We start from the raw sequence: 144,179 nt of genomic DNA, 5'->3' as shown, positions 1-144,179 counted from the left end.
TGGTTATAAAATAAATGGTTCACAGGGTAACGGTACCCATACCCGCCACCCAAACTGAAAAAAAACTGTACACATATCTATAATTTATCAGTTATGTTTCAGGTGTGATTCATTGCGAGCATCAGACCGATAATACTACCACGTCCTCATAGCAGTGATGGCACTCGCTAACGCAGATAGTCTTACAGACAAGATGGATCCACAAATTGTATGTGAAGTCGAAAGCAAACTGCCGTGTACGGATATAGATAAAGGCCTGCTTGATTTTAACCTTTCAGGTATTTTGAGTATTTGAATTTGATTAGAATCATTCCCAGTTGCCATTATTTTCTGTTTTTTAATGAATACAAACTTTGGCATCCCAAAACTGCATACGAATTACAGTTTCAGATAAACGTGATAATGGACTGTTAATAATTTAAACGAGACGAAATGAAATGGTGGTTCTTGGATTGGGTGATAGTATGTGTGGGAATGAGTAAGGTATGTAAGTAGGGAAAACGTGATTATTAAGTGATTACTTACCACTGTATCTCTGCCAATGAGCACACAACACAATCACAATATAGTGAGTTCCATCGCGATACCTTCTGGTAATAATCGCCACAACAGAATGAATAATTACTTAAAACGATAGTTTGCACTTTCATAATAGTCAACTTGCTCACAAGGCATTCCCAATCCTTTTTTTCTGTTTTCAAAACAAATGCACTCGCATCTGCATTATTTTTCTATAAATTGTTTTTCAAATTTTCAAATACAGCAATGTGATGATTAGGGATATGTAAGAACTGAATAAATGACATCCCTGTAGGAACTGGAGACATTGAGGAACTGGACGCAATTACTAGTTGTGATGAATTGCAGTTTTGATCAAAACGCGTTGAAAGTTTCACTTGTAACTACTGTACAAAATATCGTGTGTAGCTTCATCTGTGTAAAACCCACAGAAGTTATATTTACCAAGCAAATAAAGAAAGGGTTGCAGATACAAAAAGGCTATATCACCATAACAACTAAACAAAGCGCGTTTTATTGTTTTTACTGCATCCAACTCATTAATTTTGAACATAGATTATGTTTTTAACGTGGCTTGCCGATGGTTTTTGTCGTGATAACTGTAAACTTATTTTTTAAGAATTCAGTTATAAGTATTTTTTTATCTCTTAAGCATTTTTTCGTACATAAGGTGAGACATTATTTGTCAAATATTTATTAAATTCATCATTTTTACTAATTTTCAAATGCTTATTATTAAAAATATCGTCCGCTTGTGTTTTTATTACTCCTATTACCCAATGGAGGCATAGTTCTGTCATAAATATTTGTATGTCAATTTACTAGCACCGTATTATAACAGTGTATTGCACCAACTGTAGCAAACGTTATATATATATAATAATAAAATTATTTTTATTTCTTTTACAGATGACAGCAATTCAAGCAAGAAATCTAAGCAAAGAGAGCTAATTGTTTCGTCCTCAAAACCACTTTCGTGTTCCGAATGCAACTATTCGTGTTCATTCAAATCCCGTTTACTGCGTCATATGCTATCTCACGGCGGAGATAAACCATTCTCGTGTCCTGACTGTGCCTATTCATGTACACTCAAGACGCAATTAAAGAGTCACTCGTATACTCATAGTGGAAATAAACCATTGTCGTGCCCCGAATGTGACTATTCGTGCGCACTAAAGTCACAATTAAAGAGTCACGCGTTTACTCACAGCAAAGAAAAACCATTCTCGTGTTCCGAATGTGATTATATATGTGCACGAAAATTGCAATTAAATAGCCATATGTTTACTCACGGTGGAGAAAAACCATTCTCGTGTTCCGACTGCAACTATTCATGTACAATGAAATCCAGTTTACGGAGGCATAAACTGACTCACGGCAGAGCAAAACCATTCTCTTGTCTAGAGTGCAACTATTGCTGTTCTCAGAATTGTGAATTACAGAAGCACATGTCTACTCATAGTGGGAAAAGGCCTTACTCATGTTCAGATTGTAACTATTCATGTTCAAGAAAATTACAATTAAAGACTCACATGTATTCTCACAGCGGCGAAAAACCATTCTTATGTTCAAAGTGTGACTATGCATGTTCAGCAAGTTCATATTTAAAAATACACGAATTGACTCATCTCGCAGAAAAAAAATTCTCGTGTCCCAATTGCGACTATTCGTGTTCACTTAAGTCTCAATTAAAGAAGCACTCGTTTACTCATAGTGGAGAAATTCCGTTATCGTGTTCCGACTGCAACTATTCATGTTTAAAAAGGTCCGATTTTAAGAGACACCTTCTAATTCACAGCGGAGAAAAACCATTCTCGTGTTCCTACTGCAGCTATATATGTTCACAAAAACACCATTTACAGCGACATTTAATGACCCACAGTGGAGAAAAACCTTTCGGGTGTTCCAACTGCAACTATTCCTCTGCAGACATATCTATTTTAAGGCGGCATACTATATTGACTCACGGCGGAGAAAAACCGTTTTCGTGTTCTGAATGTGGCTATGTGTCCTTCCAAAAGGCGGTTTTAATAAGACATATGCTAACTCACAGTTAGTAAAAATCATCCAGTTTCTTACTTCATATATTTTTATATTGTAAAAATAAATATCAAGGTGTAGAAATGTAATATGAACTCAAAATGTTTGTTACTTCACTGATTTTAACAATTTAAATTGGATTATAGTGCGAGGTTATGTTTGACTTTCGCTACTCGCAAAAATGTAAATGTTGCTTATTTTTGCTAAATATATGCATTATTACTAGTTTTGATTTTGATTTTACGTATAGTTAATGACTTACTTTTGTATGTGTACTAATTTTTGCGGACGATTTAAATATATAAAAAATAATAACACCCGATGAAAACTGTTTCAGTATATAGATTAAAAAGAATATTTAATGGGTGTAGTCTTAACAAACATTGTCTTATCATAAATTAGTGTCTAAGTGTATTTAAATCGGGGCAGCTTTTCTTTTTTCTTGTTTACTTATATAATCTTATGTTTTTATCTTTTATTTCTTTTTTCTATATTGTAGTAAAACTCGATAACTATCATGTATGCAAATGGTATTGTATCGTTAATTCTAAATAAATGACAACAAGTTAGTAATGGATCTATTTAACTATACAAGAAAGCTATATCTTTTCAATCATTATAATATTGCTGCATTACCCTTTTTTAAAAAACACCACACAGGAGGCCCTGAAGAAAATAATTTCCCTCTAGGCCTATTTCATCTTTGGGATGCTGTGTGGAAGGTTTTTTTAAAGAAAAGAAGAAGAGAAATTTATGGGATGTGCGGTGCAAGGCGATTTCCAAGAAATTAAAAATCAAAATATCTATAGACAAACCTTACCCCATGAACCCGGACGGCGGACATTCTTGCTAAATCACCAAACGTAGCGAACCACTTGGGGTGACCAATGGCTGTTGACGCAACTATATGCATCTCCCTTTAACATATATAGTGTACATGATGATGTTGCTGATCTAAGAATTGACTGCCTCAGACCAGTGTTTTCCGTAAATAATTTAAAAGTAATTTCTTCGTTAAACATCCATTCTACCAGACACAATAGTATTTTCTTATCTTCCTCATGTCTCATCCGATCGGTATATAATCAATACTTACCTAGCATCGAGATGTCGCCTGATGGTAGATACAATATTTTTTTTTTTTTTTTTTTTTTTTTTAACTTAAAACATTGTTACATTGTACATAAAATTAGGTAATAATAGGTAATGTGTAAAACATAAGTTATTGAATTTCTACTCCAATGAAGAGTGCTAGCTCTTGAGCTTGGCGTAGGAGTTATTTGACAATTATTTCATGTTTATATCAGTAATTAACATAATTACAGTACAATAAATATAAACTTAAAAGAGGATTGTGACGTTAATTTTGGTTGTAACATGAATTGAAGTTATAACATTTGATAGGTGATATTAATTTTTTTTAAAGATAAATTTGACCTTCTTTTTGAATAAAATAAAATCTGGTATTTTTTTCACTTCTTCGGGAAGACTATTAAAATATCTTATGCCTTTGTAAATGTAGTTATTGTGCATTTGTTGTGTTGAAAATAGAGGAATTTGGATGTTAAAATTATGCCTTAAGGATGAGTTAAATTTAAGTTTTTTTACTACAGTTTCTTTATATATTTGTAATATTGCATCTTTTTTATAGAGGTCTTCAATTTTTGGTACTTCAAAAATTTTGAACAATGATGCTGAAGAGAAAGTTGGTTTTTTTTTCAAAATTACTTTGATAATTAGTTTTTGTACCACTTTAACAGAGCTTAAAAATTTTTCATATGCACCTCCCCACCCAATGATATGAAAATATTTTTGCAAATATTTTTGCAATGTTTGATAGTAAAGAAATAGGGCGGTAATTGGTTGGTTCTTCCGGATTGCCGGTTTTAAATATTGGTATAATTACAGATTGTTTGTACATGGATGGAAAAACTCCGCTTTGAAAACTTGTATTGATTATATGAGTTAATGGTTTTGATACTTGTGATTTTATACATTTCAGTGTTTGTATTGTGACCCCATCAAAACCAGGGGCAGAACCTCCTTTCATACCTACCTGTAATAATTTGTTCAATTTCTTCTGGTGTTGTTGGTTGAAATAATTCAAATTTATGCTCATTATTTACTGTAGTATTTGGGTCATTTGGGGTAAGGCCTTGTTGGATTTTTTTATCGAGGTTTTTTCCTACATTAGCAAAATAATTGTTAAATACATTTGCGGCTTCTAGAGGTTTATCTTTGCAGCAGATTTTTGAATCATTATGATTTACATTGTTGATTGTTTTATTTTTTAAATGTTTTTTATCGACAATTTCATTTATGATGGACCAAATCCTTTTACTGTCATTTCCAGATAATTCAAGTTATTGTTTGTAGTAGTCATCCTTTGTGTTTTTTATTAGATATGTAAGTTTTTTTTTAAGTTTTGAAATGTTTTTGTAATGTTATATTTTCCGGTTGTTTTGTATATTGTTTGTAGAGTGTTTCTTTGTGTCTAATTGAGATGATTAATCCGTGAGTTATCCATGGTTTGATTGGCTTTAGTTTTGAAGATGTTTTGTTAGATTTAATATTTCTACAAGCATTTATGTGAAAACTCAGTTTTTTATCAAAAATTTTGCAGCATTCTTCTACATCGTTACATTGATATATTTCTTGCCATTCTTTTTCGTTACTTAATATTTTAGTGAGAGAATTTATATTAATACTATAGTTGTATTTATCAGTATTATTAACGGCCGTTGTGGTTGGTAATGAGAGGTTTTGATGTTTGTAGTCATATTTAAATATACATGCAAAATGATCCGTTACAGCTGTTTTAATTACCGCAGATGATATATTTTGTATATCTTTGGTGTTTGTGAATATGTGATCGATACAAGATGGTCGTTGTCCGATAATGTTTCTGGTGTATGAATTTATACATGAAATGTAATTTAATTCTGCTAACATATTTAAATAGTTATCGTTATCGTTAGAGGAGTAGTCACTAGCGATATTTAAGTTAATATCTCCGATGAGTATTGTTTTTTTGTTTCTATGATGTTGTAATATTTTTTTTAATTCTTCTATGTATGTGGTTATAGCAGAAAAGTGTGTCCAATAAATAGCAATGATATTAAATGAATAATTCATAAAATTTATCTCCAAGTTTAACATATTGACATTATTCACCATTATTTCATTTACACTTGTGACAGCGTAAATATTTGATACAAATATGGCGACGCCGCTATTTCTGTTAATTTTATATTTTGTTGCATAGTACGAGTAACCCGGTATATTATAATTAATTTCACTCGATGAATGCGTTTCTGATAATATTATACAGTCAAGTCTATTTAATTGTGTAATAGTTATTAGAAATTCTTCGAAATTTTTTTCCAAAGATCTAACGTTCATGTGTATTATTATTAGGCTGGCTGTAGGTTTTATATCTATAAAATCGTTTGTATTATTTACCGTGTCAAAAATCCTTTCGTCTATTTTATATGAATTATCTATTGCGTTTATTATAAAGTCGTTCATTTTGAGGTAGTAATAAAATTCACAATAATGTTGGCGCTGGGAATACACTTCACATTTGCAATTATAATATTATATGTGTTGGCTTGTATATTATTACTGCGTGTTAACACTTTGCGGGCGGGCTTTTCGTAATATTTTTTTGAATTATTGTGCATATTATTTAGGTTTTCGTTACACTTGTGATTAATAATATGCATCATTGGTCGTAATCGATGCGATCCCTCGCAATTTTCAGCATTTTGTTTCTATAGTTGCACTTAATACTGTTGGCTGCGTGGTCCGTGGTGTTTTTTTCTCCATATTTAGAATTTTGTCTGGTGCAGTTTACACATGCTGGTACTGTTTTTTCTCTTCCCGGACATTTTGAAAGGATGTGATCGCCCATGCAGTGTGGGCAAATTGGAGGGGTTTACCGAGTGCAAGGAGACTTTTTCGCATTTTGCCACTAGTTTCCATGATGTAGCTAGTGAACTGGCGCTGCTTTTCGTTTATGTTTGTGTTTTTTATCTCCGTTATAAGTGTGATTTTGTTGTCTTCACTTTCCTTGTAAACATCTTCAATTCCTTCGTTCTGGGTAATTATTCCGCAAACTATTTCGTCTTCAGTAAGATTGGATTTTAATCCTTTTATTATTATTTTTGGTCTTTTCTTTTGAATTTCATTTACCACCAAATCGGTATTCAGTTTTTTTATTTCGGCGGTTAAGGTATTTGCATATTCCTTTTTTGGGCAGGATATTATTATTTTTTCTTCTTTTGTTTTTCTCAAACCATTTATTCCTATCTTTATGTTGCTTAAATTTATTTATTTTTTTATTATCTTTTCAATTTCTTCTGCTTTAGCATTATTTTTAGTCGACGAAATGATGATTGAGAATCTCTCTTCTTCTCGAGGAGTGACTTTGGTTGTTGATAATACCTGTGCATAGGATGGTGTTGATGCGCTTTTCATTATTTTTTCAAAGTTTCCCACCAGTTGGTCGTTTTTTTCTATAAGTTTGTCTTGTAACTGAATTATTTGTTGTTGCATTTTTAATATTTCAGATTTCACTTCATTGTCAAGATCAATAATAATTTTTTCGATATTAGTTTTGGTTTTCGAGTCTTTAACGGTTTGTATTTTTTGAACTTCATTTTTTAGCGTACTCAACAACTCTTCTTATAATTAATATAATCTAATTAATATTACCACGGACCGAGATAAATCACAGCCAGTCTTCTAGGGCGACAAGAAAATAAAGATTTCGGTTTTTCCTTATAGAACTTGACATTTGGATGGGTATTATTATTAATATTTAGATATCTTGGTAATCTACTAGTAGTATTAGTAATGGTAATTAGTAATCTTAAAGTATGCTGCCTGTTGTATACTGATGATGCGGTGCTGATTGCTAATAGTATGGAAGATCTACTGTCTCTCGTGTCTAGAATGAATAAAGTATGCGTTAATGATGAATGTAAGTAAGTCTAAAGTCATGGCGTTTGAAAGAAAGAGTAAGAAAACAGTGTGCAATATAGTTGTTGCTGAGGAATACTTGGAGCAGGTGGATGAGTTTGTGTATTTCGGAAGTATGTTCTAGAGAGACGGGAAGGCTGACAGAGATATTGAAACAAGGGGAAATGCAGGTAACTCCATTCATGGAGGACTGAACGCAGTTGGCGCTAATTATACATTGTCCAAATAAGCGAAGTTAGCAGTCCACAATGTAGTGCTAGCACCTACCCTGATGTACGGAAGTGAGGCATTCAACTGTCAGAGAAATGATGAAAGAAGACTGAATGCTGATAAATGAGATTCCTGAGACGCATGTGAGTAAAACCATCAGAAATGTGGAGAACCGCAAAGAGTCCAACGCTGATGTAAGCGTAATGACGCTTATATGGTTTGGGCATGTAGAGCGAATGAGCGAAGAAAGGAGTGTAAGGAGAAGGAGATAGCAGCAGTCGGGGACGCCCAAGGAAGGAGTCGCGCCAAGTCAAGTTTATGTATGAGACGATGTATGAATGTGAATGAGGCAAGGAGTGTGTGCCAAGACCGAGTTGTTTGGCGGTCCGTCCTCTCTGCCTACCCCTGCGCGGAAACAGCGTGATGGTTAGTTAGTTAGATATCTTGTTGAGAAAGCCGTCTTATTGCGTGCAATATTCTGTTTTAGTTTATCCTGTTGCAATATTTTCAACCATTTTACCTTGTTTTGTAAAGGATATCTCTATGATGGGTTGCAGGTCAATGATATTTTTATATAATAAATAAAAATAAATTGATATCAATTTTCTCATTCAGAAATCCCCAGAAATCGGAAGGGGAGATTGGGGTAACACCGGATATTTTATTTTAGTGAATCGAAATTCAATCAACTTCTTTATGAGAGTGAAAAATACTCTCGCATCGCCGTTGTGTAAGACCCCTAGTTGCTTGAAATGGTTTTGGCCATGTTTGGTGATTCTCAATAGCCAGGTTCTTCCCAAACTTCGTCTTCTTCATATCCTTCTCCTCTTCTTAATACACATTCTGTTAACAAACTCATTTTAAATTATATTTCACCAACTAACCTGTCAACGTTTTTTGGCATCGTTGTTTGTAATTGTTTAATTCCTAAACTACATAGGCATAATCTACTTTGGGATATTTCTTATCAATATTAATCAAAATACAAATTATAAAGCGCAAAACTAAACAAGTTCAATTTACTGCCATTGATCCGAATTGGAGAAGCATTAGATTTAAAACTTAATTTAAAATTATTTTTAATATATAAACATAAATTAATTAATTAATTTTTAAGATATAGAATGGACAAAAAGAGACATCTCTTGTCAATTTCGGATAGTATTTTCTCTGCAGGTGAATGATAACCAAATTGCGGTCACCTTTTACATCTGTTCAGTAGATTAATCTTCGCTAGCAATATATCCGAGCTACGTGGGACCAAAGTTATGGTTGATGATCTGGCGTGTAGGTAGCACAGATCATCTAAGGGAGTATTATAATAAAGTTATTCATGAGTACATTGAAAACGGTTATTTAGCAAAAGTTTCAAGGTCGGATATTACCGATGACGGATATAACATTCCGCATCACGCTGTCACTCGCCCGGATAAACCTATGCCTCGGATTGTACTTGACGCGAGCGCTAAGACACATACAGGATTGTCATTAAATGACGTTATTTATACTGGTCCGAATTTGCAAGCCGATCTGTTTTTGCTTTTGTTAGACTTTCGTCTTTTTCCCATTGCTATTACTGCAGACATAAAGCAGATGTATTTGCAGATTGAGGTTCCAAGTCAGCATCGCAAATATTTGAAAATTCTATTTCGATTCGCGGACAACGATCCCATACAAACCTTTCAATTCAATCGGGTCCCTTTCGGACTAACAGCTAGTCCATACTTGGCAATGCGCACTGTTCGACAGTTGGCCCAGGATATGAGACAACATTTTCCGGACGCTGCCAATGTGGCAGAGTCTAAGTTGTATATGGACGACCTGGTATATTCTATTGTAGATGAACCCAGTGCCGTACGTCTGTCGCGAGAATTGATCTCGTTGTTTAAGTCCGGTGCCTTTGATTTGGTAAAATGGACTAGTAATTCTTCAGTGGTACTTGAGAATCTTCCAGATTCTCACCGAAGCCCTGTGGACTTTACTGTTGGTTCTAACAATGCCGCTAAGGTGTTAGGCCTTTCGTGGGAACCAGCTGATGACAGCTTCTTCTTTACGTCTTCTTATGTTCAGGAGAAGTGCACGAAGCGGAACATACTCTCCATAGTAGCCCGCTTGTTCGATGTTCTCGGCTTGGTCGCCCCTGTCATTCTGTATGCGAAATTACTTATTAAGGAGCTATGGCTGTGTAACATTGGTTGGGATGATATACCCCCTGAGAGCGTTATTCAAAGGTTTTCGGCTCTCACACAGGAATTTCCTTTAATTTCGACAGTAAAAATCCCCCGCCATGTTGGCGTTCTAAAGGACAGTACAGTGCTCGTTGTCGCCTTCTGCGATGCGAGCATGAATGGTTATGGCTGCGTGATTTATTTGCACACCACCGATCTCTCTGGAAATATTTCAGTGAGGTTATTGTGTGCAAAATCAAAGGTTTCTCCCACGAGAGTGACAACTCTCGCTCGTTTGGAGCTTTGTGCCGCAGTTTTGATGTCAAAATTAATACGGACGGTTCAAGATAGTTATCGTGCGCGTCTTTCTATTGCAGGAACATACGCGTTTTCAGATTCTACCATTGCGCTCTCCTGGATACATTCCTCACCGCATCGTTGGTCGGTGTTTGTTAGCAATCGTGTAGCTCAGTGCCAGGAAAATTTGTCTCCGGAAAATTTTTACCATGTCGCCGGTAGTGAAAACCCGAGCGATTGCCTTTCTCGTGGCATGCTACCCTCTCAACTCGTTTCACATGATTTATGGTGGAACGGCCCATCATGGATTCGCTACCCACCTTTGGAATGGCCAGTAAAACCGTTTCGCCCCACCAATACCGGTGAAATGCCTGAACACAAAGTTAATGTGCTCACTGCTATGGTTCTGAGTGAACAATCGGTTCTGGGTGAACTGGCCCAGCGTATATCCACTTGGGATAAACTACTAAGGAGTGTCGTTTACATCCTCCGATTCATAAAAAAGATATCACCTTCCTCTGGAATTGTCAATAATCTTGTGACTGCTGAAAAGGCTGTACTTCGTTCCGTGCAAAATGCTCATTTTTCAAATGATATTGCTGCACTTCAGAAAGGCAAATTCCACTCCAAAAGGCTTCAGGGTTTGTCTTTATTTCTTGATGAGGACAATTTGTTACGTATCGGGGGACGCCTTTCTAAATCGGACTTACCTTTTGAGGTTAAACATCCGATATTACTACCTAAACATGACTGTGTTGTAAATCTTATCATAGATCACTTTCATGTCGTGAACTGTCATACCGGTCCAGGACTTCTTATGTCTATATTACGTCAGCGCTATTGGATATTAGATGCTAGGACGGTTATTAGGGCAAGGGTGCGGAAATGCAACTGCTGCTTCCGCTCAAATCCATCACATCCTACCCCAAAGATGGCAGATTTACCTTCATATCGTATTACGGAAGCAAAAGCCTTCGTTCATACCGGTGTTGATTACGCGGGTCCTCTACGTATTACGCTTGCTCGTCGGAGAGGACAACATTCGCAGAAGGCATATATTTGTCTGTTTGTATGTCTTGTGACTAAGGCTATTCATATTGAGTTGGTCTCTGACTTAACTTCAAATGCTTTCCTGGCTGCTTTCAGCCGTTTTATTTCACGGCGTGGCCCTGTGTCGTGCTTGTATTCGGATAATGGTACCAATTTTGTGGGTGCAAAGGCACAATTGGATGACCTTTACAAGTTTTTAGTTGAATCGGAATATGAGCCCGCGTTAAAACGAGAACTCGCCAAGCGTCGTATCGAGTGGAAAATGATTCCACCACGCGCACCCCATTTCGGAGGTATGTGGGAGTCTAACGTGAAAAGCATGAAAACTCACTTATACCGAGTGATCGGAACTCAGCTTCTCACTTATGAGGAGCTTCAGACTGTGTTGGTGCAAATAGAGTGCATAATGAACTCTCGCCCGCTCACAGCCGTATCTTCCGACCCTGATCCGGAAATCATAACACCTGCGCATTTTTTAATGACTACACCATTACAATACTTACCTGCATCTATCCCGACGGGCAGTAAAATTAATTTCGCTCAGCTCAAACGATTATTAGATAGTATGGTTCAGTCTTTCTGGAAAAAATGGCGTGTGGAGTATCTGCACACTTTGCAAGTCAGGCAGAAGTGGGCTACCCCTGATCATCCGATTGAGATCGGAACTGTCGTTCTAGTGGGACAGGAAGATTCCCCTCCGTTGAACTGGCCTTTGGGTGTAATCACTGAGGTCCATCCCGGATTGGACAAAATTGTTCGCGTTGCGACGGTGAAGACACGATTTGGGTTCTTCAAACGACCGGTTATCAAGTTATATCCCCTTCCGACTCAATAATTTGATTACTTCTATTTTTTGTTTTAATTTTTTGTTATTTTTTTTTTTGGTAGTTCAAATTATCTCCGACTATGCCATGATATTCCGTTACAGTTAATTGTACTCTTGTCAGTTGAACTTTATTAAGTTTATACTTTTCGTTCTGTTGAAAGCTTTTTTTTTGGTGACTTTCCGACGTAATTCTTGGATATTATATGTGAATAGAGTCACTTGAAATGATTTGACGTTTATTTATTTGTACGTTGTTCTCTTACTTCTTTGCAAGTTCTGAGAACTTCCAAGGCGGGGAGTATGGAGAAGCATTAGATTTAAAACTTAATTTAAAATTATTTTTAATATATAAACATAAATTAATTAATTAATTTTTAAGATAAAGAATGGACAAAAAGAGACATCTCTTGTCAATTTCGGATAGTATTTTCTCTGCAGGTGAATGATAACCAAATTGCGGTCACCTTTTACATCTGTTCAGTAGATTCATCTGAGATTGTGATATTTCGTCAAAAGAGGTCTATTTAAGACAAAAATTACAAAAACATATTTTTTTGTCACAATAAGATGTCACAAATCTCGGCTGTATGTTATTAAATCAATGTGCTGATTCATCTTGGACATTAATAATTCTTCTCTCTTGTGAGCTGGTTATAACCTTATCTAGTGCAAATGCAAAGTGATTGCTGATTGCTGACTGAAACCGAATCTGATGACAAATAGAAGACCTTAATAATTGTGAATGCCATTGTTTTGGGTGAGTTTTTGCTGTTCATTTGTATTTTGGTGACTGGGTTTGAATTGTTTTTCTCCCTGCAGAGATAAAGTTATTAATCAACAATTATTTTTCATAGGGAAATATAATATTCCCTAGATGATCTGTGCTACCTACACGCCAGATCATCATCCACGAATTTCAATGTCAATATGCTACACCAGCGCCTCTTGCGGCCAGCGTTGTTAATACTGCAAATATTTTACTGGAGTTGAAATATCTCTAACTAACCATCACGCCGTTTCTGCGCAGGAGTAGGCAGAGAGAACGGACCGCCAAACAACTCGGTCTTGGCACACACTCCTTGCCTCATTCACATTCATACATCGTCTCATACATACTCTTCTATTGTTCTGACTCTTGACATGGCCCGACTCGAGTATCTGATTCACTTGGTCGTGCCATGTCTTCCTCGGGCGTCCCCGACTTCTGCTACCATTCAAATTTGCATCTAATATTCTCCTTACACTCCTTTCTTCGCTCATTCGCTCTACATGCCCAAACCATCTAAGCGTCCCTTTCTTGATCTTACTCACTACGCTTACATCAGCCTTGCACTCTTGGCGGATCTCCACATTCCTCACATGATAATACATGGTTTTACCACACAAAGGCATCAGGGATCTCATTTCAACAGCATTCAATCTACTATAATCCTTTCTTTGCCAGGTCCATGCCTCACTTTCATACATCAGGGTAGGTACCAGCACTCCATTGTGGACTGCTAACTTCTCTTCTTTGTATAATTTTTTGTTAGCACCAACTGCGTTCAGTCCTCCATGAATGGAGTTACCTGCATTTACTCTTCTTTCAATATCTCTGTCAGCCTTCCCATCTCTCTAGAACATACTTCCTAAATACACAAACTCATTCACCTGCTCCAAGTATTCCTCATTCACAACTATATTGCACACTATTTTCGTACTCTCTCTTTCAAACACCATGACTTTAGACTTACTTACATTCATCATTAACTCATTCTTAATGCATACTTCGTTCATCCTAGACACGAGAGACTGTAGATCATCTATACTATTAGCAATCAGCACCGCATCATCAGCATACAACAGGCAACATACTTTCAGATTACTCAAATTCGCGCCCAATCCCACTTCTTTCAATTCTTGCATACAATTATCCATGTTTAGATTGAATAACTAATATCTCTAAATAATATATAAAATAAAGTAGCTATCCCCGTCTGTCTGTTTGTGCGCTTAGTTCTTCTAAACTACGCAACGGATTTCGATGTGTTTTCACTATCATTTAGATAAATTCTTCCGGAAGGTTTATGTATATAACACATGCATATTATATTTGTAGAAAGTAGAGAAAAGTCGATGTTTTATAATCAAGTCGTAAAATATATATTTTCGGGAGCTTACATTGCTATCGCTGGCTAAACCTTATGAGATACATCAAAATAATGTACTACGGAATTGTATATCTTAAAAAGGCCTACAGAAAAGTCTAGGATGGTATATGTCTATCTCTTAAGGTTAACCCCCAGTAACGCCGGGTACACGTCAGCCAGTTATTGATATTAAAGAATGTTTGCAAATTCATGGAGCGAAATAACTTGTCCGGTGGTACCCGCTGACCGATCCTAAGCGTCTCTCCCCTAAAAATTAATAAACATGTTGAATTTAATTACAAAGACAGACATCGTGAATTCATTCCATGCCAAGTCAGTCGGCATACCAAGTTTACCCGGTTAATAATATAATCATTACTGTGTTATTTAAAACTCGGCCGATAAAGGTAATTACTAATAATGTATTAATTATCGATCAGATTGCTGTGTTGATTTTCCCCTTGTTAAATACTGTGAAAGTTAAAAACAAATTAAATTCAAATTTTCGTTTGTTCAAAATCTTAAATGTCTGAAAGTTTTTCCACCGATTCCTTTGAAATTTTGACACAAAGTTTTTTCTAATACTAGTGTGTTTTTATATAATAATAATAATAATTGGATGACTTGTATAGCGCCGTTTTTGTGCAAAATCACCTCAAGGGCGCTGTACAAATTTATAATACATTTCTACAGTGATCTATGTTATTACACTTATTACTAACTATTTATGGAGATAATATACAGTACAATACTTACCTGGTAGATCACTTGAGATTAACACTTAATTAACATTATCTTATTGTTTATTGGCGAAATTTAGATACAGGATTTACGACATAATTGGAAAATTGAATATAACTGGACTTTCTCTCAGGAATGGTATATTTAATTTAAGTTTAGACCTGAATTCTGTTAGACTTGTTATGGATTAGTTCCGGATGGAGTTTATTCTAAGCCTTCGGACCAGATACTCCGAAAGCGCGATCACCAAACTTAGTATTTGGCTTGCGCTTAGTTTCTATCAGTCTGCCTACAGCTGATGATGTTGCTGATCTAAGCGTTGACTGCCTCAGACTAGTGTTTTCCGGGACGCATAGTTCAGAGATGTAGGGTGGGGCCATTTCATTGATGGATTTAAACACCATCCAGCACAGTTTGTACTGGATTCTTTCAGGGCACTTGAGCCAGTGAATATATAGTCCGCGACCGACTGGCTGGCGGCTGGCACACACACACCATGCGGTCGTAGGTATCGATGGTCTAAGTCTAAATCAAAATAAAACTGCGGACGTGTGGATTTCTAATGTTCCTGCATAGCGAACTAAAGCGGGACATCAATAGCGTGTCATTTCCTTGCACATTCTTCACGTAGCAGTATCACACAGTTGAATGTTTTTGTGTATTTGTTCCCGTTTTTTAACAAAAACCTTTGATTTTTAATTGAATTTGAAAACAATGTAAAATATTATTTTTTAATTCAGTGCATAAATGTATAACGGAGGAACACCTAAAATCTGAACCCAGAATTAATTACATTTATAGAGTTATTAGAAGCAATGTGTAGTAAATACACACCACAGATAAGGAAAGGTTGAATTAATTTTTTTTTTTTTTTCAGAGCTGTATTATTTGCGTGATCTTCGATATGGCTAGATGTGGTGCAGCAGTGCTGATAGTGGTGCTGGCGGCTGGATTTGTGGCAGCCCTGCCCCACTGGCACGGACAAAACCATCACGGTAAGTTTTGACATGTACCCGGTGTTGCTCGGGGACTTCAAGGCTGTGAATTCTAGACGACCTGACTACTGATTTATTTACTGCATTCATTTCACAAACAAACTGGAATAAGTTTACGAGAGATGGGAAGGATGACAGAGATATTGAAAGAAGGGTAAATGCAGGTAACTCTATTCATGGAGGACTGAACGCAGTTGGCGCTAACTAAACATTGTCCAAATTAGTAGCAGTCCACATTAGAGTGCTGGTACCTACCCTGAGAGATTCGCAAAGAATGCAAGGTTGATGTACTGTAATACTCTCAGTATTGAACTGGTGTAAGACCACCATCCATAATGGTAACATTGCTTAAAATGGCTTTGGCCGTGATTGGTGACCAGATCTGAATTGCTAGGTACTTCCCCATATTCCTCTTCCTTTTGCCTCATAGCATACCACATTTGGTGATGCCATAGTCTCACTGGCTCCGGACACTTCTGCATCTTGTGCGGATTCACAATAAAAAAAATAATAAAAAGTTAAATGAGTTAGATTAAGAAAGGGACGCTTAGATGGTTGGGGATGTAAAACGGTTGAAAATAGAAAAGAGTGTCTTACAGTGAATTCTTACAGTGAATACCTCACAAGAGTCCCAACTGCTCCCGTCTGGAGCCAGTGAGACTATGGCATCCCCAATTGGGGGATGTTGTGAGGCTGAAGGTAAGTGGGGAAGGGAAAGAGGAAGGTGGGGAAGTACCTGGCTATTCAGATCTAGTCACTAAACACGGCTAAAGCCATTTGGAGCAACGTTTCAATTCTGAATGGTGGTCTTACACCAGGGCGATACTGGTAGTATCTTCCACTCTGGAACGTGCCGCAAATATACTATATATTATTTTTTTAATTAATTAATTGTGAAATAACACAAATTAATCAAATAAAATTTATTTGCGCACGCCGGGTTCGAACCCGCGACCTTCGGAATGGCAGTCCAATGCGTTACCACTGGACTATGCCGGCCGTCAAGTGACGTAAGGACGAGAAGAACAGTGGACAGGACAGGACAGTCAGGGACTCTCGGGGAAGACATGGCACGATCAAGTGACACAGATATTTGAATGTGAATGATGCAAGGAGTTTGTTCATCCCCTCTGCCTACCCTGTGATGCAGGTATTTCATTAGAGAACCTTACTAGATATTCTCAAACAAAGTTCTAAATTGTTTGAACATTTTCCAGGTTGGAGATCGCATCACGGACTCGAGCACAATCCTCAGGCGCTAGTTCCGGAAGACCTCTTCCCGCAACACCACCCTCGAGGTGTCCATAGCAGAGGACATCGGCACCACCATTGGCCTCACCGCTGGGGTCAGGACCAAACTATAGACGACCAGACAACTTCACAAAGTCCACACTTGGGGTCGCCGCACCATGCCTGGAGACACACTATCCACCATCACTCTCGTCCATGGGGTCTTGACCAAGTGTCACACGGTCTCTTAGGATGGCCTAATCACCCTTCCCGCTGGGGTTATGGCCAAACGACAGACGGTCAAAAAACTTCACAAAGTCCACATTTGGGGTGGCCGCACCGTCCTTGGGTTCATCACATTCCGCCATCGGGTCTTGGCCAAACGACAGACGAACAGAAAACATATCAAAGTCCGCCACCTTTTGAAGGATGGCAACCTCACCCTTGGCATCATCAGTCCCATCCGTGGAGTCTTGATCGAACAAAAGACCAACAACAGGAAACACTCCCAAGCACTCCGCCTTTTTTGGGATGGCCACACCCTCCACACGATCACAGATTCCATGGCAGAAGACATCACTGGCCACATTGGTCCCATTGGAACCAACACCGAAATACTTCCGAAGATAATAAGCACGAAGAAAGCCAGCAAATCTATCGAAACATTAATAATGAAGATGCTGCTAAGATTGGGAAAAATTTTCTAACCGATAACAAAAATAACGCCGAAGAACAGAAAGCTTTGGTAGACGTTGAAAAACTTAAGGAAAGTCCACAGAATATTGAAGAACAGGATACAAATGAAAGTCAGCGGATAAAATATGAAAGCGAAAATAAAGATGGCACAATAAAAGACGATCGACAAACAAATGAAGATCGGGAAACAAACAAAAGCCACCAATCCGTCAAAACAACGGAAGATGCCACATCACAAAATACTGATATTATAAAAAGTCATGAACCTGAAAAAAAATTGGCTGCACATCTTTTAACAAAATGCCAAACTCTTAACTCCGATGGTGAAAAGGTGAAATTGCACAACGCGTTTTGCTATTGGCCAGATGATACTGTTAAAGCGGACAGACGTGTGGAGGAAACCACAACTGTTTGTGAGGAAAAGGCCGTCATCCCAGACGTGTTAATGCCTGATGATAAATATTTCACAAATGGCCAGTTTGAAAAACGCATCGAGTGCAGAGAACTTGTACCGGTTCAGGACAATGAAGGTTTGTCAAATATCTATCTACATTCAAACTTGGTTATATCGAACATGAGGGGACTGATTAACTTTGCTCCGTTTGTTAATCGTTGAATTCAAAATAGGTTAACATATTTTCAAAATACGAGTAGGTTTTACTTATTAACAAAAATATTAGAAAAACACTTTTTTACTACTCAAATTTATCATCAATAAATCAATCGAGATTTTGCTTTCATGATTCTCAATTTCCTCTTTAAAACAATCAACACATTTTGACTATCTTCGATTGTTTTGGTTTTATGCTGTAAAATTTTACTAGTACAAACCAGTGACGCACAACCCACGGCCCCATTCTTGCGGCTCACATGTCAATTTCATACTTTTTTTTTCATTCTTGATTATATTTGGTTAGTTTACGTTGCATTTCCTAAATAGAAACGAATTTAAAGACCAGGTTTGACACGAAATTTTAAAAAAATCAACAAAAAACTTAACTCTTGAATATCGAATCAATGAAAACAAAAAATATCCGCTTGTATGTCGGCGGCCTGAAAAAGTTGTGCATTATCACAAACTAGCTGACATTTACCCGGCGTTGCTAGGGATTATCCTTAGGACATAGACATATACCATCGCGAAATTTTCTGTGCCTTTTAAAGCTATACAATTCCGTAGTACATTATTTTGATATATCTCAAGAGGTTTAGCCAGCGTTAGCAATGTAGTGCCCTAAAATATATTTTTATATCTTGATTATTAAACATCGACTTTTCTCTAGTTTCTATAAATATAATATGCATGTTTTATATATGTAAACCTTCCGGAAGAAATTCTCTAAAATCTATTTCCCCGTAGACCACTTGCCAAATATTTTTTTTTCCGTAGACCCCCTGCTTGCTGAATATTGAATTTTCCTAAAACTATTAACGTCCCGTTTGTAAATCATTTATCTTTTTCGTAAAAAGATTCCCTTCCCTTGCCTGCCCAACAACCGGGTGGTGGTATAGTTGCTCTGTCTTTAAATTGTGCAGACAGGGGCACCCTTGTGAGGTATAACACCAAATGAAAATGGAGCAGGATAAGCAACGGAAATTTCTTTCTGTAGCCGGCCATACAGAACTGCTCCATAAGTTCTTTGTTAGCGCTTATTCCGATCAGTTCTTCTTGTCACGTGATATCTGATTCTTCAACATTCCATTTCCACAGTCAAAATGTCTTCATACTTAGTTTTGAAGTCTGTGTGAAGTACATCTAAATGTTGAACGTCATTATTACCCTGGACGTTTTTCAAAAACATGTTGGGGAACTAGGAACAAGGAAAAATCACGGTTTCCAATGTCCAATGTTTTGGTTGAATATATTAATTCTGACGAGAAAAGGAACGTAGACTCTATTTATATACCTCGATAAACAACTTTACGATATATAAACATACAAATATCAAATAAGTAATTTATCAGTCTATTATTAGTATTGTGCCAACTGTGTTATTTGTGTTAGGTGTATTGTGTCATTTACGGAACTCCTAAATATTGAGTTGAGGTAAATGGGGGTCCGCTCATATGTACCCCCATTTGAATCTCGTGGACCCCCAAATTCTTTTCTCGCTGACATAGACCCCCAGCAAGCCGATATCGACCCCTGGGGGTCCATAAAGAACACTTTGGGAACCTCAGCTCTAAATGATACTGAAAACCCTATCAAAATCAGTTGCATAGTTTAGAAGAACTGTGCGCACAAACAGACAGACGCGGATAGTGAATTTATTTTATACTATTTAGAAATTTACTTTATTTATTTAGGATTGTAGGTAGGTACTCGTAACTAGGTACCTTTATAAACATATTTATTGTATTTTTTTAACCAAATTGACGATGACTTAATACAAAAGAAGATGTAAAAATGGAACGAATTTGCGAAGCTCAAATTTAGCATTACTGTCGCAGATTTAAGTCAATTTAACATTGTGCCCGAAGGGTAGCAATGATTCGCATAGCTGATAATCTTACATAGTTAGAACAATATAGTATCGATCCCTAAAGAGATAAGAAATTCTTGAATAATTCCCAAATAATTTTTCAGACCCAACGACCCATTGATGTGTTCAGAAATTGTGTTGAAAAAATTATAAGCTAAATTAAAATATCGTCTTGTAATTTTTCATTATAGCCGTGAACTCGCTATAGACATAATCGTTATAACCAAGTTTGACTGTATTTTATTATTAAACTAAGTTAGCAGTCCACAATGGAGTGTTGGTACCTACCCTGATGTATGGAAGTGAGACGTGGAACTGGCAGAGAAATGATGAAAGTAGATTGAATGCTGTCGAAATGAGATCCCTGAGGAGTATGTGTGGTAAAACCATGAATGATCGTGTGAGGATTGTGGAGATCCGCAAAGAGTAGCAGAAGTCGGGGACGCGCGATGAAGACATGGCACGATCAAGTGGATCAGATACTCGAGTCGGGCCATGTCAAGAGTCAGAATAATAGAATAGTATGTATGAATGTGAATGAGGCAAGGATTGTGTGGTGTGACCGAGTTGTTTGGCGGTCCGTCCTCTCTGCCTACCCCTGCGGAGAAACTTGGCTAGTTAGTAAACTAGATGAAGTCCGGTCCACGGTAAACGTCGGTAACTTACCATCGCCCCCAAGCGTGACTGCAGATCGCTAACGAATAAATAAAAATTCTCAACAATTAAAAGATCTTAATTTATTCGATGTGAACTGTTGTTTATGTTTATACGTTAGCGATCTGCGGTCGTGCTCAGGAACGACAATATTGATCAATCCTTTTTCGATCGACTATGCCAGAAACATAGGTCGAGGCGTAAGGCTCTCGCCTAGCAATCCAAAGGACACGGGTTCAAATCCCGGCGTGCGCAAGTAAATTTTATGTGACGTTTTTGTGTTATTTCACAATTCATTAATTTCAAATAATAAATAATATTCTTGCGGCCCGTTTCAGAGCAGAAAATACTCTCAGTATTGCCCTGGTGTAAGATCACCATTCAGAATTGAAACCATGCTTGAAATGGCTTTAGCCGTGTTTGGTGATCTCAATTAGCTAGGTACTCACAACATGCCTCAATTGGGGATGCCATAGTCTCACTGGCTTCAGGCGGTTGGGAGCAGTTGGGACTCTTGTGCGGTATTCATATAAAAATAACAATAAAAATTCCTGGTATTTTTAGCCAGTTTTTCGAAATAAGTTTTAGACAGTAATTTTCCTCTTATTGGTGTGTGCAAAATTTCATCAAATTTCAAAATGCTGCCTTTGTGGGAAAATAGGATGATGTTAGATTTTCAAAATTACATATAGACACTGACCTTCATCTTGTTTAGAAGGTCAAGTGTGCCAAATTTCATCAATCTTGGAATAAAACTGTTGATTTGTATAAAGAACAAGTCTTACGGCCGCAAAACACTCTTATTTATATAAATAGATAAACTCTTATATAATTTTAATTATTGTACACAATATTATATTTATATATATATAGTACATTCTGAAAAAGGAAATAAGTAGGTACGAGTATATTTATTAAAAATAAAAGTATATTAAATTTTGCATGGTTAATGAACCATTTTTTTTTAACATTAACTCCACACATTATGACCATTTGTCATCTTTGGGGATGCTCTGTAGAGAGGGGTCTTTTTGAAGAGAGGAGGTCCCATGTTTCATGGGTATTGAAGACATTCAAGCTGTAGGAGGGAAGAACCATAGCGATAAGAAGAATACCAATGCGATACTGAGAGCATCTTCCACTCTGGAACTTGCCACAAGCTCACTACATATTGGTTTTAGTGAATAAATTGTGAAATAACACAATACGCGACCTTCGGATTACTAGTCGATAGCCTTACCCCTCAAACAAATTAATAAATAAAGTGTACAGATTTCCTAATGATGGTGTTCATTAGAGAGAGAGAAAGAGAGAGTTAGGCAGTACAGCTTAACATTATTTTGTCGGCATATTATAAATGATTGTTTTCTTTTCAGATCATGGTGAATCAAAGCAAACTGATGCCATTCAGAATAAATACAAGCAACAAGATAATGGATTCGCCAACGCAAATGATAAAAGCAGCGAAAATGTCAAAGTTCAAGACGATAAGATAAACGATGAAATAAGTGAGGCAACTAAAGAAACTACAGCGACAAATGTAAACAATTACGAGGCAGGAGAAAAACAACGTGATAAAGACGATAAAAACCATGTCGTGTTACTACTACGTACAGGAGAAACTGGACTTTATGTACCTCAAAGTACTTATGAAATCCCCACAGACAAAGGTATTCAGGAAGGTAGAAATTCCGATAACGTCGTTGAATCGTATTTAGATATATCTGAACACAATGGTTCACAAGATCAAAAAACAAAAGATGATGTTTTGATGAAAAAAATACTTGATGCGTTTAAAGAATCTTTTGCAAATAGTCCCGAACGTGAAGACGTACAAGAAGAAAATAGTGAAATATCTACAAATAATACCAAACTTGAAGATGAACAAGAACACGAAATAACTTCAAACAATTATAAAACTATGGAACATGATATAGATGAACTCAATAAATCTATTTCCAACAGTCCAGCACTTACAGATGATGAAGAGAAAGAAAAAACTACAAACAATGATGATACCAAGATGGATATTGATCAACTCATTGAATCTCACTCCGGCAGTCCAGCACGTACAGATGAAGAGAAAGAAACAACTACAAACAATGAAGACACAAAGAAAAATGAATTCGTTGAATCTATTTCCGACAGTCCCAAACATGAAGACGTACAAGAAGTACTTGAAATAACCTCAAACATTTATAAAACTATAGGACAGGGAATAGAAGAATTCATTGAATCTATTCCCGACAGTCCAGCACATATAGATGAAGAGAAAGAAACAACTACAAACAATGATGATACAAAGAAAGATATTGATCAACTCATTGAATCTTACTCCAACAGTCCCAAACATGAAGACGTGCAAGAAAAAACGAACAAAACACCTACAAAGGAAGACAACATTAATAAAAGTACTACGGAACCTATTGTAAGTGTTACTGGAGGTGACGACTTCTATATTCGTGATCTTTTCGATGTCATAGAAGCTTCGTAAAAGGAACAAGAAAGAGCATTTTTCCAAAACTCTTTAAAATTATATTTTCATAATGCATAATCTCACATAAATATAAGTTTTATTACATATAACTAGCAAATACCCGTGAAAAATCAAGAAAAATAATTTCCTCTGCCGAGAATAGAACACTGATCAAATACTTGAGAGACGTCTATGCTGACAATTAAACTACCATTTTTAGTAAGAACGATGGCATAAAATCATTATATTTTATGTCCCTACTGATAATAAATAATAACCGATGGTCGGTGGCCGAGTTGACATAGCGCTTGTGTCCTACTCGGGCGTAGCGTGTTCAATTCTTCGGCTGGCTAAGTCCTCCATCACAACACAAGCAACATTTTTCAGCTTACTGTGGTGGTAGTAGGAGATTTTTAAATATTGTCAGGTTATTCGTAACCCGGGAATGTTTGTCTTTTTTAAAAAAAATAAAATATAAGAGTTGGAAAAAAATTAATAATCTATCCATTGCGGTGCAAGGCGATAGGTCAAGAGACCAGTTGGGGAGGTCAATGGGTCTCCTTAAACCAGCCTTTTAAATTATTTAAGTAATTTTTTTAAATATTATATCATGGGTAGGTACTTTATCGTTTGTCTGAATTCGTTAAATAATCAGATTTAATTTTTCAAATGATCATTAAATTCAAAGAATATTTTAGTTCATTGATTCAGATTTCACGCAGGAATAACTAACGCACATCACAGACAAACAAAATCAGTATTTTTGATTGTTTAATTCAGAATTATTGTTGTTAATTAAAATGTTTTTAACTGTAATTCCTCAGTGCAATATTTGAATGTTTTCAGTATAATCCAGAAAACTCCAATTGCATTCAATCAGACAAATAACTGCTTGTAAACATGTTTTCTCCTCTATCTACTTTATAGAATAAATATATAACTTTTTCTACTATGTTTTGTTAGTTATTTTTTTGAAACATATAATACATCCATGTTCTACACTAGTTCTTTTCAGCAGCCGCGTCAGTTTTAAAAGTGAGATTATTGCAGAAAAATGCAATACTCTCAAGATGGGCAATACTGATAGTTGAATCAATGTAATGAGATACTTTTTATTTATTTCTTCGACCATTTGTACAGCGTCCCTTCTGTGAAACATCACCTCAGGGCCGCTTTACAGTTCATGCAGGTATTAAAGGTACCAAAAATATAAATATTACAGTAATATAAGTAAAATGAAGTAAAGGAACAGGTGACACGAAGATAGAAGATGAAGACTCTGCAGCAAGAATCCTAGGTGGTGAAGAAACTGGACCAGCTGCTGCAGCGAAAGAGTGCACCGTGCCCACCAACAGTGCCAGCACTAGGTTCGTCATCCGTCCAGGTATGTGTCTGCCATCACGCCGTTTCTCCGCAGGGGTAGGCAGAGAGGACGGACCGCCAAACAACTCGGTCACACCACACACTCCTTGCCTCATTCACATTCATACATCGTCTCATACATACTCTTCTATTATTCTGACTCTTGACATGGCCCGACTCAAGTATCTAATTCACTTGGTCGTGCCATGTCTTCCTCGGGCGTCCCCGACTTCTGCTACCATTCAAATTTGCATCATATATTCTTCTTACACTCCTTTCTTCGCTCATTCGCTCTACATGCCCAAACCATATAAGCGTCCCTTTCTTGATCTTACTCATTACGTTTACATCAGCCTTGCACTCTTTGCGGATCTCCACATTCCTCGCACGATCATACATGGTTTTACCACACATACGCCTCAGGGATCTCATTTCAACACTATTCGGTCAACTTTCATCCTTTCTCTGCCAGTTTCATACATCAGGGTAGGTACCAGCCCTCCATTGTGGACTGCTAGCTTGGCTTCTTTGGACAATGTTTAGTTAGCGCCAACTGCGTTCAGTCCTCCATGAATGGAGTTCCCTGCATTTCCCCTTGTTTCAATATCTCTGTCAGCCTTCCCATCTCTCTAGAACATACTTCCTACATCAGGGTAGGTACCAGCACTCCATTGTGGACTGCTAGCTTGGCTTCTTTGGACAATGTTTAGTTAGCGCCAACTGCGTTCAGTCCTCCATGAATGGAGTTCCCTGCATTTCCCCTTGTTTCAATATCTCTGTCAGCCTTCCCATCTCTCTAGAACATACTTCCTACATCAGGGTAGGTACCAGCACTCCATTGTGGACTGCTAGCTTGGCTTCTTTGGACAATGTTTAGTTAGCGCCAACTGCATTCAGTCCTCCATGAATGGAGTTCCCTGCATTTCCCCTTGTTTCAATATCTCTGTCAGCCTTCCCATCTCTCTAGAACATACTTCCTACATCAGGGTAGGTACCAGCACTCCATTGTGGACTGCTAGCTTGGCTTCTTTGGACAGTGTTTAGTTAGCGCCAACTGCGTTCAGTCCTCCATGAATGGAGTTCCCTGCATTTCCCCTTGTTTCAATATCTCTGTCAGCCTTCCCATCTCTCTAGAACATACTTCCTAAATACACAAACTCATCCACCTGCTCCAAGTATTCTTCATCACAAGTATTACTGATCACATTACTATAAAGTTCTAATAACTGGTTGTTAAATTTATTTCAAATGTTGATTAATTGATTTTAAAAATAATTTCAAAAGGATGTTGCCACATTTCTCTTGAAAATACTAAAAAAAACACAACAGTTGAAGTACGCGTTGAAGGACGCGTCCAGCTGCCGCAAAGGCTACAACCATCCATAACGAGATATAATCAATATCCAAAGATACATTTCTATTCCCATATCACATTAATAAAAATATATTAACCCGCAAAAACAAGATTCGTGACCTTGGGGTGATCTTCGAAGCAAATCTCTCTTTCAAATCCCACATATCTGACATTGTCTCCCGCGCCAACAAAATGCTTGGATTTGTTCTTCGTAATGCGAGATAATTTACTAATGGAATTGCAATACGGAGAACATATGAAGCACTTGTCCGCAGCATCCTGGAATACAGCTCCATTATTTGGGCCCCTTCTGAACAAAACCATATCTTAGAAATAGAAAGAGTACAAACAAGGTTTATGCGTTACCTGTATATGAGGGAATATACATACTATCCATTCCTGTATCCATCCTTGTTCTTAACAGGAATGCTCGATTTCAATACATTAGAAGCCCGCAGAAAAATATTTTTAGGCAAACACTTTTTCAAGATAATCTCTGGTACAATACATAATCCGCCTATGTTGAAAGAGGTTAACTTTTATGTCCCTAACAATTATACTCGAGGGAGATCCCATGTACTCTTATATGCTCCGAAAGCGAGGACTTCTGCCTATCAGAACGCGCCAATACACAGAGCGACTCAACTACTTAACGATTCTGCATTAGCCATCGACATTTTCAATGTCACCTACAGACAATTCAGTAACTATCTTTTAACACATGTCACAAAATAGTATAACTGCCTCTGTAAACTTTTTAATTTGTAATCTTCTCCATGATATATTGGTGTATAACTGTTTTATGGAGAACATGAAAAAATAAATAAATTAATAAATAATACGAATTACAAATGTTAGAATGTTATTTTGGTAGTTTTATGTACTCTAAAAGAGAAAAAATGTGTGAATATGCTCCGCGGGCTACAAATAGACACCCAGCGGGCCGAACTTAGCCCGCGGGCCGCGAGTGGGCCACCCTTGCTCTAATTGAAGCGGGTCATATTTTCATCAAATAATAGAGATGGTAGTTTACTGAAACCTTAAATAGGCTATACTAGTCGTTCCAGGTTTATTTACATAGAACATACAACCGTTTCTTCTTCCAGATACTTTGGGAACCGGTTCCAGATGACAGAGCATCTGGAACCGGTGCACAAGAGTATGCACTACTTCTCAATCCCCAAAAAACTGTTGCTTTGTTAACGGGAACTAAACAAAAAATATCATGTGTAAGGAATAGAGGACATGATGTAAAAATAGTTGAAACCACTATTCCCTTTGTTGAATCTGCGCGCAACCTTGGAATATTGGTGGATGGTAAATTGAGGTATGAGGAACATATTAAAAAGAAGTCACAGTGGTGATATTCAAGACTTTGTCTGCTGTAAATAAGATCATGTATCAATGAAATTACTAAAGATTATTACTGACAGTCTTGTTCTCTCAATATTGGACTATGGAGACACAGTATATGGTCCCTCTTTACTGAAAAAAACCCAAAAACAAGTACAACGAGTCCAAAATGCATGTATATTGTTATAATGGGATCATATCTCGCCTTACCTCTATCGGCATCAGATTCTAAATATGTCGAACAGAAGGAAATTACACCAATTGTGTCAAAAGTTCAATTTGATGAATTCAAAGGTTCCTGCCTATCTGCTTGACAGATTGCAGTGGTCCCGTGACTCTCATACACATAGTACGCGTCAAAGAAACCACTTACTCGTACTCCCCAAACATAAAACTACTGTGTTTGAGGGGAGTTATAGCTATTCTTGGTCAAAGCTTTGGAACGAAGTACCACTGTCAATTCGAATATCAACATCGTTGCATTGCTTCAAAAAGCTTTGCTGCGAAAGGTTGCTATCGTTACAATGAAGGGGATACTTAGGTAGATGTGGTTGCGATTATTGTTTTGCTGTTATTTATTTTTATTAATTTGCACTGATTTGTACACCTACTATTTCTATTTTTATTTTTATTTGTTTGTGTTGATTTGATTTTTTATTGTTAATATATATTTTTTTTAAACTTCCAATTTTATGTCCGGGTTAAATCTTCCCCATAGGAAAAACTAAACCCTTCCACACACTTTTCAACAAATGATCATCTAGTCAATCAACATTATGCAAGTGCATTATATAAGCAAAATAAATACAAAACAATACAAGAACAACACGTCAACTCACCAGAGATCAAATGGGAAAATAATTCACCGACTCCAGATATTTTCATATCAGAGGGTTCGGCTCGGTAGTACTTCTAACAGGGCCTATAAATCCTACTGATCCCTCAACATAAATATTTAAAAAATCTTTCGTTATCCTACATGTATTTAAAATGACTGACTTTTGCATCTTTATTTATAAATTTTGTGATAGATCTAATACGCCTAAATTTTTAATGAGAGCTAGGTATAATGCCAGTAGCCGAAATAACGAATGGTAATATTTTTATAGTCTGAGAATCCCAAATTCTTTTTATCTCATTTCCTAAATCTGTGTATTTTCTTATTTTTTCATTAACAGATTTTTGAATATTACAGGAGTTTGGAATAGCGACATCAATGATATAAGTTATTTTTTTAATTTTGTCATGTAAAACTATATCGGGTCTATTATGACTAATCGTTCGGTCTGTTAGTATAGTTTTATCATAATATATTTTATAAAATTATTATTATTATCTCCCATTTTACCTCAATCCTTTAACAGTAAACCGGTCCCTTTTATAAAGTTCACCAGGATTGTCATTGGATATGTGGCTATGTCTTCTAGTTCTACTGTATGTTTCCCCAGGTATCTGAGCCTTGTTCCCACCAGGGAAGTACGTTGGCACCAAAGGTGAATTGGAGTCTCTTCATCCTCTTCACATTTCCTGCATCTGTTGGTGTTTTCCACTCCCAACATTTGTCTCCTGAGATGGCAGTGTCCGTTAGTAGTCCTAGCAGTTCCCTCAGCGAGTGCAATGTCCATATTGAGTACATAGTGGCCTGGTTTGCCTTGGGTCTGTTCAGTTTATGAGTATTTTGGATTGCCTCATTCCTGGTGCCCTTCCCCATTCCTCCCAGTGCCGGGATTTGACCCAACTTTCAATACGTATTTTGGTGTGGCAAGCTGCCACTCCTACGGCCGACTTGGATCCCGCAAGTAGTGCTTTCGCCCCTTTCCTTGCTAGTCCATCAGCCTGCTCATTGCCCTCAATACCTTTATGTCCTGGTACCCAGATCAGGGTTTTACCCAGATTTTATTGATAATAGCAAGTTCTTCAAGAATGGTTTTGCATTCTATCACCAGTCTGAAGTCCCATCGGTTACTTCCCAGTGCCATTAGGGCTGCCTGGCTATCAGAGCATATTTATTTATTTGACGCCCGAGAGGGCTTTTACATGGTTGGTAGTATAATTTTAATTTGACAGATACTTTGAAACATAAAAAATAAGAATAAAATAACATTTGATAAAAGCTATGCAACAAGTCATACAAACACAAGAAACAAAAACAGAAAATTACAGCTATTTGTAGGTTTACATGATGTGTTTAGGAGTATTGTTGAAATAAATGTATTAAATGATCCACAAAAGGTTGGTATTGAATATGTCAACATCACCCAAGTAATGATTTCCCATGGTGTGAAGTCGTTGTATCGGAGAGTGGGCAATGTAGTTACGCTTATGTGTGCTGCTGTAGAATATTGTATTTTGTCGTGTTGTTACTGTGGGTGTATGTATGTTTATAAGTTGCAGGAGTTCACAACAGTCGAATTTAGAGTTAAGTATTTTTAATAAGAACGTTAAATCGTTTATTTTACGTCTATCTTCTAATGTATGTATTTTTAGAGTATTTAATAAGAAATTGTATTTTTAGTCTTCGACGGGGATATTTAATTTAAAATTTATAAAACGAAGATTTTTTTTTTGTATTCGCTCAATGTTGTTAATGTGAATTTTGTAAGATGGAGACTATGCCTATGTTCTTATTCCTGTGCCCGATGTGTATATTCTACTGTGCACAAGCTAAGATGGCCTCCAAACTCCAACGGCTCGGAGGGCTTTGAAGCAGAGAATGGACGGTTATCTCGAGAGTATTTCCTCCTGGGGTAAAAATAATCTCGTCGAATTTAATGTTTCAAAGACCCAATCCTGTCTGATTACGTCTAAAAGGGATCCAAATGATAATCTAGTCTCCTTCAACGGAAGCAATCTTCCGAACAGGCCTTCCATTGATATGCTTGGTGTAACTATAAGTGACCAGCTCAGGTACGGGGGCTCCATCGAAGCCAGAGTAAAGTTGGCCTCTCAGAAGCTGGGCGTACTGTACAGGGCCCGCAGATACTTTAATAGTACACAACTGCTGACCCTGTACAAATCGCAAGTGCGCCCTACTGTCGAATTTGGCAGCCATCTCTGGTCCGGAGCCCCTAAATACCTGAAAAAAACCCTCGACTCTGTACAAAAACGGGCCGTCCGTTTGATAGATTCCCCAATCTTAACAAACGGACTGCAATCTTTAGAGCACAGGCGTCAGGTAAGTATGCTGTCCTTGTTCTATCGGTATTACAATGGAAGATGCTCTGAGGAACTAGCGTCATTGATCCCTTTGGCACCGGTGCGTAGTCGGGATACACGCCAAACGCGCGCCCAACGGTTGACACTTGTCACATGAGAACGGGTCGCTTCTACGATTCCTTCTTAAGTTCAACAGCTCGGCTGTGGAACGAACTGCCGGCCTCTGTGTTTCCTCCCTCCTACAACATGGGACTCTTCAAGACCCATGTTCACTCCTTCCTCTCCACAAAAAGACCCTCCACACAGCATCCCCAAAGATGATATAGGCCCTGAGGGAAATTATTTTCTTCAGGGCCTCCTGTGTGGAGTTAATATTAAAAAAAAAAATCCCAGCTTGAAATACAGTGCAATGAGATATACTAAGTTCCCTCTTGTAACCCTGTAAACAGACTCCAGCGCCTGTTCCCTTCTCTATCTTGGACCCATCTGTTGTCTGAAGAAGTATTCAGCTTGTTTGCCGTCCTGCCTCATTCCATCTGTACTGCCCTCATTCTTGTTCCGATCTCCGTGTGAAACGTTGATAAATAAATTAAATTAAATTTATAATATGAATATGTTCCTTACCTATGTCAAACGAATGAAGAATGAGTTAATATGATGTAAGTAAGTCTAAAGTAATGGCGTTTGAAAGAGAGAGTACGAAAACAGTGTGCAATATAGTTGTGAATGAGGAATACTTGGAGCAGGTGGATGAGTTTGTGTATTTAGGAAGTATGTTCTAGAGAGATGGGAAGGCTGACAGAGATATTGAAACAAGGGGAAATGCAGGGAACTCCATTCATGGAGGACTGAATGCAGTTGGCGCTAACTAAACATTGTCCAAAGAAGCCAAGCTAGCAGTCCACAATGGAGTGCTGGTACCTACCCTGATCTATGGAACTGGCAAAGAAAGGATTAAAGTAGATTGAATGCTGTTGAAATGAGATCCATGAGGTGTATGTGTGGTAAAACCATGTTTGATCGTGTGAGGAATGTGGAGATCCGCAAAGAGTGCAAGGCTGATGTAAGCGTAATGATTAAGATCAAGAAAGGGACGCTTAGATGGTTTGGGCATGTAGAGCAAATGAGCGAAGAAAGGAGTGTAAGGAGAATATACGATGCAAATGTGAATGGTAGCAGAAGTCGGGGACGCCCGAGGAAGACATGGCACGACCAAGTGAAGCAGATACTCGAGTCGGGCCATGTCAAGAGTCAGACTAATAGAAGAGTATATATGAGACGATGTATGAATGTGAATGAGGCAAGAAGTGTGTGGTGTGACCGAGTTGTTTGGTGGTCTGTCCTCTCTGCCTACCCCTGCGGGGAAACGGCGTGATGGTTAGCTAGTTAGTTAGTTAGTTACCTATGTCAAACGAAAGTGAAAGTAGCCGAATGACGCGTAATCGAGTACGGTTTTGGGTGAAGTAACCTGTCAGATGTACTGCGGACAGCTTAACTCGCTCAACGAGCGGGTTTTCGTGACCTGCTCACGACGCCAGTGGGTCTTGTAGAGTAATCGATTGACCCAGTTCTATTCAAATCATATAAAACTAAGAAAAAAAAATGATGGCATTTTTTAAACAAAGCAATTTTAGCGTATTGACTCGTTTTAAACTCTATATAGGACGGAAATGGTTGTAGCTAGAATCGACGTTTCAAAGTTTGAAAAAAAATGGCTCAGAAACACCTCAAACTTACATCATTACCAAAAATGTATACAAGGGAACAATGATGTTTTAACAGATATGTTTTTCAAAATGAACTTTGAATGCAAAACATTTACATATAGGTAGAATATTTTTTAGAACCATTTGGCTTGTATTTCGTTGATACTTGTATGACAAGTATATCAGGCTTTTAAAGCTGGCATTATGTTTACAAGGTTCTAACATAACTTAACTGATCATTTCGAAATTGCCATTTCGTTTGTATCTGAGAGTTGACATTGGTTGAGTTGTCAAAGTTTGCAAATACGAATTTTTATAATCGTATATATTATGTTGTATATTTTATAATGACGTGGTCCTAGCTGGTTATGCTTCATCATATTATATCCTAGCTTGTTGCATATGGTTCTATCTGCATTTTTAGGTAACTTCAAATATGTTGTCCAAAGAAGCGAAGTTAGCAGTCCACAATGGAGTGCTGGTACCTACCCTGATTTATGGAAGTGAGGCATGGAACTGGCAAAGAAAGGATGAAAGTAGATTGAATGCTGTTGAAATGAGATCCCTGAGGCGTATGTGTGGTAAAACCATGTATGATCGTGTGAGGAATGAGGAGATCCGCAAAGAGTGTAAGGCTGATGTAAGCGTAATGAGTAAGATCAAGAAAGGGACGCTTAGATGGTTTGGGCATGTAGAGCGAATGAGCGAAGAAAGGAGTGTAAGGAGAATATACGATGCAAATATGAATGGTAGCAGAAGTCGGGGACGCCCGAGGAAGACATGGCACGACCAAGTGAAGCAGATACTCGAGTCGGGCCATGTCAAGAGTCAGAACAATAGAAGAGTACGTATGAGACGATGTATGAATGTGAATGAGGCAAGAAGTGTGTGGTGTGACCGAGTTATTTGGCGGTCCGTCCTCTCTGCCTACCCCTGCGGGGAAACGGCGTGATGGTTAGTTAGTTATTTAGTTCAAATATGTCATACTTCATATTTAAATATTTTCGTTTTAAATATGATAAACTAAACTACTTTACACAAGATTTAACCTAAAAATAAAAGATTGGTAAATAAATAAAAGAAATTATTAGAACTCTGTCCAACCAAGCTAACGAACTGTATGGCCTAGTGCTTGAAGCTCATAGAGTTTATAGAATTATCCAACAGATGTCTCTAGTGTATAAGTTTGCCCCTCCAGCTTCAGAACCGAGGTGGGCTAGCAATTAGCTTTCTAGCAACAGAGTGGAAGTGGGCCTCTAGTCCTACACACCTGTTTCTTATTATCAGAGTTTCTAGTCCAAATAAGTGTTTTGTTGTAACTTTATAACGGTTTTTATTAAAATTAATGGAATATGAAATAAAACATTTAGTTACATATAATATTTAAGTAAAATAAGTTGAGTTGTGGCCCATTGAGCGTAGCGCTGAGTGATGATGGTCAACCACCGATAAGGGGTTTAAGGGCAAGCTTTGGGTTTCTTAGTAGACAAGCGGCAGATAACGCCCTTCAAATCTGTCATAGCAGCATCTTGGTCAGCCTGATTGAACTTCTGAAACAACAAAACAAAAAGAATGTTCAATTTTTGTCTGATTACGTCTAAAAGACATTACGACCAGAGATGTGCAAAATGGGTACCCAAAACCATTTGAAATGCAAAATAGAAATGGGTCAAAACTTTTCCATTTGAATGCATGAAAGCATTTCAAATGCAAAATGCAAAATATATATTTTCAAAATGCATTGAAAATGCAAAATGGTTTCTCAGGTCAAACAATCAAAATAATTATAGAATTTTTAAACAATTTTGTCATTTTATAATGGACATCAATGTAGAACAAACATATTACATGATGGTAAATCTAAAAACACCACGACTACAGATTATGAAACCACAAAAAATTTGCGCGGAACTAATGTTGCCAACGTAAAAACATAGAAACTGCTATCTAACATTTAGTATTACAGCGTCATGGCCCCATGTTCAGTATTTTTTGTAATGGTATCACTCAATTGCCAGGGCTCCTACCAGGGAACAACTTGACAAATGTAAATTATCTCTCATAGCGAGGTTGAGGACCGACTGATATTTGGGGCTTATGAAAAAAAGATGATAGGAGAAGTAGGAAGAATGTTGTAAAAAAGCATTTAAAATGGAAAAGCATTAAAAATGCATTATAAAGCATGAAAAGCATTATTAGCATTTAAAATAGAAAAGCATTAAAAATGCAAAATGGTTTTCAGAAAAGCATTTAAAATGCAAAATGGAAAATACCCATTTTGCATTTTGCATTTTGCATTTCCATTTGAAATGGATTTATTTGAAATAAAGCACATCTCTGATTACGACATTGTTGATGTATTTACTGATATAATCGTTCTACTGTTTGCCGATGACATGAAACTTTATAAAGAGATTAGTTGCGCGTGAGGTTTAAAATTGAATAGCCTTAAATGTGTACCCTTCACCCCCCTTTGCCCCTTGTCCCCTTTCCTTGATCCGGGCCCAGAGACAAGGAGTATTGTTATCAGTTGTTATCGTTGCATCTTACCCGCGAACATTTCGTGTCATATTGAAACCCGCATATGTTGAACTCGGCCGTGACTATTTTGGAGCACAATCGTCCAGTGAAACGGTTTTACCCGCCGCAGTGAATTTCACTGTCTTGTTTTGTTTTGTGTTAAGTGTTAATGTTAATTGTATGCAAACTGATAAGAGAACAGAACCAGCGGCTTAAGGAGAACGAGACCAGGGTAAGTCTTTTGGCCTTTCCTACTCATTTTCCTCTTGCAAAACACTAAGGCAATTCAATTCGTTTTATTTGTCTTAGTCTATATCGCATCCGCAATACCGCAACCCCCCGCACAATTGCGTACGAAAGAGTTCCGCACAACCATCAAATTGGTCCAATTTCGAACCGGGTTATATTGTATTACTTTCGTTCGCAATTGCAATCTATAATCATTATTTATACCAAAATCATGGCATTTGCATTATAAATGGGTTAAAATTTAGTCCGTCAAATAGTAATATTAAAAACGAATTACATTTAATTCCTCGTGGCAAATTATAGGTTGACAATAATTTAATCGTGTATGTAGGTACCTGGTTTAACGCAAGGAATCGTATTGTGTAAGTAGGTACTTGTATTCAATACTGAATTCTAATAATACGAGTACATACTTCGCTAGCGTTAAGTACGTAGGTATGTATTAACGACCGCTAACAATAGATAGTAAACAGAATAATAATATTCAGTTGTTATTGAGTTTAATTTGGAAACACATATCAGAAGAATTGTTTACTTTGATCAATTACGCTAGCGTTAATTAAATTATAGCGTTATTTAAATTATAATTAATTATTTGGGTTAATTATTTATTGCTAAATACATAATGGCCACTAAAGAAAAAAAGTTGAGATTACTGACGGCTCAGCGAGATGCGTTAGATGCACGTCTTACTAAGTTATTTGAACTATCAAATAAAATTTCCGACTTGAGTATTCTAGAGGAGTTTCTTTCGTTAGTTGAAACTCTAGACTTGACTAGAAGTAAGTATGAGGACATATCTCAACAAATAAATATATTAAATTTGGAAATCGATTCAAACTTTGAACCTGATTTTGAAAGATGGTTCAAGTTCGACGATATGTACGGACATATCAAAAGAAAAATATCATTAAATCGGGAAAACACTTCGCGGGTGGTTAGTAAACAGAAAAAATGTAGTGTAAAACTCCCACCGATTGAATTGGCATATTTCGATGGGGAAATAAAAAATTGGCCCATATTTTATTCAAGTTTTATTAACACCGTACACAATAACGATACACTTTCGAATTCAGAAAAGTTATATTATTTGTTGGGAAAAATTAGTAACCGTGTTAAATCAACGTTCGCCGGGATCATTTTGTCGCCGGAAAATTACGAAATTATTTTTAACTCGTTGATCGATAAATATAACGACAAAAGAGTAATATCTTCTGCATACATCGATCAAATTTTGGATTTTAAATCCTTTGCTGTTGCAAATATTAATAATCTGGAATCCTTCATTGATCATTTTGCGTCAGCTGTGGCAGCCGTTAAAAATGTAAATTTAGATAATTTGTGTGACTTTATTTTCTTACACATTGCATTGAAAAAACTTGATATGGACTCGGTGAAAGGATTCGAAACATACAATAGGGAAAATGAATTCCCCTCGTTTGAAGATTTGGTGAAATTTGTGCGTGAACAAATTAAGATCTTGCAAAGAACCGGTTCTTCAAGAAAATCGGTGGAAAATAAAAGTGAAACGTTAAAACGGTCACAAAGATCGACGCAAGCCTATATGAGCGCTGGTAGTGAGGAAAATCGTCAGCCTATTAAATGTTTACTTTGCAATAATCTATCGCATGGAAATTTGTTTAAATGTTCAGAATTTAAAAAATTGACTGTAAGGGAACGGTTCAATTTTATCAAAAGCAAGGGATTCTGTTTTAGGTGCCTTAGTGATAGACATAAGGCTAGGACTTGCAAATCAAATCAAAATTGTCATAAGTGTAATGACAAGTTTCATCATACAATGTTACATTTTGAAGAACAGGGTGCATCACACAAGGGGCAGTCAGACTCTCAAAATGCCCAAAGAATTGAAAACCAGAAAGCTGATCAATTGAATGATCCAAAACCGGGCTGCTCCAATTCTGATGTAGCTTTGTGTACTTTTTCAACTGTGCGATCTCATAATCTAAAGACTCATTGTACTGTATTGCTAGCTACCGCACGAGTGGGAATAATAGACGCACACGGAAATGAACATCTCGTTAGGTGTTTATTGGACAGCGCATCTCAGAGCAATTTTATTACTCGGGATTGTTGTAGAAAATTAGGATTTTTTGAATATCAACGCCCGTCTTGTTCCACCGTTAAGGGTATTGGAGGATCGTCTAAGCCCATTACAGGCTCCATACAGACCGAAATTTACTCTCGTTTCAATCGAGCAATAAATTATAACATTACTTCATTGATTGTGAATAAAGTTACAGAGCGCTTACCTACCGCCAAAGTTGATGTACCTTCATTGTCATATTTGAATGACTTACCGTTGGCGGATGAGTCATATGGAGAACCAGGAGAAATTGACATGTTGCTAGGAGCCCAGCTCTTCCCGCATCTCCTGTTGTCAAAAAGGGTTCAAGACCCTTTTCAGAGGCATAATCTGCATGCTTTAGAAACAGTTCTAGGATACGTTATTTTGGGATCAGCACCAACTCGGGTTGAGGATAATGTTAGCGTATCTTGTTGTGCCATGCTAGAAGAACCAGATGATATTTGTCTCAAAAGATTTTGGGAATTAGAAGAGGTAAACGTACCGTCTATTAAAAGTCCTGAAGATCGTGAATGTGAGGAAATATATCAAAGAACAACCACAAGAGATCCTGAAAATGGAAGATATATAGTAACTTTGCCATTTAAAGGGGATGTTTCAACCCTTGGGGATTCATTTGCAATGGCAAAGAAACGTTTTTTATGTCTTGAACGTAAATTGGAAGCCTCTCCAAAATTAAGAGAAGCTTATAATAATATTATCAATGAATATTTAGAGAAGGATTATTTGACTCTCAGCACTTCAAATGAAGGAAATGAGATGCCTTCATACATAATTCCGCACCATAGAGTTGTACGAGAGGATAAAATCACGACCAGTTTGAGAATAGTCCTGGACGCTAGCGCAAAAACAAGCACTTCCGTGTCATTGAATAATATTTTATATAGTGGGGAAAATTTACAGGGAAATTTATTTAATATAATTATGAATTTTCGTGTATTCCCAATAGCTCTTTCAGCTGATATACGCAAAATGTTTTTGTGTATAGGAGTGAAAGATAGTGATCGGAGATATCAACGAATCTTGTATCGCTTCTCGCCCAGCGAAGATATTAAAACTTATGAGTTTAACCGCGTTTGTTTTGGTCTTACATCCAGCCCATTTCAAGCTTTACGCACTATCAGGCAATTGGCCTCCGATGAAGGAGAAGCTTTTCCTGAGGCTAAGAAAATTATTGAAGAATTTTTATATATGGATGATTTTGTATATAGTATGGAAACTGAAGAGGGTGCAAAGGAAACGTCCTCTCAGTTAATCGCATTATTGAAGACTGGCCAATTTGACCTTGTCAAGTGGACCAGCAATTCGCAAAATGTTCTGGAATCTATTCCAGATTCGCATCGCTTATCAGCGATAAAGGAATTTGATGAAGTAAGCATGCATAAAATATTGGGCTTATACTGGTCACCAAATTCCGATTTATTCTCGTTCGTCACTTCTACACCTAAAACAGGTTGTACAAAACGAAATATATTGTCTTGGGTCGCAAAAATATGGGATATTATGGGCTTCATCGCGCCTGTCGTTTTATATGCCAAGCTTTTAATTATACAATTGTGGCTACACAAATGCGATTGGGATGATGAGCCTCCCGACGATATTGTAAGGATATGGACGCAATTCTGTGAGGAACTTTCCTCACTAAATAGAATACAAATTCCGCGCCATACTGGCATCACGTCCAGTAGCATCGTAACCATTGTTGGTTTCGCAGATGCCAGCGAAAAGGCATATGGAGGTATAGTGTATTTCCATGTCCAAAATCATGAAGCAATTTCAGTACATGTTGCTTGTGCAAAATCGAAGGTTTCTCCTGTGAAAATTGTTTCTCTCGCACGATTAGAACTTTGCGCTGCATTAATACTTGCAAAATTAATGCATAACGTAGTAGAAACCTTAGAAAAACGCTTGAAAATTGAAAATATATACGCATTTACTGATTCCACTGTAGCATTTTGTTGGATTCAGTCTTCTCCGCACCGTTGGGGGACATTCGTGGCTAATAGAGTTGCTAAAATTCAATCTGAATTATCAGCTACCTGTTTTAATCATATCGCAGGCACAGATAATCCCGCTGATTGTCTGTCACGAGGGCTTACCCCCAATCAAATTTTAGATCACCCGCTATGGTTTCATGGCCCACCGTGGATGAAATTTAGGCCTGAACGGTGGCCCATTACCACATTTGATGTCAACATGGTCACAGAACCACCCGAACAGAAGTCTATTTCGTTAGTAATGACTTCTGGTTTAGAAGAATATGATATTCTAACCCTGTCAAAGCGCTTTTCCTCGTGGAATAAATTATTACGATGTTTGGTTTACGTATTTCGTTTTCTTAAGGTGTTGCCATATCGAAAATATATACGTGGGTCAGATTTAGAGTTCGTTGAGCTTAAAATATTGCGCGAAATACAACGAGCGTACTTTCCCGGGGAATTGATAAATCTACAACAAGGAAAGACGTGTAAACCCGTATTTCAACGTTTGAGACCGTTCTTGAATGACGGAATCATAAGGTTGGGAGGTCGTTTAGTTAATTCGGATTTAAATTATGATCAAAAGCACCCCATAGTTCTCCCGCGAAAGGATCACGTTTTAAATTTGTTGGTTGATCATTATCATAAAATTCATTGTCACTCGGGTCCCGCATTATTAATGTCTATTTTGAGGCAAAAATATTGGATACTGTCAGCCCGTAGTTTAATTCGAAATCGAGTACATAAATGCAATTCGTGTTTTCGGCTACGCCCTAAAACAATTGCACCTTTAATGGCGGATCATAGAGATTGTCGTGTCATTCAGTCTATAAAACCATTTACGCATGTGGGTATAGACTTTGCCGGGCCTTTAAGGGTAACTGTATCACGCGGACGTGGAATTCGTTCTCAAAAGGCGTATATTTGTTTATTTGTGTGTTTGACAACAAGAGCTATACACCTTGAATTGGCATCAAGTTTGAGCACCGAATGTTTTCTGAACGCATTCAAACGATTTCTTTCTAGGCGTGGTCCTGTGTCAAATTTATACTCAGACAACGGAACTAACTTTGTAGGAGCCAAGAGAAAATTGAATGAATTGCACGCATTTTCGTCATCTTCACATTTTGGTGAAGAATTCGCAAGTATTTTGGCCAATAATAGAATAAGCTGGCATTTGAATGCGCCAATAGCACCCCACTTTGGAGGAAATTGGGAATCCAATATTAAAAGTATGAAGACTCATCTTTTTCGGGTAATAGGAGATCAGATTCTATCGTTTGAAGAGGCAACTACAGTACTTGCACAAGTAGAAACCATTCTGAATACGAGGCCATTGTGTAGAACGCTCTCTTCAGACCCCTCCGAGCCCCTTGCGTTAACGCCAGCTCACTTCTTGACGACAACTCCCTTAAAAAACCTGCCCGCCATGGAAATCCAGAAGGATAATTTAAACCTTCTATCGCGTCATGATTTACTCGATAAATTAATTCAATCATTCTGGAAGCGATGGAGATTAGATTACTTGCATACTTTGCAAGTACGTCCAAAATGGAATACTCCTACTAATCCAGTAAAGGTCGGCTTAGTAGTAATAGTGGGAACTGAAAACGCCCCACCATTACATTGGCCGTTAGCTATTATTGATGAAGTTTTCCCCGCAAAAGATGGAGTAATTCGTGTTGCTCGTGTCAGAACAGTGCTGGGATCTTACATTCGCCCAGTAATACGGCTATACCCTTTGCCAACTCAATAGTAGTCTAGTAGCATTAGGTTTAGTCAATGTAGGTTAGGAAATTTAGGATAACTGTAGGTTATGTTAATTTGTTTATATGATAAATGCCATGACAATGCGGTTTTAAAAGGGGTGATTTCGCACCCTTTCAAGGCGGGGGGGATAGTTGCGCGTGAGGTTTAAAATTGAATAGCCTTAAATGTGTACCCTTCACCCCCCTTTGCCCCTTGTCCCCTTTCCTTGATCCGGGCCCAGAGACAAGGAGTATTGTTATCAGTTGTTATCGTTGCATCTTACCCGCGAACATTTCGTGTCATATTGAAACCCGCATATGTTGAACTCGGCCGTGACTATTTTGGGGCACACATCGTCCAGTGAAACGTTTTTACCCGCCGCAGTGAATTTCACTGTCTTGTTTTGTTTTGTGTTAAGTGTTAATGTTAATTGTATGCAAACTGATAAGAGAACAGAACCAGCGGCTTAAGGAGAACGAGACCAGGGTAAGTCTTTTGGCCTTTCCTACTCATTTTCCTCTTGCAAAACACTAAGGCAATTCAATTCGTTTTTATTTGTCTTAGTCTATATCGCATCCGCATTACCGCAACCCCCCGCACAATTGCGTACGAAAGATTTCCGCACAACCAGAGATTAACCACATTAATGATTGTATTACACTTCAAACTAACTTGAGATATCTTTTGGAATGGTGCTCAATCAACAAATTAGCATTAAACATAAATAAATGCCAGTTCATTCATTTTTCCAAAATAGGTTATCCTATTTTTTTTCAATATTCATTAAATGATGATAATTTAATTTGTGTTAATAAAATTATTGATCTAGGCATTATGTTCGACAGTAAACTCACCTTTGTATGTCATTTTAATAATATTATCAACAAGGCCCTAAGGACTCTTGGCTTTGTTTTGAGAGCTGCAAAAGATTTCAATAATTTAGGAACATTTATTATGTTATATAAAAGCCTTGTCAGATGCCAACTTGAGTATAACTCTACGTTATGGTCTCCATTTTTCAATATCATTCAGATAACATTGAAAAGATTCAACGGAAGTTTCTAAGGTTTATAAATTATAAATTGCATATTCCTATACAAAACATAAATTACAATTACCTCTTGGATAAAATGTCTCTATTGAAACTTTCAGAAAGAAGAATAAGCACAGATTTAATACTGTTACAAAGAATACTACATTTTAAAATTGACTGTCCCGAATTACTTCAATGTATCAATATCCATGTTCCCAAAAAATCATGCTGACATTTCTTACCTTTTTACTTCAATAACACCAGGACACTAGCTTACCAAAATTCTCCGATTCCGAGATTTCACAATCTTTCTGATCTGGGTGATATATTTCATTTGAAAACTAATCAGTATAAACGTTGTATATTCTATCACTTTTATTCTTCTAGACACAAATAGACCTATGTACCCATATAACTTCTCCGCTTCTACTATTTTGTTTTGTTGAATCTTTTAAATTCAATTATATGCGTGAGGATTCATTTTTGCCATTATGTTTACATTCTTCTTTATTGTATTAATTTTTAAGTGTTTACTCTGATACAAAATGCTTGTATTTTTTTTTTAAAGAAAGGCCCACTAGGGCGTGTAATAAATAAATTAATAAAAGGAATCAAAATGATAAGCAATAAATTCAACGGAAGTAATCTTCCCAACATTCCTTCCATTGATATGCTTGCTGTAACTCTAAGTGACCAGCAACTCTTAGGGGACGGAGACTCCCTCAAAGCCAGAGTCAAGTTAGCACAACAGAAGCTGGGCGTACTGTATATAGTACACAACTGCTGACCCTGTTCAAATCCTAAGTGCACCCCACTGTTGAAATTGCAGCCACCTCTGGTCTGAAGCTCCAAAATACCTGAAACATCCTAGTCTCTGTGCGGAAACGGGCTGCTCGTTTAATAGAATAACCTATCTTAACAATGTTTAGTGCACAGGCGTCAGTTAGGTATGCTGTTTTACTTTCACTATATCGGTATCAACACACCAAACGCACACCAACACATGTATACGGTTGACAATAACCTGTCACATGAGAATGTGTCACTTCTACGACTCGTTCTTAAGTTTAACAACTCTTTGAGTTTCTTCCCTCCTACAATATGTTCACTCCTTCCTCTTTTCAAAGACCCTTCACACAGCATCCCCAATGAAAATCAGGAAAATATTCGGTTGCATCGAGGAATTGAACCCCGGAGGACTTCAGCCTTGCCAGGGCGCCTCTCTGACCACTGAGCTAATTCAACCATTTCAATTTCTGTTATATTTGTGTAAAGTAGTGTAAGGAGAATATATAGAATGATAAAAAAGGTCGGGGACGCCCGAGAAAGACATGGCTTGATCGAGTGAATCAGATATTTGAGTCGGGCCATGTCAAGAGTCAAGAGAATAATAGAAGAGTATGTATGAGTGCGAATGAGGCAAGGGGTATGTGCAAAGACCGGGTTGTTTGTCTCTGCCTACCCCTGCGGAAAAGGAATTATCATTAGCTAGCCACTCTAGCAATATGAGACTGCTTTCTATGGTTTAATGCCAAGGGATCCATTGAGATTTCGATGTTAATCCTATGTTTTTAGGTTCTATAAATCTGGCACATTTTGGCGAGTAATCGCTCAAAGCGCTTTGGAAACTTGGCATAATATGACAAAAATCGCTCGAGTGTTTAGTGAGTAAGATTAGGTTAGATTATCACGGTGGAGTAGTGATTACCTCGTTGAAGATGACTGTGGGTACGAAGGCCAAGTTGGGGTTCAGTTGATGCGTCTTGTCTCCGTAGCTGGCGAGGATCTCATCTCCCTTAGTGCCGTTAGCGCAGCTCTCGATAGCGGAAGCATCCACGTTCACAACGCCAGCGCACTGAAATTATTTTTATAAACATTGTTAACAATAATATTATTAGTGATATTTATTATTTTTTATGTGAATACCGCACAAGAGAGTAAGCTGCTCCCAATCGGCAGGAAGCCAGTGAAACTATAGCATCCCTAACTGGGGTGTATTGCGAGGCTGAAGATAGTGAAGGAGATTGGGAAGAGGAAGGTGGGGAGTACCAGATATGGTCACCAGCCATTTCAACCAACTTTTAAAATTATTCAGAATGGTGGCCTTACACCAGGGCGATACTGAGAGTATCTCCACTCTGGGACATGAAAAAACTACATCATATTAACTATAATTTAAAACTACATCATATTGACTATAATTTAAAACACATCATATTGACTTTTATTTGACTCCATGTCTCATTCCAGTGCAGAAATAAGAGTTAAGTCTTCCTCGGGTGTCCTCGAATTTTTGTACCATTTACTACTGTATACCACTGTCTTCTAAAGTTGGTCCGCAATCAATAGGATAACAGCCGCTGTGCCCACGTGATGCGTAGACAGAGCCTTAAAGGGTCGGCGATGTGTGAATGTGGAGCGTTACAGACCACCGAACATGTGCTCAACGAATGACCGCTGCATTCATTCCCCAGATGGATTGATGAGGTACAAAGGGCTACGCCTTAGGCCCTAGACTGGTTCTCTGACCTAGAGTTACCTTACCTAAGCACTTTTCTAGGGACTATGAATTTATCCAGGCTGGAGTTTTAGTCAACCCCACATAGGAGACCCTGAGGAATTTTTTTTTCATGTCATCTTTGGGGGTGCTGTGTGGAAGATATTTTTAAAGAAAGGAAGGAGAGGAAATTCTCGTAAGGAAAAAGGTATGAGGGTAGGTAGGAATGTAGTGGGCAGATGCAAGACCTAAACAAACCTCACCTAATGAACTCGGTAAGTTACCAAACGTAGCGAACCACTTGAGGTGAACTATGGCAGAGGTGTTGGTTACCCAATAAATGGTTGCCTAGGCTGCGGTACCCGAGCCCGCCTCCCAAATAATATTAAAGTAAGAGCAAAGTGCACGGAGAACTCTTCCTAATAAAAAATATTGCTAATTTAGTAAGAATCTTTCGTATTCCTGTTAAAAACGAGATTTTAGACCATTAACGAATGACTTGATATAGGTATCCTGATAAACTGTAAAATACCAATGCTTTGTCACGATGTCCGAACACGTGTTCATAAAAATCCTGACATTTTTGCATTTCGTCGTGATATATTATTATTATTAAAACAATAGCAGTTGTATGAACAAGTGTTCCGATGTTATTACGAATTTACTTTATCTTTATCATCAACATTATTAATTTTTCTCCATGTGTGTAAAAATATGTTGAATGTAGGTTAGGTTAGGTAGAAATGAAAGTGTGTCGAGGAGTCTGTACCTGCTGCAATGCCATATCGGGATTCCTGTCTGCCATTAGGCAGCGGATTAGGTCGAACTTCTGTCCATCGTTCAGCTCCTTGCTCTTCAGCGCGCATCCTTGGATCTGCAAGCAACATACAAATAACATAAGAATCACTAATATGAGAATTGACTATAAGAATCACAGATTGTTTTACAAGTGCAGAATTAACTTTGGTGATGATTTCTCTAATCGCAGCACTTTTAGGCACAGATTGTGGAATTGACACATTGGAGGATTGTGATTCTCCAATCCGCAGAATCCAAGGTTGCGTGATTATTCTCGGTGTGCAAAAATGAGAATTTGGATATCTTCAATTTAGTTTTTATTTTAACAAAACTCACGTTACAATAATTTTATGAATAAAACAGATTAGAGGAGATTTTAGGGCTAAAACGGCGGATAGACCACTGGAGATAGAATTAATTAATTAATTGAGATATTGCGCGCAGGTTCACAGTGATACCAGCCTCACAAGAATGTGGGTAAAAGTAATGTTGTCATTATTTTCGGGAGATGTAAACTCACAATACTTTGTTTCAACGATTACTACAAGAAACAAATATTTACAAGCATAACATGAGTTCACTTAGTTATTTACTTTGAAATGAAACTTTAACCATATAAAAAAAATTAAAAATGGCAGAAAAGGGATTGTTTTATAAAGTATATTTATTTATTTATTATTATTATTATTACACGCCCTAATGGGCTTTTACACACTACAAAGTTTAATAGTAGAGTATCACAGTTATTATAAATTCTACAAAATTAAAACAGTGAAGGAAACATAATACAACGAAAAAAGAAAAAATATTAAATGTTACAACAAAAGCATATAATAAAATAAGATACATAAGTAAAAATGATAAGAAGTCTCACATAAATAGATATTCAAAATAAAAATATATATATTGCGGAAATTATAGATGTCTATTTGTGTCTCGATCTATAAAAGAATTGAAATAAACAATATTTATATTGATCATTTTGAAGATGAAATATATCTCCCAGATCAGAGTATTTATTTCCGAGACTGTGAAGTCTTAGAATCGGGGAATTTTGATAAGACAGTGTCCTGGTGTTGTAAAAATAAAAGGGTAGTAAATTTCGGCAAGATCTTTTGGGTATGTGGATGCTGATTAATTGGAGTAACTCAGGACAGTCAATTTTGTAATGAAGTATTTTATGTGGTACTATTAAATCTGTGTTTATTCTTCTTTCTGAAAGTTTTAATAGGGACAATTTATCTAGTAAGTAGTTATAATCAATGTTTTCTACAGGAATATGCAATTTATAGTTTATATACTTCAGGAACTTGTGTTGAATCTTTTCAATGTTATCGGAATGAATATTGTAAAAGGGGGACCATAACGTAGAGTTATACTCTAGTTGGCATCTAACAAGGGTTTTGTACAACATGATAAATGTGCCTAAATTATTGAAGTCTTTTGAAATTCTCAAAACAAATCCAAGAGTCTTAATGAATGTATATGTGTTGTATCAAATTTATACAGAATATTTCTCCAACAAAATTCACCCCTCAGATAGCATAAAAAATAGATTCAAAGCAATTGGCCAAATAGCCATCCCAATGCTAAGAATGCGATGGTACAATATATTATTGTCCAAAAACTAAATTATTTATTAATTAAAAAATACTTTGAAATATGAACAATTCAAAAAGCAAATTAATTCCCTGAAATTGGATAATGATTTATTGAACCTTTAATATGTGATTTAAAAAAAATTAATCTTTGGCCATTGTCATAAAAGTAATTTTTTAAAATTTGTTACATTGAATATTATGTTTGTAGTGAATATTGAATTATATTGAAATTATTATAAGCAATAATTAGTCGCCTGAAATATCCATACAAATATAAAATATCTCTCAGGAATTGAACCCACACCTTCTGATGTCCGGTCAGGTGCTCTGGACCACTGAGCTACATCGGTTTATTTCCAACCCGCCAAATAATTCAATATGTACTAGTACTTCAATCAACAATTACTGCTTATTATTAGAGATGTGCCGATTATGACTTTCGCCGACTAGCCGACTAGCCGATTAGTCGGTTGTAATAAGACCGACTAGTCGGCTAAGCCGATTACGGTTTGAAGCAGAAGCTTTAGTCTTCTTACATCATAATTTACCCTTCATTAACAAATATAAGTAAGTTATAAAAAATATAAGGAGATTATGATATTTTTGGTTGTCACAATTGTGATTTTGATTTGATTAGATTATGTAGGTATGGTTATAAGAAATATGTTTTTTTCATTTTTTTTTGTTTTTATCAAACAGTTCATGTTTAGAATTTTTGGATATATATATATAATATATACATATATTACTGTGCATCTTGTACATACAATCTTGCTTTAATACATATAACTGAGTTTGTTAATTTAAAAAATCTACTTTTTATTTTAATAATAAGAAATACTTATAAATGTTCATTGAAGATAAGAAGATATTATGTTGTTTTTTATGTTAATTAGGATAGGTAGGTACTAATTTTGTTCAATAAATGTCATAATTGTGTTTTCTTTACAAGCAAGTAATTTTAAAAACTGATTACCAAAGGAAAGATTGCTTTACATTTTTTAATGTATAAGGCTGATTATAAAATAAAAAAAAAATAATATATAATCAAGGTTATTATTTCATGTAGTCCCCCGCATTCATATTATTGAGAAATACATACAACGTAAGAAGCCGGATAGTCGGCGCTCTTTGCCGATTAGTCGCCGACTAATCGACGACTCTAAAAGTGGCCGGATAGTCGGCTTTACCGACTAGTCGGAACATCTCTACTTATTATATTTTTTCACATATAAACAATCAACTTTATTTTTGTAGGAAAGGCTTTGTTAGTGCTGAATTTGAAACTAGATGGTGTCGAGATATATTATATCTACATTTGTTGTAAATAATAATTTGTTATCCTTTGTGCTATGCTTAAAAAACCTTATCTTGTATCAGTTAAAAAATAAGAATTATATTCATTTGTATCTTGAATTACGTTTGTAGTTATTTAATAAGACTTTGAATATTGTTTTCTTTTGTATATTTTTTTATTTTTTTTATAATACTTTGAATAAATACGAAAATATATATATTTTCTCATCTAACCTTACGTAAATTGTTAATTGTAGTAATAAATTTATATGGGAAATACCTATTTGATAATTTATAAGTGACAAATTGACATTTCAACATACTTACATGTCAATCAACGTGTTAGTTTAACGACCAAGGAAGCATAAAAAGTGTTTATAAACATGTTTATGTGTCAATAAATGATTTATTTTCATTAGTAAGCAGACAACAAAGTAGGTACTGTAAAATGAGGTAATTTTGATCAATTTTCTGCTTTGAAACTAAATGTTTTTTTTTGTTATAACAAACATTACTGGTGGAATATTTGATCTCATATTTATTGTATAGGTTTAAACTATGGAAGTATAATATAGACTAGCTGTACTCTGCCACGCGTTGCTGTAGCTTAGTCTATCTGTGCAGATAGAGAAACAATAGCGCGTTTTGATTTTACGTCCAACAAATGGCGCTGTTTAAAAAAAATTTACCTGTTTCATAGGTGACTTCTATACTGATATAGTTATATAAAAACACACGTGTATTCGAATGCAACGTTGTGTCAAAATTTCACAGAAATCGGAAAAAAGAACTTTCGGAGATTTAAGATTTTTAACAAACTTTTTTTTTCTGACTTTATCTCCGGGTTAAATCTTCCCCATAGGAAAAACTAAACCCTTCCACACACTTTTCCACAAATGATCATCTAGGCAATCAACATTATGCAAGTGCATTATATAAGCAAAATAAATACAAAACAATACAAGAACAACAGGTCAACTCACCAGAGATCAAATGGGAAAATAATTCACCGACTTCAGATATTTTCATATCAGAGGGTTCGGCTCGGTAGAACTTCTAACAGGGCCTATAAATCCTACTGATCCCTCAACATAAATATTTAAAAAATCTTTCATAATCCTACATGTATTTAAAATGACTGTTATTTGCATCTTTTGATAGATCTAATACGACTAAATTTTTAATGAGAGAGCTAGGTATAATGCCAGTAGCAAAATTAATAATTATTAACATTTTTATTTATATAGATAGATATTTTCAATTGTATTTTAATGTGTTTGGGGAGTGGAAAAAACGTGGTGATAAAAATCACAAAAAAATATTAAAAATAAGTAATTTTTGAATAGTAGCTGTATTATGTCGCCCCCGATTCAAAAATCATCCCATTTTACGGTTACAATATTAAAGCAAGATAAGAGAAATTTAAAAGAAATAAAAAATATGGTAACCCTAAACTTGCATATAAACCTAATGAACACTTCTTAAAGAAGTGATCTACAACAAGATATATATGCTGTTTTGCACTGTCCTACGTATTGGAAAAGTAACCCTAATCTTGCATAGAAACCTCTAGAAAACTTCTAGATTTGAATATAAAGCGTAGTATTTTCTCTTGCCAACGCCATGTAGATGACATTTCTAATCATGACAGTAAGGCGGACACAACAATTGACTGATTAAGCAAATTGACTCGGTATTAGCGGGTAATAAAGTTACTATAGAATGAAAAGAAAGAGGTGACTTGATTATGATTTTCAAAATTATATCTGACATTGTAATTGCCCTGCTTCCAACAAATCTTCAATGTTAATCTCCGTGGACATCTTCTGCACTAATCCTAGGAAACACTTCCTTGCTAATAGACAGAGATGTGCAAAATGGGTACCCAAAACCATTTGAAATGCAAAATGGAAATGGGTCAAAACTTTTCCATTTGAAAATGCAAAATGCAAAATGGTTTTTAGAAAAGCATTTCAAATGCAAAATGCAAAATACCTATTTTCAAAATGCATTGAAAATGCAAAATGGTTTCTCAGGTCAAACAATCAAAATAATTATAGAATTTTTAAACAATTTTGTCATTTTTTAATGGACATCAATGTAGAACAAACATATTACATGATGGTAAATCCAAAAACACCACGACTACGGATTATGAAACCACAAAAAATTTGCGCGGGACTAATGTTGCCAACGTAAAAACATAGAAACTGCTATCTAACATTTAATATTACAGCGTCATGGCCCCATGTTCAGTAGGTATTTGAATCAGTATTTTTTGTAATGTTATCACTCAATTGCCAGGGCTCCTACCAAGGAGCAACTCGACAAATGTAAATTATCTCTCATAGCGAGGTTGAGGACCGACTGATATTTGGGGCTTATGAAAAAAAGATGAGTGGAGATAGTAGGAAGAATGTTGCAAAAAAGCATTTAAAATGGAAAATGCATTGAGAAAAGCATTTAAAATGCAAAATGCAAAATGGTTTTTAGAAAAGCATTTAAAATGCAAAATGGAAAATACCCATTTTGCATTTTGCATTTCCATTTGAAATGGATTTATTTGAAATAAAGCACATCTCTGCTAATAGAGTAGTGGAAGCATTATTATAAAGATCTACAGAATAATTAAAGATGATAATGATCGCGCTATTTTGCAGTCGAATTTGAATAAACTATTTGCCTGGTGTTCAGAAAATGATTTGCAACTAAATATTAGTAAATGCCAGATTATTAGTTTTTACAAAGGTAAAAATCCTCTTCGTTTTTCTTATTTCATTAATGGCGCTAATCTTCTTCGAGTTTCACAGATTCTAGATCTTGGTGTCTACCACAGACATATGAATAAATAGACTAGAAATTAAAGGTGAGGGGTAAAATCAACTGTTGAAGAACGAAGGGGGTAAAGCTGACTGTGATTCGTCAATAAATCAATCTGACAGTAAATAGGCATCTCGCATTATAATATCACCATTTAGTTCTTAAAAGTAAAATCTGCTTTTGAATGAATAGACATTTGTACATGGGAGCGCAAATTACTCGCCACGTTATGAACAAATTTGCGAAGTCCAAATTCGGCAAAGAAAAAATTCTTCTATTGTCAGAGTCGAATATTTTGTTTACGTATTTAGTTAAGACACTTTTATAAGTGTTCATAATTTAGTTCCCAGTAACCAACGATGCGTACAGATATATCTCGATGTGATAGTATATGTTTCTACAAACTGATCCATATTATACGATGTAATTACGCTTAAAATAATGCTTACATATGGAATGTAATACGACAATTGGGTTTATTCTCTTTTTCACATCTATTTTTAAAAGTTTTCATAGCTAAGCCACCATTTTGCCGTGTTATTTCGTAAAATGCCTCGACCATAGCTCGACGCTAGTTCGAACAAGAATGATGACGTCACATTCTCAAGATTCACGGGAAGCCATACGCGAGCCCAGCTGGCTCCAATGGAACCGGTATGGGGAGTGGGGAATAATACGCTTTTAATCACTTAGGGCAGGTCTACTAATATTCATATGTCTATGGTGTCTACAGTTTAACTTACACATCGATGAAACTACTAGCGATGCAATGAGAATGCTCGGTTTTATTTTGAGAATGGGAGCAAAGTTTAAAAATGTGTTAACTTTAAAACATCTATATTGCTCATTAGTACGAAGTAAATAAGAATATAATTCAACAGTATGGTCGCCGTTCTACAAAGTCCATTCTCAAGCCTTAGAAAAGGTACAAAATAAATTTATTCGGTACATCAATTTTAAAATGAATATTTCCATCGAATTTATAAATTATAAAAACTTACGTACCGAAACCAGACTTCTCAAACTATCGGATAGAAGAGTTCTAACTGATATATTATTTTTATTCAAAATTATCAAATCTCTCATTGACAGCCCTAAATTATTGGAATTAATTTATATGAATGTACCTGCCAGACAAACTCGAAGCAAAGACACTTTTAAATGTAACAATAACCTCAATACTAACTACTCTATTTATTCACCAATTCCAAGAATTCATCACCGCGCAAACAAATACTGTAAACTTATTGATATATTTGGTGTTAATAACTTTGTGAGTTTCAAAAGGCAACTAATTTCAGACTTATTTGCTAGTTATTAACTTGTATTATTTATTAGCTTTAAAAAAAGGCATTGCCTTCATACTTTGATTGACTTTACCATATTATTTTCTAATTACCTTATGAGTAAATTATATTTAGCTATTTTATCCATGTGCCTACATGTTACACCTACATACATAATTTATGTATACTGTCAACATACTATGTAAAATGCGTTAATAAATAATAAATAAATAGAACTAACTTCTCTATGTAATTAACTGAATTCTCATTTGGAGAGAAGAAATATCTTTAAATTTAAAACAACTCAATGATTGTTATTAAGTTATTGTGAAATCAGATATGAGCGCATCAGCAGAATGATAATCTATCCGCGTCTGTCTGTTTGTGCGCTTAGTTCTTCCAAACTACGGGACAGAATTTGACAAGGTTTTCACTATCATTTAAAGAATTTATTCCGAAAGGTTTACATATATAATAAATGCATATTGTATTTATAGAAAGTAGAGAAAACTCGATGTTTTATAATCAAGTATTTAGCAAAATATTTTTTCGGGCGCTTACATTGTTAAGGCGATGCCATACGTAGTAATGCAAAATCATGTGTTTTTCGTTTGAAAATTTGGTCGCCTAGAAATGTTTCAGATGCTTTAATTAAATACTGCGAGTAGATTACATCTTGGCCTTTGAAATAATCGAGTATTTTTTAGATAAGTCTATTTATAAGCCCAGAAAAAAATAATTTAAAGGCCTATGAAAACTGCTTTAAAGTTCAAAATCTCCTACTTACGAACCCATTTTCGGTTATGATTTTATTGTATAATGTGGCAAATTAAGTTATTTATAAAATGATAGAAAAAAAATTAAATATTTATTCCTGAACATCCACAAAATAAAATAAAAGGCACTTTTTGGCCATGTTTTTTTCTTGCATAAATCAAAACAGGCGGATGGTGTTAAGCGGGAATTTAAACCTTATCGCCATCTACGTAAGGGTTGTTATTGATAGCGGCTCAATTTAAAATATTACACGACGTAGTGCATCGCCTTAAGTTATCTTCTAAAATACGGCTCAGAATTTGACAAGGTTTTCACTAACATTTAGAGAATTTCTTCCGAAAGGTTATCATATATAGAACATGCATATTGTATTTATAGAAGTTAGAGAAAAGTTGATGTTTTATAATCAAGTCGTAAAAATATTTTTTCGGCCGCTTACATTGTAAATGCTGGCTAAACCTTATGAGATACATCAAAATAATGTACTACGGAATTGTATATCTTAAAAAGGACTACAAAAAAGTCTCTCATGATATATGTCTATCTCTTTAGGATAACCCCCAGCAACTCAATAATAATTATAACAGGTACTGACCTTATTCCCGTAGCACTCGCGAGGTCCGTGTTGGCAGTCGAATTCCCACTTGCCATCCTTGTTCTTGTTGTGCTGGAACATAGAAAAAAGCAACATTATTTAGCGACACAAACTAAAACCAATTTTATAAAAATGTCATAAATACCACACAGACAAAACATTTGTTTCATCAGTCCAAATGCAGAACTACTAATCTTAGAAAACGTATCGAACGATAGAATAATGTACAATTTCATATAACAGATATAGTTCTGTGAACAGTTTAGTATACATCGCGTCCACAAAATATGTTTCAAAATTTTCTCTCATAATAAATCAAAACCAAAATTTTCTTTGAAATAGTTTTTTTTAAGTAAGTAAGGAAAATAATTTCACTCAGAGCCTGTTATCTTTGAGGATGCTGTATGAAGGGTCTTTTTGAGGAGAGGAAGAAGAGAATTTTTGAAGAGACGTTCCACAGCCGAGCTGCTGGACTCAATAACGAATTGCAGAAAGCAATGTTAACCGTGTACATATGTTGGGAGTGTTTCCCTTCTGTGCACCGGTGCAGATGGGATCAATGACGCTAGTTTATCTGAGCATCTTCCATTGTAATACCAGTAGAACAAGGACAGTATACCTATCTGATGCCTTTGGTTGCAAGATTGTAATTCGTTTGTTAATATTGGGGAATTTATCAAACGGACCGGCCATTTCTGCACAGAGTCAAGGTATCTTTTCAGGTGTTTTTGGGGCTCCAGTCCAGAGATGGCTGCCAAATTCAACAGCGATTTGTACAGGGTCAGCAGTTGTGCACTATCTGCAGTATCTCCAGGCCCTGTACAGTGCGCCCGGCTTCTGAGAGGCTAACTTGACTTGGATGCAGCCCCCCTGCCTGAGCTGCTCACTTAGAGTTACTCCAAGCTTATCAATGAAAGGCTCGTTGGGAAGATTGCTTCCGTTGAAGGAGACTAGATTGTCATTTAGTCGTAATAAATGCATGAAGGGAAACCCAAATAAGGAACTCAAAAAATATATTCATAAATAGAGAACCTGTTTGTGGGGAAAAGGCAGTGATTCTGGGCGTTTCTAGATTGTGAGAACACACTATATTTCGTTTTGTTTCATAGCAAATTTTCTAAGAATTATTATTAGTCTATTTTTAAAGCCTGAACGGAAGAGAAAATCTGAAAATAATAAATGCTAATTTAAATAGAATTTTGTTTAATTTTGGAGATACAGGAAGTTGTGAGGATTTTAGAGGTACAGGAAGTTGTGAGGATTTTAGAGGTAAAGGAAGTTGTGAGGATTTTATAGGTAGAGGAAGTTGTGAGGATTTTAGAGGTAAAGGAAGTTGTGAGGATTTTAGAGGTAAAGGAAGTTGTGAGGATTTTAGAGGTAAAGGAAGTTGTGAGGATTTTAGAGGTAAAGGAAGTTGTGAGGATTTTAGAGGTAAAGGAAGTTGTGAGGATTTTAGAGGTAAAGGAAGTTGTGAGGATTTTAGAGGTAAAGGAAGTTGTGAGGATTTTAGAGCTAAAGGAAGTTGTGAGGATTTTAGAGGTAAAGGAAGTTGTGAGGATTTTAGAGGTAAAGGAAGATGTGAGGATTTTCGAGGTAAAGGTAGTTGTGGGGATTTTGGAGGTAATGGAAGTTGTTAGGATTTTAAAGGTAAAGGATGTTGTGAGGATTTTGAAGGTAAAGGAAGTTGTGGGGATTTCGGAGGTAAAGGAAGTTGTGAGGATTTCGGAGGTACAGGAAGTTGTAAGGATTTTGTGGGGAATTTGAACATCTTTTATATCTTGTAGGATTTTTAATTTTAGAACACTTGGATAAGATTTTAAATAGATTATTTTATAAAAAGAAAGACAATAATTCTTGGGATGCGAATAACCTGACAATATTTGAAAATCTCCTACTACCACCACAGTTAGCGAAAAATGTAGCTTGTATTGTGATGGAGGACTTAGCCAGCCGAGGAATTGAACACACTACGCCTGGGTGGGACTCAAACGCGATGTCAACTTATTTTATCAATTAAAACTAACTATCAATAAAACAATCCTGGTATTTCAGTTAAAAAGGATCACAGTTCATAGTGGTATTGTTTTGGTTGACTACTCACAATGGCCTTGCCGTAGGGAACAAGCTTAACGCGGATCGCATCGTGTAGGTTCTGCCAAGCCGGGTACAACTGTTGGGTTATGAAGGATTTGCTGTCGGGGCAGAGAGCCTCGTAGTACACCGCCACCTTCAGCTGAAACAGACAAATAGACAAACTAACGTTAATGGCTTCTAACATAGGCCAAACAAATCTAATAGACGACACATCAAATAGATACCATAGACACAACATACCAAACAGACCAAGCTTTCAAATTAACCATTCTTGCCAAATGCATCAGATGGAAAAATCAAATAAACCAATCAAACCAAAAGAGCAAGCAATCTAAAAGGTACAAATTCAAAATTTAATAATTAAAAATAATATATAGTATATTTGTGGCACATTCCAAAGTGAAAGGCACTCTCAGTATCAAGGTCTCTCTCTCACTCTTAGCCGTGTTTAGTGATCAGATCTGAATAGCCATATACTTCCCCACCTTCCTCTTCCCCATCTCCTTCTCCCTCCTCACTACCTTCAGCCTCACAACATACCCCAATTGAGGATGCCATAGTCTCACTTGCTCCAGTGAATTTACCTATATTTTATATTTTATCGTAAGTTTGAGTGAAATTTGTCCGATTGTTAACAAAAGTGGTTTAAAATTGTACTTATTACAGGAAATCTTGTGAACGTGTACAGTTCGTAATCTATTGATAAGCGATTAAACCACTTGCTGTGTAAAACTGTTAGCTCTGAGAAATAATTCATAATTTTTTTAAATATATTTCTTCAAATTGGCCACATTCTGCGCTCGAGGGAGTGCGTAAATTGGCCAAAATGTAGCAAAACGCTCCAGTAACTTACGGAAATCAAACAGATAAATCACGCCGAACTGACGGTTTGCAATAATAATAATAATAGTTTATTCCAGAAGATATGCAGAGGTTGTGCAACGCAATGGATTGGTCCAAAAAATAGAAAGAAAAAGACAAAACAGACCATAATATATATTTTTTTATTAGTGTCTGTTTAATAAGGTTTGATGAGAGTTACATTATATAAAAATCTATAATATTTCATTCATATGGTTTCTTCTTAGTCCTCCTCACTAGGTAGTCCTGTGCTGAGGCGGACTGGTAGATTTCTTTGATTTTCTGTTATTTAGTTTCTTTGATGTTTTTAGTATATTTTCTAGTATGTCTGAATTAATTTCTTTCACCCATGTTTTGATTTTTTCCTTAAGCTTATTTATCTTTTCTATCTTTTTCAAACTTGGAGGAAGAATGTTGTAAAGTTTGGTTGCCAGATATATGTGGTTTCTTTGGCCAAAACTTGTCTTGAATTTACTGTCTTGAATTTACTTGTCTTGATTTAAACTCACATCGTTGACAAATCATGATGTGGACAAAGTATCTATTCAAGACCCTTGTTAACATTGTTCAGTCCTTCTTTTCCAATCAATGACGCTAATTCCTCGGAGCATGTTCCATTATAATACCGGTAGAACAAGGACAACACACCTACCTGACCGCCTGTGTTCTGTAAAGGGTTTACCTCAAGTGTTTTAGGGGTCCATACTAGAGATGGCTGTCAAATTCAACAATTAGGGCGCAATATATCAGGGACCTTGGGGTAACACTGGGTGTTAAATTAAACTTTATCCAACACACTGATGACATCATTAACAAAGCCAATAAAATGCTGGGATTTATAATTCGCATAGCAAAACCCTTCCACAACATAAACACTCTATATTCCGAATATAGAGTGTTTATGTTGTGTATACTCTATATTCCCTTTACACCTCATATATTCGCCCGCACCTGGAACACTGTACACCGATCTGGACTCCTTTATACCAAGCCCATATCGAAAGAATAGAAAGAATTTGAAAAAAAATTTAAACACATAAATTATAGACTAAACTTACACTTCTCAAATTATACCGAATCCATTAAATTTCATAATTTTAACTCCCACCAAACACGACGTCTAATTTTTGATCAAATCTTTTTATTTAAAATCCTAAATAATGGTCTGGACTCACAAGAACTTATCAATTTATATTCCGTCTAGATCAACCCGACAATCTGATTTATTTTATCTACCCTCTTGTAGAACAAACATTCGGAAAAATTCCCCAATTCCTCGTATATGTGCACAATATATTGCAAAATTTTACAGCATTGACATTTTTGGTAATAACCTAAAGAAATATCGATATGAAGTAATGCGTACGATCGATTATTAATATGAGAGTATGGAATGTTTCGGGAGCATCTCCTATCCTCTTCCTATTTTCCTATCTAAGATATTAAAACTTCATTTCCAATGAACTTTAGCAAAAGAAACTTCTGTGGCTTGACTTCAGTTAATTTGTATATTTATCTTTGAATATTGTGTAAAAGCTGTTTGTTTCTTACAAATAAATAAATTTGCGATTTGTACAATGTCAGCAGTTGTGTAGTGTGTGGAGGTAATCTAAAACATGAGTGAGTTGTGTGTAAGTGTATCCTCTCTGCCTACCCCAGCAGTAACGGCGTGATGCAGTAAGTTAGAGTTTGGTTTGTTTAGACACCACACGAAGAGGCGTAGGAGAATCCGCGCTGGATGTCTCATCGCGTGACAGAGAAGCTATTGAATATACAGGGTTTTCCAATAAGATGAGTTATTTTGATATTCAAAGAAACTTTTCTCGTAAAAGATCAATGGTTTCGTTGCTTGTGTGGCACGTAGCGCCGTCTTGTTGAAAGCAAACGTTGTCCAGATCAATACCATCCAATTTCGGCCATAAAAAATCATTCATCATCTCTTGATACCGCAATCCATTCACCGTAACTGTTGCTCCAGCCTCATTTTCGAAAAAGTAAGGTCCAATGACTCCGCCGGACCATAAACCGCAACAAACAGTCAAAGTTGAGGATAGAGAGGCTTTTCAACATTAATTATTGAGTTTTCCGAGCCCCAGATGCGACAATTTTGCTTGTTGACGAAGCCACCGAGGTGGAAATGGGTATCATCACTCAAGATGATTTGCATTTGATTCACTCAAGTGAATTTTAATAATGTTAATGCGTTGTTGAAGCGTGTATCATTCCATTTTTATTAATGGCGTAGTTTTTACTTGTCAACTGTTAAAAAATGACAGCTTCAAAAGTAACATCTACCGAAATAGCGGGCTATTCAAAATAACACCTCTTACTGGAAAATCCTGTGTTAGGAACTAACCAACGATTGCCAATATTACCATTGTATTGTCTTAGTCACGTATCACTACAGAAACAAACGACCTTTTCAATTTTAATACCAGTGACCCCTTTAGCTGCATTAATTATATATTTGCTAGTTGAAAGCAACTTTAACGATGCATTGTGCGGCTTAAACATTCAGGCCTCTGGCAGTCTACCGTTATATTTCTTAAGGCGATGCACTACGTCTTGTAATATTTAAAATTGAGCCGCTATCAATAACAGCCCTTACGTAGATGGCGGTAAGGTTTAAATTCCCGCTAACACCATCCGCCTGTTTTGATTTATGCAAGAAAAAAACATGGCCAAAAAGTGCCTTTTATTTTATTTTGATCATTTTATAAATAACTTAATTTGCCACATTATACAATAAAATCATAATCAAAATGGGTTCGTAAGTAGGAGATTTTGGACTTTAAAGCAGTTTTCATAGGCCTAATACATTATTTTTTTCTGGGCTTATAAAAAAGACTTATGTAAAAAATACTAGATTATTTCAAAGGCCAAGATGTATTCTACTCGCAGTATTTAATTAAAGCATCTGAAACATTTCTAGGCGACCAAATTTTCAAACCAAAAACACATGATTTTGCATTACATCGTATGGCATAGCCTTAAAGATGCTTTCAGAAAGTCGATTGAAAATTTGTGTGTATATAAATACTTAATTGAATTATTTCTGAACGTATCTGAAAATTTAATGACGAAACACGTTTTTTTTTACGATTTATAATTATTAGAAATACATATTTAAAGTAATTAAAGCAAACATAAAAGAAATTTAAAAGTGGCTTATCTTAGATGTTTCCGTCTACAAACTTAATTAAAATAACTGATAACAAGAAAATAATACATATTTTATTAGATAAATGTATTATTAACATTAGTGTCACTTTTCACTTTTGTGTCGTTTCATATAAAAATAATTAATTAAAAATTCACAATTTCATAATATTTTCTCAAATTGCAGTTGGAATGTTTAGCTTCATAGAGGTGTTCATTTGAAATATTCTATATTTGAATATAAAGCTTGGTGTTTTTTCTTTCTAACACCGTTTAGTTCATATTTGTAACTGTGACAGTAAGGGAGAAACAACGATAACATGAGTTTTTTGTTCGAAAAGAAAATAAATTGACTCTATATGTAGAGATGGCAAAATTTCGTTTTAACTAAAAACGCGAAAAAATATTTATGTTTCGAAAATAGGGCATTTATAAGTTTTCTTTGCGTTTCAAGGCATTTGAAAGTGTTTCCAGTGATTTCTATTTCGCGAATTAACGCGAAAAACGTGATTTTGGCCGTATTTCAGCTAAATTATTCTATTTAGCGAAATAGGCGCGAATTTCCCGAAAATACCGGATAATATGTGAGAATTTCAAAAAATCGGTATTTACATTACGATTTTTTATAATTTTGTTACTATTTTATGTGTAAATATTTAATATTTTTGTACTGTAGGCTAAAATTGCTTTTTGACATTACACAAATTGTGCGAAATAAATGACGCCTATTGATGTTAATCGCAATCTGCATTTGTTGTGTTTGTGTTCGACCCGTACTTAGAGTTTCCTTCCTTATTAATTTAATATTAAAATTAATGATTTATAATCTTTCACATGGAAGGAAATACTTGCAAATGAAGGTTAAACATATATTTTACCAAAAATACTTAAAATATGCGCTAAAAACATTCAGGAAATTCATTTTTTTCTATTTTGCTACAAAACGCTAAATTATGCCTCAAAATGCTATAAAACGCTAAATTTCCAATTGTTAATGCTAAAAAATCTGAAAATTAATACTAAATTTTGCCATCTCTATCTATATGTAATTAGGGTGGATCGCCATTGTATGGAATTTTTTTATTTTTATAAATCAGTTTTCGCGGGGTGCGGAATAGATGCTCCAGGTACATACAATTAAGCATACAAAATATCAATTTAAAATTTTGATAACAAGTACTGCCCCAAAGCAGTTGAATTATTTAAAATCTGGTAAAAAATTGTCCCTTTATAAAACAGTTTTGTGTCAATATAAATACTTTAATTTTTACTTTTACATTTCATAATGAATAAAAATTTCCTCGTCTTAAATAATAATTTTTAAAAAAAGTGATGATAATTATTTTCCCGCGAAAAATTGTAAAATTGCCGAGTCCACTTTCGCGCCTCGCTCGCGCACCGCGCATCTTTAGATCAACCGACCACATCTCGCAGTACAGTTTCAAGTTTTACTAACGTTGATCTTCCAACTGACCAACAATACTTTGCTTCATCTACTTCTTCTTCTTATGTTATAAATCCAACAGACAGTGGACTACCTTTTGTATCCAGAACATTGGATCGATACAGTATTTCTGTGCTGTCTGCGCTACATTGTAAGATATTGGATTAGTGACAAAAGACAATCTAACAAACTTGATCGATCGTAATAAGATTCGACGTGCTCGTGCCAAAACTAGGACCACACTGACTGCCATCAATAAGCCCCATTTTGATTTGTGTATTTGCATATCGTTTGACGGTCAAAGGATAAAACATTAATCATGGAGGATGGAAGCAGAAAAGTTGTTGAAGAACATATCAGTCTTTTGAAAGAACCTGGCTCACAATACATTGGCCACAAAGGCGTTAAGTTCGGCGATGCTAAAACAATAGCTCACAAATTGTTTGCATACTTTGTGGCAAAATCCATTGATTTAGCGTGCTTCGTGGCTATCGGATGTGACGGAACAGCAGTCAATACTGGAACTAAGTCTGGCATTATTCGACTTCTTGAAGGAAAGCTCCATCATCCACTTCAGTGGTTGGTTTGTCAGTTACATGCTAAAGAGTTAAGTTTGAGACACCCTTTCGAATACCTTGATGGATTGACAACAGTTCCTAGAAGCTTTAGCGGCCAACTAGGAAAGTTACTCAAGAACTGTGAACATCTTCCTGTGATTGAATTTCAAGCAATAGAATACAACTTACCTATGAACCTTACTTATGAAATTACAAAATCGCGTGACGACCTTAGCACAGACCAGCTTTATTTATTGGAAATGTGCCGAGCAATCGCCGAAGGACAATGTAATGAAAACTTAAGCGAAAAGAAACCTAAGGTAAAATCTGTCATTCGCGTTGGTTAACAACAGCCAATACTATTCTCCGACTTTACACATCAACCAAGAATCGGACAGAAATCAGGTGATATTGACTGAATTTGTGCCAAGAGTGTATGCTCCGATGTGGTTTAAAATAAAAACACAACCTTCGAGACAACCAAGAGCAGACTTCAACCGGCGAGACACCTCCACGAAACCATAAAATTGTCTCGTTACCTTCCAGAGCATTTGAAAAAAGTGGTAGATCCCGTAATTCAACGCAACGGGTATTTTGGCCAAGCGAAAATATACTTATTACTATGTTAAACGACGAACGAAGACAGATTAGAGAGTTGGCTCTCAGACGGATTCTTAGTATCCGAGAACTTACGTTGGGGTTCTCTCCAATAAGAGTATTTAAGCTACCTACTTTTAATTTCAACGCAGAAGACTATATTGACTTGATCTACTGGGAAAAACCATCAGAAGCACCTCTTACAAAACTGATATCTAGCGATACAATAATTGATGCCATTGCAGACCCCGAAATTATCAAATCCAACATTTTGTGTAAGTTCCGATTGATGCCCTGACACACGCAACCCACGGAAAGATGCATCAAAGTGGTAACGGCATCATGCTATGCTGTTTGCGGTCCTGAAAGACGTGAAGGGTGGATACAAAACAAGCTAGAATCTTGTCGTATAATGATAGTATCGAATTCGAAGAAGGACTATAAAATACAATAGCTTTTATGATTTTTGACCATATTTTTTCACAGTGTTTGGGATTTTTTGTGTAGCAATGGTACTTTTATTGTTTCTTGATTAGTAGATAATATTATTAGTAAATGAAAAGTTATTTTTTTTATATTTTAACTACTTTTATTGAGCAAAGATTAAACCCTTCTTTTTCTAGTATCACGCTGTTTTTTAAAAATTTGAATTGTCTTGGCGCAGTACTTGCACTCGAAATATCTTAATGCTGTCATAATGACTTTAAAAAGTATCCCCATAGAGCATCCATTCCACACCCCGCTGCTAAGAAAAATATAAAAACAAAAAATCGATCCACCCTAATATGTAATTGCTGTTTGTTTGTTTCCAAAACGGAACAAATTAGCAGGTCGAGTTAATGTAAACGTAAAGATTAGTTGGGAAACGCTTGCGTCCTTTTCTTAATCTTAATGCAACACATACGCCTCAGGGATCTCATTTCTACATCATCTAGTCTACTTTTGTCCGTTAAAATTCTATTAATATTAGTAAATAAATTAATCTATTATTAAATTAATTAATGCATTAATTGATTAAATGATAACAAAATCAATTAATTATAGCTACATAGTTCCCCTGTATTTACACTGTACAGTGGGGGGCGTTCTTAATAATAATAATAATATTTTGATAATTTATATAGCGCCGTTTTCGTGAAAAATCATGATGAGTAGTGTAAAAAAAAATAAAAGTGGTGTATGCAAATTAAATAATTATGAAATTAATTCATTATTGAATAAACCAATTAACTATGAAATTAATTCATTATTGAATTAACCAATAAATTAACTATGAAATAAATTAATTATTGAATTAACCAATTAACTTTGAAATAAATTCATTGTTGAATCAACCAATTAACTATGAAATAAATTCACTATCGAATTAACCAATTATCTATGAAATAAATTCATTATTGAATTAACCAATAAACTATGAAATAAATTCACTATTGAATTAACCAATAAATTAACTATGAAATAAATTAATTATTGAATTAACCAATTAACTTTGAAATAAATTCATTGTTGAATCAACCAATTAACTATGAAATAAATTCACTATCGAATTAACCAATTATCTATGAAATAAATTCATTATTGAATTAACCAATAAACTATGAAATAAATTCACTATTGAATTAACCAATAAATTAACTATGAAATAAATTCATTATTAAATTAACCAATTAACTATGAAATAAATTTACTATTGAATCAACCAATTAACTATGAAATAAATTCATTATTGAATGAACCAATTAACTATGAAATATTCATTATTGAATTAACTAATTAACTATGAAATAAATTCAAAATAAATCAATAATTAAATCAATCAACTTATAACTGAATACATCAATTGATTATGAAATATATTAATTATGAAATTAATCAATTAATTATAAAATAAATAAATAAATTCAATTATTATTAAGTAAATGAATTGATTATTAAATAATTTATTACCAAATTAATTATTAACTTAATTAATATTCAAATCGATTAGTTATTTAGCAAATGAATACATTATTTAGTAAATTAAATTATTATTAAATAAATGATTTCTGCCATTAATTGCTAACAGTTATATGAAGATAAATATGTATTGATTACACTCACTTTATCGCTGCTGGCGTTTTTCTTGCTTTTAGCTAAAATTCCGCCTACGGCGCATACTACCAGCAGTGCTGTCAGAAAATGCTTCATCTGTAAAAAGATTTAATTATTTATAAATAATTTTAAAAGCTTTAAAAACAAGTCCCGTTAAAAAAGTTTATATTAATGCTTAGGATTACCACACCCTATGTTACTTGTGCAATGATGGCAGATGATTGAAACCGTCTAAGTGGGAACCCTTCGCATTTGAAAATTCAGCTTCTAACCGATATTTGCAGATATCGCCGTTTGTTCTTATTAGCGACAGGAGTGTTAAGAAATTGGTTTGAATAGTAGAAAGAGTCTGGGACTCCCGAGGAACACTAGAGGAAGCTACAAGCAAAAAATGTGTTTATTCTTGGTATACTTTATTTTGTAGGTAATAGGCATTCAAATCGCAAGACAAACGGAGTCTAGAAACGTTCAATTTCAACTGCCTAATGCCAAATCACTAATTTGATTAATTTTTATAACGAATTGGTGTACATTATGAATACCAAAAATATGCTGTAGATAAATCAAAGGTTTTCCTATCGTTTTGCTTGAGTAGAATACAAATAAAAAAATAAATTACTCAAAAAAAATATAAATGCAAACTACTAAATAAATATGTTTTCAATAGAAATGTATGAACGAATAAATGAAACAACTTTTAAAAAATACAGTATTATAGTTAAGATTATCTGTGACAATTTCACTTGATTAACTTTTTTGCTTTCTTATAAAATTATTTACAAAATAAATAAAAACCAATTTTTTGCTTTAAATCAAACGTTCCTAGACTCCGTTTGCCAAGCGATTTTAATGCCTAAACCTACAATATAAGGTATATTAATAATATACACATTTTTGAATTGTAGCTTCCTCTTAAAAAGCTACATTACACCATTGCATAGAAAAACTGAGCGCACAAACGTGGATAGCGACTCTGTTTAAAACTATTTAGAGATAATTTATACTAAATTTATAAACAAAATAAATAGGTAAAATACATATGTGTAAAAATGTCTATTAAAACATTATGAGGATTGAATCTTCCTCCCCAGGAATTGGAGTCAGCAACTCTACCACCCTCCTCAAATGCCGAACTGATACTACCGACATTTATCTAAATCTTGGAACAAAACTGTAGATATGTAAAAAAAAACAAATCCACGCCGCCCACCTGCCACAGACACTCTTCTTTACATAAAACAATATAGACTAGCTGAAATCAGACCTAGACAGTGACCTTGCTCTTGTTAAGTCAAGTGTACCAACAACTTATCGGTTCCGGTAAAGAATGGTGTCACAAAGTGTCTGTTTTATTGAAGAAAAAGATTATTTACTCCATTTAAATTGTTTGTGGCGAGTTCACGCATCAGTGCTTTAGAGCAATGCCAATTTTATAATGAATTGTTTGTTTGCCTCAAACTGCTAAATCTATTACTAACATTATGTTTGTTATCAAAACAAGGACACTTAATTAACAAGGAGTATCTGAAGTCCCCGACTTTGCCCGGGATCTACGCAAAGTTTGCCGAAATCAGATGTATGTCTTGAAGGGTACAGTGGAAAATGTCAATATCGCTTAAGGCATTATAAGATTTGCAGGTACGCCCGACCAAGGAGTTTTGTGCGTATTTCGATTTGAAATGTTGTATATAAAATAAGGTATTTGATCTGGTATTGCGTTCAGGACAATGAAATGCAATCTTTCTAACAGGCTGGGGAGTCAATAAGGCAGTTCACAACTTTGTAAAGAAACAGTACGTCAAAATTTTTTCTTCGTTTGTAAAGAGTAATAGGATTACATTGATGATTTTCAAAACGATACGACAGGTGTTTCGGGAATTTTGTTTGAATATTTTCAATTCGGTTAATATAAGTTTGGTATTGTGGATTCCAAATGACAGATGCAAATTCGAGATGAGATCTTACGTATGCCATATAAAGTAGTTCAAGTGTAAAAGGTTTATTGAATGGTTTTGTGATTCGTAGAATGAAGCCCATTTGTTTGTAGGCTTTTTCTAAAGTGTTTTCAATAATATGATCTTTAAAAAGTAATTTAGAGCCAAGTAATACTCCAATATCTCTGATTTTTTCTACTCGTTGGAGAGGGACATGGTTTAGATTACCAGTATAGATGATTGTGTGACATTTACGTGAAAATCTTATTGAATTACATTTATCTATGTTTAGAAATAATTAGTTTTCTTTGCAATATTCATTAATTCCATTAAAATCTTCTTGCAATTTATTGCAATCATCTGTTGAGCTTATGAATTTGTATATTTTCATATCGTCAGCGTAAAGAATGAAATCAGAATATCTGATGACATGTTCGATGTCATTAATATACAAAGTAAAGAGTTTGGTGACACCTACATACAAACACATACTTCACCACAATCTGACCTGATTATGGACACTGTAACTCTGTCCGAATCGTTGGCTAAAGAAAGATAAAACAAAATCTGCTCTCCAAAGTTAAAAGCAAGGCACGGGAAGCAGGCTACAGATTTGTATGGGTAAAGGACTGTAAGATCTTAGTGAGAAAAAACGATAATTCACCAGCTTTTTTAGTCAGGAGGGAAGACGACCTCCAGAAAATTTCATAAGAAAATACTGCTCATTCTATTACTATTGTTTACTCTTCCCTCTCCCTCTCCCTCCACACGCCCGCTATCCTCCCTCCCCCTCCACACGCCCGCTACCCTCCCTCTCCCTCCACACACCCGCTATCCTCCCTCCCCCTCCACACGCCCGCTACCCTTCCTCTCCCTCCACACGCCCGCTACCCTCCCTCTCATGTTGCAACTGCATTACTATTATATTTATTATACTCTCACAACATTACCTTATTATATCATCATGTTCACAACTCCTGTCAACTGCAAGATGTTCTCACTTTCTGTACACATCATATTATTATGTACTTCATATTTCAAATGTCACTCGATAATTTAACTCGGAATTCTGTAATACTGATGTGCGAATGGCTCATTAAGCGTTCATTTCCAAGTGCACATGTTACTCACAATGTATTATGCTTCTATAGGATCCACTCCTTTTCGTAACGAACAATTACTTAGAGATATTACTATTATTTTATTTTCTGCAGATAATACTATATTGTACCTCACATTCTATTCACGCATTCTCTGTTATTGACACTCAACTGAAAAAGAGTCACTGCCTTTAAGTATTTTTCATCAGAACGTACGCGGTCTGAGGACTAAAACTGACACATTTCTTCGTAGTGTTACGAGCGGTGATTATGACGTTATCGGCATAACAGAGACTTGGCTTACAGATACTATTTCAGATGGTGAGCTTTTTGACTCAAGATACAACGTATTCCGACGCGACAGAAGTATCGAAGGTGTAACCATGGGTGGTGGTGTGCTCCTGGCTGTCAAAAAGGAACTCAATGCAATTTGTAATTACTCATGGTGTTCTACGGATGAGGACATATGGGTTACTCTTCGCATCCCACGTGCAACTGGATTCACTAACGTTCATCTCTGTTGTACATACCTGTCAAAAAGTTTCAACTTCAATGCTCGAATCACCGCCTTCTCGAATGATCTAGGTAGTAAGCTTTTGAATCAACCAGACGGCAAGTTTCTTATCATGGGAGACTTTAACCTACCCGATATTACCTGGACTCTTCCTGTGGGTGAGGTTAACCTGATTCCTAGCAACTACACTTCTACAATAAGCTCAACATTTATCGACAATATTAATTACTGTAACCTCCACCAATATAATGGTATTCAAAATACATTAGGAAGAATTCTTGATCTCGTTCTCTGTAATTTTTTGGTACGCGTAGCTCCCGCGAACGATCCGTTGGTTCCTGAGGATGCTCATCATAAATCCATCATTATCACTGCTGAGTTCGTTGAACCCCCGGTCATAAAGGAAAACTCAATTAAACGGCCCTCATTCCACAAGGCTAATTATGATGACATAAGAGATAGCCTGGCACAAGAAGATTGGAACGCACTTAACCTTACCGATTCCGTCAATCCTGCAGTATCGCATTTTTACAATATTATTAATAATTTGATCGCTGATAAGGTTCCATTGAGGCGTACTGGTAAATATTCCTACCCCCCGTGGTATAGCTCATCATTAATAAAACTTATTCGTGAAAAGCAGAAATTTCACAGACTATATACAACCTACAAGAACCCTTCCGATTACATTACTTTTTCAAGGCTACGCACCAGACAGAAAAAAATGGCAAAAAAGTGTCACGAAGACTTTATTAATAATGCTGAAGAGAATATCGCCAAAGATCCCAAGGCATTCTGGTCATATGTTAAATCAAAAAAACTATCAGCATCTATTCCTAGCGTATTAAATCTTAAGGATGTAACAGCCGAGGGTGGACAGGCAGTCTGTGATTTATTTGCTGATTACTTTCATTCTGTCTACGAACCGGCTGACCCTCTGGGGATTTCCTGCGATGACTCTGTAGTTAAGCAGGTTTGTGCGATGGGATCAGTTTTTATCGATGCTGACCTCGTGTCCAAATATTTAAAACGGCTCGATTCTAGCAAGGGAGCTGGGCCGGATGGTATCCCACCACTGTTCATTACCGAGTGCGCAAATCATTTGTCACTCCCGCTATCAATACTGTTTAATATATCGATCAAGACTGGTACATTTCCAGATATATGGAAAAGAGCCTACATCACACCAATTCATAAATCGGGAACTAAGTGTGAAGCAGATAATTATAGACCCATTTCCAAGCTTTGCATTTTTTCAAAGGTGTTCGAAAACATAGTCTATGACCAGTTATTCCCTGTGGTAAAGAATTCGATCAACGAATTTCAGCATGGATTCTTTGCAGGTCGCTCTGTTGCTACTAATCTTATAACTTTTACAAACTTCTTGTCTGCCTCCATGGATAAACGTGTGCAAGTTGATACAATCTATACCGACTATAGCAAGGCTTTTGACAAGATCAACCACAACATTCTGCTTAGAAAACTTGCTAATCATGGTATTCATGGAGATCTCCTTCGTTGGTTATCCTCATACGTAACAAACAGATCCCAGGCTGTGACAGTGGGTGGATTTTCCTCGGTCTGGAAAATCATTACTTCCGGTGTGCCTCAGGGGTCCATTTTGGGTCCTTTGCTTTTCTCTATCTATATTAATGATATTACGACATGTTTTCACAACGCTCAAATTTTACTATTTGCTGACGATATGAAGATATACCTTCCTATAAGCTCCCCGGACTGTTCTGCGCGTTTACAAGCAGATCTTGATCGACTGACGGATTACTGTCTCAGAAATAAGCTTTTTATCAATATTTCTAAATGTTGCAAAGTCACATTCACACGTAACCGTGTGAAAATACTGCATGATTACACCATTTCTGGATCGATTTTAACAAATAAAGACTATGTGCGTGATCTCGGGGTTTTCTTGGACTCTAAACTTACCTTTGATAAACACGTTGATAACATTGTCACCAAAGCATCAAAAAGTCTAGGTTTTGTACTGAGAACATGCAAATTTTTCAAAAATACAAAGACATATCTGACTCTCTACAATTCACATGTTCGTCCTCACCTGGAGTACTGTTCACCGGTTTGGAACCCGCGCTATATTGTTTATGTTAACAGGTTAGAAAGAGTTCAGGAACGATTTCTCAAATTCCTCAATTTTAAATCATTTAACATATACAACTCTTACGACGAAACCGAGAAACATTTTCGAATCACGAAACTACTCAACAGGAGGATTGTCGCTGATCAGATGCTCTTGTATAAAATTATTAACTCTAAAGTTGACTGCCCGGAGTTGCTGAACAAAATAAATTTCCATGCGCCAATTCGATACAGCAGACAAAATACCCTTTTCTACATTGATAGATGCAATACCAATTCCAACCAAAATGAATTTATGCAAAGGACATGTAACTACTATAATAATAAATTTGCAAATATAGACACTCGTGCTGACATATTCACTGCTAGTTACTATCACTACAGAATTTCATTGTATCACATTCTAACTCATATTAACCACTGTTAAAATGATTGTACCTAATATTTTAATATTACCTGCGTGGCAACTTTTCCTCATCCCTCTCCTCCCCTTTCCCGTTCCAACCCAAGTCTATTTAAGTATAGTTAAAATCACTTTTATTTATTGCTGTTTATGGTAGGCATATTATAGGTTTATCGTTTGCAGGTTAGTTTTATGTTTCTATATATATCTGTGAACATTAATAATTGGTCTGTTTTTTGTTATTCTCTTATGTATATTATATTACTAAGACTGTTAATGTTCCTAAAATAAATAAATAAATAAATAAATAAAATACGTCATAATTATCAAAAAAATAATAAAGCTAGTAGGTACTTTTGGACGTAAAAGTCATCCGACGGCTATATAAAAGTTGATGACACAGCACTTGACCCCCGACGGTTGATCCCGGGATGTGATTTCATTTGTTGATGGGATTTGATACCCTCAGACAGTTGGTGCCTCGGAAATTCAAACCCGGGATTAATGGTCCTGGGGATAAACAGTCCGAAGGATCAACTGTCGGGGGATCAACTGACCGCAGAATCAACATTCCGGTGGATCCGAGGATTCAACTGTCAACTTTCCTGGGCATCAACTGTCCATGGGATCAACTGTCCGTGGGATCAAATGTCAGGGGATCAACTATCGGGGGATCAATTGTCTAAGGGAAAAAAAACTCTCCGGAGGATTAACTATTAGGGGACCATCTGTTCGGGAAATCATCTTTTCGGTGGATATACTGTCCGAGAGATCAACTGTCCGGGATGTTAATTGTCCGGGGATCAACTTTTAGTGCGTCAATTGAGGGACCAACTGTTCAGTAAATCATCTCTCTACTGTCCAAGGGATCAACTGTCCGAGGTATCACTGTCGGGGGATCAACTGTCAGGGGGTCAACTATCGGGGGATCAATTTTCTGGGGGATAAACTGTCTGGAGGATCAACTATCGTGGGACCAACTATAAATGGAATCAACTTTTCGGTGGATCTATTGTCCGATGGTTCAACTGTCCGAGGGATCAACTGTCAGGGGTGTTATTTTCCGGGGGATAAACTTTCAGTGGTTCAATTGTCCGGGACAATAACTGTCGGGGGTTCAACTATGGAGGGACCAACTGTTCAGGGAATCATCTCTCCGGTGGATCTACTGTCCAAGGAATCAACTGTCCATGGAATCAACTTTCCAGTGGATCTATTGTCCGAGGGTTCAACTGTCCGGGGATAAACTGTCACTGGGGTTCAACTATCGGAAGATCAAGCATCATGGAATCATAATTGACGTCTTTCACTAGAATTATATCTAGAAAAATCAACATAAATTAACGTTATTCGTGTTCAGAATAATCACTGTGTAATGTTTGAGTTCTGAGAAATAGCTTGTGATTATTTAAGTCAAGTCATCTATAATTTAATTTGTTTATTCACCCGATTGACCTCACCAATGGATGTCTAGAAATAAGTGTTGTTCTGCCAAACGCTTTCAAGGTAAAAACTAACCTAACCAAATATATTACAAAATAGTATGGTCAATGATTAGCTGAAGTCTCCGGAGTTGCTCGGGATTATGGTCAATGATTAGCTGAAGTCTCCGGAGTTGCTCGGGATTATGGTCAATGATTAGCTGAAGTCTCCGGAGTTGCTCGGGATTATGGTCAATGATTAGCTGAAGTCTCCGGAGTTGCTCGGGATTATGGTCAATGATTAGCTGAAGTCTCCGGAGTTGCTCGGGATTATGGTCAATGATTAGCTGAAGTCTCCGGAGTTGCTCGGGATTTTGCGCAGAGTTTTTTATAAATCAGAGAAGACAGTGCCAGGAGTGTTTAGACAGGGGTTTGAATGGTAAAAGAATTTGGGTACGCCTTAGGAATACTAAAAGGAATGCATTATTGAGTCGGTTAAAGTCGATGTATATATTTTTTTTATTTGGTACAACATTTTTTACATTTCAAAGTTTTCCAGTAATGTTGGCCTCACTGGGAGGCTTGCCCGTGCTGAGGCCTTCATTTTATAATATGAAAATCTAATCTACATAATACATTTGAAGAGAAAATAATACATTTAAAATATAATCTTGTGTGTTTATATTAGTTTTGTGTGTTACGTGAAGGTTTTATTTTTATTTTATGCTATGACATTTTGGTAATATTGTCTTTTTTGTTCTTTAATCCATTTTGTAATTTTGTGTGTGAATTTATTTTTATTTTCCTCAATTTTAATTTCAAGTTTTACACTGTTGAAAGCTTTTATAGCATGGTATTGGTAGTGTCTTTGTCCAAAGCTTGAATTTACTGTTGGAGTTTTTATGTTTTCTTTGGACGCTTGTCTAACTGGTCTGTTAGTGTTATTTTGTGTATGTTGAAAATTTTTTTTTTGTCAAAAATGTAGTTTAGTAGTGTTTTAACGTATAATTGGCGTATATCTAGTACGTCACAGCTGTTGAATATTTGGTCTGTATCAGTCAGTCTATGTTCTTTTAGTATTATATAGATGTCACCTGTGACCTGTTGTTTTTCTATCTGCACGGTTTGACTGAGCCCCAGCTACGCGGTACAGCTAGTTATTAATAATATTATACGGTATTTGTTTACAGCCAGTAATTCGTAATGGACGTGGTTTTCCGCTTTAGGAATAAAATGATGTACATTGTGATAATTGCAAAATACTACAACAATTGCTGACCTTGAACATTTAGTATTGTGTCAGGACGAAATTACAAAACACAGACTCACTGAATTTCACGATCCCGTCACACAAGAATTACTACATTACGAGTATATCATTATAACACTCGGACAGAATAATTACATAAATCTCTCAAATTCATTTCAAAGTGGAGAGGTTGTCAAGGGGAGAAGTGTAGGAAGTCGAAAGATAGTTGAAGGGAAGTGGTCGGAATTGAAGGGGAAGTGGAGAGGATGTCAAGAGAAGAAGTGTAGGGGAAGTCGAAACGTAGCTGAAGGGAAACGATGGGAGTGGTGGGAATTGAAGGGGAAGTGGAGAGTATGTCAAGAGGAGAAGTGTAGGGAAAGTGGAAACATAGCTGAAGGGAAGCGATGGGAGTGGTGGGAATTTAAGGAGGAGTGAATTATGGTACATATTGTGAATTGAATGTTGAGAGGGTGTTAGGGGGAAGTTAAGAAGTAAAGGTAAAATGATAAGGACGTTGAAGGGAGTTTGGAAATTGCAAGGAAAGTGAAAGGATTTGATGGCAGTAGTGAGAATAGCAGGGGAAGTGAAAGAATTTGATGGGAGTAGTGAGAATTGCAAGGGAAGTGAAAAGATTTGATGGGAGTAGTGAGAATTGCAAGGGAAGCGAAAAGATTTGATGGGAGTAGTGAGAATTGCAAGGGAAGCGAAAATATTTGATGGGAGTAGTGAGAATTGCAGGGAAAGTGGAAGAGAAGTTAGTAGGGTGTTGTTAAGGTAGAGTTACAAAATGTAGGGGAAGTGAAAAGAAAGTTGATGGTGAGTTATGGGAGTGTGTTGAATTGAAGGGGAAGTTGAGATAATTGTAGGTGGGATATAGAAGTGTAGGAAAAGTGAAAATAAATTTCAAGGAAGTGAAGCAAAATGAAACTGTTTCTTCAACTTAACTTCCAGGAACCAGTAGAACTGCGGCATCTTCACTGATTTGGTGAAGACTGTTTGTAGAGCTGAAGAGGAAGTGAGGGAAGTGGAACATTTGGAAATAATTGCATGTTCAATAAACATAGCTAGATCCATCTAAGTAACATTTTGGTCCTGAACGGCAGTCTTCGACCTGAGCGAAACTTTTTTTGTTTACCATAAGATAATTTATTTTAAGAAAACGTGAAAATATTTGTGACACACGACAATGTACCTATTTTTTACTTGTATCAGCAAGAAACTGTTCAGAATCGACTTCGTTTTAAATTTAAGTTTGCAATTTATTGGGAAAAAAATACAAAAATAATGTTGGCGCTCTGTTTGATCCGTATTATTAAATATATATAAAAACGGATGTTTATTTGTTTGTCCCCTACAGACTCAAAAACAACTGAACCGATTTCGCTGTAAATTTCGTAGCTTGTTCTTATTAGTTCCAGGAGAATTTTTTAGAGAGTTTTTATGGTACAAGAAGTGGGGGACCCTCGAGGAAGACATGGCACGATCAAGTGAAACGAAAAATTGTTGTATTAAATAGTTTATCCACTTCATCTCTAAAAGGTGTAAAACAAAGTCGCTGTTTGTGCGCTTAGTTCTTCTAAACTATGTAACAGATTTTAAAAGGATTTTCACTATCATTTAGAGATTTTTTTCTGGAAGGTTTATATATACCTACACGGTGTCCGGAAACTCGTAGTACAAGCGGGAAACTGGAGAATCTACACTACATGGGGAACCCAAAAAAACATAAAGTTTTAAGATTTGAGCATTTTCACAAAAAAAAAAAAAAACAAAAAAAAATATTTTTCGGCTATTTTAGGGTTAAAGTTTTTTCTGGTGTTTAGGGTTGAACAACAGATGTTTTAACCCTGCAGAGCAGAAATATTTTATGATTACACCGGGTTAAATGAAGGGTGATTTCAAAATAATGCTTCAAATCCGAGTTTCTTCATTTGTTTTACTTTCAAACAGTTTTAATTAGTTGGGTACTTTGATCTTCAGTAATAATTTATAAGAATTTGATTAAAAAAAAAAAAAAAAAAATCAACTTCTAACTCGATTTACTCGATAACGAAAGCTCAAATCAAAAAAAATATATACTACAAAATCGACTCCAAATGTGATGTAGATTCACCAGTTTCCCGCTTGTACTACGAGTTTCCGGACACCCTGTATAATACATGCATATTATATTTATAGGAAGCAGAAAAAAGTCGATGTTTTGTAATCAAGTGGTAAATAAATTATTTTCCGGCGCTTACATTACTAACGCTGGCTAAACCTTATGAGATACATCAAAATAATGTACTACAGAATTGTATATCTTAAAAAGGTCTACAGAAAAGTATAAGACGGTATAAGTCTATCTCCTAAGGATAACCCCCAGTAACGCCGGGTACCCGTCAGCTAGTTATAATAGATGCCTGGGTTCATGTGGTGGCACCAGGACCAGCAGGACTCTCTCGACCCATTGCCTTACACCGCATTGGGAGGGATGAACTGAAACGTCCGTCACTCCTGGACACACAGACCCACAGATTGCTACCCACCCCTCACTCATTTTTCCTTCCCAGATCTTTCTTTCCTTCATCGGTTCCTTGATAACTCAACACATCGACAATTCAACACGCCTTTAAAAAGTGATATAAAGTCATTAGAAACGATGGAAAAAAATTTAAACCTAACTTACTTAACCCAGTTAATAAAGTTTTTGTGTCATCACTTTCCATGACTTTATATAACTTTTTTAATAAGTGATGAATTATAATTTTGATGATTTATCCAGTCACCCCTTCATCTGCTTCCTTTTATTAAAAAAAAACCCTCTATACAGCAACTTCAAAGATGACATAGGCCCTGAGGAAAATTGTTCTCCTCAGAGCCTTTAGTGTGGAGCTAATATATGTATATTCATTTGAATGAGGATTGAAACTTCCTCCCCATCCTTCTTACAAAACTTAAATATGGATTTGATGACAAACTGAATAATAATTTTTGTAAAGCAAATATTTAATACGGATTTTTGCCGCTTTATTTCTGTTAATTATTTAGTGTCAACTTTGACAATGGCGAACCTACTATTTTGATTAATCTTTATAACGAATTGGTGTACATTATGAAGACCAAAAAATATGCTTTTGATAAATTGAAGGTTTTCCTATCGTTTCGCTTGAGTAGAATACAAATAAAAAAATAAATTACTCAATAAAAAATATAAATGTAAGCTACTAAAAAATGTTTTTTTCAATAGAAATGTATGAACGCGTAAAGGAAACAACTTTAAAAAAATACAGTATTATAGCTAAGATTATCTGTGACAGTTTCACTTGATTAACTTTTTTGCTTTCTTATAAAATTATTTACAAAATAAATAAAAAGCAGTTTTGTGCTTGAAATCGAACGTTTCTAGACTCCGTTTGTCAAGCAATTTTAATGCCTATTACCTACCTACAATACAAGGTAAACCAAGAATATACACATTTTTGGCTTGTAGCTTTATTTTGTTTCATTCAGTTTGGTTGTGTATTTTGGCGTCAAATCCACATTCAAATAATGTATGAAAAAATGAATCACGTTAATTGAACATGTTTTCAGTTGTGACTAATTCCCCTTGAAAATATATCAATGAGGAACGTTTATCAGTAATTATACATGACATTACTAAACTGTTATTGACCTCTTTGTGTTTGGATGTACATTGTCCCCTTACTAATATACGCAGTTTAACTTTCCACAACTGATAACCAACCACTTATGTATGGTAAACGGTGGTTTCAATTTTAAAACACCTTCAGAGGAAGCTACAAGTCAAAAATGTGTACATTCATTTGGTATACCTTATATTGTAGGTAATAGGCACTAAAATAGCTTGACAAACGGAGTCTAGAAACGTTCGATTTCAAGCACAAAACTTGTTTTTATTAATTTGTAAATAATTATATAAGAAAGCAAAAAAGTTAATCAAGTGAAACTGTCACAGATAATCTTAGCTATAATACTGTATTTTTTAAAAGTTGTTTCCTTTACGCGTTCATAAATTTCTATTGAAAAAAAAAATTATTAGTTTACATTTATATTTTTTATTGAGTAATTTATTATTTTATTTATATTCTACTAAAACGAAACGATAGGAAAACCTTCAATTTATCTAAAGCATATTTTTTGGTATTCATAATGTACACCAATTTTTTATAAAGATTAATCAAAATAGTTATTTGGCATTAAGTTTCGGCTTCATAGTGAAAATTACACTCGCTTTCAACAATTATTATGAAATATGAGATAGACAGCAATGATGTATAATAATTAGGTGCCGATGGTCGAGTGATTAAAGACATTGTCCCGATAAGATAGATATCTTGTTCTGTTTCATGTTTGATGTCTTTAGTGTTATGTTATTATCTTAAAATGCATTTCCAGAATGAAAGATACTCGATTGATGTAAGAACAACATTCAGATTTGAAACGTTTGTTGTAATGACTTTGGCTGTGTTTGGTGACCAGGTCTGAATAGCCTCACATCCTTCTCCAATTGGGGATGCCATAGTCTCACTGGCTCCTGACGTTTGGGAGCAGTTGAGACTCTCGTGTGGTAATCACATAAAAAAAGTAATTAAATTAAAACTAGCAATTTCTGACCAATTTACTTTCTGACAAAATTATCTCAAACCGACATTTCATGACTTAATAGTGGACCACGCAATGCTTTGCTATTTCTAATGTCATTCTCAGGCGTCTCCGACTTTTACCACCATTCACTACTATATACAACAATGTTACTGTTAAAAAAAACTACATTGAATTGACTTTAATTCGAATCCAAATCTCATTCCGATGCAGAGGTACCCATCAGGCGTCCCCGACTTTTTCTGCCATTCAAACTATTCTTAAAACACTCCTGGCACTAATGAGAACAAACTTTGAAATTTTCAGCGATATCGGTCGACTACTTTTCGAGTTTTGCGAGCACAAACAAACGCATTTGCAATTAGTAGGTAGTTTTAAAATATATATCAATAAAATGACTATTTTGGATTAATTTTTACAACGAATCAGTTTAAATTTTGAAAACTAAAAAATATGCTTTCAATAATTTGATGTTTTTCCTATCGTTTGGTTTTAATAGAACTTAAATAAAATCTTTTATTACTTTATAAAAAAATTAAGTGTAAACTACTAAAAAAATATGTTTTAATTAGAATACATGAACGCATACAAGAAACAAAATAAAAAATACTATTTTATAGCTGAAATTGTCTGTGATATTTGCCTTTGATTAACTTATAAAATTATTCACAAAATAAATCGACTGTTTCTGTGCTCTGTTTGCCAAGCGATTTTTATGCATATTGCCTATATTCGTGGTGATATGAGGCATACTAAGAACACAACATAGTCTTGCGTGTATATTTTTTAAAATATGTAATTAGTTTATTACCTTTGTCCGTTGTTTGGTTTTCAGGTAGCACAGTTCTCACTGACAAAACACGACCGATTGCTTCACCCAGAGGTCACTACTGTAAATTGTCCACTGCTTCGACTTCGAACGCTGTTAACCGCCTTGTGACTTGTGATCAGAGTTGCCAACACATATGTTTTAAAATACCCCACAATATATGCACAATATCCCCAAATATTGGGAAAAAAATAATAATTACTTTTGATGAAAGTGGTAATATTAACACTATAGGTCGGGCATTTTACTGCCAAATTGAGTGCGAAGTGCGGGTGTTTTTTTTTTAATTTAAGCACCAAAATTAGACTTTCCGCAAAATATTCATATCTTATGATCTATTTGATATTTTTCGATGAAACTTTCAGTGTTTTACTTTGAAAAGATGTTTCTATATATTTACTTAGCAATGTATGTGTAATTTCTTTTTTTATGAACAAAAACTTTCTACTTTCTTGGGAATCATAGAAAAACAGTATTTCACAATTGAAATAACGTATCGAAATTTATTTATACAAAATCACAAGATTATTTAAAAATTTTCAATACTTACATATAAAAAAAAAAACTATAGCTTATAGTGCTTTAATGTGTGATAGCGTTCGAAACACTTTCCTTTATGCAGAGGCACATTGCAAAACTTGCACATGTACCGCGTTTCACTGCGTAGTTTGTGAGCGGAACATACGCGACAACGATTTTATTTTTTTGTTATGTTTCAAACTCATTGTATTGACAGGTAGACAGATCGGGTTCCGCCGACAATAGAAAACACATGACCCCGCATCCATTTAGAACCCCTTGTTTACAAGTTTCTCGCTCCTTACCGCTTTGCGCAACAAAACGAGTAAACTCGTCTCCCGCGTCTTACTGTAAAAAGGCGTATGACGACTTTTCTCGTTTCCCGCAAAGAATGTGTTAATAAAACAAAAACATGAAACAAAACAAGACATAGAAAAAAAAAATAATAGGATCTCTGCCTTACCGGGAAAACGTCTTTAACTACTCAACCATCGGGACATTATTATTATATTTCGGAAAAAACTCAAATAATAACCAATATTTCTTCGCTTCAACTCAATTTTTTTTTATGTGAATAATGCACCCAAACGTCAGGAGCCAGTGAGAGTATTGCATCCCCAATTGGGGTATGATGTGGGAGTACCTGGCTATTCAGATATGGTCACGAAACGCATTAAAATTCCATTTTTATTCAATAAAACTTAATTAATCTAATCGATATGAGACAGAATAAGACACAGAAAAATTAATAAAAAAAACGGTCTCAGCTGGGAATCCAACCCCAGAAAAGAAAATGTCTTGCTGGGACAACGTCTTTAACCACTCATCGATTAGGACCTTAGATTTGTAGGATTTGTAATATGTTAGCAATATTGATTTTTCTCCTTGCATCAAGCAGGAGTACCTTCCTTAAGAGGAAGCCACAAGCCAAAAATGTGTATATTCTTGGTAAACCTTATATCGTAGGTAATAGGCATTAAAATCGCTTGACAAACGGAGTAAAGAACGTCCAATTTTAAGAAAAAAAACAGGTTTTTATTTAATTTGTAATAATTTTATAAGAAAGCAAAAAAGTTTATCAAGTGAAACTGTCACAGATAATCTAAACAATAATACTGTATTTTTTAAAGTTGTTTCCTTTATGAGTTCATACATTTCTATTGAAAAAATATTTTTTTTAGTAGTTTGCATTTATATTTTTTATTATGTAATTTATTTTTTATTATTATTCTACTCAAGCGAAACGATAAGAAAACCTACAATTTATATGAACCATATTTTCGGTATTCATAATGTACACCAATTCGTTATAAAAATTAATCAAAATGGTGATTTGGCATTAAGCTTTGCCTTAATGTATTATACCCGATTTGTTCCAAATTCCCCACTATTTTGGGAATTCTCCACGAGTTGGCAACCCTGCGTGTGTTGATGGGGGTATTGCCAGTATCGCCTGGGCGCCAGTCTGTCAGATGCGAGCTGCCGGACTAACTGTAGACTGGAACTGGATTCACTGGATTGACCAGTGTGTGAGCCCACAAAAGCAGAGGATGCAGTGCCAACAACAATCATACAGGAGGCCTTCAGGAAACCAATGTCCAAAAGACCTCTGAATGTCAATGACCTCTTGTATGTCATCTTTGGGGATGCTGTAATGTGAGGAAGGAGTAAATACGGGTCTGAATCACTGAACAGACTGTATCAATTTATAATCCACATGTAACTAACTAACTAACCATCACGCCGTTTCCCCGCAGTGGTAGGCAGAGAGGACGGATCGCCAAACAACTCGGTCACACCACACACTTCTTGCCTCATTCACATTCATACATCGTCTCATACATACTCTTTTATTATTCTGACTCTTGACATGGCCCGACTCAAGTATCTGATTCACTTGGTCGTGCCATGTCTTCCTCGGGCGTCCCCGACTTCTGCTACCATTCACATTTGCATCATATATCCTCCTTACACTCCTATCTTCGCTCATTCGCTCTACATGCCCAAACCATCTAAGCGTCCCTTTCTTAATCTTACTCATTACGCTTACATCAGCTTTGCACTCTTTGCGGATTTCCACATTCCTCACACGATCAAACGTGGTTTTACCACACATACTCCTTAGGGATCTCATTTCAACAGCATTCATTCTACTTTCATCCTTTCTTTGCCAGTTCCATGCCTCACTTCCATACATCAGGGTAGGTACCAGCCCTACATTGTGGACTGCTAGCTTCGCTTCTTTGGACAGTGTTTAGTTAGCGCCAACTGCGTTCAGTCCTCCATTAATGGAGTTACCTGCATTTACCCTTCTTCCAATATCTCTGTCAGCCTTCCCATCTCTCGTAAAACCCAATGCAATAACATTAAATACATATTTATATAAGAAGAAACATAAAACATATTATTTTTTAATGATTAACTAATGTTTATACGACAAGGTTTTATGCATAGCACAAAGGATAAGACATAATTATAAGCAATAATTAGTCGTCTGAAATATCAATTAATACAACTTGAAAATATCTCCCGAGTAAAAATAATTAATATAATAAACAATTAAATATGCTTATAATTTTGCTATCCTTCGTGCTATGCATAAAACCTTCTCTTATAAACATTAGTTTATCATTAAAAAATGATAATATTTGACAAGTCAAAAATATTTCACCAACAAATGAAGATATTTTAGGTCTCGACGCCATTTATTGAGAAATTTAGCACTAACAAAGCCTATCCTACAAAAATAAAGTTATAATAATTAAAATAAAATAAATTTGTTTGAATACCACTTTATTGTATATATTTATAACCAACCGGTTTCAGTTCAACTTTAACCTTCATCAGGGTTAATAAAAACACATTATTTAATAAAAATATAATATGTAGAATGACCAACTATCAGACACACTCACTAACCAACAGGTGCATGATCTGGGCAACAAGTTTGGGGTACTATTTATGTATACTATGTATTGACTCCATTTATAGAATCAAGCGTAATCTATACCAGCACTTTGTTGAATCCTTCAAATTATAGTAGCGTTGGTAATGTAATTTTAGTGATTCGTCTTATATGTAGTTTGTTCTAGTTCCTATATTATTTAATGTAACTGTTAGATGTTTTACTAATATTGTTTCACAATAATAATAATATTTGGATGATTTATATAGCGCCGTTTTTTTGCGAAATAATTTATTTATTTATTATAAGAACTTGTTGAACATTTATACATATTTGTGATAATTCATCCGCCATGCTAGGGATGTCCCTGTGTTATGGCGGGTGATGTTTACAGATTGGATTTATAAAATAAGTTAATTATAAGTTATAAAGTTATGCAATTTAGATTAAAATATAAGTTAATTAGATTATACAATTAAATAATAAGTAAGTAATAAAACTATACAAATTAAATTAAATTAAAAGTTATTAAATTATACAAATTTAATTGCATTACAAATATTAAAATCATGGTTTCTAAATGTATTTATAGTAATAAAAATAGTATTAAATATTAATAATAATTGATAATTAGTTGATAAAATTATAATATAATTTAATTTATGTACCAATTTTTATACAGGGTGTCCGGAAACTCGTAGTACAAGCGGGAAACTGGTGAATCTACATCACATTTGGAGTCGATTTTGTAGTATATTTTTTTTTTATTTGAGCTTTTGTTATCGAGTAAATCGAGTTTGAAGTTTTTTTTTTTTTTTTTTTTTTTAATCAATTTCTTATAAATTATTACTGAAGATCAAAGTACCCAACTAATTAAAACTATTTGAAAGTAAAACAAATGAAGGAACTCGGATTTGAAGCATTATTTTGAAATCACCCTTCATTTAACCCGGTGTAATCATAAAATATTTCTGCTCTGCAGGGTTAAAACATCTGTTATTCAACCCTAAACACCAGAAAAAACTTTAACCCTAAAATGGCCGAAAAATATTTTTTTTTGGTTTTTTTTTTTTTTTTTAAATGCTCAAATCAAAAAACTTTATGTTTTTTTGGGTTCCCCATGTGGTGTAGATTCTCCAGTTTCCCGCTTGTACTACGAGTTTCCGGACACCGTGTATATTGTGGTCTCCAAGTGAACTTATCCATTTTGATATAAGTTTTTTAAATTTATGGGATTGGGTTACGGTTTTTAAGTTTTCAGGGAGAAGGTTAAATATTTTGGGAGCTAGGGACATGAAATGTCTTCGAGCTGACGTGGTATGTAGTGTAGGTACGTTGTAGTGTCGGTTGGTTATTGTTCTGGTGGTGTAATTGTGGTGTACGAGGGTTTTTTTTCTTATATTTGTACAATACAATACAACTTATATAATACAATTCTACAATGATCTACTAACTATTTATGGATATAATATACAGTACAATACTTACCTGGTAGGTCACTTGAGATTAACACTTAATTAACATTAACTAATTGTTTATTAGCCAAATTTAGATTCAAGATTTAGGACATAATTGTAAAATTGGATACAATTGGACTTTCTCTCAGGAATGGTATATTTCATTTAAGGGTATGACAGCTTAAAAAAGTAAGTTTTTAGTTTAGACCTGAATTTTGTTGGACTTGTTATGGATCTTAGTTCCGGAGGGAGTTTATTTCAATCCTTCGGCCCAGATACTCCGAAAGCGCGATCACCAAACTTAGTATTTGGCTTGCGCTTAGGTTCCATCAGTCTGCCTACAGCTGATGATGTTGCTGATCTATTCAGTTTGTCAGTTTACTATTATTTCTTGCTTTAAATTTTTTTGGTGTAATTTTTGATAGCTCGCTAGGTATATTTTCTTTTTAAATCCATGTAATTTGTGATAGCTCACTAGGTATATTCCACAGACATAGGAATTTCATATGTCTATGGTATATTCTCTTTTTAAATCAATGTAATTTTTGATAGCTTTCTAGGAATATTCTGTTCTTAAAATCCACGTAAAAGCCCGGCTGGGCGTAAAACCAAACAAATATTTAAAAAGTCTTCAAATTATTGGTAACCGGTTAAAAACAGGATTGCAGGCAGTTTCCTGATAAATTTTATAACAAACTGTTTTTTTTTTTAACGTGAAAATGACATTTGAATGCAAAACCATTTCTTTTGCAGATTTCTAGAACCAAAATATCTTTGAGAGTCAATATGGTTCTAATTTTTCTTTACGATGTTACGATTTCTCATAATCTATTTAACAATTTATTTTAAAAGAAAACATTTAAATAGAATGTGGCTTCATTTTGAAATGGCTTTAAGGGGCCTTAGCTGGTTGTACATGGTTCTATCTGCACAAAATGATAATACGTCGTATTTAAATATTTTCTTTTAAAATAAGTAATTAAAATAATTTACACAAGATTCAATCTCAAATTCAGAAATCGATAATAGATGTAACAAATAAATCGTGGCAAAGTGAAGTTAGAATTTTGTGCGACTGAGATTGCGTTATACGTTTGCAGAGTTTTCCACTATCAAATAGTAACTTTCGTAATGTACTAAATACGATTTTACTTAACTTATTAAATTAAATGACACATCCTCCATACATATTTTATCATCTCAACCAATGAAACAGTTCCACTTCCTTCATCAGGGGTGGAGAGCATTTTTTCTGAGCAAATGTATACATAACTTTCAGGGTTGTAATTTGTAATGTTTCCGTCTCAATCAGTAATGCATACGGAGCGCAGAAGTTTTCTGTCATGTTTTAGAAGATTTTTAACTATTACATCTTGACTTGCCTTGATAATATAGCCTTGATATGTTGTCAAAATAAACCAACTAGACATTTCATTTAATAATAATAATAATAATATTGGACAATTTTTATAGCGCCGCTTTTGTGAGTTATCACCTCAGGGACGCAGAAAAATATTATTTATGAATAATATGATGTTTTTGAATGTATCCTAAAATCATTTATTATTGTTTTTTTTAATCAAATATTGTTTTTCATCAAACATTAATGTTTGTTATCAAATATTATTGTTTTTTTTTATATGTTTTTTTACTATCCAAAATTACTGTTTTTTTGACAATATTTTTTTTATATGTATTGTTGTTTTTATCATTTTTTGAGGCAAATTAAAGACTATGTATTGAAAAGAATTTGTACGGCCTCTATTGTCGAGGGGTGAGGCTCTCGACTAGCAAGCCGAAGGTCGCGGGTTCTAATCCCGGCGTGCGCAATTAATTTTTTTTTGATTAATTTGTTTTATTTCACAATTCATTAATTTAAAAAAAGTATACAGTATACTTGCAGCACGTTCCAGAGTGGAATATATTCTCAGTATCGCCCTGCTGTAAGACCAGCCATGTTTGGTGACCAGATCTGAACATCTAGGTACTGCCCCACCTTCCTCTCCCCCATCTCCTTTCCCCTTCGCGACTACCTTCAGCCTCTCAACATACCCTAATTGGGGATGCCGTTGTCTTACTGGCTCCAGAGAAGGTTGGGAGCAGTTGGGACTGTTTGTAAATTCTTAAAACACTTCTTACTTCGTTCATAACTCATGTCTCATTTTACGACAAATAATTATTTGAATCATGTCTCTTCCTCGGGCATTCCGGACTTGTTCTACCATTCACTTCGTGTAGATTCATTAAATCCAAATTGTCACTGTCAAAAATCTTATTTGTGTCGACTTCAATCTCACTGCAGTGCAGAGATAATTCATTAAGTCTTTCTCGAGGTCCCCGACTTCTCCTACCATTCAAAATACTCTCTTAATACTCTTGGCACTAATAAGAACAAACTTTGAAATGTTTGGTATAGGAACGCGTACGAGACAAACAAAAAAAAAATTATTTTTTTAATGATAAACTAAAGTTTATAAGACAAGGTTTTATGCATAGCATAAAGGATAACAAATAATTATAAGCAATAATTAGTCATCCAAAATACTAATACGAATTGAAAATATCTCCAGAGTAAAAATAAATGCCGCCAACGGGAATTGAACCCGTGCTTTCTGATGTCCAGTCAGGTGCTCTGTATACTGTTTATGGAGATATTTTCAATTTTTATTAGTATTGTCGGATGACTAATTATTACTTATAATTATTTGTTATCCTTTATGCTATGCATTAAACCTTGTCTTATAAACATTAAAAAATAATAATATTTGACAAGTCAAAAATATTTCACCAATAAATTTATTTATTTTTTATTTATTTATTTATTATTACACGCCCTAATGGGCTTTTACAAACTACAAAGTTTAATAGTAGAGTATCACAGTTATTATAAATTCTACCAAATTAAAACAATAAAGGAAACATAATACAACGAAAAAAGAAAAAATATTAAATGTTACAACAAAAGCATATAATAAAATAAGATACATTAGTAAAAATGAAATAAGAAGTTTCACATAAATAGATATTCAAAATAAAAATATATATATTGCGGAAATTATAGATGCATATTTGTTTCTCGATATATATAAAAGAATTGAAATAAACAATATTTATATTGATTATTTTGAAGATGAAATATATCTCCCAGATCAGAGTATTTATTTCCGAGACTGTGAAGTCTTGGAATCGGGGAATTTTGATAAGACAGTGTCCTGGTGTTGTAAAAATAAAAGGGTAGTAAATTTCGGCAAGATCTTTTGGGTATGTGGATGCTGATTAATTGGAGTAACTCGAAGACAGTCAATTTTGTAATGAAGTATTTTATGTAATACTATTAAATCTGTGTTAATTCTTCTTTCGGGAAGTTTTAATAGGGACAATTTATCTAGTAAGTAGTTAAAATCAATGTTTTAATGAAGATATCATATGTCTCGACGCCATCTAGTGAGAAATTTAGCACTAACAAAGCCTTTCCTACAAAAACAAAGTTGGTTGTTTACAGGTGAAAAAATATAATAAGCAGTAATTATTGTTGATTGAGGTACTAGTACATATTGAATCATTTGGCGGGTTGGAAATAAGTCGACATAGCTCAGTGGTTACAGAGCACCTGAACGGACATCAGAAGGCACGGGTTCAATTCCCGTTGGCGGTATTTATTTTTACTCGATTTTAAATTTAACTTAGTATAAAAATATAAAGAGTTTTACTTAAATATTGTGACATTTATTATTACTTAAATAAAATATATATTTATAAGAATTTAACAAATAAAACATCGTATTTTATTACACAAATCATTCTTTGTATACATTTCCTAATACGATTTGGAATTATATACAATTCCTAGGAAATGTATACATTTCCCAGGATATGTGTGTACCTATTAAATAATTTTTAAAACAATATTTTATACATTTCCTAAATAGCTTCAGAATTGAATACGTTTCCTAGGAGTTACATACATTTCCTAGATGTCATACATTTCCGGTAACATATACAAAGATGATAATCATTAAATGTATATAACAAAAATTAAAAAAATAATAAAAATCGTCCTCATCGCTCCCGTTGTTTGTAGTGGAACCCGTTTCGACTGGATATTAATTATGACGTGACAACTATAATTAAATAGCTCTATAAGTGAGTCTCGCGGTCAATTGGTTGTCGACCAATGTTATAAAATGTACACAACTTCTTGGTTACTTCACAGGGCGGGACTAAAAATAAAATTTTACGCGTTTTTTTAAAATAAATTAATGAAATAATTAAGTTGTATTTATTTGCAACAAACTGTACATGTTAATTTTTGTATTACGTTAATAAACTAGGTTTAATAACGTTATTATAATACGTTTGCAAAAACGTTTTGACCAATCGTTTGTCAAAATAGGGAAAATTTATATAACCTTACAATATTGGACAAACGGTAAAACCTGTGTTTATTCATTTGCTAAAACATGTATTGTAATAATAATATTTGGATAATTTATATAGCGCCGTTTTCGTTGAAAATCACCTCAAGGGCGCTGTAAAAATGGGAGTATAATTTCAAAATTGTTAAGAGGAAGCTACAATACAAAAATGTGTATATTCTTAGTATACTTTATATCGTAGGTAATAAGCATTCAAATCGCTTGACAAACGGAGTCTAGAAACGTTCGATTTCAAGCACAAATCTGATTTTTATTTATTTTTTAAATATTTTTATAAGAAAGCAAAAAAGTTAATCAAGTGAAACTGTCACAGATAATCTTAGCTATAATACTGTATTTTTTAAATTTTGTTTTCTTTATGCGTTCATACATTAAAGGAAAATTTAAGGGAATTTAGCACTAACAAAGCCTTTCCTACAAAAATAAAGTTGGTTGTTTACAGGTGAACAAAATATAATAAGCAATAATTGTTGATTGAAGTACTAGTACATATTGAATTATTTGGCGGGTTGGAAATAAACCGACGTGGCTCAGTGGTCCCGAGCGTTTCACCGGACATCAGAAGGCACGGGTTCAATTCCTGTCGGCGGCATTTATTTTTACTCAGGAGATATTTTCAATTTGTATTGATATTACAGGTGACTAATTAATTAATTAATTGCTTATTATAATTTATTATACTTTGTGCTATGCAGAAAAACCTTGTCTTATAAACGTTAATTTATCATTAAAAAATAATACTATGTAGATATTTGTAAAAATAAAAGTGAACAGTTGACTTATATATAAAAATTCAGCCTCCAAATGTTTGTGCTCGTAAAACTCGAAAAGTAGTCGACCGACATCGCTGAAAATTTGCAAAGTTTGTTCTCATTAGTGCGAGGAGTGTTTAGAGAGTGGTTTTGATTGCAAAAAGAAGTCGGGGATACCCGAGGAATAGGATATAGATACAGGAATGAGATACAGTGTCGAATTAAATTCGATTTAATGTAGTTTTTCAACAGTAAAGTTGTGGAATTAGTGAATGGTGACAGAAGTCAGATATGCCCGAAAGAGACATATGCGGGGTCCACTAGTTTTTTTTTTATTTTTTTTTTTTTATAGTGAATACCTCACAAGAGTCCCAACTGCTCCCGTCTGGAGCCAGTGAGACTATGGCATCCCCAATTGGGGGATGTTGTGAGGCTGAAGGTAAGTGGGGAAGGGAAAGAGGAAGGTGGGGAAGTACCTGGCTATTCAGATCTAGTCACTAAACACGGCTAAAGCCATTTGGAGCAACGTTTCAATTCTGAATGGTGGTCTTACACCAGGGCGATACTGGTAGTATCTTCCACTCTGGAACGTGCCGCAAATATACTATATATTATTTTAATTAATTAATTGTGAAATAACACAAATTAATCAAATAAAATTTATTTGCGCACGCCGGGTTCGAACCCGCGACCTTCGGAATGGCAGTCCAATGCGTTACCACTGGACTATGCCGGCCGTCAGTTTATCTATTAAAAACTAGTAGTTTAAACTTTCAATAGTTTTGTTTTAAGGCGAAGCTTAATTCCAAATCACTATTTTATAATATAACGAGTTGGTGTACATTATGAATACCAAAAAATATGCTTTAAATAAATTGAAGGTTTTCCTGTCGTTTCGCTTGAGTAGAATACAAATAAAAATATAAATTACTCAATAAAAAATATAAATGCAAACTAATAAAATATTTTTTTTCTCAATAGAAATGTATAAACGCATAAAGAAAACAACTTTTAAAAAATACAGTATTATAGTTAAGATTATCTGTGACAGTTTCACTTGATTAACTTTTTTGCTTTCTTATAAAATTATTTGCAAAATAAATAAAAAGCAGTTTTGTGCTTGAAATCGAACGTTTCTAGACTCCGTTTGTCAAGCGATTTGAATGCCTATTACCTACGATATAAAGTATACCAAGAATATACACATTTTTGGCTTGTAGCTTCCTCTTAGTGTTTGGGAAGGTCCCTGTCTGTGGAATATGACAGATCCACTCAGTCAGTATTGATACCAGATACCAGTAAAAATGCGAATTAGCTTCAAGAACAGATAAGCGATTGACTAACGAAGGGTAATCCTTCCCAGAAACCTGTTCTTAGATTTGGTTTCAATGTTTTGTCATTAGAGCCGATGGCGATTGGAATGAGATATCTGAGACGCGCGAGTGGTAAGTACCTAGTTATTTACAATCGCAAAACCGCTGTACAAAAATTCCATTCAATTTTTTTTGCATTAACTCCACACATTCGGAGAAAAGTTAAAAATCTCTTCACATCATTTGTCATACCGTTAAAAACGATAACTTCTAACCGCTTCCTGATAAAGTGTTGGTAAATTAAAAATATCTGCAAATTACAGAAAGAGAAATGTGCAAAACAGGACCCAAAAGCTTACTGTTTCAAGACACTTTTTTTTTTTTTTCTTTATTCATAAAAATATATTTGGATACAGGTTTTTTAAATGCTTTTCGACTACCACACTAGACACATGTCCGTATTATGGTAGTCGAAATTTGTGTATAATTATATAAATGTAATACATGATTCATTCAGTTGTAAAATAGGTTTAACTGAAAATAAGAAAGAGATGAAAATAAAGATAAATTAATTAATTATTTTAAAAAGAAATTTTAAACAGAATTGAAATGAAAAAAAGAAGAGTAAAGCAAATGAACTTAATTTAATGATGTCAGGTATTCTTTAAAATGGTTCTTTCCCTTCATAAATAACCAATTCTGAATATATAATATTATGTACATGATCACATACAGGATAGGAATTGGAGTAGAGGTGAATCTTGTAAACATAAAGATAAAAATAAAAATAAGGTAGGATACAAATAAAAATAATAAATAATGCTAGGGATAATAGAAGTAAAAATAAGAATAATCGCATCAGCGTAATATAAAGTTCTTGTTGAAAGTTAATTTAAAGATAAAATTTTTACTCCAAAAATAAGAACAGTTTTAAGTTGTAAAACACACTGCTACATCTCTAATCTCTTAAAAGTATAAAACAAAGTCATTATCTGCGTCTGTCTGCTTGTGCGCTTAGTTCTTCTAAATTACGCAACGGATTTTGACAGGTTTTTCTCTATCATTTAGAGAATTTCTTCCGAAAGGTTTACATAAATAATAAATGAATGACAACTTGTCATTCATTGAACACATCAACTATATAACTAATAATGCTTGGCTTCCTTTGCAGAACTTTAACTGATTTTAAGTCCATAGATTGTATGAGAACCCTCTATATTTCATTAGTCAGAAGTCAATTGGAGTATAATTCACCTATTTGGTCCCCTTTATATAAAGTTCACTCCAATAATATAGAAAGATTTCAGCACAATTTTCTATAGTATACCTAAATTTTAAGCTCAGAATTCCTATTGATTACATGCTAATGCTGGCTAAACCTTATGAGATACAGCAACATAATGTACTAAGGAAATGTATATCTTAAAAAGGCCTACAGAAAAATCCGCGAAATGTCAGTTTGATGAATCAATTGCTTCTAATAACACTGTCTGACAGGAGAATTATTTCAGACCTGGTTGTGTTACACAAAGTCATAAACAACTTAATTGATAGTCCTGCCATCGTTGCCACTATTAAATTCCATGTGCCGACTAGGAATACTAGACAAAATATAACATTCTTCTGTAATACACACTCGACCAACTATCAGACACACTCACTGACCAATAGGATGCATGATCTGGGCAACAAGTATGGGGATGCTATTGATTTATTTATTGACTCCATTTATAGAACCAAGCATAATCTATACCAACACTTTGTCGAATCCTACAAATTAGAGTAGCGTTGGTAAATTAGTTTTAATGATTTGTCTTATATGTAGTGTTGTTGTAATTTCTTTTTAAATTTATTTTACTCTTACGTTTTACTAATATTGATTCATATTTTCTCAATATACTTGTAATCACAATTTTTCATTTGTGTATTTTGTACCTACTTTACAATGGATTACATCTATTTACTGTCAGTATCTCCTGTATAATACAGATATTCTCCTATGTACACTGCATCATGTATCACTTTTATGTAAAAGCCTTTTTAGGCGTATATATAAATAAATAAATATGCATGGAAAATAGAGAAAAGTCGATTGTTTGATGATTAAGTCAAAAAAACTATAATTTCGGTATTTAGGATAACCCCCAGCAACGCCGGGTATATACCATTCAGGACTTTTCTGTAGGCCTTTTTAAGATATACAATTCCGTAGTACATTATTTTGTTGTATCTCATAAGGTTTAGCCAGCATTAACAATGTTAGCGCCCGAAAATATTTTTTACGACTCTATTTTAAAATTTCGACATTTCTCTAATTTTTGTAAATATAATATACATTTATTATATATAAACCTTTCAGAAGAAATTCTCTAATAAAGAAAACATTATAAATTTCCGTTGCGTAGTTTAGAAGAACTAAGCGCACAAACAGACAGACGCGGATAGCGACTTTGTATAGTCTCACTGTCGGGACTCTTGTACCTACAGTAGGTGCAGGAAACGCATGTAATCAACGTTTGGAGTTGACCATAGACATATGAATATTAGTAGACCTGCCCTAAGTGATAAAAAGCGTATTATCCCCACTCCCCATACCGGTTCCATTGGAGCCGGCTGTGCTCGCGTATGGCCTCAAGTGAAATTTGAAAACGTGACGTCATCATTCTTGTGCAAACTATGGTCGAGGCATCATCGGTTCATTTTACAAAATCACACGGCAAAATGTTGACTTGTGATATGAAAACTTGTAAAAATAGATGTGAAAAAGAGAATAAACCCAATTGTCGTATTACATTCCATAAGTAAGCATTATTTTACATTATTTTAAGCTTATTCACACCGTATTATATGGATCAGTTTTAGAAACATGTACTATCACATCACAATGTAGCGATTCTCAAGTGTGCTCATCGTTGTTTACTGGGGTAAGTAAATTATGAAACATTTGTAAAAGTGTCTTAACTAAATACTCTGAAACTAACTACGACTCTGCAAACAGAAGAAATTTACTTTGCCGAATTTGGACTTCGCAAATTAGTTCATAACGTGGCGAGTAATTTGCGCTCCCATGTAAAAATGTCTATTTATTCAAAAGCAGATTTTACTTTTAAGAAGTAAATGGTGATATTATAATGCGAGATGCCTATTTACTGTCAGATTGATTTATTGACGAATCACAGTCAGCTTCACCCCCTTCGTTCTTCAACAGTTGATTTTACCCCTCGCCATTATCTTCTCGTCTATTAATTCCTATGTCTGTGGAGTTGACAGAGGAATGTTCTCTACGTAAAGATGTCGATTATATTATAGTCCCCTATATTGTGGGTACACGTACAGGTGAGTTCATTGAGAGGTGAGTGACCCAAACCATCATTTCAGTGTTGCCAGATACATGCTTTTTTGCATAAACACAAAACGGGACAATACCCTACAATTAAGTCGGAATCTCGACTCTTCGGGCCATTTTGTTAGCTTATGTGAATTTTTTGCAAATTATCGTATAAAAATAGTTCATATTGTCTCATATAAATACCTCATATGGTCTCATATAAATAGCTCATATGGTCTCATATAAATAACTCATATGGTCTTACATAAATAGCTCATATAATCTTATATAAATAACTAATACGAACTCATATAAAATGTTGTTTTGTTCATCGGTCAGAAGTCCCCTGGAATATGCTTTCACAATATGGAATCCTCAATATAAGGTATACATAGATTTAGTAGAAAGTATACAGAATAAATTTTAGGAACATTTGCTCAAGAAATTCAACAAAACTACAAATAATATTTTTTTATTTAATATTTGTATGTTTTTTACAATAAATACACAATTTATACATATTATACAGTGTTATAAAGGTAAATAATAATAGCTTTTCCTCACCATAAAGAGACGAGGCTCTTGTGTTTGGTGAGTGAATCCTAGCTCAATTATATGGAATCATGTAAGTAAGTAAATAATATATTTGCAAAACCAAAGGGATAAGTAAGAAATAGGCAAGATTTATCAATAATACAGTTTCAAGATTTGAAGGAAATAATAATAAGAGTAAGATATGGACGTTTATAGTAGTTTTAGGTAATTTTTTAATTTAATTTTAAATTCCTGAATATCCTCAATATTTTTTAGATATAATGGAAGGATGTTAAAATATGTTATACCTAGATAGAGATAGGTATTTTGTGTGTGCTTCGTATTGAGTTTTGGGATTTTGATAGTTTTTTGATATCTTGCTGATGAATTGAATTGTAAGTTATTTAACTGTATTTCTTTATAAATTTGTAGAATTGAATATTTTTTATATATATTGTCTATTGTGGGTACATTGAATATTGAAAAGAGAATCTCAGTAGAAAATTTGGATGGTTTTTTCAATACTACTTTAATTATCAATCTTTGAACTATTTTAAGTGGATTTAATATATTGTTATAAGTTCCTCCCCAGCCAATAATACCATATTGTAATAAGGGTTGAACAATTGTACACTCTTTTTAGGTTTTCTGGTCTAAGAATATTTCTAATTCTTATAAATATATAAATACATTTTCTAATTCTTTTGACAAGTTCACAAATTTGTTTTTTCCATTTAAAATGTTGATCAATATATATACCAAGATATTTAATTTCACAAGTTAGACTAAGTATAGAACATTCTTGATTGCAATTAGTTCTGTTACATTTAAGTTGATGTATTATAATTTTTAATTCTGGTATTAATTTAAATTTGTTGATAGAGAATGGGATACATTTTGTTTTTTCAGTATTTAATGAGAGGAGGTTTTTATCTAACCAATTTTTCAGTATATGCTAAGTTATTAATTATTATTCCAATCAGTACCTTCAATAATTATGACAGTGTCATCAGCATAAGATATTATTTTTCCATTTAATCTTTGATTGAATATGTCATTTACATAAATGATAAACAGTAACGGTTAACTTTACAAAAAAGACGCACATTGTCAGACCTGTTGTTTCTACATAATCTGCTAAATAATAAAATAAATAGTCCCGAATTGCTATCCGTCATTGGTTTAAATATTCCAACGAGGCGTACCAGGCACACTACACTATTTCATATTGAAGCCAACAATACCAATGCAACAAACAACTCAGTAATTACTCGCGCAATCATAACTTACACCCATTACGAAAAATTACTACATTTAGACATCTTTCATGATTCCTTTCTAACATACAAAACTAACTTATTAAATTTCTTGGCATGACATATTTCAAAAATATTTTCACATCATTTTTAAAAACTCCTATGAATTAACAGTCAATTACAATTCGTGCGTTTATTATAATTCTTGTTTTCAATTCATTTATTATTATCTATCCACACACTTCCTTCCTCTTATAACAATTTCAGGCGAAATAACGTAATGATATTTTATGGACATACGTAATAGGTACTACAACTATGTAATAACTAAAAATATCTAACTCTATCTTATTGTACTGTGTATGTCTTAACAAATAAATAAATAAATATAAATAGGTCATATGATCTTACATAAATATCTCATATGTTCTTATATAAATAACTCATATGAACTCATATAAATTAGTAATATGGTCTTACATAAATAGCTCATATGTTCTGATATAAATAACTCATATGAACTCATATAAATTAGTAATATGGTCTTACATAAATAGCTCATATGTTCTTATTTAAATAACTCATATGAACTCATATAAATAGGTCATATGGTCTTACATAAATAGCTCATATGTTCTTATATAAATAACCCATATGAACTCATATAAATAGGTCATACGGTCTTACATAAATAACTCGTATGTTCTTATATAAATAACTCATATAAATAGGTCATATGGTCTTACATAAATAGCTCATTATGTTCTTATATAAATAACTCATATAAATAGGTCATATGGTCTTACATAAATAGCTCATATGTTCTTATATAAATAACCCATATGAACTCATATAAATAGGTCATACGGTCTTACATAAATAACTCGTATGTTCTTATATAAATAACTCATATAAATAGGTCATATGGTCTTACATAAATAGCTCATTATGTTCTTATATAAATAACTCATATAAATAGGTCATATGGTCTTACATAAATAGCTCACATGGTATTACATAAATAGCTCATATTGTCTCATATAAATAGCTCACATGGTCTGACATAAATAGCTCATATTGTCTCATATAAATAGCTCACATGGTCTTACATAAATAGCTCATATGGTATCATATAAATAGCTCAAATGGTCTCAAATAAATCGTTTCTCTCATGGCGAAAATGTGATCAAAATGGTGTTAGATTAGAAAGAGATAACGTCATGCTTTATATTCAAACCAAAAAGAATAGTTAAAATGTACCTCTATCAAACCAAACATTTTTGAAAACATAAAAAAGCAATTTGAAAACTTAAAAAAGCTATATATTAATTAATTATTTTTAAATAACATTAGAGAACAATTGTTTTTACATTATTTCCACACAGGAGGTCCCGAGGAAAATAATTCCTCTCAGGGCCTATGTCATTTTTGGGGATGTTGTGTGGAGGGGAAGAAAGGAGGGGAGGAAGTTCTGAGAAGGAAAAATGGGTGGGTTGTTGGCGATCGGTATGTCTGGGAGAATCCATCCCTCCCGCTGCGGTGCAAGGCGATGTTCTGAGCCAAGACCCGGACAAACCTCACCCTAAACAACCATGGTGAACAACCTATGGAAGAAGTGTTGGCGATCGGTATGTCTGGGAGAATCCATCCCTCCCACTGCGGTGCAAGGCGATGTTCTGAGCCAAGACCCGGACAAACCTCACCCTAAACAACCATGGTGAACAACCTATGGAAGAAGTGTTGGCGATCGGTATGTCTGGGAGAATCCATCCCTCCCACTGCGGTGCAAGGCGATGTTCTGAGCCAAGACCCGGACAAACCTCACCCTAAACAACCATGGTGAACAACCTATGGAAGAAGTGTTGGCGATCGGTATGTCTGGGAGAATCCATCCCTCCCACTGCGGTGCAAGGCGATGTTCTGAGCCAAGACCCGGACAAACCTCACCCTAAACAACCATGGTGAACAACCTATGGAAGAAGTGTTGGCGATCGGTATGTCTGGGAGAATCCATCCCTCCCACTGCGGTGCAAGGCGATGTTCTGAGCCAAGACCCGGACAAACCTCACCCTAAACAACCATGGTGAACAACCTATGGAAGAAGTGTTGGCGATCGGTATGTCTGGGAGAATCCATCCCTCCCACTGCGGTGCAAGGCGATGTTCTGAGCCAAGACCCGGACAAACCTCACCCTAAACAACCATGGTGAACAACCTATGGAAGAAGTGTTGGCGATCGGTATGTCTGGGAGAATCCATCCCTCCCACTGCGGTGCAAGGCGATGTTCTGAGCCAAGACCCGGACAAACCTCACCCTAAACAACCATGGTGAACAACCTATGGAAGAAGTGTTGGCGATCGGTATGTCTGGGAGAATCCATCCCTCCCACTGCGGTGCAAGGCGATGTTCTGAGCCAAGACCCGGACAAACCTCACCCTAAACAACCATGGTGAACAACCTATGGAAGAAGTGTTGGCGATCGGTATGTCTGGGAGAATCCATCCCTCCCACTGCGGTGCAAGGCGATGTTCTGAGCCAAGACCCGGACAAACCTCACCCTAAACAACCATGGTGAACAACCTATGGAAGAAGTGTTGGCGATCGGTATGTCTGGGAGAATCCATCCCTCCCACTGCGGTGCAAGGCGATGTTCTGAGCCAAGACCCGGACAAACCTCACCCTAAACAACCATGGTGAACAACCTATGGAAGAAGTGTTGGCGATCGGTATGTCTGGGAGAATCCATCCCTCCCACTGCGGTGCAAGGCGATGTTCTGAGCCAAGACCCGGACAAACCTCACCCTAAACAACCATGGTGAACAACCTATGGAAGAAGTGTTGGCGATCGGTATGTCTGGGAGAATCCATCCCTCCCACTGCGGTGCAAGGCGATGTTCTGAGCCAAGACCCGGACAAACCTCACCCTAAACAACCATGGTGAACAACCTATGGAAGAAGTGTTGGCGATCGGTATGTCTGGGAGAATCCATCCCTCCCACTGCGGTGCAAGGCGATGTTCTGAGCCAAGACCCGGACAAACCTCACCCTAAACAACCATGGTGAACAACCTATGGAAGAAATAAAATTATATTCATCTAATTTATAAACCAATGTACACAAAACAGTCTTTCATGTATTTCTATGGTTATTGTTTGAAAATTTATCACAATAAAGATATTATTATTATTATTATTATTATATAATATCCGGATATATTACTTTGGCTGTAACATCTATATTATTTTGGTGACCGGGTTTTTCATCAAAATGACGGTTCAACACACCTACAAGAAGTGATATAAAGTCATGAAAAGTGATGAAACAATATAAACAATAGGTTAAATAGGTAACTATTTAACCTAGTTTTTGTTTCACCACTTTTGATGACTCTAAATCACTTTTTAAAGGTGTGTTTAATTGTCATTTTGATGAAATATTATGGAACCCATTATTTTAACCTACGTTTTATTGCTTTAAAATATTACATTTGTGCCTAATTCAATTGTAGTTTTAATGAACGTATTACTAACATCTCAAAACATTTTTTTTATTTTTCAAAGCGTTTTTTTTACACGTTTTAATGGTAATGTTTAATTTATTAATTTAAAACATAAATAATTTACATCCGTAGGTATCCCTATAGAAACATTTGAGATTTTAGTAATACGTTCTTGAGAGTTGAGCGAACCCCCGTTTAAAGACTTTATCTCTCTATTGGTCTGTTGGACTAATTGACACTTTATCTACCAAGTTGACCCCAGACACGGGATATCGTATTGTAAAGCTATTAGACAAGAGATATACAACAAAACATTCAACACAATTAATAACTAGCTCACGTGTACCTGGCGTTGCTAGGGGACTGGGTGTATTTTTACGGTGGAAATGCATTGTAATAAGTATGGTTACGCCAATACGCATTAATTTACACATACATCTTATGCACACATACCTATATACATACATGCGACCACTGTGCTGAGATAGTATTGTTGTTCCTTTGTCCTACCTACTTCGATGTCAGTGTCCTGCAGTCAGTCTGCTACAATAATTCAATTCAAGTTTATTCAATTCAATTAGTTTATTCTTTTAGAAACATTACAAAATTACATTTTATTTCGTTTTAAGTACATTTGTAAAATGGTATTACATAATAAGTAAGCTGTGTATCAAATATACCAGCATCAATATAGCTTGCCTTTTAAAGGCAGCATCACCGATGCTAAATATGTCGATATCCGAATTAATTCTGTTCAACAGCAAGACTGCTCTCCCCACCGGCATGACCATTGGCAAGTTAGTCCTGCAGGCCCGGAGATAAAACAGTCTATGCTGTCGGTGACGGAGATAACCATCAGGAACATAGAGACTAATACTCTCCATGATAGTCGGATTTTCAAACCATCCACGAATCAGTTTGAAGAAGTGTGATACAATTTGCACATCTCTTCTGACCCGTAGATGGTTCATACCGAGCATGCCCAAGAGAAAGTCAGTAGGATAGAGCCACGGGTAGTAGCCATACTCCCTCAGGTAGAGGAATCTCAGACCGCATTGCTCACTATAATCACTATAATCTCATCCGCGCCAATATTGTGCAAGCCGTTATGTGTTCAGTGCTATTGCTGTGAGGAGAATAAACAGGGAGAAGACGAGTGTCTTTGTTCCTAATGGTGAGTCCTTCCTTCTATACAACATATTACTGTCTCATGTGCAGTGGTAATTACACTTACCTAAACAACACTCGTCGATCCAAACATATTATTTCCTATTCCTTAAATACGTGACAAAAAATTTAGGAGGGGTTTGTTGAAACCAATTCTATGTATTTTTCGTAGTAGTACGTCATGATCTACTCGGTCGAACGCCTTGGCGAAATCCGTGTCGATCACATCAGTTTGATGTTGAGCATCTAATCCTCTTGCTACTCTCTGTGAGAGTTCTAGAAGATTAGAGACGGTGGACTTATTTAATAGAAATCCGTGTTGGTTTCCCCAAAGAAACGGTTTAATTTGTTGGTTTAGCTTTTCGCAAATTATTGTTTCAAATATTTTTGGGAGTATTGACAGAACCGCTACTGGTCTATAGTTCTGGACTTCCGTTTTTGTTCCAGATTTATGTATCGGGCTAACCTTGGTAAGTTTCCAGGATTGAGGAAAAGTGGAAGTTGAAATACGGAGGTTGATGATAAAGCATATCGGGTTAAACAAATGTTCTTCCAACATGATAATGATGGAATGAGGTGGGATTCCATCTGGCCCCGTGGCCTTGTTGGGCTTTTGTTCCCGAATACACGCTTCGACTTCCTCTGGCTTAATTTGTTCCAGAGATAATTGAACCTGTGTTTCTAGGCACCTCAGCCCGGACACCTAGGTTAGGGCTCATATGGTTGTATACCGACTGGAAATAGTCCGCGAATCTCTCTGAAACTTGTTGGGGACATTGGATTATTTTATCGACATTCATAAGTCCAATAGGAGTGCCCCTACCTGCTTTTTGTGATCTAATATATTGCCAGAAGTTTTTGGGCTTTAATCCCATTTTCACTATCGGATAAATATTTGTTCTTTTTTAGAGTCATCTCTTTTTTGAGATCGGATCTCTTTGCAGAAAATAATAAATAGTCTGATGTATTATTAGTAGCTTTGTACTTCCTGCGAAGAGATCCTTACATTTGATTTTTTCTATAATATTTTTATCGAACCAAACTGGGTAGCTAACATTTGCTTTCGATAATTTTTAAAGGTACACATAATTCAAATATACTAAATAATACAGAGTAAAAATATTCCACAGCTTCGTTGACAGATTTCATGTTGTATAAATATCTCCAGTTGAAGTGTGAGAATATTTTTAGACACAGATTAATATTAACGTGTTTAAAATTAAATTAGTTAAAGTTCGAATATAAGTGTCGTCCCGTTTGATGATGGTTTGCACGCATTCCACGCCTGCTGTATTGTGTCCTCGCCAGGGTGGCCGAGATAGCCAGTGTAGAATGGTGGTGATTAGGGAATGCAATCCCGGTATACCGGGATCCCAAAATACCGAGATCCCGCAGACATTTTGCGGGACTAATCTCGGTCGAAAATTTTGCGGGATCCCGCTGGACTGGCGGGATTACAGAGAAGCTTCTACAACTGCATCGACGTCCAGTTCTTCCACATCGGCTCATTGTGAACCTCAACCATCAACAAATAAAATCACTGACCATTTTTCAAGCGAAAACAATACCGTCGAAAAGAGGGTATCACGAATGGTGTCTAAAGATGGTTTACCATTGCAAGTTTTCTGTACCTCGTTGGATTTGCGAGATCTTTTTAAAGCCGGGGGTTTTAACTTACCAACATCGTCTAATTCTATCAGATTAATGGTTATGAATTACGGCAAGACACTAAAAATGATGGTTATTCAAGATCTTTTAAAGCTGAAAGAGAGCAACTACAGATTTACCCTCACTTACTCTGAATTACTTCGAGGCCGGTGGATTAAAAGGCACATACCTTCAATTCACTTACAATGCGCTTATGACTATTGTGCCAACCAGCGTGGAAGCTGAACGAGCTTTTTCAGCCGCTGGCTACCTTGTGTCCAATATCAGAAGTCGTTTATCAGATTACACTCATTAATACTTTTTTACGAAGCTATTTCCAAAATAATGTTTAATTAAACTTATGATGCTCATTGTACAAGAATATTGTTTATCGTGAGAACGTTATTATTCAAATTTAAGTTTCAGTTCAGTTTCAGTTTCAGTGCCGGCAATCCGGGCGTTTATTTTATTTTCATTTGTGTACATAGATTTCTTTTACACACCTCACTAGACAAAGTCTGTTCCGAGGCGGGTATGTTATGTAAATTTATGTCTTATCTTATTATTTGCCAATTTATGACTTAAACTTTACCTATGTCTAACTAAAGGTATATTAATAAATCATTTAAAATGTCCCAAAGAACTTGTTTTATTATAGGTATAAATTTAAAACTCCAAAAGCAAGGTTGGTAGATCGAGGTATTAGGTCTTTATTATACGATTGATTAGATATCTAAGTCCACTCTGCTGGATCCCGCAAATACCTGGATCCAGCGGGACTAAGATTGTTCAGTCCCGCAAATACCTGGATTGACATTTTCTTGCGGGATTGCATTCCCTAGTGGTGATCTTCTCTAACCAATGCTTCATCGCTGTACGTCACCTCACATATATTTAAATTACTTAGCACTAAATCAAGCATGTTATTGTACATACTTGTTTACAACTGTACTATGTTGCGTTAGTCCATTAGAGTTTATAAAACATATGTGATCAAGTATGACATCTTCAGGTTTGTTATGCAAATTAAAATCTCCCATAATAATAACATTTTTGTTGGATAATAGGTTGGCCTTATTATTGAGATGTTCATAAAACTTCGTGCGGATATCTCTGTCGTCTGTACAGTAGAAATATGCCACACATACCAGCGCAGTGAAATTTGTTATTGTAATTTTGATCTTGTCTTGTCCTTAATCTAATGTTGTCTTTCCCGAAATGAGTTTTGTAAACTCACTGGGAATAATAAATTATAACTTTGTTATCATTTAGCAATGTAATCTTTTAATAAAAAAAATAAAAAAAATTAATTTGAATATGTGCTTTTTACGACAATATCGGAATTTTGACAAAATTTGAATTTTATATGATTAAAACAATAAAATATACAAGGCGCGTATCAAGTGCTGTTTACCCACTACCACAGGGCAGTCCCGGCGAGAATCGGCGTGGCGAGCAGTCACAACTTAATGTCGTCTCTGCCAAACGTGTCGCCCTGATTTTAAACTCAAATTCTACATAATACCGCTGTTTCTCTCGACACTATTAAATAAATGGTTTGTAAAAGTTTCAACCTTACCGCGTGTGGTCTCCATGTAATTGTTTGATCATATAAGCCGATGGATATTTTCAACAATTATTCCTTACCTTCTCGTCATTGTAACTTTGTCACCAGGAGACGAAAGGTTAACCAGTACAGTTTATACCCCGCCTCTGTAAGGTTGTGCTCCGAGTGCAGTGCGATTCGCCGTGGAGTTTTTTTACATGCTGGCACAAAGAGGAGCATTGAGGACACCAAGACCAAGGAAGGACTATCATTATTCTGGGGAAATCCTCTTATAGATCCCTTTCCTTCCTCTTTCGCTATACAATATATCCGGTTATTTCCAAGAGCTATCGAAACAGTAATAATTGATAATTAAGGTAGAAAAAATAAAAGACAGAGTAAATAAAATCTAAATGATCATCAAGTTTTGTAAGCAAAATATAATTTTATTATTTAAGGTTTGAAGTTAACGTTTCTCAAAGAATGCATGATTGTAAAAAGTACTGTATAATTATTTGATGTTTATCTGGGGTGGTCAAAAACTCGACGACAATTTCTGATAGTTAAGTTACAAAATGTGACCGCATTATTATGTTATTATTATAAGATAGTCCAAAAATAAATGTGACCGCATTATTATGATATTATTATAAGATAGTCCAAAAATAAATGTGACCGCATTATTATGATATTATTATAAGATAGTCCAAAAATAAATGTGACCGCATTATTATGATATTATTATAAGATAGTCCAAAAATAAATGTGACCGCATTATTATGATATTATTATAAGATAGTCCAAAAATAAATGAGTTTTTTAGGGCGCCAGTTTGTTTAACCTTTCCGGTGCTGTTTAGTCAATACACATCTCAAAATAGGCGATTTAATATCGGAAATATATGAATATTCATAGCTAATCGCTTATGTTTATTATATTTCATATCAAACGTGATATTAATTGTAATTTAATTGCTGAAAACATAAAAAAAACCACCGGCAGATGCTAAAAAAACGTGCGAGGGGTCCACATCTAACGACGGTTTGCGTGCGACTGGCTAGCGGCTAGCGGCTGGCACAAACACAGCTGTGCGGTCGTAGGTATCGATGGTCTAAATCAAAATACAACTGCAGACGTGTGGATGTCTCATGTTCCCGCATAGCGAAAGCGGGACATCAATAACGTGTCATTTCCTCGCACACTCTTCGCGTTTAGTATCACACGGTTGATTGTATTGGTGTATTTGTTTCCGATTTTCAACCAAAATCTCGGATTTTTAATTGAATTTGAAAATTATGTAAAATATTATTTTTTAATGTAGGGCATAAATCTATAACGAAGGAATACCTAAAATCTGAACCCAGAATTTATTATATTTATAGAGTAAATAAAGTTATTAGAAGCGATGTGTAGTAAATACACACCACAGATAAGGAAAGGTTTTACGTAAAAAACAAGTTATTATTTTAATAGTTTATATTTAAATAATTACTAAATATTTAAAAGCAATATTAAAAAGAATGAGAACTAAATAATATGATAAGTTTTATTCACGTGTTGAAAGTCGTTGCGTCGACGTGATAAGCTAAGGTCACCTCGTGTATCACGTGTCTCGTTGAACTGAATGATTGGAACTGATAAGCGAGCCGAACGCAGCTGTCAGAGTAGTTGTGTTAAATGTGTGCAAAAGGTTTATCTCAACTGTCTGTCAGCATGCCGTTCTTCAAATATCCCTTTTGAGAAAATGCTTTTTTTGCAGTCGGAACATGAGATGGGCTTTTCTACACTTGAGTCAGCATGTGTCCTTTTAACTGCCCTTTCGGAGTGAATTAATAGGTACAGTACTAACGAGCAAAAGAAAGTGGTAGTCACAATACTTTTTGTGACCAATGTCATTCTCTTTCTCTTTTGAACGATGTAATAAGATGATTGCGCTACACTTTGGAACTCCACGTCACATAGTGACGCCCTCCATGGTAAAGGAATTACAATCTCTTCTGTGAGTAAGCACGTGTCTCTTAAACTGTTTACTCCAACAGGTCGTAACAAGTAAAAGGTTTTTATCCACTATGATTCTGCATGTGGTTCATCAAATCTCCCTATTGAGAAAATAATTTTTGCATATTATTGTAGAAAGCAATCACTTTGTGGTTTGACATATTTAATAAAATAAAATACTTTTTTGTTTTAAAACCACGATATTTATTAATTTAAGAACCGACCGGTTTCGCTTTACTTAAGCATCATCAGGGTACAAATAAATACTAAACAAGAAGTACATAATGTGTGCATATATATAACAAAATATAGAAGGAGACAACATGATACAAATATAAGCAACACAAAGACGGTCATAAAATACATGAACATAAGTGCACAAGTAATGGAAAAACCGCCAGATAATTATGTAGACTAATGGGTTATACCAATAAATCGGGAGAAACAAAGCATCAACTGGCATGGTGGTAAGGAGGTAAGGAGAACTGGGAATTGGTTTATTGGAAACAGACTTAATATTGGACTACTTGATATGTCTAATTGATTATTAAGTATCTGACTTTTGGTTTTTACAGCTTTTTTAATTTCTAGTGCCTCTAGATTGTTTAGTCTGTTACCATGCCCGTTTTTATGTAAGATGTTAGCATATTGTTAGCATATAGTTTTGATAGTGAACTAAAACTAATTAAAAACATAGCAGTAAATAATGGCTATGAATCAAATTTTATAGATTTAATCTTAAATAAAAAACTAAAACAAATAGCCATTAATCGCTTCCTCTTCGCTAGTCCTTGTCCTCAAATCAATGATAATAATATTAATTATCAATGGCGGCGAATTTAATTCATTAATCACTTTTCTACCTTAAGTGTAAAAAACCTTCCTTCTGAAGTCAAACCGGCCTTTTATACCAATAACAATATAGGTAAATTTCTAATTAATTCTAAAGATAAGGACGATAAACTAAGTCATTCGGGGATTTATAAATTAAATTGTAATAATTGTTCGGCTTTCTATATCGGTAAGACATCACGTAATGTTAATATTAGGATAAAGGAGCATCTTCGTTGCCTCAATAATAACGGTTTTTCCGAATTCGCAAATCATTTGATCGATAAAGTCATACATTCTGTCATAGCACCGGTGTTAACATCTTACATAAAAACGGGCATGGTAACAGACTAAACAATTTAGAGGCACTAGAAATTAAAAAAAACTGTAAAAACCAAAAGTCAATAATAATCAATTAGACATATCAAGTAGTCCAATATTAAGTCTGTTTCCAATAAACCAATTCCCAGTTCTCCTTACCTCCTTACCACCATGCCAGTTGATGCTTTGTTTCTCCCGATTTATTGGTATAACCCATTAGTCTACATAATTATCTGGCGGTTTTTCCATTACTTGTGCACTTATGTTCATGTATTTTATGACCGTCTTTGTGTTGCTTATATTTGTATCATGTTGTCTCCCTCTATAATATATTTGTATCATGTTGTCTCCCTCTATATTTTGTTATATATATGCACACATTATGTACTTCTTGTTTAGTATTAATTTGTACCCTGATGATGCTTAAGTAAAGCGAAACCGGTCGGTTCTTAAATTAATAAATATCGTGGTTTTAAAACAAAAAAGTATTTTATTTAATTAATAATTTTTGCAGTTGGAGTATGAAAAAGGCTCTTCTCCGCTGTGAGTAAGCGTGAGTTTAGTCAAATATTGCTCTTGAGAAAATGCATTTTTGTAGTCAGAACATGTTTGAACGCTTTCCTCCATTGTGAGTCAGCATGTGTTTCCTCAAATCTGTTTCATGACGCTGAATTGATTTAACGCTTTTTTCCGCTCCAACCAATAAAGAGGCTACGATTCAAATTTTACTGGTTTCAATCTGTACAGTCCAGTACAGTCATTACAAGCAAATGGTTTTTCTCCACTGTGAGACAGCATGTGTCTATTCAAATCTGCCTTTCGTAAACATGCATACGGACAGTCGCAACAAGCAAAAGGTTTTTCTCCACGGTGAGTCATCATGTGGCTCTTCAAATTTTCCTTTCGAGAACATGAAAACGTACATTTATTACAAGCAAAAGGTTTTTCTCCACTGTGAGACAGCATGTGTCTATTCAAATCTGCCTTTCGTAAACATGCATACGGACAGTTGCAACAAGCAAAAAGTTTTTCGCCACTGTGAGTCAGAATGTGGCTCTTCAAAGAACGCTTTTCAGCAAACGTTTTTTCGCAGACTGAACATGAAAGAGGTTTTTCTGTGCTATGATTCAAAATTACGTGCCTCTTCAGATATTCCTTTTGAGAACATGAAAACGTACAGTCATAACAAGCAAAGGGTTTTTCTCCACTGTGAGTCAGCATGTGTCTCTTCAAATTTGCCTTTCGAAAACATGAATACGGACAGTCGTAACAAGAAAAAGGTTTTTCGCCACTGTGAGTCATTATGTGATTCGTCAATGATTCCCTTCGAGTATACGATTTTTTTACAGTCGGAACATGAAAAAGGTTTTTCTCCAGTATGTTTGAGCAAGTGTTGGTCTAATGTAGTCTTATTAGAGCAGGAGAAAAAACAATGGGTACAAGTAAACCTCGTTTTCCCAGGATCCGTCTTCTGGTTCGTCGGGTCTGAAAAGAAAGAGAATAAAGCTGAATACATGTTAACTAAAATAATTCAGAAATTGTGAATTGACAAAGGATAAGAGATTTTACCTGCTATTCGGTTTATTCTTTCAGAGTGATCTAAATATTCTGTTTTGACATCTGGCAGGTCTATGTCTATTTCCGTATAAGGAATTTCCCCTCCGTCTCCTTCTCTAGGTACTGGTTCCATCATGGGAACAGTCTTCCCATTAATTCTATCTGCAATAAATATTCAGTTTACAGAAAATTAACACTATGTCAATTTTAGTAATAAGAAGGACTCCAGATGAACATTGTATTGGATGACAACCATTTCTAAACTTTTCTGTCAACGATATTTTAATGTGTAAATTGAAGCATATTAGGTTTGCACTATTCCATTAGTTGGTAATCCCGATAATATACGCGGGGCTAACAGAAACGTTACTACAATTTCATTCAAGCATATTAGGTAGGCATTATTTTGGCGAAACACTGGAAATAAAATGAAGGTATTGCAGCAAGTTTTTTGTACATGTTATTGATAGTAAAAAAAAACCTATCCCAAATTTACCTATCCTATCCATACCTGATCTAACTTTTATATACAAAACTAACCCGACATAACCTAACCTAACCTAAACTATTCTAACCTAACCTAACCTAACCTAAAATAACCTTACCTAACCGTACCTTACCTTACCTAACCCATATAAAGTTGTGACCAATGTCATTCTTATAGTCGATTTAATAAGATGCTTGCGCTACATATTGCAGCTCGACTTCTGTGAGTCAGCACGTGCCTTTTAAACTGTCCCTTCCGAGACCATAAATATCTGCAGTCGCAACAAGCAAAAGAATTTTCTCAACTAATGAGTCATGAGTCAGCATGTGGCTCATCAATTGTCCCTTTGAGAAAATGTTTTTTTGCAGTCGTAACATGAAAAAGGCTACTCTCCACTGTGAGTCACCATGTGTTTAGTCAAATATTCCTTTTTAGAAAATGCTCTTTTGCAGTCGGAACAAGAAAAAGCTTTTTCACCCCTGTGAGTCAGCATGTTTATCTTCAAAAGCAAGCTCCGAAAAGATGAATGGGTACAGATAGAACAAAAAAGGGTTTTTCTCATTATTCATTATTTTACAAAGCACAATTTTTTTTATAACTTATCATCAAACAACCATGTTAATTATTTGAACGTAAAATACGACCGACCTACTAACGCTTCTTCGAAGTTAGTCACACCCTGGGATTATTTATGTTTAATTAAATTATTGAGTCTCATGCTATATTTTTATACAATAAATTAAATTTCTATAAAATGAATCTTTTATTTGAGATAATCATCCTTTTATTCTTACACTTATTAGCAAATAACTTTTATCGTTACACTTTGCGCACAACTTGGTTTTGTTTGTCATCATTTTAAATATTGCATGATAATGTTAAATTGCTCTTTAATGATACATTTGGCTAATATACATACTATTTAAATGTTACAATCGTGAATTTAAAAAATAAGTTAATTTTACCTGCTGTCCGGGTAATTCTTTCATAGTGCTCTAAGCATTCTTCTTTAACATCTGGCAGGTCTATGTCCATATCCGTATAAGGAATCCCATCTACATCTTCTTGGGGTTCAGGTTCTGACGTAATGGGAACACTCTCCACATTAATTCTACCTGTAATAGAAAAAAGCAATATATTCGATTTATGGAAAGTTAACATACCCCAGATGCCCGCTTCTGGGATATATATTTGTTGACACCTTTAAACATGAGCTCATAAATTATATAGTCAATGGAATAATTATTATCTCCTAAGTCGAGTACATACATCGTATGTCTGAGTAGATTTTTGTATTTGTTGTTCCTATTCGTATTTTAATCGAGTTTTTGATTGTTCTCGTGTAAATGACAACGTCTCCAAAAGCACAGAAAAAATAATTAAAATACATTTTATTGGTGCTTTACAAATCAAATGCATGTTGTAAGTAAGACGAATGAATCAATTTCGTCATAAATTACCTTTAGGAATCGAAACTTTTAGCGAGCATTGGAGTTAAAAAGCTTGTAACGGTTGTCGTTTTCCTGTGAGGGTAATATTTAACGGAATTTAAATAATCAACAAGAGATCACTTCATTAATATGCGTTTGTCCTGGCTGCGTTACATACACTGATGGACAGGAACTCAGAATATCTTAATTTGGCAACCTCAAACATTTTAAAATAACATTTGCAATATACTAACTGCCTCTCGGAGTACTTTCGGCATAATGAAAACCTTCCTGATTTACATCCGGGAGGTCAATAACTATAACCGTATGCAGCATTTCACCTGCTTCTTCTTCCTGGGAACCTGATTCCGTCTTGATTGAAACACTCTCTGGGTTGGGAAGATCCATGGCACTGTCGTGCTAGCGCCTTGTTATGTGATGGTTACTTGATGAAGACCACAAAATGGACCTGAAACAGAACTGATTTGTGTGAATTGAGTGTTTTATTTGTAAGTAAATCTCTATCCACGATTGGCAACTTTATATATTTGGGTGTTATTTTTTAATCAAATCTAAAATGGAAATCGAAAATACACAAACTATATCTAAATGAAGATATTTTACGGACTACTAATTGCAATCGAGTATCGTGTTCATTGTGCAACGAACTCCTGGAGTTGCTCGGGGACTAATAAATGGTTATATTATAAGGTTTAGCCGACGTTAGCAATGCAAGTGAATTCGACTTATGCTGCTATTTGATATATCGTCTAAGCGTACAGAACATTAACGATAAAATATACATGTAGCATGTCAAATCTATGAAGTTCTGAGTAAATGATTGTAGTTAAGAAGTCACATTAAGTACCTACAGCGCCGTTACCTACGTGCTCTGGTAAGCACGAACAGAAATTTCCCAAGACATTATTTTAAGTGCCAAGCTTAATCGCTACCAATAAAATTTTCTAATACAAAAGGATGAATAGGTCCTTCCTTCCCATAAAATTTACAAGATAAAAAACAGAAACATTCGAAAAACAAATTTCCCAATTTTTCTTAACTTGACCGCACGGAACTAAGAATTGATAAACGTAAGATGTAATTGTAACCACTGGTTTGATGCCAACTTTCTAGGTGGGCGGCTCCATAGTGCGACGGCGGGATACCACCCCGATTGTCGAGGATTGAGTTTTCTGCAAAGATTTTTTCTAATAAGTTGAAGGATTCCTTATTCTTATTTAAGTAACCACATAACGCTTTCTTACTCTAACCACCGGTATTATCGTATATTTGATCTGTCAATCTACAGTTTATCATTTTATTTTACATTATTTCAATGAATATCTACGAAATACAAATATAAAGTTAGGTAGACGTCACGATGACAGTTCAAACATCCATCGGATAGCCAAGGCTGAAGTTAGCAAATGGATTCTCTAGCTAATTGTACTTTATTTATTTATTTATTTATTAAACGCCATAAAAGGCTTTTACAGTAATGTGATACATTATATTATAAGTTCACAGTGATACATAGGCGAATATTAGTATTAAATTGAAGAACATAACAATATGTATATAAAACGACATTGAATGTGATACAGCTGAAATTTTCTTAAGACATAGAATGCTACAATAATAGAAAACACTTCATTTAAGCAGGATAAAATATACAGAAAAGGTGACTTGCCAACAGATATAATCTAGCAAAGTATTATAGTAGCGCAAATAGTAGTGAGTTTATTGTTACAATCAAATTTATATCTCAACTTGGCCACTATGGCCGGAGTGTATGGCAAAGTAGCTTCAACAATAGGGTACATGCAGTACATGCAATATAGTGTTTTCAATGCATGTAATACATGTAAAAAATATAACTAAACTCGAAAATCATACTTAAAACCCTCAAAAAAATTTATTAAATTAATTAATTCACCTCGGTGTAATTGTAGACCAACATATGAAATGGAACAGACACATATGTGAACTTGTTAAACGCATTAGAAAATGTATCTATATATTCATTAGATTAAGAAATGTTCTCAAGATAAACAACCTGAAAAAAGTCTATTACGCACTAGTCCAATCATTACTTCAGTATGGAATCATTGGGTGGGGAGGTGCATATGAAAAATTTTTAAGCTCTGTTAAAGTGGTACAAAAACTAATTATCAAAGTAATTTTGAAAAAAAAACCAACTTTCTCTTCAGCATCATTGTTCAAAATTTTCGAAGTACCAAAAATTGAAGACCTCTATAAAAAAGATGCAATATTACAAATATATAAAGAAACTGTAGTAAAAAAACTTAAATTTAACTCATCCTTAAGGCATAATTTTAACATCCAAATTCCTCTATTTTCAACACAACAAATGCACAATAACTACATTTACAAAGGCATAATATATTTTAATAGTCTTCCCGAAGAAGTGAAAAAAATACCAGATTTTATTTTATTCAAAAAGAAGGTCAAATTTATCTTTAAAAAAAATTAATATCACCTATCAAATGTTATAACTTCAATTCATGTTTCAACCAAAATTAACGTCACAATCCTCTTTTAAGTTTATATTTATTGTACTGTAATAATGTTAATTACTGATATAAACATGAAATAATTGTCAAATAACTCCTACGCCAAGCTCAAGAGCTAGCACTCTTCATTGGAGTAGAAATTCAACAACATATGTTTTACACTATTACTTATTTTTAACTTATTTTATGTACAATGTAACAATGTTATAAGTTAAACAATAAAAAAAAAAAAAAAAAAAAACTTATTAAGTTGTATGGAAATTCAAATATCGATAACGAGACATGATTGGCTAGCGAATTGTGACGTCACAACACACTCACTTGTCCCACTTCAAGTTGTTTTCGTTCCAGTTGCTTGTTGAAGTTGTTGAATTAGTTTGATTTTGATAGTCGTAATCAATCCTAAACCCATTTGTTTGTATATAACACATATTTTAAATACATACTATCATGACAGACAGTGGTTTTCTACAAGGACAGTCTGATAATTTGCCAAAAATCGACGCGATTATGATGGCAGTTTTCTTTTCGCAAATTGATTTTTTAGTGCAAAAATGCGAGGCGTTAAAGTTTTACGGTAAGTAAATCACTATTATGATGAGTATGTAATGTTTCATGATATATATTGGATTTTCGAGCAATACTTTTATTAAAGTAATACGTTTTATATAAGTATTTACTTTTTCTAGTAAAATTTGACAGTTGTAAAACCTAACCTCCTCATGTTTGAAACTGACTTTCAGTAAAGTATAATACATATTTAGGTCTGTGAAATAGTACAAAGATATATTGTGCCTTATAATAATGAATGTAATTATAATTTGTAGATCCTGCAGAGAGAGTTACGGAGACAGTGCCATCGGTTACGTCCAAGTGAAACGTATTGGTGCCACTTGCACTGTGAAGGCCCGGGTAACTCCAGAGCACAGAGTCCGCACGAAGGCATATTCTGTAATTTTGGTATGCAACGAAGCAGAAGAAGTAATCGAGTCCTGCAAATGTGAAGATTGTCCGGCATCACAAGGTTGGTGAAAGAGAAGAGTCTTCTACTCGTATTTTTGTTTGTTGATTCATTTGTGTCCCTCTTTTCAACATTACATTACTGGCTATAATACTAATTATTGTTATTGTTTTAGGCGGTTGCAAACATGTGGTAACTTTATTATCGTGGTTGCACCGAAGAAGCGAAGACCCTCCAAAAACATCCACTCAGTGTTACTGGAAGCGGTCTAAGATGGCTGCTATAGGAACCACAATGAAATTTATAAAGGCGAGCGATTTAGGGAAAGCTGCTCCTGCTGCTCTGCCGCAGGGCGATAGATCTTTTTTAAAGTCAGTAATAGACAGCAGCATCGAGCTTGGTGTACGAGACATTCAGCTGGTGAAATATTTTATCCACCCAACGGTGATCGAAAATCTTTCCATACACAATATGATTTGTAATTTTCTGTCCAATGATGTGGGATCAACATCAGAAGATTTTTTTAAATATTGCCAACAAAATATGGACACCGTTGCCTGTCAAAGGGCAGCTCAGATGACTGTTGGGCAGTCAAACTGTCCATTGTGGCACAACTTGAGATACGCTAGAATTACCGCATCTAAAGCCCATGAAGCTGCTCATTGCCAAACCATGGAAGGCTCACTCGTTGAGAGCATTCTAGGTGCTAAACTAATAGAAACTAAGTTTCTTAGGCGTGGCAGACTTCTAGAGGCTGAAGTGTTGAAAGAAGTGGAGGAAATACTTCAAATAAAGTTTGAGAAGTGCGGCCTGATTCTTTCTAATCAGCATCCATTTTTTGGAGCTTCTCCAGATGCAGTAGGAGAAAATTACATTGTAGAAGTGAAATGTCCAAGTAGCGATACAGCTTTAAGAAGATACTTCACGGTCACCATGGACAAACCTAGTGATAAGTACATGGCCCAAATGCAATTGCAAATGCATTTTGCAAAAAAATGTAAAGGTATGTATTGTGTAGCAAAGCCAGACTTCGAAAGTTCGAAAGAAGTTATTGTCTGTTATGTAGAATACGATAAAAATTACTGTTTAGATTTAATGGACAAATGCCTAACATTTTGGTTCCAAGCTATTTATAAGAATATTAAATTTACATAGCTACTACTAGCGTTCAAATTAATCTATTTTGTATCTCCTGTAAGTGTTTTTTTTTAGTTAAATAAAATTTTTAAAAAACATTTTCCACCAGTTTTTCCTTCACATCCTACATACAGTTTTTAACTAATATTGTAAGATATATCCTTTCATTACCCACGGTAAGGAATACAGATCAGTGCAGATGTACTAATCATATAACACCTGCACATCATCACACGGGAGGGTCTCACACAAATAAAACAACAGTTGCTTTCAATATTACATTTTAATGAGTAACCCTTGCAGGTTAATAAGACCACATACTACAATAATAATGTAATCAATTACGGGAATATGATTATGGTCAGTACTTGCATGCATTCTGAGCATTTGGAATTCTCTAATTCTACTTATGACGCGCTCTACGTGAATGCGCAATGCGGCAATCCTTTTGGACTGCTTTACTTCTTCGCGGCTAGACTGAACATTCGCAAAAACACTCGGTGGGCGAATCAGTTCGCAGTCCATCTGCTGCAAAATATGGGAAATATTTTTAAAACCCCGGTCCGCCATTACAGTCATCCCAGGTCTCAGGCATGACAAATAACCGCAGTCCTCTATAATAATTGCATCAGACGCACGACCACCATAGCCACATGAAACATAGTTTACCAGACCATCTGGTGTACACGAAATTAGATATTTCAGTGTATTACATCCTTTATACTCTGACCAACACATGGATTGGTGAATCGGATTTGAGGGCTTTTCTATTTGTATTTCTAGACAGTCTATTATGGACTGAACATTGCCATACCTTGCCCTGAAGGATATTGGTAGCTGAGCTCTTATATCGGATGTGGTTGGCCAAATTATGAGTTCCTGAAATAAAGTCGCTAATATTTTGATAGTCTTGGAGAAAATCCGTGCTACAGAGGACGCCGACAAACCAAAGTGAAGCGCAAGAATAGCGAACAAATCATCTAACCTTATTTTTTTAAGTGCAATTAATACATTAATTGTTTCTGTAGGTGCTTTGGCAACTACAATAGAAATAATGTGATACATTTCCTTAGGGATTCCTAAACAGAGTCTAGGCTTTCTCTCTATGACAAGCATGAAAGATTTTCTCATGGTCAGATTTACAAGTCCAGTATCAATCTCGGACCCATCAAAATTGTTACTGTCTGAGTATGCAGAGGGAGTGTAATCTGAATCATTGTCCTCGGAACCAGTGGACATAATATCTATATTATGATGAGTAGGCTCGCAGTAGCCACCTTTTGCAGAAACAGGCTTTGTGGGTGAGAACTTCAATGGTGAGCATGCCGTGTTTGTCATTGTTGGCACGGTTGAAGTAGACTTGCTTCTGTAGGTAACACGACAGCGAATATCTGCTTGTACCGCCTGATTAACCATTTTACAACGGCTATCAGCAGCTTCTGGAAGGGAGAGAATGGCTGTTGAAGTGGAGGGCTCCGAGAGAAGACTAGCTGCTGTAGATGTTGAGGGCTCTGGGTCCAATGGTGCGTTCCTCGTGGGCTCCCCCATTATCATCGCGTCTTGAATTAACCCGGCACGCAATCTTTTTTGTCCTGTTTGCCTTAGGCTTGGTAAAACTTTTTTTTGACAGGCAAAAATATGTGGGATCACATTTTTTTTCAATCTCATTTTGCATCCCATCATTTGGACTTCCATATAATTTTCTAAATCCTCTTGGAGCTGTAAATACAAAACAAAAAAATTATTTATTTATTGTGAATTACAGTCATAGTTACCAAAAACATTTTACATGGAAGAAAATGACATTATTAAAATAATAACTTAATATAAAATTACAAAATAATAATAAATGTAGGTACAAAATATTGTTTTTAAATTTAAATGTTGTAACGGAGAAAACTACAAACCCCGGACTGAGATCGATTCTTCAAGATATCGATCGATGAGACATCTTTATTGCTACCCGTGAGCTGCGCAGTAGATTGCGCAGAGAAGAGGAGAATCATTAATTTCTCCAGCCAGTCAGATTTTGGGAGCGGAGCAGACTACTTGTGACTTGCGGAATCATCGGCGACCAGTACCACAACATGGCGGGTTGGAAGAAACTTTCACGTAAATCATCATTTAACTTTAGATAGTTTTTCGGGTTATCTTTATCCTTTTAAATCTTTTTATTTCTAGAAGAAATAAATGGCGCCCTTTATATATATTTAACCTCTTAACTTTTATGATGACTTTCATTTATAAAATTCAACATGCAGATGCTCTTCGAGTCCTGCACACGGCCCTGAGAATCCTTTAGTTTAAAAATAGAGTCTCCTCTGCTATTTCATGTATTTAATTAACCTTATATTGTGCTAGCCTCCATTCTGAATAAACGATTATTTGTTAAACTCATCCTTCTTTAATTTACAGTTGATTGAATATGTTTTTTATTTCAGAATACACGCAATCAATATTTTATTAGTGTTGCTTTGGGCATAACTAAATAACAAATCATAATCATACATCTCTCTTTAAAATCGTGACAATGGCGCCTGCAACGTGTGTATATCGGTTGAATTTTTTTTGTAAATTTTTCATTTTGAATGTCATCTTTTTCACCCTAGTAGGTAGAATTTTTTTTAGACACGTGTGGTCAATATCATTTTGGTCGTGTTTAAAGTTTTTTTCAACGTTGTGGTTTGGTTCACCGAGGATTTCGTAAGTTCACACTTTTTTCTTCTTCTTAGTTTAAAATTTATTTTATTTTGGTTCCCGCTTTCAAATCTGAACTCATCTTGTGCCTCTAGCTATATCTTGAGTATTTACTCATTATTTACCACGTTTTATACGTAGCTTTTTAAAATCCTAACGAGATAATGGTTATTGTGTGCTAATTTGTTTTATTTTGTCCTAACAGAGTATTTAGGTACATATTACATCGTTCACGAATGGCGCTAGAAATGATCATGATGCGGACAGTAGTTCTTCGCATCTCATTTAAAAAAAAAAAAAATACGGAGTAAGTTATTTATTTAACCTCTACTATAACTTTAACATCATGCGATTGTTAATTTTTCTTTGAATTTCAGTGAATGAAACTATATTATAGGTTCCTTAATTTCTGTAATTGTATTACTTCGAAATATTATAGCAACCTTATTGATCCGTAATTTCCTTTCAATAATAACCTTTTTTTTTCACCTTATAAAGTTAATATTACGTTTTAAGTCATGTGGATGATTGTTACATAAAAGTGTTCAACTCTTAGTAAACCATTTACACATATTATTGTGTTCTTAAATTATAAAAATATAGTTACAAAGATTTATGATTTTTAAATTTGGAATTTTATTGTCACTTTCAATATACTTTAACATAATATAATATATTTTTTCTAATTCCTGTATTTTAAAATTAAAATGTTGCATTTGTTTTTACTCAATAATGAAATACACAAAACATGCTTTTCAGAGTAAATGCTGTTTCAACATTGGATAAATGCTTCAGGACTAGGAGCGAGACGTCACACCTGCCTGATCTGCGTTTTCCTTTGCTGTTGGCAAATTGCTTTTTGAAGGTTTTCTTTTATAATTTATTTAGTTTTTTAACTTTTAATATACAAGATAGGACCATTAATATTCAATGCTCATATTTTGTTTATTATGGGAAAAGGGTTTTCAACAAACAGGGAATGTTTTAAATCTTTTTTCAACGAGCTCAGTTGGAACTAAATTTTTTATAGGTTAATTTTTATTTGTCGGCAATTGTTTTCAAGTAATTCTGAATTTCCATTCTTTCAATTCATACAAGGTTCTGTTTTTAATTAATTATTAAACAAAACATAATTTTCACGTACGACCATATTTTTTAGTTTTTGTATGCTTGTCCATGAAAATAGTTTTTACAGGTTAATAGTCATTGTGTTGAGGCGTATAATACAATTTTTATGACCTTAATTAATTTAAAATATCAAATCTATAAGTTCTACAGGAATTTCCATTCTAAACATTAATTAAACAAGATATTTTACAGAAGGTTTTACCATTTTTTACCTTTTTCTTTGTAATTTGGGTTTTGGATTTTTTTTTTATATTCAATATTGTTTATACGATATACTTTGCAATCGTTTTAATCTTTACATTTAGCTTAAAGGTTATTGCCGTGTAATTTGTTCTTATTCAATAGATACTATTTGAAAAGAATTTATTTCAATAACTTCCACATGACTATAATTATCATAAATTTCGTTTTAACGTTATCCGTAAATATCGTTTTAAATGTAGAAAATTACTACAAATTTGATCATTATAAGAAACAATAATTTCTTTGATATTATTCTTATAATTGGCACAGAGTACCTTATTCTCAGGCACTATTAAGGACATTATCTTGTCACCTTTTTCAAACGTATCATGCTAATACGCATGAGGTCACTAGCAACACATGGTTGTTGGGTGCAAAATTTTCATGTCATTGTTGCATGAAAAGTTTCTTTTTATCTTTAAATTCACTTTATGTTTTGGTGGACGACATTTCTATTTGCCGCCATGAATGGGAACTGTCCATCCTCCATTTGTGTTTGTTTTGTGATGTCATGTTAATGTCATGTACTGTCATGTTTTGTCAATCTAGTGGAAACAGTTACAAGTTGTTACAACCGCTGAGAACTGTTATTATCCCACATATACACGAGTCTTGTGATAGGATTTGTTTTGTATGCATTGTTGATATGCGATAGTACGATATTGTACTTTCAGGTTTGATTCCTGTCTTTTTATCATTAGTCCATGGGGACCCTGTCACTGAAGAGTTTTGAGGTTACGGGGAGGCCATGTACTATTTGATATTGTTTTTGATACTATTTAATAGTGTGAAATCTTGGTAGAAGTTTTATTTACGTTCATATGCGCGTACTAAATACGAACGTCACGTTGTATTTTTTTATATTGATTAGGTTTACCTTCTCTTTATGAGGATCTGAGGTACAAAACCATCAATACTAAATTAATCAGACTTTCGAGTAATTTTCTGATTACCAAAAAGTAATTTTGTTTTTCGTATTAACTGTTAACCTTCGGGGTTCTGTTTTAACAAGTTGGCGAAATAAACGGTACTGAGTTTTTGTATTAATTTTGCATCGCAAATTAATAATCTTGTACCTGAGTAAATTAATGTTTTTTGTTGAATGTTATATGTTGTGCGTTCATTTAACTCCTTCTGCAAATATCCTTACAATTCTGATATTTGCATAATGAATTAGTTTGTTGTTTTATGGGGGGGTTTTTTTTCGCATTGAATTTTGTTTTGGATATCTACACAAATATCTTAAATTAGTTTATTCTATTTGAACTTTTGTTTGGTTTTAAAACACTAGTACTAGTAATATTTTATTAAATTCTTCCGAATTTTTACAGAGCTGACATCTATCGGATGTTTTTAAAAAGTTGTTATTTAATATCGATTTATTTATTTTTCAATTGGTTTGGTCTTAGATCTATTGATTGGGTTTGGGTCCTTGATATTAATATGCTTGCAGGATAATTCACTAGATGGTGTTAATTCTAACAAAACATTTTTAATAAATAAACTTTCTTTTGAATTTCATTTTAAATAATTATTTTCTTAAAAATATTGTTTCTCCAGGTTTACATTCTGTTACTAGAATTTTTGTCATTTTGCTACATTATAGTAAAAGGGCTGCTGTGTTTTCCTTTTGAAAGGCTTTTCGGTTTTCAACATTTTATGAAAAATTTTTTCTGTATAATCCTGTTTTTTGTTGGTTAACCCGTTAGGTAGATAATTATTTAGGGAAAAGAAATTGACTCGCTCACCCTGAAGAAGCGGAACTGGCTGCTCAAAAATATCTGCTAACAAGACAAGATTTTTATATTTTCACCATCATCTTTGGAAGTCTTCATGGTTTGGGACTGCTGCTGCTGCTTACAGAAGAATTTCAAGCTAATATTCCCTGTTTTCATCGTAGATGGTCTACTAGTTTAACTGCTTCAATTTGGAGGATGGAAATCTCAACATTTGTAATTATACACATCTATTGAAGCAAAACTATGACGCCTGAGGGTTCCTCTACACCACCAACACCAGGAAGAAATCTAATGCAGTCATGTGCTTCGGAGCCAGGTGGTCCGTTCTTTTCTTTGGTGGAGGGGTAATGTAACGGAGAAAACTACAAACCCCGGACTGAGATCGATTCTTCAAGATATCGATCGATGAGACATCTTTATTGCTACCCGTGAGCTGCGCAGTAGATTGCGCAGAGAAGAGGAGAATCATTAATTTCTCCAGCCAGTCAGATTTTGGGAGCGGAGCAGACTACTTGTGACTTGCGGAATCATCGGCGACCAGTACCACAACATGGCGGGTTGGAAGAAACTTTCACGTAAATCATCATTTAACTTTAGATAGTTTTTCGGGTTATCTTTATCCTTTTAAATCTTTTTATTTCTAGAAGAAATAAATGGCGCCCTTTATATATATTTAACCTCTTAACTTTTATGATGACTTTCATTTATAAAATTCAACATGCAGATGCTCTTCGAGTCCTGCACACGGCCCTGAGAATCCTTTAGTTTAAAAATAGAGTCTCCTCTGCTATTTCATGTATTTAATTAACCTTATATTGTGCTAGCCTCCATTCTGAATAAACGATTATTTGTTAAACTCATCCTTCTTTAATTTACAGTTGATTGAATATGTTTTTATTTCAGAATACACGCAATCAATATTTTATTAGTGTTGCTTTGGGCATAACTAAATAACAAATCATAATCATACATCTCTCTTTAAAATCGTTACAATGTATCTTTTGTATTGTAACACGATTGTTAAGAGATTTCTTAACATATAACCTGAAATGACATTATTATGATAAAATATAATATTGTAAAACTATGTAGTCTAATTCGTACCCAATATAATCCACTACCCATCAGGATGAATAAGGCTTTTCTTTCAAAACATATTTTTATGTAAAAATTTTATAAGCACTTTGAAATTTTCTACAAGGCTTAACGTCGTTAAAAATATTACAATTACCCTCAGTTTAGGGCAGATTTTTGTTTTGGAATATACATTTCACAAAAATGAATTTAGCTACTTACATTGAAATGATCTTCACAGCAAGAATGACGAGATTTAGCAGAAAGTACACCATTTTTTTTAATGCACCTTTTGATCGCGTAGCACCACTTTTTACGCATAATAACATCATTTGGGACATGTATAAATAATTTGTTTGCTGTCGAAGATGTTGTATTTGTACACTTTGGTACTATACAGTATTTATACACGGCGTTTGCGGACATTTTCTTCGAAAAACAAATGATCAACTGAAGACTGACTACTGGATCCTGGCGACAATGTCAGCTGTCAAACAAAGGGTGTGTTGTGACGTCACAAGCCAAAACCGCGCGAAAGAAGTCGTTTTGGCCCTAATTTGAAATGTGAATATTCAAAACGTCGTTGAAAGATTATTTCTACCGTAAAAAAAAAATTGTTTGAATATTATAGTTTGTAATTTTTTTCTTTAATTTTTGGTAAAAAAAAAAAAAAAGTGATTGTACCCTATTCAGGGGTGTCATAGACTTGACAATTAAAAATATTTTTTTATTATTAAAATAATACATCCGTTAGCCAACACTATAAGAAATCTGAAGCAAGCAGTTTATATTGATGCTATACATATACATTTCACATATATGTATATATGTGGAATGTATATGTATAAGAACACCATACATATGTTACACATAAAGAAGAACATGTCAGTATGATGCAGTACAAACAGACATTTAACATTTCACAAACATATCAGTTACATTCACAACCAAGTATTTTTGCCTTGATGCAAGACGGTGAGGTTTTGAAAATATCAAAAAGGTCTGTATACGTGTTGGCAGTGCGGTGAAAACGCGCCAACGGTGAATGATACAAATAGTTAGTGCTATGATTGTCACTGTGGAAAAGATGGTGGAGTCGAGTTGATTTAACAGGGACACGAAAATTTATCAGACTTAACATTTGAGGGCAGTCTATGAGATTGTTCAGTAATTTAAAAAGTATAAGAATGTCATTAATAGTTCGCCGGGTAGAAAGAAGTGGTAGATTTAGACCAGACATTAATGTTTTGTAGCAGATATCAATTACAGGTTGTCTCAATTTGAATTGAATGTATCGAAGAAATTTTCTTTGTACTTTCTCCAAGCGGTGTAAGTTACAGGTATAAATCGGAGACCATACAGGAGATGCATATTCTAGGTGTGATCTCACAAGAGAGCAGTAGAGTAATTTAATTGACTCAATGTTTTGAAAAGTCTTATTATAATATTATCTTATTATACTTATTGGGTTAGTTGAGCTAGAACCACGAAAGGGTGTAAAAAGTTTGCGGAAGTCCAAATTATAGCTCATCGGTCACTTAGTTTGCTTTGGATCAACATGAACTGATTAAACTATACGAACTGCGTGATTTACTAGCGTGGTGAAGCAGTTAGAGCCACATTATGTAGATTAAAAAGAAACGGGACGACATGTTTCAAAGAGACGAAAGCACGCTTCATTAAAAGTTAGATTATAAATAGACAATATGGAGACGTGACTAGGAAAGAGTGAAAAATATTGATTTATAGAAGGTACTTACTGACCGCAATGTTACACGGCAAGTTTTTATTTCAGGAACACGTGTGAAAACCTAAGATATTAATCTTGATTAAATTTCCAACAAAACCGTTCTTTATCTAAATTCTTTTCTGACAGCTAGGCCATAGATTTTCGTAAAAACAGATGTTTAGTTTACGACATTCGTTTTACGGTAGGTAGGTACTGGATCTACAAATAACATTATATTTTTAATGTTTCAAAGCTGCCAATCGATTTCACTATCGATTCATTTCAACAGTTATTAATAATAAAAAATAACTTCCATTTATGAGTGTTTTCTCGTCTGACGTAAGGCCTTTGATCGCGTTTCTGTTATGGAAAAACTAATACAATTGCATTCAATGGGCAAAAGCTTGTTATTACTCTACTCAAGGGAGTTTAATATTAATACTATGCATGAAAAAGAAAAGGGGGAACGAGAAAAAATAAGTTACTTAGTTACAAATACTATTAAAAATTTATTTAAAAATGTATAAAATTAAGGGTAAGTCTTAATCTAGGCTAAATACTAGTCTTAAATTGTAATTCCTAAAAATAATTGTCCTTTTACTTAATCCTAAATTATTTTTCATTCAATGCTTAACATACAAAAAATTTTCAAGCACTTCCCTTAACGATGATGCTGGATCCTTCACGTTCGCACATATCATTGATAACACAAGCGGCAACTTGGGATGGTTCCGAAGGGCGGAATTAGTTCAGCCTGGGCCAAGGCTCCAAAGGGCGGAGTCGGCAGGCAGCAACTTCTGAGAGGGCAGCTTCCTGGGCGGAAGAGCCTCGGCGACCGCTCGAAGGGTATTTAGTTATTAAGAAATCCGTTTTTATATCTTTTATAAACCAATAAGAATTACTTGTTGGTACAATTTACAATAAATAATTTTTTATTTGATTTGAGGGCAGGAGGTTTCTCGGCGGAGGCGAGATGGTAACTCATGAAACGGCAGCTTCCTGGGCGGAAGAGCCTTGGAGACCCATCCAAGGGGGAGGGCAAGAGGTTTCTTGGCGGGCGAGGAACCTCCTGCTCCTGAGGCGAGAGGGTGACTGTTGGTTGCGGAATCAGTTCTTCAGCCGCGCGATCCGGCGACCGTAGCACGTAGAACATCTGTGGTGGGGTGCTGGAATTAAAGTGGTTCCGCTTTACACCACTCCGGTAAGTTGTTCGGGTCCATGGCGCTTGCATCGCCATTCTCACCGATAGATATATTATTATTTTAAATATTTTAAAATTACATTTGTACAAAACGACCTTCAAACAATTGCCATATTGCCTCGCCTTGAGCAAAGATTTTTATTGCCCTTGGGTCGCTGGCTTTTAACGTTTTCCCATTTCAGATTTACGACTTTATGACGGTCTAGAGCTAAATCTGCGGATTAATGGGTGTAGTTCTAGGTTGGCTTTCTATTTTTTTAGAGCGGTTGCCGGCCATTCTATACACTAAAAATTTAAGGTCTAATAATCCGAACTGCCACCTCCATCTGCGTGTAAAATAACGGATACATATGCCGGCGCACGTGTTCAATTTGGTCGTTCTGTGAAATCAAGTCACGTAAATACTTAGGGATATATCGAGCTTTTCAAGACTTTTCAAGACCCGTTTATAATATAAATAAGCTGTAAGAATAAGCCGTAAAGCCCTGGGCCGTAGAAATCGAAGATAAGAAACCTGTGTATCCGTTTATAATAGATGGCAATAATCTGTTATTTTTTCCATACCTAACTGAAAAGATTTAGGTTCATCCCGAACGAAATGACGAAAACGGTAATTATACCAATTATTAAATCAACAAAACTTGATCCATCCGTTTTCAATAACTACCGACCGATTTCACTCTCGACCGCCCTGGCAAGAATATTTGAAAAAAAATTATCGACGGTCGTAACAGACCATCTAAAGACAGAGGATAACCAGTTCGGATTTAAATCTGCACTGTCAACATATATGGCAATATATTCCTTAAAAGAAACCATCAGCTATTCTTAACAAAGGAAAACGCCAATCTATACCTGCTTTCTGAATCTAAGCAAAGCGTTTGTCACAATAAACTCTGGGAAAAACTCAGGAAAAGAGTAGTTTCGGAAGATATAATAGCGATTCTTTTAATTTGGCACACGCAGCAAGAAAATGTGGTGAAATGCATGAATTCTGACGTGTACAGCAAATTGCAATGCATATTGCAATTTGCTGTACACGTCAGAACTGTGGGTGGATTACATTTCATCCCGATGGCATAAGCTAAAAGTTGCTTACAATAATGCATATCGCCAACTATTCCGCCTACCGAGATACTGCAGCCCCACGGAAATGTTCCAGGAGGGACGAGTACACTCTTTCAGAGCGCTTCTCCGCCATCACATGGGAAACTTATGGCGCAGACTACGCCAATCAAGTAACAAAATCATCACTGCCAAGATTTCCTGGATGGAGTCCCCTCTGATGGCCCTCTGGAGACGGGAGTTGTGCAAATATGCCCCATAAACAGCTGTTCACACTCATTTTTTGTTTGACCTCCTTAAGTATAGTGATGTGACAGCAAACATTTCGAGAGTCGTCGAGTTCTCGTAGGAGTTCCTTTATAAGTACAAATTATATAGGGTGGGAGACCTTTTACCTCCTTGCCTTAATGCATTTTTAAGAAAAAAATTTAATCTTGAAGAAGCTCCTGCCCATTGAATCAAATTTTGCTGTTATCCATAAAAAATAGCTAGCGCATTGACGAGTGCTGCTAGGACACTTCATAATAAGCCGTAAGAAGCTTTAGCATTTGGACTAGTGCTGCTGGTACATTCCACAATCAATTGGCGTCTTTCAAACATAAATGAATTTGAAAATATTATATTATTCGTTGCTCCAGTACCTACCGTAAGGCGAATGTCATAGACTAACCATCTGTTTTTTACAAACATCTATGACATAGCTGTCAAAAAAGAATCTAGATAATGAAGCTCGATTTGTCGAAAATTTAATCCAGGTGAATATCATTGTTCACACTTGTTCCTGAAATAAAAACTTGGCGTGGAACATTACGGTCAGTAAGTACTTGCATGAATAAATATTTTTCATATTATTGTAGAAAGCAAAATTATTATCTGACATTGGAATTGTGACCGAACGATGGACCATTGAATGGAATGCGGAGTGCTTAGGTGTAAATGGATGATTCGATGTACTGTGGATTACAATATCAGTAAAGGAGGGTTTACGAAATATGTTAAATTCAATTTTGTTATTGACGATCGATAAGGTAAGGGCTAAAAAATGTAAGGTTGAATTATTGCCTATCTCTAATTGAATTTAATCTGATTATGATAAGAGTTAATAAGATTGAGGAAGGAATTCAGTTGACGCTCTGTCCCTGTCCATATACAAACAATATTTTGTTTTCTACCTCAAAAAAATTATTTTATGTAAGCTCACACTCTGTACTTCTTGTTTAGTAATAAAAAGTACTCTGAAGATGCTTGAGTAAAGCGAAACCGGTCGGTTTTAAAAATTATTAAAAACTCGTGGTTTTAAAACAAAAAGTATGTTATTTTATTTTATTAAATAAATGTCAAACTTTTTCGAAACTTGTCATCCTGTTTCCTTTAATTCTGCATAATATCGCTTACACTATTTCAAACAATTAAATCAATAATAATATCTTTATTACGGAAAGTATTCACATTATAACTATAAATACATATTATGGTGTAGGTACATTGATTTGTAACTTTTATTTTTGGTTATAAAATTAACAGAAAAATACAAACATAATATGATGAAGGTAAAAAGAAAATAAAAGTGCCGTTAGTTGAAGTTTCTCAAATAAGAATGCACCGGTGAAGGCCCTATTCTTATTTTTGAAGTTTTTACATTTCTTTGAATTTTTTGTGAATCACATTGTTTTATGATGTCTGGAAGAGTCTTGTCGTAAAGTATTTAATATTTCGTTGACCAAACGTAGTATGTGTTATCGGTATTTGTTGTTGCTTCGAGTACATCGTGTATTTAAACTTTTTTCGTAGTAAGTATGTATTTTTGAGTACAGATTAGTTTGGATAGTTTTTGCATATAGCTGCCGAACATCAAACACATTCATAATATTCAAAATTAGATTCGAGTCTGTAATTATAGGTATCCTTAGAATTATTTTTTTAATTGTTTTCTGAGCCTTTATGATTGGGTCTAGTGCAGATGAAGTGCCGCCTCCCCATGCTATGATACCATAGTCAATAATAGATTGGGTCTAGTGCAGATGAAGTGCCGCCTCCCCATGCTATGATACCATACTCAATAATAGATTGGGTCTAGTGCAGATGAAGTGCCGCCTCCCCATGCTATGATACCATACTCAATAATAGATTGGGTCTAGTGCAGATGAAGTGCCGCCTCCCCATGCTATGATACCATACTCAATAATAGATTGGGTCTAGTGCAGATGAAGTGCCGCCTCCCTATGCTATGATACCATACTCAATAATAGATTGGCAGATTGCAAAATAAATCATTTCAGGTGTTGTAAGCCGAGAAAGTTTCGTATGATTCTGAAGAAGTGCATGGTTTTTCTTATTTTGTTTGTAATTATTTGAGTATGAAGATTCCATTTGAGATATGGAACATTGATATGAATAGATATGATCAATTATTCCTGTCATAGTTAAGTTGTTCATAGTTATTGGTTAGTTTTAAAGCTGATAAATTTCGCACTACCCTAGTAAATTACGCTGTTAATATTGCTTAATGTTTTCAATTTCAATGTTGACTACAGCAAACATTAATAACTAACTCTTCAGTGGTGTCCATCGTGACTTCGCTTCAGACGAGAAAATACTCTTAAAGAAAGCCAGAATCTTAACGAAATAAGTGATGAAGTCGTGTAAAACCAATATTCGGCACGCGGCCAGGGTAATGGAGGTAAATACAGTCGTCTTTCCACTAGGAGGCCTAGAAAATTGATTCTTCTGTGGGGTTTATTTCAATTATCCCTCGAGAAGTATCGTCTAGAAAAGTAAAATCTGGTGCCTGCCGCTTATTTTACAGTTTAAAGTGTTATAATTTGTTCAAACCGTTTTAACAGACCGCTTTTATTAGAGTTTTATCTCGCCTCCACTAACCCAATAGGTACACTAAATTAGGGAATACATTTGCTAATATTACTCTTGACTAAGCGAGTGTGGCGATTACGTTACATCTCGCATACCCAGTGACCACTAGCAACCTCAGTCAATATATGAACGAGCTCCTTAACAGATGCGTCATTATTATTACTCCCCATTTTGTATTGACTCCCACACACATCAACTTAATGCATACCTGAAATGGAGACCCTGACGCGATTACAAAGAGTGTGTGCGAACCATGGAGTGATAATCTTTTGTCAAAACGTGCACATTTCTTCGATATTGTTATCTGACTGAAGTCGCTAGTGGTTACTGGTTAGTTGCTGTACAGACAATGTTTATGTAGGTGTAGCGAGATGTGACATAACCGCCACACGAGAAATGATTGATCTCATTATCACTTATGAAGATACGGAATAACGTCTTGGGGAAAGTCGTGCAAGACAAGTATAGGTTACATTCAAACATTCCAAAACTACGACTAAACTTTTATAGATATAGATATAAAATTATTACAATTAGTTAATCTATAACCTGTTAAAATAAACGTTTTGTCGGATTCCATATAAAAAAAGTAGATTACACAATTAACACAATTTTTGGACAAAAATGTGGGCATGTCCATTCCAAAATTACGCATATATATTCGGCCAACAAACATTTACTTATCTTGTATCTTCTATATCTAATTGTATGCATGTAATTGTATAGATGTGACTGTTTAAGTATATTGTATGCCTATGAATTTGTTGACTGTGTTATATCTATGTACATATTTTACGTTTTTGTATTGAAATGTTTTTAATTATTTTACAAGCAATAATTACTCGCCTGAAACACTCATCCACATTGAAAAATCTCCTGATAAAAGATACATGACGCCAACGGGACTCGAACCCGTGTTCCTTCGATTTTCGATCGACAGCTCTGACCACTGAGCTATGGCGGCTTATCTCTTACCCGCGAAATGAATGTTTTTCTTCTGTATCTATAATTTATATTGTGGCTCCTCGTTCTATCTATATTTTTGAATATATATATATATATATATATTTTTTTTAATTGCCGGCAACCCGGGCGCTTATTGCAATAAGAAAATCATTTACAAACAAGTAAGTAACCCGCCTCACTTGAAGATTTCTGTTCTGAGGCGGGTACATATATATGCTAACACATATACATACATACGTACGCATATATTTATATATCCGTATATATATTCGTTTTAATTAACATATACAAATACATTCATACGTATACATACACATATATGTACACATACGTACACACATACAATCACATACGTGTACTCATGCATGCGTATAATCATAATAACATATGTATACAAAGTTTAAATAAAATTATTGTAAAATGTTTATGGTAATTATCAATCAAAAAATCTAAAAAAAAAAACATTGGTAATTTGCTAAAAAAATAACATAGAGTGTAACCATGTGCATATAACCATAGATCTAGTAAGAATTATTGGTAGTTGCTACGAGGTTATTGCGGAATGTAAATATTATCATAAAACCAAAAGAAAAATTTGAGATCGTTACAAGGTTATCATTGAATGTACATAGTAATCATAAATCCGAAAATCTAAAAAGAATTATTGGAAGTTAAAAGGTTTTCATGGAACAGTCCATATATAGTTACATAAAAACAGTAATTTCGTAGGAACTTCAAATTAACATAAATGCTAGCGTCTAAATCTAAAAATAATAACATTTCAAAAAATAGTTGAAAAAAAAGCAGATATTGATAAACAAAGCATGCGTAAAACATAAACAGTTTTAATAAGAAAGAGTAAATCTCTAAAAATGTAAATAACATATGTATGTAAATAGATAATGAGAATTAGACTAAGAAGGGATCACTATTAACTTACTGATGCAAGCCCTTTTTTTGTAGTTACCATGTGTTGAAATGTTTAAGTAAACTTTTTGGGTTTTTTTGAGTGTTGCAATAAGTGGTTTCTTTTAGGAAGGTGTTGAAAATGAGAGGTGCTAGGAAGGATTCGTGCTTTTTGGCAAAGGTTGAATTAATTTTTAGGACTTCATATTTATTCTGTGATTCTGCTCTTGTGTTATGTGGGTGAGTTACGTGGCATGGTGAGGATTTTATGCAGTTTATTTGAATTATCTTTTTAATGAATAGTTTCCTAATATCTAGTATATCGTTTGTAATAAGGAGATTTTCCGTTGGATACATATATGGTTTTTTGAACATAATCCTAATTGATGTTTTATGAGTTTTGTTGAGGGGCTTAAAAAACTTGTCAGCGGCTCCCCCCCAGGCTGATAAACCGTACGTTAAAAGGCTTTGACATATCGCGAAGTAAACATTTGTTTTTGTGACATGATGTTTCTTATCGTCTTAAAAATAAATTTTAGTATACTGATTTTCTTTATGAGCAGTTAATGTGAAGTTCCCAGTTTAATTTATGGTCCACTGTTAAGCCTAGATATTTGATATTGTCAGTTTGTTCTATTTTTTCACAGAAGTGGTTTGGGGATTTTGAGGGAGTATATGGGTGTTGGTATAAAGGCGGAAGGGTTTTTGGTTGCCCAGTGATGGTTTTGCTGAATGTTAGGTTTTTTTGGAGATGTTTAAGGTAAGTAAGTTTTTGTCGAGCCAACTTTTTTATTTCTGACATACCCGTTTCCGCACTTTTGAAGGCCTTTTCCCAACTTGAACCTTTGACTAAAATTACCGTATCATCTGCGTAACTGATGATCTTATAGTCGATATATACCATTTTAATATCAGTTAATTCTTTAATGTAAATCAGAAATAGAAGGGAACCAAGGACGCTACCTTGAGAGACACCATACTTGATTTCTTCCGGATCGCTGTAGCATTTTTTAAGTTCTACTATTTGTTTTCTGTTTTTAGTATAGCTAATGAACCAGTCGAGGGGCGGTCCGTTGATACCATTTTTTTTTAGTTTCTCGTACAGAATTTCATGAGAGATAGTATCAAAAGCCTTAGCAAGATCTAGAAAGACTCCGATCACCTTGGATCCTTCATCTGTGTTTTTAACAATGTAATTAGTTAAACAGAGATACCCTGTTCCGTTCTCATTTTTGCTCGAAACCCGAATTGACAATCTGAGAATAAGTTATCTTTATCAAGGTAGATTAATAGTCTTTTTTTCATTGCTTTTTCCAGAACTTTCGACTGTGAATTTAATAGTGAGATAGGTATGTAGTTAGCAATTAGAGTTTTGTCCCCATATTTGTAAATTGGCTCTATAATTTATTTATTTTTCATTTATTCATTCTTGGGAATTCGATAGTTTAAATTTAATCAGTTTGTACATAAGTGTTATTTAGTAAATTAAAACCAATTATGGGTTTCCTCCTTGTGACTTTAACTGAGACAGCATAATTTAAATTTGAGAAAAAGGAATATTAATTAAAAAATTATACGAAACAAAAGATTATATTAAACGAAAAATTTACAAAACAATACATTTATAGCCATGGCGAGAGGTTGTAGATATTAATCAAATCACATTAGAGTTATAAACAATAGAGACATAAACATTATTCACAAACCATCAGAGAAATATTCTTTTATGGACCTCTTGTATTTGGTAACTTCACAACTTAAAATATCAACCTTAGATAATTCGCTATTGTAATTAATGCATAGTCTGTTCAGGCGAGAATTCTGCTTAGAGTTCGTTTTACTTTGATCAACACTGAACACATGAAGGACACAAGAGCGTGTTGAACGCGCAGGTACATTGAATGGAATCTTGTTTAGCAACTCTGGGCATTGAATATTATTATTAACTACTTTATACAGGAATAGTGCATACTTATGATGCCTCCGTATACTCGTAATGGCAATTTTCAGTTTATCCGGAACAATCCCTAGTCTGAAACTTTGATTGAATATATGTAGGAGAGGTGTGGTAATATATTCATGCAGGTTAATCAGTATTTGGTTTGAGATTTTGTCATGGCCCGGAGCGAAATGTGGTTTGAGAGATAAAGTAAGTTTAGAAATTTCTTTTTTATTAAGTTTTTATATATTAAACGAGTGAATTGGTTGTTTGTTAAGGCTGTGATAGTTGTACTGTAGTGTGGTTATTGATAAGGATTTTGTTTGCTAGATTTGAGCCAACGTTGGAAAAATGAGAATTAATATAATTAGCCATTTTGCATGAATCGTTTTTTGTTTCTAGGATTTCACCATTAATTGTCAGTTTATTAATATTGTTATTTTTTGGGGTTTTAAATAAGCTGCTCCATTAATGACTTTCCAGGTTTTTATGGATCCTTTCTGACATTTTCTATTTCATTCCTGTAAAATTTGTATTTAGCTTGCTTAATTAATTTGTTACAGAGATTTCTATATATAATAAATAATCATGTTTTAGTTTACTGTCGTATGGGTTTTTGTTTATTTTCATGGGCATCGTGTTTCTATTATGAATACTCTTTACTAGTCCTGCTGTGATCCATGGTTTAAGTTTCAATGTTTGTGAGCGTTGTTTTTGTGAGTTTTTAATGTGGTGTGTTTGGTAATATATGTTTCTAGAGTTAGTAGGAAAGAATTGAAGAAATTAAAGAATTAAAGAAATTAAAGAATTAAAGAAAAGACAGGGATCGGTTCTGTCTCCGACTTTGTTTTTATTGCACATCAATGACCTTTTGACATGTGCACCGATTCATTGGTACGCGGATGACAGTACAGTTTGTGATAGCTTTTTGTTTGACAAAACCCCAAAGGGAACACAAACTCCAACGGCTCGGAGGGCTTTGAAGCAGAGAATGGACGGTTATCTCGAATTTAATGTTTCAAAGACCCAATCCTGTCTGATTACGTCTAAAAGGGATCCAAATGATAATCTAGTCTCCTTCAACGGAAGCAATCTTCCGAACAGGCCTTCCATTGATATGCTTGGTATAACTATAAGTGACCAGCTCAGGTACGGGGGCTCCATCGAAGCCAGAGTAAAGTTGGCCTCTCAGAAGCTGGGCGTACTGTACAGGGCCCGCAGATACTTTAATAGTACACAACTTCTGACCCTGTACAAATCGCAAGTGCGCCCTACTGTCAAATTTGGGAGCCATCTCTGGTCCGGAGCCCCTAAATACCTGAAAAAAACTGTTGACTCTGTGCAAAAATGTGCGGTCCGTTTGATAGATTCCCCAATCTTAACAAACGGACTGCAATCTTTAGAGCACAGGCGTCAGGTAGGTATGCTGTCCTTGTTCTATCGGTATTACAATGGAAGATGCTCTGAGAAACTAGCGTCATTGATCCCTTCGGCACCGGTGCGTAGTCGGGATACACGCCAAACGCGCGCCCAACATTTGTACACGGTTGACATTTGTCACATGAGAACGGGTCGCTTCTACGATTCGTTCTTAAGTTCAACAGCTCGGCTGTGGAACGAACTGCCGGCCTCTGTGTTTCCTCCCTCCTACATCATGGGACTCTTCAAGACCCATGTTCACTCCTTCCTCTCCACAAAAAGACCCTCCACACAGCATCCCCAAAGATGACATAGGCCCTGAGGGAAATTATTTTCTTCAGGTCCTCCTGTTTTGAGTTAATATAAAAAAAAATTAAAAGCTTAGTTCGGGTCTTTTTCTTTTAGTGTTGTGAACCAAGATTCGTGTGGATTACTTATTTAGGTGGAATATTCCCGTTGCAACTAAATATTCAAATTTAATATTTTATTCTTAAAAAATCCATACACAATTCTCAAACTCGTCAAGAATGTTCTCATTAAGGTTGGTCTCAAACTATTAAAACAATACCCTCGAGCAATATTGCAAACACACATACATCTATATCACTTATATCTGTCTATAAGTATTTATTTATTTAGAATTTATGGCACAAGTGCCATTTACATACAATTTTTTTTTTAAATTTTTTATACATACAGTATTAAATTTTGATGAGAAAAATTAAAGAATTAAATTTAATCAAAACATAACAAATAAAATAAAAGTAAAAAAGAAGCAATAACATAAACCTGTTTTGTTGTGACCTCATTAAAATAAGTGGCGTTAAAATGTGTTATTAGTGCAGCTTTATACTTTAAAAGGGGAATATTAAAAGTATCTGCGATTTAAGCGTAAAAGTTCCCAAGTGTGTGCAATTTATTTATAACTAAGTTATATCCTGAGACTGTGGGATAATTGTCACAATAATACATAATAGAGGACCTTGATCTAATGGTAGGTACATGAAATTGAATCAACATTAATATGTCAGGGGTATCCAACTAATAATTTATAATTTTGTATAAAAATATATGATCAAATATTTTCCTCTATCACTTAACTTATGCAATTTCAATTAATAAAATAAGAAATCATAATCTATTGTTTCTTAAGGAATTCCGAGCCTAAAATTAATACACCTCAAAAATTTGCGTTGGACTCTTTCAGTTGTATTAATATGATTATTAAAGACAGGTGACCAAATTGTAGAGTTGTATTCTAGAATACTTCTAACGAGAGGTGTGAACAGAATTTTAAATGTGTTGATATTTTTAAAATCCTTGGAAATTCTTGCTAAAAAACCTAACATAGCCCTGTTAGCGATAGAAGTTATGTGAGATACAAAGCAGAGTTTCTGATCAAACATTATGCCTAGGTCAAGTACTTCGATTACAGAGATTAAGTTAACATTACGTCACCTCAGTGCTTAATTGTTCAAACGACCATTTGCAAATTTTACAGGAGGAGGTTTTCTTTAATTATTTCAATGAAACATTATGAAAGGTGTTTAAGATGAAGATATTTCCGTCAAGCTAAAGGTCTGATCAGTTTAAGTAATTCTTTGTAAATTGACTAAGGATAGTTTTTGATACTTTTTTTTACATTTTAAAATGGAGATTGAACAAAAACGCACCACCAGAATTTTGTAAAAGGAGATTGAACAAACTGGAATTGGAGATAGTTCAACTTTTGCGTAGAACTTTCCGTGCTTGTTTGTTCAAACGACCACCTTTAGTTATATACAGGATGAGTTTATTTTCAATATTTCTATATATATTTATATTTACAATAGTGATTTTTTCTTTGTTTGTTCCTTCTTATTTCCTATACCTTTTCTTTACATAAAATTGAGCTCTGGCGTTATGAAATTTATATACAAATTCACATCTTATTTCCCATACCACTCTACCGACTGCGATAAAACTTTGTAACTTTGAGTTGTGCGCACGCCCGCGAAGGTTTCCCTATATTATATTGAACTATGGCGTTGTGAAATTTGTATTAAGATTCTCTTATTATTTCCTATATCATTCAACCGATTGCGATGAAACTTTGGTGTGTTGCTTTGCGCACGCCGGCGAAGGTTTCCATACATAAAGGTGAACTCTGGTGTTATGAAATTTGCATTCAGATTGTATAATAGGTGGCGCTCGAGTTGTTATAAAAATGTGTGCATTATTTATTGTAGCTTAGCAGTAGGGACTGAAAGAGGTAAGGGTGAGGGTAATCCGTGAGGGGGGAGGGTTCGTGGGATGCGGGACAAATCTTTCTTTGAATGGCATTGAAACGCGTGCCAGGTACTCGACAGTTCCATTATAATAATTTACTTCCATGATAATAATATTTTAAACAATGTCCAACTTTTTTTATTTCTGACCGTGACCGGATTTAGCCGATCAACCATCTTTAGACTTCCATCTTTGTTGTTACGACATAGCAACGAAAATGGGATATCCATATTATTTGAATAAAATCATTGCATTCCACCCCTCTTAATCCCCCTCCCTAAATTTAATGTACATAAACCACAGTTTAAGGAATATCTGTACCAGTCTGAAGATGACCTCAAGAGCGTCCCCTCCAGTGTACAGACAAGGGAACTATGTAACCACCCGTTTGGGCTGCGTTGTGAGGCGGGTTAAGGTAGGGGCTGTAGGAAGGGATTTATTAATGCGGGCCTTGAAGAGGCTCGGATTATAGGAGAGAGATACCGGTAGCTCATTCCACATACGAGCCGACTTACAAAAACGAGTCGTAAAAACGACCCGTTCTCGTGAAGCTACCGTCAGCCGTAAGCGGGTGTTCCGCTCGTGTTCGTCGAGTTTCGCGCACGTGCACCGGCGCATCAGGGATCAATGCTGCTAGCTCCTTGGAGCAGGCCCATTGAAATACCTGTAGAACAGACACAGCATGCCCACATTGCGTCTATGCATTAGAGAAGGAAATCGGTCTGTTAACAACGGATTGTCAATCAGACGGATCGCCCTCCTTTGCACAGAGTCAAGTAGGTTAATTAAGTATTTTGGGGCACCAACCCAGAGGTGGCTCAAAAATTCAACTGTTGGGCGGACTTGAGACTTGTACAGGGTCAGCAGCTGGTCACTGTTGAAGAATCTCCTAGCCGTGTACAAGACGTCCAGCCTCTTGGAAGCCTGATTTACTTGGGCTTCTATGGATCCCCGATACTTGAGCCGGTCTGATATAGTAACTCCAAGCATTTCAATGGAGTCTTTATTGGGGAGAGTGCTCCCATCAAATTGCACCAGACTTTATAAGATATCGATAAGATCAACGATAGCGACGTCATATACTTTCATGATGGAGACTTTATTACCTTTCTTTAAAGAAATGTCATCAAATAAAGAAGGTGGATGCGAAGTATATTGATCTCCGTCTTTGCCGAAATCAGACACGCTTGGGTTTTTGAGACGTTGAAACTGACCAAGTTGGCCTTACCCCAGGCACGAACCATCTCGTTTTAACTTCAAAACTTCCCGAGCTGTTCGGACATCATAGGTGGAAGGAAGCCTGTCAAAAAGGTAACCCTCGTTAACGGTGTTGTCATCAGCGTAGCAGTGAATTGGTGCGCATTCAACGAGATCGTTGATGTACAACAAAAACAGCGTCGGTGACAGCACTGATCCTTGTGGCACCCCCACATTGATTTGGTGCGGTGAGGAAGAGGAGCCGTCAACCACGGTTTGAATTGTTCTTCCCCTCAGAAAGTCCGCAGTCCAACAACGCAGGGTTGGGTGGATCCCATACGGTGGTAACTTCCCGACAAGCGCCCGATGCCAGACTCTCTCAAATGCTTTGGAGATATCCAACCCAACGGTTTGGGTTTCACCAAAACGCACCATGTACCGCCCCCAAATATGCGTCACATATCCGAGTAGATCGCCACTCGATTGGTTTCGAAGAAATCTATATTGCCTATCGCTTAGGATATTGTTATTCTCGAGATATGTGAGCAATTTATAAGGAATGTAATATCATGAATTTAAAACAACTATTTATCCTACAAACGTTATGCAGATTTTTTAACAATATTAGTTCTGCTAAAAGAACGCAACAAATTCGTACTACAAGAATTGGCTCTGGTCTAAACTTTATGGCAATTCACCCTAAATCCTCATTTGGGCAGAGACATTATTTGTACCAGGCTCCAATTTTATTTAATAGCCTTCCAGATCACATTAAATCGTCAAATTCCTTGTGTACATTTAAAAAGAATGTTAAATTATTTCTGCCATCCGAGGATTTCCAACATATTCTTTCATCTTTGTCCTTTTAAATTGTGGCATAATATTTTGAATAAGTTAATTTTTTCATCCTTTTCTTTTTTTAATGTAAATGTTTTTTTCTCTCTTTCTTTCTTCTCTGTTTAAAAAAAAAATAATAGTTTGTTACATTTTTATTGCAATTAAATATCATGGTCACCCTACATGTTTACAGCATTATATTGTAATGAATAGGCTGATAGGTACCATGTAGGTATCCAATTCGCAGAAACGTCAATGTAACAATATTGTTATCTTAATATTTGAATTATTTTTTTTTAATATTTGTACTATTTTAAATCTCTTATAATCTTTGTACTATTTTTTTTAATATTTTGTAAAATTATTAACCTCAATACAGGCTTGTCCTAGTGAGGTAAAAAATTATGACTTAAAAAAAAAGATACAATGTAAAGAAACGATAAATAAATAAATAAATTTTTTGTTAACCACCCTTTCCAATACCTTTGAGAGTATGGAAGTGATGGCTATGGGGCGGTCGTTAGAAGGGTCGGAGCGGTCCCCCTTTTTTGGGATTGGGTGGACGATTGCCTTTTTCCAAAGACCCGGCACCTTTCCACCTTTGAGGGAGAGCCTAAATAATTTCGCGAGCACTAGAGTTAATTCTGCAGAACACCTCTTGAGGACCAAGGCAGGTATTCCGTCCGGCCCACTGGCTTTGTCGACTTTCAACTCGTTCTCAGATCTTCGGTTCCTCCATTTGAAAACCGCAGTGCGGAATGGAGGGGGGAGTCTCTCCGTTATCTTGAAGAGTTGAGTTTTCCGCGAAAATTTTGCCTAATAATTCAGCTTTCTCGCGGGCTGAGTTAGCCAGCCGACCATCATTCTTGGTCAGAGGTGGGAAAGTGGTTCTGCAGAAATTTCTTCCGATCGAGCCAGCGAGCGACCAGAAAGCACGGCTACCAGTGGGGCAGTCAGCCAGCTTTTTCGCAATTCTCTGGTCGTGTTCGCTCTTAGCTCTATTTAGAATTTGTTTTAATGTATTTTTGGGGGGGTTATTTTTAATAAAAGTACAGCAGGTATAATGGAAACAAATTAAAGTATTTTTAAATTTATTGAAATGCCTTTAAAAATGTATAGAAAAACACAAACAATTTGAGAATAATGAAATAAAAAATAAAATATATCGAAAATACGCGCAAAACCATCTTGTCTGGATAATTTTTGGACAAATATTAAAATAAAAGATCTTCATTGAATAAAATCCATCATCTGGAAAAATAATATTACCGGTCATTACACACACTTGCATATTATTATATGAAACTTAAATAAAAAAATAAAAAACTTTTCGCAGAAGAAATCACATAATAAATTAAATTTGCACAAATTGTATATAAATGCTCAAACTTTTTAAACATTTTATCCACGCATATTAAAAAAAAACTCTACAGCTGAAATTCCAAATCGTAATCTGGAAAAAAATAAATTCTTAAAACCATGGATCACTCGGGGTCTATTAAACTCAATAAGAGAAACAGTAAGATTTACAAAAAAAAAACAGTTAAATTTCCAAATAACAAAGAATTAGAATGGAATTATAAAAAAATTAAAAATAAATCAATACGATTAATAAAAATCAGTAAAGAAGAGTACTACAACAAAACATAATAAACTCCGAAAACAACCCTAAAATAATCTGGCAAACAATTAACTGTGCAATAGAAAATAATAAACAAAGACATTATTTCATACTAATAAATTGAAGCCGAAAATTACGTTATAATAAATGCCATTGAAAATCCAAAAAAAATGTATTCAACTCCTTCACAAAAGTGGGTCAAAACCTTGCCAAAAAAATTTATGTAACAAAGGGATCGACTACAAAACCAATTATTGAAGATATACAAATCTAAACACACTATCCATATTCAAAACAATCAGCGAGTAAATATTTTAAACATAATTGAAAACATGAAAGGAGGGTCATCTTATGTCACGTATGCTTTATATGTGGAAAAGCATACAGGTCCAGTAAAAGAAAACATATGCCGGAAAATGTTTTTTTTTATTTATTTATTTATTTATTTATTTGTTAAGACATACACAGTACAATAAGATACAGTTAGAATTTTTTTAGTTATTACATAGTTGTAGTACCTATTACGTATGTCCATAAAATGTCATTACGTAATTTCGCCTGAGATTGTTATAAAAGGAAGGAAGTGTGTGGATAGATAATAATAAATGAATTGAAAATAAGAATTATAATAAGCTCACGAATTGTAATTGACTGTTAATACATAGGAGTTTTGAAAAATGATGTGAAAATATTTTTGAAATTTGTCATGCTAAGAAATTTAATAAGTTAGTTTTGTATGTTAGAAAGGAATCATGAAAGATGTCTAAATGTAGTAATTTTTCGTAATGGGTGTATGTTGTGATTGCGCGAGTAATTACTGAGTTGTTTGCTGCATTGGTATTGTTGGATTCAATATGAAATAGTGTAGTGTGCCTGGTACGCCTCGTTGGAACATTTAAACCAATGACGGATAGTAATTCGGGACTATCTATTTTATTATTTAGCAGATTATGTAGAAACAACAGGTCTGACAATGTGCGTCTTTTTTGTAAAGTTAACATATTATTTGTAGTATTGTTGTATTTCTTGAGTAAATGTTTCGAAAATTTATTCTGTATACTTTCTACTAAATCTATGTATACCTTATATTGAGGATTCCATATTGTGGAAGCATACTCCAGTGGACTTCTGACCAATGAACAAAACAAAATTTTCAGAGTCTTAGCACTTTTGAAAACTTTGCATATTCTTAATAAGAAACCTAGCATTCTGTAGGATTTAGAAATAATGTGTTCAATGTGCTTGTCAAAAATTAATTTGCTATCTAAGTAAACACCTAGATCTTTACACGTAGACATATGTTGTAAGGGTTTGTTATTCAAGTTGTATGGATAGATGATTTTGTTTTTATTTCTAGTAAATGTAATCGAGTGACACTTAGAAATGTTTAAGGACAATAAATTTGATTCACAATATACGCACAAATTATCAAGATCGCTTTGCAATTCCATACAATCGGATAAACACTGTATAGCTTTATAAATTTTCATGTCATCCGCGTATAAAACAAAGTAACTATTTTTAAAGCATACGGAAATGTCATTTATATAAATATTAAATAAGAGTGGTCCAAGATGCGATCCCTGGGGCACACCTGAGATGATTTCCGTTAAGCAAGATGCAAAACCATTGACAACCGTGATTTGGTGCCGATTATTGACGTATGATGCGATCCATCTATAGAGGTCACCGTGAATTCCTAGACCTAATAACTTTTGTAAAAGAATATAATGATTAACACGGTCAAATGCTTTAGAATAATCCGTATAAATGGCATCTACCTGGCATCGCATATCCATTTGAGCATGAAGAAAATTTGTAAAAAATGCAAGATTTGAAGTTGTTGAGCGATTTTTCATGAAGCCGTGTTGATTATTTAAGAGTGAGGGTGAGATAGTAGAATATAATTGATCGTAAACAATTTTTTCCAATACTTTACTTAGTATCGGTAATTTGGATATAGGTCGATAGTTCGAGACATCATTTTTACTGCCATTTTTATATATTGGGGTAATCAGGGCTGTTTTCCATTTGTCGGGAAATGTTCCTTCGGATAGTTTGAAAATAACAAAAATGGGGGGTGTCAATTGTTTACTACAATAATTTATGAAGATCCCTGGAAGTTGATCATCCCCTGGTCCCTTTTTGATATCAATGGACTTAAGGTATTTGAATGTGATGTCTTCATTGATCTCGATTGAGTTGATTATGCTATTTGAATTAGAGCAAAGACTGGCATTGCTTGTATTTGCAGGTTGAGCATTCGAAAATACAGATCCAAAATACTCAGAAAATAAGTTGGCTACTCCTCTACTGTCATTAGCAGTTTTTTCACCGTAAATCATATGATCAGGGATGGCAGGAGATTTTCTTTGAGAATTGACGTAGGACCAAATTTTTTTAACATTGTGCTGTATACCGGATTCTATTGTAGAAATGTAGGTTTTGTAAGCTGCTGAAGCGACTGTTTTTTGCCTTTTGCGAAGCAATGAAAATGAGAGATAATCAAGGGGGTTCCGATGGCGCTTCCATTTTCTAAAGAATTTTAATTTTTCGTTTGTTATTTTTATTAAGGCTGCCGTGTACCATAGTGGGTATTTTCCAGATTTCACAACTTTCTTAGGAATAAACGCTTCGATAATCTGTTCAATTATAACATAAAACGAATTTAACGCTGTATTTACATCTGGTGCATTTATAACGGTTGACCAGTCGGTTTCTTTCAGTCTCTCATTGATCTCTGCATAATCTGCTTTATGGAATAATTTTATTGTTCGAGGAGTTGAGAGGGTTGCAATAGTGGATGGAAATTCTAGTTCTACAATCAATGATTTATGATGAGCATCTTCTTTAACTAATGGGTGGTCGGCAAGCGACACATTAACTGAAGTGTTACAAAAGACAAGGTCCAAAATTCGACCGTATTTGTTAGGTAAATGGTTAAATTGGGTTAAATTTGCAAAAGATAAGCAGTTAAGTAACGCAAGTGCGTATTGATCTCTATTACTTGGCATTTGTTGATTATTCCATTCGATATTGGGCATGTTATAGTCGCCAATGATTAAAAACTTGTCATTGGGAAAACGGATTGTTAAGTCAGAAATAGTATTGGTATGACTAGTAAATAATGCTAATCTTTCTGATGATGTTAATTTTGGACCGACGCTAGGTAAATACACGCAGCACATATGAATATTATAACAATGACGATTCGATTTTGATGTATTGACAGTTATCCAGATATCCTCAGCGTCTGATTTCCAAGAGCGAGGGGTAACAAAAAATTATTTTTTAATTCCTATGAGTACGCCTCCGCCAGTTGATTTGCTAGTGCGGTGTATATCCCTATCATTTCTGTAAACAGAATAGCGATTATCGAATAATTCCTCATCTCGGATACTATCAACCAACCAACTTTCGGTAATGAAGATCAAGTCATAATTATTGAGCAGTATATTTTGATGAAATTCCAGTGTTTTCGAGCGCAAACCTCTTGAATTTTGATAAAAAATTATTAATGAATCATGCATTGAGAATTTTCGGTAATTACATTATTATGTTCGGTTTCTGTAGAATATATTTTAAGAATATTATATTCTAGAGTTATGTTATTAGTCATGAGTCCACTGGGCTTAGCAAAGCACAACATACTATTATTATCAATTAAAGTGAGTGAGTATATTATAGAATGTAGTAGTGAGCAGTTAGTGTAATTATTAGCATGTGGGGTTAATGTAAAAAGGGTGATGTTGAAAAAATTATGAAAAAAAATACGAAAAAAATAGTAGTTATGAGAGGATAGGTGGTTTAACATTGCAATGGTAGTTAGATAAGGTTTTTTAGCTGTAATTCGCATGAGACGTGTATGGGTGGTGATGTTTCGTTTTTCCGTAGGTAGATTTTTGCACTTCTTATCCATAATAACTGACCTTCTTCTTGCGGGAGGTGAATTTGGCAATTATGTTACCCAGACGTCCATCTGTCGTGGCTTGTGTACGATGGCGCTTACTGATTCTGCTAACGTATTCAATGTCGCTTTGATGGAGAGGGCATCCAATGACTGTCGCGATATTCGACATCATGGTAGGTAGATTCTCGTTGGTGGTCTCAGGCATTCCATGTATTTCTATATTGTTGGATAGAAGTTCCTGGTCCCTTTCGTCGTTTCCCCTCTCTAACATGTAAACTGTTTGTTTTAATTATGAGACCTCCATTTCTAGCTTATCAATTTTAGCTAATTTTTCGTTTATAGATTTCATATTACTTGAAAAATCTTCCATTACATTATTATTATAAATGATGACTTTTTCGAATTCCGCCATTTTACTGCTCATTTTTTCTATTTGTAGTGCCATTTTTCTGATCTCAACAGTTAGGAGTATGTTGCTTTGATCAGAGGAGCAGGATTGGGTATCTAAATTGTCCAGGGTTTGGATACAATTATTGCACTTCCACGCATCCTTTTTACCTTGCGACATGCGTTTAAAAACACTTGCCGAAATATCAGCGCATTCGAAATGGATGGTGCATTTGCAGGTTGAACACTTTATACACTCAGCCAGTTTCAGCTGCTTAACGCAATATTTGCATGTTGTATCCATCTTATGTTTGGCTTGCGGCTGCAATAGATTACAATACTGTGGGTAGCTTGAAGATTTTTGAAGAATAACTAAAACTCTAGATTTAGCACTTTTTACACTCCAGACAAACACTCACTTTCGTATTTTAATGCACTTCTATGAATATTATCAGCTGGTATTAAAATTTTAGGATAAGGGTCGATGTTTTTAGAAGAAAATATAAGATTAATAGGGAGCGAAATGACAAACGTCAGACTTGTGATGATTGTTGTTGTTATATGTTATTAAATGTTCAATGAAAAGCTTAACGGTAATGTCCGTGACCGGGTTCTATATTAAAAAAAGTAAAATACCCAAAACGTAACAAACTATGGACCGA

The 144,179-nt window shown here is 35.0% G+C and overlaps 5 protein-coding genes across 5 annotated transcripts; 2 read left to right on the top strand and 3 right to left on the bottom strand.

Moving 5' to 3' along the window:
* The first annotated feature begins 14,544 nt into the window (after positions 1–14,544).
* LOC149413925 (uncharacterized) lies at positions 14,545–23,598 on the top strand. The gene is made up of 4 exons (XM_089644302.1): positions 14,545–14,629; positions 15,841–15,958; positions 17,176–18,414; positions 22,398–23,598. Exons 1-4 carry the CDS (start codon positions 14,549–14,551, stop codon positions 23,513–23,515), a joined length of 2,556 nt encoding a protein of 851 aa, XP_089500428.1. The 5' UTR covers positions 14,545–14,548; the 3' UTR covers positions 23,516–23,598.
* A 10,138-nt stretch (positions 23,599–33,736) lies between these two features.
* Positions 33,737–78,810, bottom strand: LOC149413924 (GILT-like protein 1). The gene is made up of 7 exons (XM_089644261.1): positions 78,688–78,810; positions 64,548–64,634; positions 55,834–55,965; positions 53,733–53,804; positions 45,329–45,433; positions 43,771–43,917; positions 33,737–33,978 (listed from the first exon to the last, which is right to left on the bottom strand). Exons 2-7 carry the CDS (start codon positions 64,632–64,634, stop codon positions 33,886–33,888), a joined length of 636 nt encoding a protein of 211 aa, XP_089500387.1. The 5' UTR covers positions 78,688–78,810; the 3' UTR covers positions 33,737–33,885.
* On the bottom strand, positions 71,852–123,073 carry LOC149413921 (uncharacterized). Its single transcript, XM_089643863.1, has 6 exons — positions 122,966–123,073; positions 110,030–110,157; positions 109,224–109,373; positions 107,784–107,933; positions 107,562–107,699; positions 71,852–71,922 (listed from the first exon to the last, which is right to left on the bottom strand). The coding sequence occupies exons 2-6, from the start codon at positions 110,094–110,096 to the stop codon at positions 71,852–71,854; spliced, it is 576 nt and encodes a 191-aa protein (XP_089499989.1). The 5' UTR covers positions 110,097–110,157; positions 122,966–123,073.
* On the top strand, positions 113,012–114,338 carry LOC149413923 (uncharacterized). Its single transcript, XM_089643862.1, has 2 exons — positions 113,012–113,246; positions 113,359–114,338. Exons 1-2 carry the CDS (start codon positions 113,027–113,029, stop codon positions 114,336–114,338), a joined length of 1,200 nt encoding a protein of 399 aa, XP_089499988.1. The 5' UTR covers positions 113,012–113,026.
* On the bottom strand, positions 114,597–115,959 carry LOC149413922 (uncharacterized). The gene has a single exon (XM_089644352.1). The coding sequence runs from the start codon at positions 115,872–115,874 to the stop codon at positions 114,597–114,599; it is 1,278 nt and encodes a 425-aa protein (XP_089500478.1). The 5' UTR covers positions 115,875–115,959.
* Positions 123,074–144,179: the final 21,106 nt, after the last annotated feature.

This window comes from Hesperophylax consimilis, chromosome 20 (assembly GCF_061612785.1).
Source record: "Hesperophylax consimilis isolate HC1 chromosome 20, BYU_Hcon_1.0, whole genome shotgun sequence".
Classification (NCBI taxonomy): domain Eukaryota; kingdom Metazoa; phylum Arthropoda; class Insecta; order Trichoptera; family Limnephilidae; genus Hesperophylax; species Hesperophylax consimilis.
The sequence above is the reverse complement of the archived record's forward strand: the minus strand, read 5'-3'. Positions and strand labels throughout refer to the sequence as shown.

Coding starts and splice junctions, on each gene's coding strand:
- LOC149413925 (XM_089644302.1), top strand. CDS start 14,549: ATGCCAAGTCAGTCGGCATACCAAGTTTACCCGGTTAATAATATAATC. Junction 15,959..17,175: donor GCACGGACAAAACCATCACG/GTAAGTTTTGAC, acceptor AACATTTTCCAG/GTTGGAGATCGCATCACGGA. Junction 18,415..22,397: donor ACCGGTTCAGGACAATGAAG/GTTTGTCAAATA, acceptor TTTTCTTTTCAG/ATCATGGTGAATCAAAGCAA.
- LOC149413924 (XM_089644261.1), bottom strand. CDS start 64,634: ATGAAGCATTTTCTGACAGCACTGCTGGTAGTATGCGCCGTAGGCGGA. Junction 45,434..53,732: donor GCGAGTGCTACGGGAATAAG/GTCAGTACCTGT, acceptor TGTTGCTTGCAG/ATCCAAGGATGCGCGCTGAA. Junction 33,979..43,770: donor CCACAGTCATCTTCAACGAG/GTAATCACTACT, acceptor TTGTTGTTTCAG/AAGTTCAATCAGGCTGACCA.
- LOC149413921 (XM_089643863.1), bottom strand. CDS start 110,096: ATGGATCTTCCCAACCCAGAGAGTGTTTCAATCAAGACGGAATCAGGT. Junction 107,934..109,223: donor AAGAATTACCCGGACAGCAG/GTAAAATTAACT, acceptor TATTTATTGCAG/ATAGAATTAATGGGAAGACT. Junction 71,923..107,561: donor ACCTTTTTCATGTTCCGACT/GTAAAAAAATCG, acceptor TGATTTTTCTAG/ATATAATTCTAGTGAAAGAC.
- LOC149413923 (XM_089643862.1), top strand. CDS start 113,027: ATGAATGTAATTATAATTTGTAGATCCTGCAGAGAGAGTTACGGAGAC. Junction 113,247..113,358: donor AGATTGTCCGGCATCACAAG/GTTGGTGAAAGA, acceptor TTATTGTTTTAG/GCGGTTGCAAACATGTGGTA.
- LOC149413922 (XM_089644352.1), bottom strand. CDS start 115,874: ATGATAATGGGGGAGCCCACGAGGAACGCACCATTGGACCCAGAGCCC.